The 144,179-nt window shown below is 35.7% G+C and overlaps 10 protein-coding genes and 1 long non-coding RNA gene across 12 annotated transcripts; 5 read left to right on the forward strand and 6 right to left on the reverse strand.

The window, feature by feature from the left end:
* Positions 1-1,075: 1,075 nt before the first annotated feature.
* On the reverse strand, positions 1,076-2,371 carry LOC140867020 (photosystem II D1 precursor processing protein PSB27-H2, chloroplastic). 2 transcript variants are annotated; one of them, XM_073272086.1, is made up of 4 exons: positions 2,263-2,371; positions 2,014-2,101; positions 1,511-1,865; positions 1,076-1,424 (listed from the first exon to the last, which is right to left on the reverse strand). In XM_073272086.1, exons 2-4 carry the CDS (start codon positions 2,043-2,045, stop codon positions 1,287-1,289), a joined length of 525 nt encoding a protein of 174 aa, XP_073128187.1. In that variant the 5' UTR covers positions 2,046-2,101; positions 2,263-2,371; the 3' UTR covers positions 1,076-1,286. The 2 variants fall into 2 exon arrangements, with proteins under 2 accessions (XP_073128187.1, XP_073128186.1); XM_073272085.1 differs by having other exon boundaries at positions 1,511-1,935.
* Positions 2,372-11,465: 9,094 nt separating this feature from the next.
* LOC140865452 (uncharacterized) lies at positions 11,466-12,964 on the forward strand. Its single transcript, XM_073270107.1, has one exon. It carries the CDS (start codon positions 11,543-11,545, stop codon positions 12,302-12,304), a length of 762 nt encoding a protein of 253 aa, XP_073126208.1. The 5' UTR covers positions 11,466-11,542; the 3' UTR covers positions 12,305-12,964.
* Positions 12,965-14,356: 1,392 nt separating this feature from the next.
* On the reverse strand, positions 14,357-19,888 carry LOC140866511 (ribonuclease H2 subunit A). The gene is made up of 9 exons (XM_073271512.1): positions 19,713-19,888; positions 19,549-19,620; positions 17,786-17,909; positions 17,615-17,702; positions 15,893-16,030; positions 15,517-15,604; positions 15,313-15,433; positions 14,796-14,972; positions 14,357-14,708 (listed from the first exon to the last, which is right to left on the reverse strand). The coding sequence occupies exons 1-8, from the start codon at positions 19,801-19,803 to the stop codon at positions 14,798-14,800; spliced, it is 897 nt and encodes a 298-aa protein (XP_073127613.1). The 5' UTR covers positions 19,804-19,888; the 3' UTR covers positions 14,357-14,708; positions 14,796-14,797.
* A 14,637-nt stretch (positions 19,889-34,525) lies between these two features.
* On the forward strand, positions 34,526-36,139 carry LOC140866658 (beta-D-glucosyl crocetin beta-1,6-glucosyltransferase-like). The gene has a single exon (XM_073271691.1). The coding sequence runs from the start codon at positions 34,564-34,566 to the stop codon at positions 35,938-35,940; it is 1,377 nt and encodes a 458-aa protein (XP_073127792.1). The 5' UTR covers positions 34,526-34,563; the 3' UTR covers positions 35,941-36,139.
* Positions 36,140-49,143: 13,004 nt separating this feature from the next.
* On the forward strand, positions 49,144-52,600 carry LOC140864906 (phytol kinase 1, chloroplastic). The gene is made up of 6 exons (XM_073269313.1): positions 49,144-49,510; positions 51,141-51,208; positions 51,286-51,417; positions 51,507-51,622; positions 51,693-51,807; positions 52,203-52,600. The coding sequence occupies exons 1-6, from the start codon at positions 49,205-49,207 to the stop codon at positions 52,387-52,389; spliced, it is 924 nt and encodes a 307-aa protein (XP_073125414.1). The 5' UTR covers positions 49,144-49,204; the 3' UTR covers positions 52,390-52,600.
* A 2,036-nt stretch (positions 52,601-54,636) lies between these two features.
* On the forward strand, positions 54,637-64,029 carry LOC140863960 (protein GLUTELIN PRECURSOR ACCUMULATION 3). Its single transcript, XM_073267776.1, has 16 exons — positions 54,637-55,024; positions 55,170-55,267; positions 55,674-55,812; positions 55,904-55,932; positions 56,022-56,118; positions 56,204-56,259; positions 56,354-56,461; positions 57,053-57,109; positions 57,310-57,401; positions 58,876-58,960; positions 60,109-60,261; positions 60,984-61,060; positions 61,762-61,920; positions 62,005-62,117; positions 63,106-63,196; positions 63,628-64,029. The coding sequence occupies exons 1-16, from the start codon at positions 54,957-54,959 to the stop codon at positions 63,721-63,723; spliced, it is 1,518 nt and encodes a 505-aa protein (XP_073123877.1). The 5' UTR covers positions 54,637-54,956; the 3' UTR covers positions 63,724-64,029.
* A 2,730-nt stretch (positions 64,030-66,759) lies between these two features.
* On the reverse strand, positions 66,760-69,269 carry LOC140860959 (uncharacterized). Its single transcript, XM_073263957.1, has 2 exons — positions 67,484-69,269; positions 66,760-67,391 (listed from the first exon to the last, which is right to left on the reverse strand). Exons 1-2 carry the CDS (start codon positions 69,267-69,269, stop codon positions 66,760-66,762), a joined length of 2,418 nt encoding a protein of 805 aa, XP_073120058.1.
* Positions 69,270-72,860: 3,591 nt separating this feature from the next.
* On the reverse strand, positions 72,861-73,752 carry LOC140894435 (uncharacterized). Its single transcript, XR_012153826.1, has 3 exons — positions 73,636-73,752; positions 73,381-73,445; positions 72,861-73,289 (listed from the first exon to the last, which is right to left on the reverse strand). It is a non-coding gene; the product is annotated as an uncharacterized lncRNA (long non-coding RNA).
* A 15,392-nt stretch (positions 73,753-89,144) lies between these two features.
* LOC140860960 (uncharacterized) lies at positions 89,145-89,702 on the reverse strand. Its single transcript, XM_073263958.1, has one exon. The coding sequence runs from the start codon at positions 89,700-89,702 to the stop codon at positions 89,145-89,147; it is 558 nt and encodes a 185-aa protein (XP_073120059.1).
* Positions 89,703-91,361: 1,659 nt separating this feature from the next.
* LOC140860961 (UDP-glucosyltransferase 29-like) lies at positions 91,362-94,759 on the reverse strand. Its single transcript, XM_073263959.1, has 2 exons — positions 93,449-94,759; positions 91,362-91,883 (listed from the first exon to the last, which is right to left on the reverse strand). The coding sequence occupies exons 1-2, from the start codon at positions 94,757-94,759 to the stop codon at positions 91,362-91,364; spliced, it is 1,833 nt and encodes a 610-aa protein (XP_073120060.1).
* A 2,590-nt stretch (positions 94,760-97,349) lies between these two features.
* Positions 97,350-99,071, forward strand: LOC140866905 (glycosyltransferase BC10-like). Its single transcript, XM_073271970.1, has 2 exons — positions 97,350-98,686; positions 98,825-99,071. The coding sequence occupies exon 1, from the start codon at positions 97,586-97,588 to the stop codon at positions 98,678-98,680; it is 1,095 nt and encodes a 364-aa protein (XP_073128071.1). The 5' UTR covers positions 97,350-97,585; the 3' UTR covers positions 98,681-98,686; positions 98,825-99,071.
* Positions 99,072-144,179: the final 45,108 nt, after the last annotated feature.

Consider the following 144,179-nt stretch of genomic DNA (forward strand, 5'->3'; position numbering starts at 1 on the left):
AAATTTTAACATTTATATATACATAAATTCGTATATGGAGAAGATAGGATTATAATAAAATTTATAAATATTTCAAATAGCGAGATGATAAATTTAAAAGCTTTAAATCTCTTCATTTTATACTATTTGGAACCTAGTAAATTATTTTGTTTTTTTTTTTTTATGACTTGGGAATCCGCGGCCGCTAAATTATTTTGTTTCTTTTTAATAGTACCGGTGGTCGGTGGAATACGTGCCGAATGAGCAAATATTTTCATTGATTCTATATATTACCAGTTGAAAATATATATTATCAACGGTATGGGTCGTACTTGACATTTGGGAATTTTAAAAAATAATCCTAAAATAATTAAATGAGATCAAATTTATTTTATTTTATATATGAGATGGTTTATCTATCTCGTTACTTGATGCCATGGAGGTGAATGAAATTAGTGGAGAAATAATCAAATAATTTATTTAGATGAATATGTTAGAAGTACTGAAATTTAAGTAGTGTTTGAGATTACTTGAAAACAATGTTTTTGATTATTTTTTTTGTCCCCCATAGTGCCTTAGTTTGCATGTTTGCGTTTTCACTTTCAAACATGCCTCTCAAGTGTCTCAACCTATGATGATTGATCTAAAATGGGCTTTTTCACCCGAAAACAGAGAGCCCAAGATTATCTTTGGATAACTAGTTTAGTTGGGATTTGAAACTTATTAAAAACTTTTGGGCTTAGAACTAAACTACAAATGTTTATTTTTGGGGCCCCTTTATATGGGGCCAAGGCCTCTTTGAGACTTCTCTCAGGTTGGGCGCGGCTAGTTCAAGTTGCAATTGACTTAAGACAATACTATAGTCTATAGCTCTATCCGATAATATGAATTATTAGTTATTTCCTATTCTGAGATGGACCACACGGTAAGAGGTTTGGTGTAATTTGAGTAATAGTTGGTGTATTGTAATTGGGAATTGCATGCATGAGTGGATGTCTTGTATCAAATAAATCATCTAAGAAATCTTAGGTCAAAGTATGACATATATATTAGTGGAAGGCCGAATTTATCTAGTTAGATACCGAATGAGTTATGATACTTTGTAATACACAAATCGTTTTTTGAATTTATATTGGAATCTTGACATGACAATGCACAATAAAAGGAACATTATACACAAGTTCTTTTGGATTTTGGGAGTTGGCGTCGACAGTGTTTCTCGTGCCTCCGAACTTTTGGGAAATGTTCATCGCGCTCTGCTTGATCGTGGTGTCGTGGACAGCATCAGGTGCTATGTTGTCGGAAGTTCACAGAGATTGTTCGGCTGAGGACAAGTTGCTCAAGATCTCGGCCTTCACATCCTCCGGCAGGGGCGCGGAGGGGCCAGCCTTGGAGTAGAAGTTGGCCAGAGATCTTATGGCTTTCTCGATCATCACATAAGATTCCTGCAAGGCAATCAATCAAACACCAAATCAACACATACACATATCAACACAAGAACCAAAAATGCATGATGCATCCAGTTATAGACCTCATTGGACACTATGGTTTGCCCCCTCCAACCACCATTCAAGTATCCTCGGATCGACTCCTTGGCCGCGTCGGCCGTCCGTCGGAACTTAGCCATGTCTTTTGTGTCCTCCTGAAGCGACTCACGCAGAGTTTTCACCACCTCCCGCGCCGATTTCAGGTAAGCCTTGGGCAGCACCTTCCCAGATTGTGTTTTCTCGTTAGGATCAAACAACGACTTCAACGCCCCCGACAGGCCACCCTCCTCCTCCTCCGCTGATCCGGCCCGAGCCCGCAAAGGCAAAACCTCGGAGCTCAAACTCAGCAATGTCAATACAACCAGCTGCCGACGAGGGGATGCCAGCATATTCCGACATCTGCATTGCATTCTGTTATTTGATTTGCTGCGAGGGGTCCTTTCTATTCTACGCCGCCAGGTGATCCACACTACGATGGTTGTATTTTGAAATTCAGAACCAAATATCTATCATTAATCGGAAACGTAATCATCTGCGCAAAACTCACATGAATCCGATGCGACAGCAGAAAGGGAGCATACATTTGCTGCCATATTACGGATCGAAAATCCAACCGATGCCTTGTTCTCCGCCTCCTGCAGCAAGCAAGAATCAGAGGACGGATCCCAACAACAAACATTCCAACTTGATTCACCCAAAATCAATTCTCGACAAAATTTGAACACTCGAAATTCATAAATTCAACAATAGCCAATTGGTCGAAATCAATCGCTTGGAAAAATTAAGGATTACATACCCAACAAAACAGAGGAACAAGCACTTTTTTGATCTTTTTCTTTCCTGAAATGAAGTGTAATGATTTTCAAAATCTTTGAACTGTGAAGTGGAGGCTTGGTGCTCTTTTCTCTTTGCCTTTTATTTTATCCTCTCTTTTTTATTTGATTTTGATTTTGATTTATTTAGATGCAAATATGGGCTTAATTCCTCCTTTATTTGGGCTTGGGCTAAGTGCTCTGCTTTGAAACACGACGAACCTCATATATTTGTTTTTGTTTTTGTTTTTGTTTTGATACATTTTTTGCTAGTTAAGTAAATTCTTATATAAAAGATTTACCCATCATAACAAATTTTAAAAAGAAGTACGGAAAAATTTCCTAAATTAAAATAACTTTTGGAGTTATTTTTTTATAGAGGTTTTATATTTGTTTTAAAATTGTTGTACTGTGCAATTCTTATGTGGAGTAGGGTCGACACGATTCACGAATAACACCCAGTCCCCAGTCATGTGGTTTTTTTTTCCAAGTCGAGGACAAATAAGTTTCAAACTTAAGAATTAAGAAGGTGTTTGACTAAGCTTATATTAAAAAGAGCTTATAAGTTCTTAAGAGCTTAAAAGTTGTTTTATGAGCTTATAAACTGTTGAAACTTATTTTAAAAATAAGTTGTTAAAGTGTTTGGGTAAACTTATTTTAAACAACTTAAAGATGTTGATATGTTTGGTATTATAAGATCTTTTTATTGTTAAATTTACCAAAAAGGGTATAATTCTATGAAAATCATGTTTCGAGTTATACATATATATACGAAAATAATTTTAGAATAAACCTATATTAAAAATAAAATTGTTTTAATATTTTACTTTAGAAAAATTTATGTGATTTTATTTTTTTAAAAATAATATTTAATGGGTGGAGATATGATGGAGATTTATGAAAATATTTAAGGATATTTTAGAGAGATGGAATATTAAAATAAGATCTTTTTGAAAAAAGTACATTCCCTTTACTTTTTTAAAAACAGCTTATTTTGACAGCTTATAAGCTGTTTTTAAAAAAATTTACCAAACACAATTTCAGAACTTAAAAGCTCTAAAACAACTTATAAGTTGTTTAAAAGAGTTTTTAAGCTCTGTCAAACACCCTCATATCTAAGATTTCGATATCAAAATAGATACAAGCCTAAAATTTCAAAACTGATGAACATGATTGATTAGGAAATTACCAAACCAACCATCTAAATATTTGATGTTACGGTATTAAATTTTTATCATATATATCACATACATATGGAAACCTCCATAAATCAATAATAACATTGGGATCATAAAATTGTTTTAATTTAAAGAAGCGTAAATTAATTGATAAGTTAATTAATAATTTATTATTTTACATAGTATATTTTCGATTCAACGAATATAAATTTAGTTACATACATGAAAATCATTTTGTAACAGAAGTAACGGGGGGAAAAATTCATTCTACATACATGCATAATCATAAAAATGAGACATCGATATAAATATTCATTATTTTTTAATAATTATGGCATCAAGATATTTCTTTATTTTTTGTAATAAGATTTAATATATTAGAGTCATTATCTCAGGTTTTCCCATCATCTCAAGTCGACTTTGTTTTGTGCTACACTTTTGAAGGAGCAAATAATAACCTAACTTGTAAAATCTCTGTTTATTTTTTTTAAAAAAAGTTGCATGTATTTTGTATAATTTAAATAGATGTACTTAATCTGTTTAAAATTCTTGCAACTTTTTAAGAGTACTTTTCTCTATAAAACTAATACAACATGAAGCCAAAATTATTTATTTAACAAATTAAAAACTTTCTTGGGAGCAAAAATGAAACCCTTGATTTACTGTGGCTTCTGGTCTACTCGATCGGTACAAGTTTCAGGTACGTCGTTAATCCGCTCCCCGTGCGGTGGGGGCGATTCTGTACGACTGCACTGCGCATCGATCGGGTGACAAGGAGCTGGGATACGTGCTTCCACCAAATAATTAAAGATTTTCACGTATAGCTAGCTTTTGTGCGTGGCCTTTGGAAGGGGAAAGCGCTATACTTTTGTCATGCATGTCTGGTGGAAGCCAAGGGTTACTAGGACATTGCGAGTTTAAAACGTGCATGTTACTAGGAATTAGGAAATCAAGAGCGACGGGCCGGGATATTTATTTTAGCTTGCAGAAAATATTTGATTGGAATATATAACACGATGATTGCATCAAAAAGAATTTAAAACATTAAATCATTTATCGATGCAAATGATCGGCAGGTCTTTTATGAAATGATCTCACGAATTTTTTTTTATAAGACGGGTCAACTTTACACATATTTACAATAAAAGGTAATACATGCATAAACAAGCAACATATATATGCACCCGAGAAGCTAGTATCGATTATGTTAATCCAAAATTTTCATATCGGAGTACTCGAAAACCCGCTTAAATTTTGCTCAGTTTTGGTGCAAAAATCAATTCAATAATTTTCAAAAAAAAACAGGGGCGAAAAAAAAACAATATTTGATTAAAGTTGATGAGAAATCTAATAAATAATAACTTTTTTGGTTGATTTTTTTAATTTATTACAATTAGGAATGGTTTTTTAGTCTCTGGATTCGAACTCAAGATCTCAACGTGGAACTCTGGCTTGTTTCAAAAGTAATACAACTTTGCCACGGGGCAAAGTTTACGTCACTCGTGATTTATACTTAATTATCTTAATCATTACTCTCAAAAAAAAAATATCTTAATCATTAGATAAATTAGTCTCAAATAATATTTTCATGGAACCCAATTTTATAAATTTGAAATCAAATAGTTGAAATTTTGTCCAATACACAAAGTGCTAATATAACTTAGAAAAACTAATGCCTAGGCTTTAATATTTGATCTATAGAGTCTAAATGTAAATAATAATTGTAAAATCTGTTGTGAAAAAATAAAAATTTATGGTAAAAAGTAAAAACTTCAAAACTCAAAATATATCAAACTCTACATTTTATAATATTTTTCTCTCAACTCAATTATATTTTTCATCACAAATGAAGACCTATTTATAGATCCACATTTGAGATTAGTCCAAAAATTAAAACATCATCATCTACATCATCACACACTAATTTTTCACATTTTACAATTCAATATTCAACATTCAACATTCAATATTCAATATTCAACATAATAATAATAATATATTTTTCAACACTCCCCCTTGTGATGATGATCGTGATATGATAACTGTCTTTATTACGTATTTTATACTGCCTCGTTAAAAACCTTACTAGAAAAAACCCAGTGGGATAAAAACCATAGGAAGAAAAAAAGAGTGCAGTCACGTAAACTCCCCCTCATGTTAACATGAGTGATTCTTCACATATTTCGTAGATTGCGCATCACAATGTTGTATATATGATTTTTGAATATCGTCGTGGGAAGTGCCTTTGTAAAGAGATCTGATAAGTTCTCACTTGATTGAATGTAACAGATATCAATATCTTTATTCTTCTCAAGCTCTTGAGTGTAGGCAAAGAATTTTGGGGGGATATGTTTGATTCTGTCACTTTTGATGTATCCTTCTTTCATTTGAGCAATACATGCAGCATTATCTTCATATAGTGTCACAGGCTTCTTGTCTACTGTCAATCCACACGATATTTGAATATTTTTGGTCATTGACTTTAACCATACACATTCACGACTTGCTTCATGTAATGCAATAATCTCGGCGTGATTTGATGAAGTTGTTACGAGTGTTTGTTTCTGTGAACGCCAAGAAATTGCGGTGCCTCCACGAGTAAATACATATCCGGTTTGGGAACGTGCCTTATGTGGATCAGATAAATATCCAGCATCAGCATAACCAATGATACTTTGATTGGTGTCTTTTGAGTATAAAAGTCCCAAATCTGTTGTTCCTCGTAGATAACGGAATATATATTTAATTCCATTCCAGTGCCTCTTTATTGGATATGAACTAAATCTTGCCAATAAATTTACAGCAAAAGATATATCAGATCTAGTGCAATTTGCAAGATACATAAGGGCACCAATGACACTTAGATATGGTACTTTTGGACCAAGAATAACTTCATCATCTTTACTTGGACGAAATGGATCCTTTTCTATGTTTAATGATCTTACAACCATTGGAGTACTTAATGGATTTGATTTATCCATATTAAAACGTTTAAGGATCTTTTCTGTATAATTTGTCTGGTGAACAAAAATTCCACATTCTTTTTGTTCGATTTATAAACCCAGACAATACTTAGTTTTTCCAAGATCCTTCATTTCGAATTCTTCCTTCAAGTGCATCATAACTTCTTGAATTTTTTTATTCGTTTCAATGATGTTTAAATCATCAACATATACAGCAATAATTACACATCCGGATGTTGTTTTCTTGATGAAAACACAAGGGCATATTGGATCATTTACATATCCTTTTTTTATCAAGTGCTCACTTAGCCGATTATACCACATTCGACCGGATTGCTTTAACTCATATAATGATCTTTGCAATTTTACAGAATAAAATTCTCTGAGTTTTGAACTTTGTGCTTCAGGCATCTTAAATCCTTCAGGGATTTTCATGTATATATCACTATCAAGTGATCCGTATAAGTAAGCTGTAACAACATTCATAAGACACATTTTCAAATTTTCAGACACTGCCAAACTAATTAAATATCGAAACATAATTGCATCCATAACAGGAGAATACGTTTCTTCATAATCAATTCCAAGCCTTTGAGAAAAACCTTGTGCAACAAGTCTAGCTTTATATCTGACTATTTCATTTTTCTCATTTCGCTTTCGAATAAAAACCCATTTGTATCCAACAGGTTTTACACCTTCAGGTGTGAGGACTATAGGTCTAAAAACATTACGTTTATTCAGCGAATCCAATTCAACCTGGATGACATCTTTCCATTTGGCTCAATCATGACGAGTTTTACATTTACCAAAAGATTTTGGTTCATGATCCTCATTTTCATTTATGATGTCACAAGCTACATTATAAGAAAATATCTCATCAATATCTTTTATTTCTTTTCGGTTTCATATTTTTCCAGTATTAATATAATTGATAGAGATTTCACGATTCTCGTAAGTTTGTGGTTCTGACATAACATTTTCATCATCAGGTGTTTCTTCTGGAACACCATTTTCTTTTTTTTATGATCATCGTGCTTCTCTATGCCTTTTCTTTTCCGAGGATTTTTATCCTTGGAACCGACTGGCCTTCCACGCTTTAAGCGTTTTATGACATCATGCGTGTCTTCAATTTGTTTCTTTGAAATTTCAATTCGAGCAGGGGCATTTACAACATGTATATATGATTTTGTTATCCCTTTTGTGTCTGCAAATGCATCTGGCATTTGATTTGCAATTTTTTGCAAGTGCACAATTTGTTGTACATCTTTCTCACATTGTTTGGTCCTTGGATCCAAATGTAACAATGATGGTACATACCATGTGATTTCTTTTTCAATGTGTTTCTTTTCTCCCCCTAACACTGGGAAGATTTCTTCAATAAAATGACAATCAGCAAAGCGTGCTGTAAACACATCGCCTATTTGAGGCTCAAGATATCGAATGATTGATGGACTATCATAACCGATATAAATACCGATTTTTCTTTGAGGACCCATTTTTTATCGTTGAGGTGGTGCAATAGGCACATACACCATACATCCAAAAATTCTCAGATAAGAAATATTTGGTTCTTTACCAAATGCAAGCTGCAATGGAGAGAATTTATGATATGCACTTGGTCTGATGCGAATTAATGCCGCAGCATGTAAAATTGCATGTCCCCATATAGAAATAGGGAGTTTTGTTCTCATAATCATTGGTCTAGCAATCAGTTGTAGACGTTTAATCAATGATTTAGTTAATCCATTCTGTGTATGAACATGAGCAACAGGATGTTCAACAGTAATTCCCATTGACATACAATAGTCATTGAAAGTTTGGAAAGTAAATTCTCCAACATTATCAAGTCTTATTTTCTTGATTGTATAATCGAGAAATTGATTCCACAATTTTATTATTTGAGTCATTAATCTTGCAAATGTCACATTCCGAGTTGACAATAAGCATACATGTGATCATCTGCTAGAGGCATCGATCAATACCATAAAATATCGAAATGGTCCACATGGTGGATGAATTGGCCCACAAATATCACCCTGAATGCGTTCAAAAAATATGGGTGATTCTGTTTGGATTTTAGCTGGCGATGGTCTTATAATAAATTTTTCAAGAGAACATGCTTTACATTGAAACTTATTATTCTGAAAGATCTTCTGGTCTTTCAATGGATGATCATGCGTATTTTCAATAATTCTTCGCATCATTATTGAACCAGGATATCCCAATCGATCATGTCAATTTGTTAATATTGAAGAACTATTAACCACGATTCGATTGGACTTATATGTGTATAATGCAATCCGGTAGGAAGCATTGATAATTTTTCAACCACATATTTCTTTCCTGATTTATATGTGGTAAGATACATATATTTCTGATTTCCATCAGTTATCGTCTCAGTATCATATCCATGAGAATATATGTCATTAAAACTCAACAAATTTCTTTTTGATTGTGGTGAATATAAAGCATCATTTATCAGAAATTTTGTACCATTTGGTAACAAAAATTGTGCTTTACCACAACCTTCAATCAAGTCTACATGACTTGATATTGTATTCACCATTGTTTTTGTTGGTTTTATTTCCAAGAAATATCTTTCATCTCGCAGAATAGTGTGCGTTGTACCACTATCCGGTATGCAAATTTCCATGATATTATTTCCATGTTTGCTCATAGCATTCTCCATATCAAACTTCACAAAAATGCAATAAAGAAAAATTAAGTACAATACAAATGCAAAATATAACATGCTTTATAATACAAGAATGCATGAAAAATACAAATTTGTTACAATCTAGTCTCACCAATCTTTTAATCAATGTCTTCGAAATCATTCAAAAAATCTGCAGCATTGAAACTAGTTGAACCAATTAAATGGTCACTATCTTCAACAAAATTGGTCTTTTTTCCTTTTCCCTTTGTCGATTCTTTATAGAGCTTACATAGGTGCTCAAGGGTTCGACAAATATGTGACCAATGCCCTGGAGTGGCACATCTATAACAAACACTCTTAGATCTTTTTGAGTGATTTTTATTTTCACTCGTATTTTCATGCTGCCTTTTTGGTGGGCGGTTCGTGACGTTCTTTTGAGATAAGTTATTGAAATAACTATCTCGATTATTTTCATATCCACGGCCACGACCGCGATAATTTTTACGTCCACGTCCACGTCCACGCCCACTTTCTCGACCTCGTCCACGACCAAAATCTGGTCTATGCCTTTGATTTTGGTTTTCATTTTTCATTACGACATTTGCTTCTGGAAATGCCGTTGATCTAGTGGGTCGGGATTGATGATTTCTTATTAACAATTCGTTGTTCTTTTCCGCCACAAGAAGACATGCAATGAGTTCAGAATATCTCGTAAAACCACGCACTCTATATTGTTGATGTAGAGTTATATTTGATGCGTGAAAAGTGGAAAATGTTTTCTCAAGCATTTCCATCTCCGTGACTTCAAGTTCACAGAATTTTAATTGCGAGACTATTCGATACATCGCAGAATTATAATCACTGACTTTTTTAAAGTCTTGAAATCTCAACGTATTCCATTCATCACGGGCGGTCGGAAGTATCACTTCCCTTATATGCTCAAATCTTTCTTTCAACCACTCTGTGAGATACTCACATTTCAACTCTTTATCAAGATGTCGGCGTAAGAAAATCATTGCATTTGCTTTATCTTGTGAGGTTGATAGATTAATTTCTTTGATAATATCACTTAGACCCAATGACTGAAGATGCATCTCTACATCGAGAGTCTATGGCATATAATTCTTTTCAGTGATATCGAGCACAACGAATTCAATCTTTGCCAAATTTGACATGGTGGTACTAAAAAAATAACAATGCATTTTATTAGTTAATTTCCATTAATATGACAATACAAAATAATGGAAGAACAAAGATTACAAGTGCGTGTATAAATAGAGAAAAGGTATGTGGTGGAAAATCGCTGGTGAGTACAAAACTCGTGAGCATGATGATCATAATCGTTATGAAAAATAGCCTTAAAAATTCCATCATCTTCATCTTCGAAAAATCGAGGAGAAATTATTATGAGAGAAAGAGTGAATTTGGTGTGATTGAAAATGAGTTTGAGTGAACATATTTATAGGAAAAAAACTAGTCGTTTGTTACCGTTGGGGTAAGAAAAAATCGAGTATGTGTTGAATAAAAATTCGTGATAATCATGTGATGCATATAATAATAATCATAATTAAATATACGCAATAAAATATATATCATATCACGTTATTATAAGATCAGTGTCCTAGACAACCTCTTATATAATAACATGAAATTATATATTGATATAGTTAGTATATATACATAATAAATATATATCATATCACGTTATTGTTTAAAAACCTTAGAAACTTTTATATTTGTCGTATCCCTTACTGAGAGTGTGGGATGCCGTCTTAACATCCTCCCAGGATTTATAACAAGTTTTTAAAAAACTAAATTTTTTTTTCATTTTTGATAATAACATGATATTATATATTAATATATACACAATAAAAATATATAAACATTAAAATAAAAATTCTTACTTGTTGAATATGTTTTGACTTCTTCTTGTATTTTGGAGCGTCGGAAATTATAGAGAACCTTCGAGCGATCGTGCTGATAACTTATTGTAAAAAAGTAAAAATTTATGGTAAAAATTAAAAACTCCAAAACTCAAAATATATCAAACTCTACACTTTATAATATTTTTCTCTCAACTCAATTGTATTTTTTATCACAAATGAAGACCTATTTATAGATCTACATTTGAGATAGTTCAAAAATTAAAACATCATCATCTACATCATCACACACTAATTTTTCACATTCAATATTCAACATTCAATATTCAATATTCAACATAATAATAATAATAATAATAATAATAATAATAATATATTTTTCAACAAAACTAACCCCCAAAAAAAAAAATCAATATTTTGATAAATTTTGTCATTTAATAATAAATAAAAAATCACTTATAGCCTTGAAAGAATTACACTATATATAGTCCCCAATGTCTTCCTTCCTAAGCATTCAATACATAAATCGAGATTTCGAAAATATATTATATTCGGAAAAAAACCCTAACCAGATCTCACCACTAATGTCGAGGGAATTCAACGTGCCACCGGTGGTTTTCCCCTCCGGCGGGAACCCTGGCGGCACCACCGCCGCCGCCGTCGTCCAGAAGCGCCGCGTCCCTACCACCCCTTTCCAACCGCCTCGATCCTCGAGTCCCAACCTCCCCTTCATCTCCTTCGACGTCAATTCCGCCGCCGCTTCCACCTCTTTCTCCGCCGCTCCCCAGTTCCCTTCCAATATTGGATCATCCGGGACCTCCTTCGAGGACGAGCCGCCGCTCCTCGAAGAACTAGGTATAAACACAAAGCAGATTTACCAGAAGACCCTATCCATCATCAATCCTTTCAAAATCAACCACAATCTCCACGAAGACGCAGATCTATCGGGACCTTTCCTCTTTCTGATGGCATTCGGACTCTTCCAGCTCCTCGCTGGGAAACTTCATTTCGGGATCATCCTTGGATGGGTGACAATGGCTTCGATGTTTCTATACGTGGTTTTCAATATGCTCGAGGGGAAAAACGGAAATCTTGATATGTACACGTGTCTCAGTGTGATCGGATACTGTATGCTACCGATCGTGATTCTGTCTGCTGTCACTCTTTTTCTGCCGCAGGGCGGGGTGTTGATCATGGTGATCACCGGGGTGTTCGTGATCTGGGCCACACGGGTTTGCACGCGATTGGTGGTAGAGCTGGCCAATTGCGGGGATGAACACAGAGGCCTCATTACGTATGCTTGTTTCTTGATTTACATGCTTTTCTCCCTGCTTGTAATTTTCTGAAATAAGCAACTTTTTTTCATGGCACGGTGCTTGATGATTTCTTGTTTTAGTGTTCGATTTGTTGTGTTATCTTCTTTTGTTGCAAGAGTTTTATTGGCAATAGAAATTGAATAGGGGAAATGTGTGAGATATTGTGGTGGTCGGTTCCAATTGAGATATTTGATAATTGATTGATGGAATGTCGTGGAGTTAGTTCTTAGATGGAGATGTGGGCGAGGCTGTCGAACACCGCATGAATACTCATATGTTGATCATCCAGGATAGAGAATGTATTTTATCTTTTCCATGATCTATTAATGAACATCTCTGGAGAATTTTCTCATCATTTATCGTATGTTGTGATAATGCACGCATATGGTGTGTACGGCTAAAATTTAACAAGATGTTCAGTTGTTCACCAAGGCTCAAGGCACCACATTCTGTCTGGTCACCAGCTAAAGCACCACAGACATGTGAAGTGTGCGTTTTGACGATGATACCACATTATTGGTGGGCTTCCAAAGATCAAGACACTTGTTAAGTGCACTTTCAATGTAGGAATGCTAGACCCAAAATAAAACACAAGCAATATAATTATTTGCATTGACAGACTAATGACTATTTATTGTATTGTACTTATATAGCTTGTAAGGTATATATTGGATTTATTTGATGAAGTTATCTTCAGTTATTGTTTCTCTCAGCACTTTGATCCGATAAAGTCTTGTGGCCCTGCGCTCTAGTATACCTGTTTGTCTAAATGCATCTTGTCTTTCTAATAGCCATAACCAAGGAAGCAACAATGTGTTTCACGGATGCTAAATATTTATACGTGGATATAAGATAAAATATGAAATGGCATAGGATATCTCATTACTTCAGCATGTTTTATATGTTTTGAATATCTTGGTCATTCAGGTCAAAACTTGACATTTACACGAGCTTTGTGCCTTCTTGTAAAGTTTTTGTGCTGTCTGATCATTTAAGTAGCTTGATGTGCTAGGTGAATCGTTTTCCTCTGATTGTTTGCTCATGGAAATAGGTTTTGAATGGACTTGTTTGTTTCACCAAGCAAATGTTTGTGCGGATGGTTCCTTTTTGCATCCAAGTCTCGGTAACCTATTTGTCTTGTACAATAAGATGCCTTGTTGAATTTGATAATCTAGCTCATATCCTTATGTCATCCTCTTTAATTAAATAATCATATAAAACAACAAATGGGAAATAAGATAAATGGCAAAGAGGCACTAGTAGATGAGCACTGGATAAGCTACCGCAATGAACCGTAATCAAAAAATCAATTATACTATCGAAGATCAATGACACGACTTTTGAAGAGAATTTAGTGTTAGAGAACTTAAAATTATACTTATTTCCTTAAACATTCGAGGGAGAGAAGATGGTGCCACTCCGAAGGTGTAGTGTTCAAGCAAAATGTGATGTATTCTTAGTATTATTCGTGTAACATATATCCCTCCAAGTTGCCTGGACGAGCTTATTTTTCAAATCGACACTTCTCATTCATCGAACGGAACAAGACGCCGCTATAAGCAATGAGACCTTGTTTTCGTTGGACGTGGTTCATTGAACAAGAAAGCTTTAAAGCTAGAATGATTTGTCACATTTTCTATGAGATGTCTAGATGGCCGATGTAGAGGATCTATGAAAGATATACTGAAACTGGACTTTTGATTAAATTTATAACATATGAAAACTTTACAATGATCCATAACTATTTGATAATTATTATGTCAAGATGAAGTCAACTCAATTTCTAACACAAGCACAGGGCAATATTTTTAATTTAAGCATGTAAATCAGTTTATGGAACCGAATGCTCCGACATTTCCAGACTTGTGACACAACCGGATTTCCATCTCTAGCTTTACAAGAAAATGAAATAGTTGTCTGGGCATCAATAGCATTTTTGTCACATGCAAACCAATGAACGTAATTACAATTTGCACGACGCAATGATCTCCATCCTCTAGTTTCCACGAGGAATTGGCAGGTAAGATCGACTAAAATACCAATTGTGAGATCGAACATTCATCATTGTACCAAACTATAATCAGAGAGGATGCAAATTAAAAATTTTCAACAGTATAGTGGTGAAAGCACTATGGTACAATAACTGTGCTACTTACGCCAACCACACAAAAGAGCTTAGATAATTGTTGCTCACACAGTTCAACTAATACAGTCTACAACAATTGATCATAAAAACATTACGTAAGATGAAAGCATTGTGGAGAGGTAGGATATTTCTTTTTAATCTGGTAGTTGTTCATGGTGTAGGAATCATATTTCTATCTGCACAAGTACTATTCTGTAGATACCACAGAAGCTTCCATCAATATGAACACAGGTTAACAAAACTGTGACGCGTGATGCTTTCATCAAATAATTTCACTGGGTTGAAATCCTGGACATCAACAGTGTAGCGAATGCATGAAAAAAGTTGTCTATCAGCGTTAGAAACAGTTTGGAGCCAGCACAAGAACCAGCTTACCATTAGAAATTAGAAAGCAACTTGAGTTTACGAGACTGAAAAAATTTGCAACTTCTTGTTCCAGTTGATTCAATTTCTTCGCCTTTTCTCTTTGATGAACAAAAACCAATGCTGGTGAGTTTCATTTGTCGCTTATCGGTTCTTCCATTGTCATCCTGTTCAGTGGCATCAGACTCCCTGTCACAATGGGGAAGAACTTGTCAAATTTTGCACTCAGCAGTCTCAGCTGCATATCAATGAATGAATCATTGCAATTCCTGATTATAAAAGATTAAAGTTTCCTTTATCCATCAAAAGTGACAGATACACATGTAGAGACAACAAATAACCAAAATTGACGTATTTTATGTGAAAATTTTAACAATATACTCTGGACATGGACTGGAATTAAATGATTGTTTGAAATTTTCCTTGAGGATGGTAAAACGGGGAGACAGTTTTTATCATTTTATCGAGCCAAGAAAAGATAAGGAAATGACTTTTGTCGGCTACATTCATAGGTCAATCAGTGACTAACCACAAGACTTCCACAAAATCTTTTGAATATGATGTGCATGTTCCCCAACTAAAGCGAACCAATGCTGGGAATCCAAAAACTAAATGTTTATGATCTGCTAGCCAGGCTTTTGTCCCCGGATCTGGAAAATAGTGATGAAAGTTCAAACATTATCGAAGGTAAATAAACCGATCATAAAAACCAAGAAAACTAAAGGAAAAGAACCTCCAGGGTACCCAGATCCAAAATTCCTATGCAGGTTCTCAGCAGTTTCATCTAGCACCCAATCTCGCAAAGCTCTGTCCCTTGTGACCTGAATGCGGAACTTTTACATAACTGAATATAGCCCAGTAAACTTAACTTCAAAATTGCAGCAGGCAGAAGAGAACAGAGAGAAAAAAACATACTACTTGAAGAGCAATAAATAGGCCCAAACGGTCAACCAGACACCTTATATTGCTAGGTTAAGTAGTCATAACTTTTGTAGAGAAGAGGTCCCGATATAATGCATGATAAAATCGCACCTCTCTTTACACAAGTAAACACAAAATAATGGAGAAATCTTCCAATAGAAACACAAATAATATAGCTAGAGAGTCACCTTTGCTACTATACTTGCACCACTTACAACTGGATATAGACTATCAGCTTTCTTTGCAACAACGAATTTGATATTTGGAAATCTTTGAGAAAGCTTCACTCTATACTTTTCAGCATCTCCAACTGTATCCAAATAAACCTATTACACGAGCAAAATTTTAGGGCAATGTATCTGGAGGGCTTGTAAGACTCCTGGAAAAGCAAGTTTAAATGGTGAATTGAAATGCTACATCCTGTAACAATGACATTATGGGACTAAAATCAGTTCTAAAATCCCTTTATATGAAAATCATCGGGTTTTGAAAAAATTTATAGGATTCAATTTTAGGTGAAAGTCTTGAGATTGGTGTAATTTGACTAGATTGTACAACAATGCCTAGGTTTAGACTGTATTTCCTATAATTGCTCTTATCATTCTGCTTAATTATCATAAGTTTCTGTTATGAGCCCAGATCCAAATATGAGAGACTTCGATCCATTGGGCCCAGGAACTTCAAATTCAAAGGGCCCAAGCAGGAGTGAAAATGAAAAGCCCAAGACAGTCAAGGTGTATGTCAGGAGAACTAAAGGAAAAACACGTGAAGAGGAGGGTATATAGAATGTCAGTTAGATTTGTATGAGGGATTATTCAGATTGGTTTTCTTGTTGCGAGAGTAACTAGCACTTAGCTAGGGAGTTACGTATTGTACAGAGGGTTGGCTCTGGGTTTATCTGTTTCTTAATACATAACCACCATTTTTATCTCATTGTATGCTTCATTTTCTATTCTCGAACTTGTATTTGCTGTGAGGCATAACAGTTTCCAGAGCCCTAAACTTGAACCATCTTACATGGCCCACACAATATTTTATAAATCAATCCAGAAATGTTCTCTCTGAAAGCATAAACATAAATTAAAGCCTTCACATCTGTATGTATCTGGAGGGCTTGTAAGACTCCTGGAAAAGCAAGTTTAAATGGTGAATTGAAATGCTACATCCTGTGACAATGACATTATGGGACTAAAATCAGTTCTAAAATCCCTTTATATGAAAATCATCGGGTTTTGAAAAAATTTATAGGATTCAATTTTAGGTGAAAGTCTTGAGATTGGTGTAATTTGACTAGATTGTACAACAATGCCTAGGTTTAGACTGTATTTCCTATAATTGCTCTTATCATTCTGCTTAATTATCATAAGTTTCTGTTATGAGCCCAGATCCAAATATGAGAGACTTCGATCCATTGGGCCCAGGAACTTCAAATTCAAAGGGCCCAAGCAGGAGTGAAAATGAAAAGCCCAAGACAGTCAAGGTGTATGTCAGGAGAACTAAAGGAAAAACACGTGAAGAGGAGGGTATATAGAATGTCAGTTAGATTTGTATGAGGGATTATTCAGATTGGTTTTCTTGTTGAGAGAGTAACTAGCACTTAGCTAGGGAGTTACGTATTGTACAGAGGGTTGCCTCTGGGTTTATCTGTTTCTTAATACATAACCACCATTTTTATCTCATTGTATGCTTCATTTTCTATTCTCGAACTTGAATTTGCTGTGAGGCATAACAGTTTCCAGAGCCCTAAACTTGAACCATCTTACATGGCCCACACAATATTTTATAAATCAATCCAGAAATGTTCTCTCTGAAAGCATAAACATAAATTAAAGCCTTCACATCTTGTTCAGACACAACTATATCTCAAATTGCATTAATCAGATATAAAAACTAAAAGATATCATATTTACCTCAGTTAGAAGAACACCCAAGTTCAAAACATTGTTAATAAGGCCAATAGCAGAATCATGTGATATTTCATTCAGGTTTATCTTTTCTCTGCAGAAACCAAGGCAAAACTATGTCATGAAGTAGTTTTGATATCTCACTTATGATAATAAAACATTGTTTTCAGTGCTAACTTCTTCAACATTTTGTGAGATAGCTCTCGGGGATCTATTACATCAGCAGCCCATCCAATTGATTCATCAGCCTTCAAATTCTCGAATAATTCTTCCCTCTTCTCTTCCTTTAGAGTTTTTGAATCTATACAGACAAACAAAATGGAAATTTTGAAATGAAAAAGTAACATATACTGTCAAATCAAAGAAATTGGCTCGTAATTCAGTCAAAAGAGGGTTACTATAAAAAAAAGTGAAGTTTAAGGGAAAAGATAGAAGTAAATGAACGAGGTCTAATTTGTTTATATAAATCTAACCTTCACTTTTTTATTCAAAAGACCAAAGAAAGAAAAGCAACTAAACTAACAGTATTCCTAAAACATGGCGCAAGTCCTTTGCTCGACAACTGTGGTACAAGAACATGTGATCTTACTTTTAATTGCTGCTAGTAAAATATAAACAGAACTTGTAACACTCCCGTTAATAGGTATTGAAACCCATAAATTGTCGAACCAACGAACATCACAGAGAAACATCTAAAACGGTAAGAAGAAATACATTTGTATTTGTGCATATGATCGAGTGATGATTGTTTTAAACACTAGTAATTAACTCAGCAAGAGTGTCAAGCTATACAAAAGCTATTGCATCACCACTAGTGTAATCCTCGGACTAGAGTAAAGAACACCGTGATGGTTCCAATTCATGTTGTCAAACATGCCGCACCCAAAATGTTCTACACGAGTCAAGTTGGTCTAGATGAGCCATTCGAAGATACTGCTTACGTCCAATCATCAGGATTCTAAGAGGCTACATGAACCAATAGATAGGTTCATAGGATGTTTACTCCTAGGATAATGAGATCAACATTGTATAACTACTTAAACCTGTGTGCTGATTCCAAGCCTTCTCCTCTCCCCGACTGACTCGGCAACGGATTAGGCACAAGAACTCAATAAAAGAAGACCCCTTACATGAGAATTGGATCTAAACTGTCTATCTTGCCCATGTCAGAACATAGAATAACAATTCATTTAACATCTTTTTCTCTTATAACCTACACAGTAGCATAAATCCGCATATTCAACTAGAGGACAAGCAATAAACCAACACCTGAATCATTAATATAACAAACACTTGCGTAACATATACATGGCATAATAATCATTGAAAAAATAAACCCTTAAAAAGAACATATGCAAAACGATCCCCATCGGACATGGTTTTCCTCCTGAAATCCTTTTCTAGGAGTTAGAAGCATCCCACGTATCCTTCGTCCATGGATTTCAACCATCATATTGATCAATGTTTGTTTATACAGTTACAGTACAGTCCTCAACTCTATCAGGAATGCCAACTACAATAACAAACCGCATATACTAGCATGAATCAAAAGCAGGATCAAGCTTTTAAAACTTCATATACCATTGAACAGCGATGAGACAAATCGAAGACTAAAAGACCTCAACTTCCAACATATATCGGACTAGGAGACAAATGGTGTAGCTTGCCGCCACAGCCAAGCTACAAATGAGGTGTGGGGTGTTTACTTTTCATTCAGTCTTTCTTTTTATTCAGAGAGTTTGCTGCTGCAACAGAATCGATGAACCCTAAATGATTACACAATCCTCCTAACATAAAAGACAGTTGCGTACTTTAGACATAAGTATTAATCAAACAAGCTCAAAAGAAAATTATTAACATAAAACAAATATTCTCAAAAGTAGTAAAACAGGGTGATTGAAAGATTATCGCCGGATAAACAGATACAGAAAGAAAAAAACCAGCAAATTTCAACGTGGAGAGAGTTTTCTGGTACGATTTTGCACAGTACAAGCATCCGTACACCATTGGTCCTGCAGATAAGATTAAATTTCATAAAATGATGAGATCAACAACTGAGTGACAAATTTCAAAGCGCTTGCTTGCGTGAAGGTATAGTTAGTACCTAAAACAGGGCCACGCCCAGCTTCGTCGATTCCCATAATGCAAGGCTTCGATGCCCATTCCGGCGGCGGCGGCGGCGGCTCCGAACCCATCTTCGTTCAGTTCTCTCTTTGTTTCCCGCCACAGCAAAATGAGGGTTTTTTTCCGTTCAATTCACAGTACCAAACCTACCGGTTGGGTCGGTTGATTTTTAAAAACATTTGGGTTCGCGGAAAATTCGAACCCAGGTTATATATTTTATAAGATTTTTTTTTTTACAAGATATTTTTTATAAGAGCTATTATTATTATTAGGATAATGCTAAAGGTACAACAAATATCGTGTACAATGATATTTACAACAATTATATCGTGAGATTTGCTATTTTATCGCGAGATTTTGTATTCAATTTATCGTGAGATTTTGATATATTTAATTTTTACATTGTGTTGTAAAATTTGTTGTACATGTAGCATTGCTTTTATTATTATTTGTACCAAATCATTCTTTAAAATATCGAAAATCATATTCATCGATCTGAAAATTAAATAGGTGTTTAGTCTTTGACTTTTATAAAATTGCATGATTTACAACAACACGATTTTTTTAACACGCATTTTTTATTATTATTATTTTGAAAACGCATTTATATTGCTATTAAAAAACCAAAATTTGATAATATTACTTTAACAAAATAATATTTTATTTATATATAATATTTTTAGATCCACTAAATGTTGGCACTAGATATAATTTTTCAGATTCACAAAACAAGGTTGAACAATAAATCATTAAATTTTTTAGCAAAAAACCATGGAATCTTCGAACAAGATTCCACGATTCTTGCGTGGGAAATTTCAACTCAATGTTGAGCTTTAAGTTGGTTTCTTAGCCGCAGCACGAGCATAAATTCGATAAATCTTTAGCAAAGAATATATCGTGCGATTTTAATAAATTGTCAAAGATGACCTAAACGTCCTATTTAATTTTCGCATGATAAATATACATTTTCGATATTCCACAAGAGTTTTGTGCTAACGAACATATTACAAAAATAAGGTTCTATGACACGAGTTTGCATTAAAGGATAAAATGATGTAATACCCCAATAGTATATACATACAAAAAATGAAGTCATATAATACGAGAGAAAAGAAGTTAAATGTCTTCTCGGATGTGTTTGAGTTGGTGAAATCATTGAATATTTGACAAGTTGTCATTGATTTGATTATTCTTATCAACATTTTTTCGAGCGAACATGTCTCACATAATTTGTCTAGTGTACTTTACTTAAATAGTGTGGTTTATAGGCTATTGATGAGTCCATTAAATAATATGTGACACTTATTATGGAACATATGTACATGAATTTTGTCTTGAATATCATAGAAAAATCTTTATTCTATTGGATATTGTAACCATGATTTCAGAATATATAAAAGTGGGAAAACTACATTTTTTATCTTGTTATTTGCATTTTTTTCATTTTTGGCCTAGTGAATGGTGAATTTGTATTTTCAATTATATAACTTGTATGTTTTTTTTTTCATTTTTGGTACTGATACGATGATTTTCATTTTCGTTCTTGTTACAGTGAATTTACATTTTTAGTCCTGTAATTTGTATATTATTTGTATTTTTGTCCTTCAACTTGTAGTTATCTTCATTTTGTATTTTTTAAAAAGTCATAAAATGACCGCTCAAAAAAAAAAATTAAAAATATTAGTTAATGGATAAAAAATGAAAACAATACTTAAGTTAGAGGATTAAAAATAAAAATTCACTTTAACCCTATCAAAAATGGAAAAAAAAAAAAACATGCACGTTACATGGCTGAAAATGCAAATTCACCGTTAAAAAAACCAAAAATAAAAAAAATACAAATAACAGGACTAAAATTATTAATATTCCTATAAAATTTATATATACAAGAGAAATAAAATATAGATAATAAACGTAAATTAAGTATGTTGTTAAATTAATTAAAGTACGAAATTTTTATTTAAAATATTACCAATGTTGTTTGTGAATATTATGAAAGTGACCGTCTTTTTCGAACCGTAGATATGGAGACATCTAGATAGATACATTTACATTTAATGAGATTATATAAGATTTAAACCAATTTAATTATAAATTTTAAAAATAAATTGTGTTATTAATATGAAATTCTAATTAAATTCTACGATGATCTGATGATCATACATCACAAACCTTAATCCTTGCGTGATTACAAACTCCGGTTCATTTCAATGTGATTTCTAATTTACTTGTTTGAAGCTTGTAATTAGCTATTGCGCATTCTCAACATTTGCATTTTATATTAGCATTTGAAATTAGTGGTTGAGAATATAATTCACCGACATAAAATCCACGTATAAAGTCGATTTTTTCATTTATTAATTCTGGAACTTAGTTTTGAGCTATCTAATTTACAATTAATCATGTTATAAATTGAACTGCTCATTAGCGAATTAATGGTAAATAAAGATAAAAATAATTGAAGAGGTAAACAGAAAATTTTGTAGTTTCAAACTTTCAATACGAATTATTTATAGAGGATAAATCTTATATGTAATGATTCAAACGGTGTGATATTTTTTTAGTAAATTAAAATATTCTATATATATAATCTTGAAAAATGATATAATTTTATATTTTTACTGGAGTAACAAGAGAATTAATAAATTGGATAAATTAATTAAAGATTTTAATTATCTTACTATATTATTATATATATTAGAGAGTATTTAATTAATTAAATTTCAATTAATTGGTGAAGTTTGGGATGAAATTACGATTATATCCTAATTTAATTCTCAAAAAAACCTAAATTATTAGACAAATTAGTCATTTTATATGGCCTCATTTTTTTTAACCATTAAAATTTATCTTATTTAACAAAATGACAATTCTCTATCTTTGTTTGTATTTTTTAATTTTAGATTAGATAGTTATCAATCTTAAATTTTGAATATCTAATTTATCATATGACTTCTAAAAACAACATGAAAATCAATGTACATAAAAAAAATTTATGGATGCGTTTTTTATTTATCCGGAGCTTCGATCTAATCATGAGTCAGTGATCCCCAATACGCCTTCCAAAATTCACGACGGCTTAAAATGCAGTTAGAAATCAAATATGAAAATGAAAAAATTAAATGTCTCCATAACTTAAGGTTGGTAGATAAATATAATTAAATATGATATATATATTAAATAAAATTTTAAATCATAATAATGTGATATTTGTAAATTAAATTTTAATTATTAGGGTAATCTCCAATTATACATAATCGCTTTCTTTGTAGTTAAATTTAATTGAAAATAATTTTTTTTTATATAAATTGCTCTATAATCTCAACAGCTCAGAATTTCTTAGGCATTGAAAAATATAAATAAATAAACTCCGAGTCTTGCTGGGAAAATTTTGTACTTGCTGGATCGAGCTATAATTCAAACATATCAAAAAAAAAAAATTTTTTTTTTGGAACTCGATAGGATCAAATGAATTTAAGAATAGGGTTACGTTAGCTGTTGATTTTCACGTTATAAAAAAAATTATAAAGTAACGTACATAAATGTAATGTCTTTGGAAAATATTTGATTCGAACTTGAAATATCGAACTCAAAACAAGCTCCAAGATGTTCTAATTATTTTTTCAAACGGTATTATTTTGTTAAATAGTATACGAACTTTAATTTTTTATCAATAAAATATAAATATGATATATTAAATAGAATTATTTCGCGATATCTTCAAAAATAACTCACAAATATGTTCGAATAATTTGAGCTCATGCTCGAACTTCAGCTCCAATTCAAGCCGACCTTTATCTCTGTGTTTGAAGAAAAAGAATTTTATTATTTGAGTTTTGAACCAGCGTATCATGGTAGAATAAAAAAACAAAAAAACCAGCGTATGGTATTCGAGCCCGAATTCTGTCATAAAATTTTCGAATATTTCGCTTGATTCAGTTCATTTATACACGATTCAAAAACATGATCGATCTTTCATTTAAAATGCTGGAAATATTTGTAAATAATCATTTTTATTTTTTAGAAAGTATTTAAAAAATATTGGATTTTTTGGGTCTAATTTTCTATAATGAGACGATACCATGTATCGTTACGTTATAGATGCTAAAGCACTTTTTTGAAATACTATCCGCGGTCCGGACTCCGGATATTGTCTAGAAATGATCATTTTATTTTATTTCATTTCCCCAGAAAAGTAATTATTATTTTCTTATAATTAAAATTTGAAACATCATTTAATTTACTTATCATATTTAACCATAATTTATATAATTAACATTATTTATAATTACTCCCCTATGATATTCTCAACTAGTCATTTAAATTCAAAATAAAAATATATGAGACTTTTTTTTTTGAAGCAAATATATAAGTGATGAGTATAACTATATTTTTAATATATTTAAAATATATAAATAAATTAAGTAGATCAATTTGCGAGAATCGCATTTTTAAATGACTAATTCTTAATTTTGAAGTCTTGAAGGACTGAATTGCATTTTTAAGTTTAGTAGGGTTAATTGTCAACTTTTTGGGCTTAAAAGGGTTAATGAGCAATTTAATTAACTCAAATTTTTCTATAAATACCACTCAAGCTCTCTATTTTGAGGTAAATAACTCTTTGGTTTATAAAAGCTCTATGTTCTCCTGTTTTGAGTGGAGGTGATCGCTGACTTGAGTGTCGGAGGGTTTTCGTCGGGTGACCACCCGGTGCCTCTAACGTGTGTCTGTTAATCAGGTGACAGCCCAAAAGGATATCGTATGACTTTTTCAGGTGACCAAAAGAGTAAGAGATCAGGAGATCGTTCCCCTCTGCAGGTGACCGAGGAAGCTGGAGATCAGGTGGACATACAACTTCTCAATTTACTTGCTGATTAGGGAGATAATTATTTCGCCTGCATCAATAAGACTTATAAGATGATTGATTAAATATATATTATATTAAAGATAAAACTCTCTTGATATGAAATGTTTAATTGGTCATTTATTTACTCTTGACCCATGAAATTCCGTCTATTAGTTTCTGTATTAGTTTCTGTATTTATTATAAAATAGAGAATGAGCTGCGTAAGCATATACAGATATATACTCAACTCTCAGAAGTGGATATTTTAATTTATTTCCCGTCGAGGATTCCTAGGCCCTACCTAGGCCACACCCAAGTTATTATTATATTATTATAAATTTATCATCACGAAACTGGTGATTTTTTTTATTTTTATTTTTCATTTTAGCAGGAAATCAATTTTAAATTAACCGAATATTGTCCGAAGAATTTACAATTTAGCCAGTTATCCTCATGTTTCATGTAACAATTTATAAATTTATTTAATAAAAGAATGTGATATATTTTCCCACCATAAATTTACATAGAAAATCAAAAAAGGGCCAACATAATATAATGATTTACAATATGTGGAGACTCTATACAAATTTAATTTATCCATGTAATACATTACATAAAATTATATTAATAATATATATATTTTTTTATTTATTTGAAAGCCATGTGTCAATTACCTGATCCATCCCCCAAAATAATTAAATAATTTACACGTACATGTCCTAATCATTTTAACCAATGTGTCCAATTCTCTATCGACAATATCCATTTTTTAACCGATGTGTATGTCGATGATGCCGATGATTCTACTAAAATAATTAACCCATTTCTTACAAAGCATGAAACGTGTCACGCTAAAATAGTAATAGGTTGTCCAAAAATAAACATGTAAAATAATAATTTGTCAACTTGGATTACTCAGCCTCGCCACCCCAGCCCAAAGTACCATCACATCAATTTTTAAATGTATCATTGTCCCATCAAATAGATTTATGGTACCGTGAACTAGACAGACACAAAATGATTATAAAATTGTCTTCTTAATTCTATCCAATAATTTCTCAATTTCTAGAACGAACTAGTTAATCGTATTATAAAATTTATCTGATTTACTTTACTAGTATCATTTGCATATGATTACGTCATTAAAAAATAATAATAACAAAGTTTGCGAATGTAACAGAGTGAATCTTCCACTTTCAATGTGAAAACTAATAAAACTTTAATTTGTCTAGATGAAGATGAAGAGTCAGTTTTTGTGAAAGAAGATGCATAGTGATGTTGCGAGGTTTGTATCCCGTTGTTTGAATTGTCAGCAGGTGAAAGCCGAGAGAAAGAGGTCGGGGGGTCTTCTGCACAGTTTATCTATTCCGAAATGGAAGTGGGATCATATCTCGATGGACTTTGTCACGAAGCTACCCCGATCTGTTCGAGGATATGATGTTATTTGGGTAGTGATTGATAGGTTGACGAAGTCTGCTTGTTTTATTCCCTATCGGATGACATATCGTCACGATCAGATGACCGACTTGTATGTTAGAGAGATTGTCAGATTGCACGGTGTGCCGAGATCGATTGTTTCTGACCGAGATCCTCGGTTTACTTCTCACTTCTGGCACAGCCTGCAAGAGGCTCTTGGTACTAGGTTGCACCTGAGTATAGTGTATCATCCTCAGATGGACGGGCAGTCTGAGAGGACGATTCAGACTCTGGAGGATATGTTACGAGCAGTGGTGCTTGACTTTGGCACTACTTGGCAAGATTCATTGTCTCTCGTTGAGTTTTCGTACAACAACAGCTTTCAGACGAGTATAGGTATGACACCATTCGAAGCGTTGTACGGAAGGAAGTGCAGATCTCCTCTGTACTGAGATCAGATGTCTGAGTCCCCAGACTTGGGACCAGATATGATTCGTGATATGGCTGAGCAGGTGAAGATTATTCGATTGAGAATGAAGACTGCTCAAGATCGACAAGCGAAGTATGCGAATATCCGTCGCAGACCTCTATCTTTTGATCAGGGAGACCGTGTATTCTTGAAGATTTCTCCGTTTAGAGGTACTGTTAGATTTGGAAAGAGAGAGAAGTTGTTACCGAGATTCATCGGTCCGTATGAAGTTTTACAGAAGATAGGCGATCTAGCCTACCGATTAGCACTTCCTCCTTCTTTATCTGGAATTCACGACGTATTTCACGTCTCGATGTTGAGGAAATACCATCCCGATCCTTCTCATGTTCTTCAGCCTGACGAATCCGAACTTGATGAAACTCTGAGCTACTTTGAAAGACCGATTCAGATCCTTGACAGAAAGGAGAAACAGCTCAAAACCAAATCGATACCTTTGATGAAAGTTCAGTGGAGTCGTCACGGAGTCGAAGAAGTGACTTGGGAGACAGAATCTGATATGAGACAGAGATTTCCTGATTTATTCATCTGACGTGAGTTCTTAATTCTGTTCTTGAATTCTTAATTATCTTCTTATGAGTTGATATTGATGATTTCGAGGACGAAATCTTTTCTAAGAGGGGGACAATTGTAACGCCCCGTTTTTATCTTAATTGATGTTATTTGAAATATTCAGTGATTTCAGAATTCGAGAGCCGACTTTTTATTAATCAGGGACCTTTTTGCAATTTTCGGAAATTTTAGGGACTAAATTGCAAAAATGGTTTTTGTTATAAGTTAGAAACTTTGACTAAGTCTCCACTTCTTCCCTTCATCACCTCCAAACCGTTCACTCCTCCATTGAAGCGACCAAAAGCTTCCCAAGCTTTTGTGATTTCGATTCTAGCTCAATCCGTCCGATAGAATTGAATTCTGACTTGATATCTACGATCACAGCTTCGAGTGCTCCGTTGAATGTAAGTTTATCTTAATTCTGAGAGGTTTGAATTTTTGGATGTTGTTAGAATTAATTTATATTCGGAGAGGATGATTATTAGATAGCTGTGACAGTATATCTAAGACGGTTCGAAGATCTAACGACGATCAGATTTGATATGAATTTTCTTATTATTTTCGAAAATCTGATTTTTGAGATGTGTTGGTATTGTGTTGGATATGATTTTTGAGGTTTAGAATGAGTATATTGAATTGATATCCTGCTGTCTGTGTTTCCGGTTTGATCAGTTACAGCCGTTATGCCGTCAGTTTGAGTTTTGGATATCGTTTCGATGTTTGATCGTATCGAGTTTGATTGAGTTTTGATGTTGATTTTGATATGTGACTTCTTCTAATAGATTTATTGGGAGTCCTTGGAGTTGCTAGAGTTGCAGCTTTTGTTAGTTTGGAAGAGTTGAGCCGATTGAAGAGTTTGAAACGACGAGAAGGTATAAGATGACTTTGAAATGGAATAGGATGATTAACTCGAATCCGGATTCATTCGAGTGTCCTGAAAGAAATCACATACTTTCATATTTATATGCTTATATGAATTTATGATTGAATTTATATTTGAATGCATGAGATTACATATGCATTCATATTGAGACGGTTGATTATTCATTTTGAATTAGACGATCTGGAGATTATAGCTGAGTGGCCTTGGTAGGCGATTTACTACAAGTGTCGATTAACTCACTATAATGCCCTAGAGTCTAGAAGATTAAAATATACCTCGTCCACCTCGAAAGGGGAGTTCGGTGTGATCGTTGGATATTTTAACCTCGGAATCCCAAATCGAAGAAAGAAAGAAAGAAGAATTCCATTTGATTATCTGAGTTTGATAATCCAGAAGTTTTAAAGTCGTGCATATCATTTTAATTCCGCAATTGAATGAATTACTTGAAGAATATGTGGAATTTGATTTTATATCATGTTTTGATATATTTATGTGTTATTATATGCTAGTCTCTTTTACTGAAAATTATATTCTCATCGAATTATCCGGCTGTTGTCTTTGTTTGTATGTGTACTTGGCAACAGATGGGGCAGGACCGAGTCAGAGATTGCATGGTTAGGTGGAAGAGTTGATAGAGTGAGGCCTTGTTGTTTTAGAAGTCGAGTTTGTAATCGAACTTAGATCGTATTTGAACTTGTTTTGTATTGAATAAGCTATACGGAAGCATGTTCTATTAGTTCGAGATTGTATAACTTTAGAACTACTTTGTATTGGAGTATACATGTGTATTAACGTTTAGAGTTGCGTTGTAATGCATGATTTCGTTTTGGAAGTGTTGGAGTCGAGCCTCCTTGTTTTTCTACTGTTTCCTAGTTCTGCAGCAGGGGGCGCTCGGGCTGCAGTTTTTAGCCGCCTGGGCGCACCGCCCTTCGAGCCAAACAGCAGGTTGCTGTTTTGGGAGGCGCTCGGGCTGCAGTTTTTAGCCGCCCGGGCGGTGCGCACCCCCTTTTAAAAAAAAATAAAAATTTTTTGCTTTTAGTCTTGAATCTTGTTTGCTTAATTGTTGTCTAATTCAAGATTAGATGTTTAGAATCGAGGTCTCACAATATACATACAAAAAACGAAGTCATAGAATACAAGAGAAAAGAAGAGAAATGTCCTCTCGGATGTGTTCGAGTTGGTGAAATCAATGAGTATTTGAAAAGTTGTCATTGATTTGATTATTCTTATCAACATTTTTTGAGGGAACATGTCTCAAATGATTTGTCTAGTGCACTTTATTTGAATAATGTTGTTTATAGGCTATTGAGTCCATCAAATGATATATGACGCTTATTATCGAATATATGTACATGAATTTTGTCGTAAATATCATAGCAAAATCTCTATTTTATTGGATATTGTAACAATGATTTCAGAATATATAAAAGTGGGATAACTACATTTTTTATCCTGTTATTTGAAAAAAAAATTTCACTTTTGGTCCAGTGAATGGGGAATTTATATTTTCAATTATATAACTTTTATTTGTTTTTCATTTTTGGTCTTGATATCATGATGATTTTTATTTTCGTTTTTGTTATAGTAAATTTTTATTTTTAGTCATGTAATTTGTATATTATTTATATTTTTGTCCTTCAACTTGTAGTTATCTTCATTTTTTATTTTTTTAAAAGTCATAAAATGATCGCTCAAAATTTTTTTAAAAAATACTAGTTAAAGGATAAAAAATGAAAACAATACATAAGTTAGAGAACTAAAAATAAAAATTCACTTTAACCCTATAAAAAATGGAGAAAAAAAAACATGCACGTTACATGAATGAAAATACAAATTCACCGTTAAAAGGATCAAAAATAAAAAAATACAAATAACATGACTAAAATTATTAATATCCCTATAAAATTTACATCTACAAGAGAAATAAAATATAGATAATAAACGTAAATTAAGTCTGTTGTTAAATTAATTAAAGTACGAAATTTTTATTTAAAGTATCATTGATGTTGTTTGTGAATATTATGAAAGTGACCGTCTTTTTCGAACCATGTAGAGACATGGATTATTATATGTTACACTTTGAGTAATTCTCCTCCCATGATGTGGTCAAATATCAACTATTGGATTATCAACACATATATCAATTTTCATAAAAATATATGGGTCCCATGATCTAATGATATTGAAATAGGGGGGAAAGCACTACCAGTGTATCATAGACTAACCCTAGAGACATCTAGATAGATGCATTTACATTTAATGAGATTATATAAGATTGAAACCAATTTAATTATAAATTTTAAAAATAAATTGTGTTATTAATATGAAATTCTAATAAAATCCTACGATGATCATACATCAACAAACCTTAATCCTTGTGTGATTAAAAACTTCGGTTCATTTCAATGTGATTCTTAATTTACTTGTTTGAAGCTTGCTAGCTATTGCACATTCTCAACATTTGCATTATATATTAGCATTTGAAATTAGTGGTTGAGAATATAATTCATCGACATAGAATCCACGTATAAAGTCGATTTTTTTCATTTATTAATTCTGGAACTTAGTTTTGAGCTATATGATTTATAATTAACCGTGTTATAAATTGAACTACTCACTAAAGAATTAATGGTAAGTAAAGATAAAAATAATTGAAGAGGTAAACATAAAATTTTTTAATTTCAATATGAATTATTTATAGAGAATGAATCTATATGTAATGATTATAATGGTGTGATATTCTTTTAGTAAATTAAAATATTCTATAATCTTGAAAAATGATATAATTTTATATTTTTTACTCGAATAACAAGAGAATTAATAAATTGGATAAATTAATTAAAGATTTTAATTATCTTACTATATCTTACTATTTTATTAAAGAAGAATACCACTTAGCAATCAAATTAAAATTAATTTGGTGAAACCAAAGACGAAGTATCTAAAATACTCTTAAAAAATGGAATAAAATCTCGATTTATATTTTAAACTTCATTTTTCCATGATTTTCTCCATTTTTGTTCATTCATCGTATTTTCAAATTTAAATTGATTTGAAACAAAAAAATATTATATAATATTATATGTATAAAATAAATAATATTCATATTTTAATCACAAACGCAACGCACGTGCATACGCGACTAGCTATTATATATATTAGAAATCCTTTAATTAACTAAATTTCAATTAATTGGTGAAGTTGATGAAATTACGATTAATTATATCCTAATTTAATTATCAACAAAACCAAAATTATTAGACAAATTAGTCATTTTATATATTTTCATCTTTTTTTAACCATTAAATTTTATCTTATTTACCAAAATGACATTTCGCTATCTTTATTTGTATTTAAATTTTAGACTAGATAGTTATCAATCTTAAACTTTGAAAACTTCTAAAAACAACATGAAAATCAATGAATATAAATTTTTTTTTGTATATGCGTGCAAAAAACGTTAGTTTATATAATTTATCCGGAGCTTCTAATCATGAGTTAGTGATCCCCAATACGTCTTCCAAAATTCACGACGGCTTAAAAATGCAGTTAGAAATCAAATATGAAAATGAAAAAATTAAATGTCTCCATAACTTAAGGTTGGTAGATAAATATAATTAAATATGATATATATATTAAATAAAATTTTAAATCATAATAATGTGATATTTTTAAATTAAATTTTAATTATTAGGGTAATCTCCAATTATATATAATCGCTTTCTTTGTAGTTAAATTTAATTGAAAATAATTTTTTATATATATAAACTGCTCTATAATCTCTACAGCTCAGAGTTTCTTAGGCATTGAAAAATATAAATAAATAAACTCCGAGTCTTGCTGGGAAAATTTTGTACTTACTGGATCGAGCTATAATTCAAACATATAAAAAAATTCTTAATTTTTTTTTGGAACTCGATAGGATCAAATTATTTTAAGAATAGAGTTACGTTAGCTGTGGATTTCAATGTTATAAAAAAAATTATAAAGTAATTTACATAAATGTAATAACTTTGGAAAATATTTGATTCGAACTTGAAAATATCGAACTCAAAACAAGCTCCAACATGTTCTAATTATTTTTTCTAACGGAATTGAGTCCATATTATTTTGTTAAATAGTATACGAACTTTAATTTTTTATCAATAAAATATAAATATTATATATTAAATAGAACTATCTCGCGATATCTTCAAAAATAACTCACAAATATGTTCGAATAATTTGAGCTCATGCTCGAACTTCAGCTCCAATTCAAGCCGACCTTTATCTCTGTGTTTGAAGAAAAAGAATTTTATTATTTGAGTTTTGAACCAGCGTATGGTAGAATTTAAAAAAAAAAAAAAAAAAACTAGCGTATGATATTCGTCGATTCGAGCCCGAATTCTTGTCATAAAATTTTCGCATATTTGGCTTGATTCAGTTAATTTATACACGATTCAAAAGCATGATCGATCTTTCATTTAAAATGCTGGAAATATTTGTAAATAATCATTTTTATATTTTAGAAAGTATTTGAAAAATATTGGATTTTTTTTGTCTAATTTTCTATAATGAGACGATACCATGTATCGTTATGTTATAGATGCTAAAGTTCTTTTTTGAAATACTATCCGCGGTCTGGACTCCGGATATTGTCTAAATGATCATTTTATTTTATTTCATTTCCCCAGAAAAGTAATTATTATTTTCTTATAATTAAAATTTGAAACATCATTTAATTTACTTATCATATTTAACCATAATTTCTATAATTAACATTATTTATAATTATTCCCCTATGATATTCTCAACTAGTCATTTAAATTCAAAATAAAAATATATGAGACTTTTTTTTTTTTTTGAAACAAATATATAAGGCTTATAAGATGATTGATTAAATATATATTATATTAAAGATAAAACTCTTTTGATATGAAATGTTTAATTGGTCATTTATTTACTCTTGACCCATGACATTCCTTCTATTAGTTTCTGTATTTATTATAAAATAGAGAATGAGCGTAACTGCATAAGCATACTCAACTCTCAGAAGTGGATATTTTAATTTATTTCCCGTCGTGGATTCCTAGGCCCTAACTAGGCCACACCCAAGTTATTATTATATTATTATAAATTTATCATCACGAAACTGGTGATTTTTTTATTTTTATTTTTCATTTAAGCAGGAAATCAATTTTAAATTAGCCGAATATTGTCCGAAGAATTTACAATTTAGCCAGTTATCCTCATGTTTCATGTAACAATTTATAAATTTATTTAATAAAAGAATGTGATATATTTTCCCACCATAAATTTACATAGAAAATCAAAAAACGGCCAACATAATATAATGATTTACAAAATGTGGGGACTCTATACAAATTTAATTTATCCATGTAATACATTACATATAAATTATATTAATAATATATATATTTTTTTATTTATTTGAAAGCCATGTGTCAATTACCTGATCCATCCCCCAAAATATAATTAAATAATTTACACGTACATGTCCTAATCATTTTAACCAATGTGTCCAATTCTCTATCGACAATATCCATTTTTTAACCGATGTGTATGTCGATGATGCCGATGATTCTACTAAAATAATTAACCCATTTCTTACAAAGCATGAAACGTGTCACGCTAAAATAGTAATAGGTTGTCCAAAAATAAACATGTAAAATAATAATCTGTCAACTTGGATTACTCAGCCTCGCCACCCCAGCCCAAAGTACTATCATATCAATTTTTAAAGGTAGCATTGTCCCATCAAATAGATTTATGGTACCGTGAACTAGACAGACACAAAATGATTATAAAATTGTCTTCTTAATGCTATCCAATAATTTCTCAATTTCTAGAACGAGCTAGTTCATCGTATTATAATATTTATCTGATTTACTTTACTAGTATCATTTGTAGATGATTACGTCATTACAAAAATAATAATAACAAAGTTTGCGTAAGATCTCAAATTTAAAAAAAAAAGTGTCGAATTTAAAACCAAATGTAGATTTATAATTAATAGTGAATCTTTCACTTTCAATGTGAAAACTAATAAAACTTTAATTTGTCTTCAAAAAACAAAACTTTTAATTTAATTCACATCATCATTATAAAATAACCAAATCTATTATATGATTTATTGATATATAATGCATTTGACTAATTTATTCACGAGTGTATTATCCAATATTAGTATCGTGCAAATCTCATTAATTAATGGAAAAATTGCAAATTTAGTCATATATATTTGTCATTTTGCGATTTTGGTCTTTCATATTTTCAAATTTCAGTTTTAGTCCTGCATGTTTTGATTTTTGACAATTTTGGTCTTTTTTATTAAAAAATGCTTACGTGACATTGTACACGTCAGTTCCACATCATCATTGAATTGATGTCACGTTTTGAAAAAAAGGACTAAAATTACCAAAAAATAAAGATAGCGGACTAAAACTGAAATATAAAAATATAAAAGATTAAAATCGCAAAATGTCAAGACAAAAAAAATAATTTTCCTTTCATTAATTCAGGGTGTCCCCCATTTCAAGGCTACCACCATGTATATAAAGGGACTATCGCAGGCTTGAAGAATCCATATTTTTTTTGTCTATCAAAAAAACAAAGAGAGATATATATATACACATATAGATATCAGTATGGTTGGCAAAGAGAAGCAAAGTCTCAAGGTTTTCATGCTTCCATGGCTGGCTCAAGGCCACATCACTCCCTTCCTGGAACTCGCCAAGAGGCTCTCTCGCTACAATTTTCAGACATATCTCTGTTCCACTCCCGCGAATTTGACTTCTTTCAAGGGAAAAATCCCAGAAAAATACTCCCACCACGTCCACTTAGTGGAGCTCCATCTCCCGTCTTCGCCGGAGCTCCCCCCGCACTGCCACACCACCAACGGGCTCCCCATCAATCGCCACCCGGCTCTGAGAAAGGCTCTGCAATCTTCCAAGCCCCGTCTCTCGGAGCTCTTGGAAGAGCTCCGGCCGGACTTCGTGCTTCACGACATCATTCTGACGTGGGTGGGAACCGTGGCGTCGCGGCACGGAATCCCGGCGGCTTCGTTTTTCACCGCCGGCGCGGCCATGTTCTCGTACTTCTTGCACGTGATGACGCGTCCCGGGGTGGACTACCCCTTCCCGGAGCTTCGTCTGTCGGATTTCGAGTTTTCGATGGTGCGGAGGACGGCGGATTCGTACGAGGAGGAGGAGAAAGATCCCGATCACGCCGAAATCCGTGATCCGAGCAGAGGCCCCGGGGTGATCTTTCTGAATACTTCCAGGGAAGTGGAAGGGAAGTACATCGATTACTTGTGTGAACTGATGAACATGGAACTCAAACCGGTGGGTGCGATGATTCAGGAGCCGAGTCCTGCTGGTGGTGGAGATGATCATGAGGGGATGGAGATCATACGATGGCTTGATAGGAAAGAAGAAAGCTCGACTGTTTTCGTGTCGTTTGGGAGTGAGTATTTCTTGAACAAGAAAGATATCGAGGAAATAGCACACGGGTTGGAGCTAAGCAAAGCCAACTTCATATGGGTCATAAGGTTTCCAAAAGGAGAGGAAGTGGATGTGTCGGAGGTTTTGCCAAAAGGGTTCGTTGAAAGGGTCGGAGATAATAAGGGGAAGATAGTGGAGAAATGGGCGCCACAAGCCAAAATTCTCAACAACTCGAGCATAGGTGGTTTTGTGAGCCATTGTGGTTGGAATTCTTTGATGGAGAGTATCGATTTCGGGGTTCCGATTATCGCCATGCCGATGCATCTGGACCAGCCGATGAATGCCAAGCTGGTGGTGGACCTTGGCGTTGGTGTGGAGGTGAAGAGAGATGAGAAAGGGAGGCTTCAGAGAAATGAGATTTCGAGAATGATACGATATGTTTTAGGCAAGGAGAATGGGGATTGTTTGAGGAGGAAGGCTAGAGAACATGGGGATAAGATGAGAGTGAGAAGTAGAGAGGAGATGGATGGAGTTGTGCTCAAGTTACAAGAACTTTGTGGGAAGAGTTTTTATGAGAATTAACATGCTTATTGTTCGATGAGCAATTAAATGTTTGGTTTAATTTGTGGCCAAAATTTAGAAGGTTGATTATAAATCTCTTCTTTTCTTTTTAATTAGATGATGTTTTGTGTTAATTTGTTTATTTGTTTTTAGAAGACTCGTCCTTGCATGTGAATTACTCATCATTTGGTGTGAATTGGATGATGTATAAATTATGGTATTCGTATGTATTGTTTCACTATTAATATATATATATTTATATTATAATAATCTTATTCACACGGATAAAGATATATATATATTTATTTTATTTTTTTTGAAGAGATAATTTTCTATTTTATATATGTTGTGTATGCTCTTTTTTGGTGGAGCATGTGGAGACGACTTGCAAGCTTAATTAGAAGTTGAGACAGAAATCATATTTCAAGTAGCTAGAGCCATGCATGATCTTACTGTTACATTTCTCTTGTATAGAATATAGATGGCCGATGGTGTATATATAAATGATAGCGATATAATATATCAGCTGGTCCATCCAGCTCAAAAAATTGTACCTATTTACATTTTGGATCCATGTTGTATTTAAGATTTGATCTGAGTCGAACTTAAAAAAATTTGGTCCTAAAACAGTAAAGTGTGTCTAATTTTTTTTTTCTTTTTTATTAAAGATCTTCCAAACTAAACGATCATCATGATTCATGACATATGTACTTATATTGATTTTCATTCAATACCTATCTAGCTTGGACAAATTATTTTTCATTCAAAACCTATTTTGTAGCAGATATTTTTAAAATTGTTATACTTGCAACAAACTTAAAACTAATACAATTCCAATCTAATTAAGTATACATTGTTACCGATATAATCTCAATTGTTATGAAAAATAATGATATTGAGAAGCTAAATTAAATCACGCAACAAAACCGTTGATTGCAACGTCACATATCAAAGTTCAGTAGAAGTCAAAACTATGCTAATGATTGTATTCGTCTCAAATCAACCTATTTTCTTGAAATCTATTTATATATGTACACAACAAATTTATAAGTTCAAAATCATCAACGGTTTATCGAAAACTGATCTATATATCTTTATATATAAAAAAGAAATTCAATCGTAGACAGATCTTTTTTTCAATTAATGAACATATATATGTTTGTGCTTAAGGAAAAATTTGCATTGAACGAACCATATTTTCTTCTATTTTGATATTACGTTTGAATACTATATTTATTCTCGAGGAAGAAGACAGGGGAATGAGGATAGTGGTGAGACGTGGGCCATGAGAGTTAAGGCGGAGAGAGTTCCAACATACAAAGTTTATGTTATTCGTCTTTGGATTTGGATTTGGATTTGGATTTGGATTTTGAACTTGAACCATGGTCTGTGATGAATTTACTCGATTTATATATGAGATGGATATTCCACCTCTTTGGAAAATGTAAAAAAAAAAAATTTACCTCTTTTGAAACGAATTATTTGAAATGTGAAGGAATGAACGATGGTTGATGAATAGCTATTTGATAGACAAAAGTTATTATACTTCAATATCACGACTTTGAACATATCGCACATTGCTTTGAATCCACGTCTCTATTCTCGAACGAGGATGTTGGCAGGGACGTGACTTCTGATTCATTAGGAAATTGACAACGATTGTTCTCGAAACGTGCAAAGTGGACTGAGTAAGACTTTAGAACATGACACGTGTCCGAAGATTTTATTTTATTTTTAAAAAAATTGTTCAGTCCAAGAAGAGAAACTGAAAAAAAAAAAAGAAAAAAAAAAAGAAAAAAGGAAGCGATAGACAAATAGATCATGCTTTTAAAAACAAATCTTATTTTTTTAAAGGGCAATTTGCTTAAAAATCACCAAATGCAAACATGTTTTGCTTTGGGATTCCTAGTCATAAAATGTGGTACAAAATCATACAAGATGTGGTATAAAACCATACAAAATGTGGTACAAATTAACAAACATTGTGGTACAAAAAAATGGCTAGGGAACAAAACATGTTTGCATTGGGGATTTTTGAGCAATTTGCACTTTTTTAAATACTAGAAACAATGCACATGTGTTGCATGTAAGAAACGCGGTTGAAGACTTGGAATAATAGAATCCGAAATAGAATTAGATAAATCTAAAAAATGATTATGATGATGATATTTTAACTTTTGAAAATTCATGTTAAATATTATTCATATGTAATTGATTTTGAAATTAACATATTTGTTTAATTTTTTAACATATTTGTTTATTTTTTTTTTTTAAAAATGAACTACTTAATTTTTGTAATTCTTTTTATCTGATTTTTTTGGTTATTTGTCGTATTCTAGATCTCAATACATTTTTTCGTCTTTTGTTATTTGTCTTATTCTCTCAATATATTTTTCGGGCAATCAACGATGCAATACTGTAACACTCCAGATCCGACGACTATATCCACCGTATCAACATTGGTTTTTACATCATGTTTATGTCCTCACTCACACGTATCCTGAGAAAATTTCCAAGAGATCACCCATCTCATAATTGCCTTAAGTAAACCATGCTTAACTTTGGTGTTCTCACATGACGAGACCCCGAAAAGAGGATGCACCTTGATGATATGAGAGTAGTAACTATCAAATTTTTTAAGTCCTCAACCGTACAGTCATATACCTACATATTCTCACCATAATGTGAGTTAACTATTTATGTATATCAAGTGAGATACTTATATATTTGAGTTTTATTCAGCTTAACTCATTTAATATTTTTATTAGTCTATTTTGTATTGCATGTTTTATTCCAATAACTTTGTAGTGAGCCATTGTATAGCTCATTCAAACATTAGTTTTTGAATTTTTTTTTACTAAATAAAGCCTCCTAATCTCGGAAATCTTCAATATTAAGAATTCAAGATTAATAATTTATATGTAATATACAATTATTTAGTTTTATATTGTGGTTTTTGTTTAATTGTGTAATATTTTTATTATCTCTCATCTAGTTCATGTTCTAGAGATTTTTTTTGTTGAACTTTTATAATCATGATTATAAGTGTCAAAATATTTGTATTGAACCATTATTTTAAAAAATATTTAGAAACTAAAATATAATTCATAAATAAGATTTAAAAATTAACATATTGACATAGAATTGTGATGAAATTCTTAAGAAACAAATGATGTTAGTTCAAAAACTTGATATGATAATTGTAAATTACTTACAAAGTTCAATATAGTATGTTGATATTTATTATTTTTATGTATGAGTTAGTGATTGAGTTTTATGAGCATGTTTTGAATTTCTTTCAATACCTTAAGTTCAAATGATAGTGTATTGTGAGTTAAATACGAAAAAAATTATCAATAAAAGATAATTATAAAATTCAAGAATACGTGGTTATTCGATCATAACATGTTCGTTAGTTTGCTAATTTAATATATGTTGAACTCATATTCGATAAGTTTGACATAAAATTACGTAGAATAAAACACAATTTCAATAAAATTACTTGATTGTATTTGTAATGTAATATTTTATATTTCATATATGTATGACTTATTTAATTTATAATTAATGTTGAAATTTTATATATTATGATATAAGATTTATTATGTATCTTAACTGTTCGATCGAGAGGTTGTCGCACTTACCAAAAGCTATGCTGGTGCTTGATGGTAACTGTGCAACTCAAATCTTTTAAACCGCACAGTAGCTCGAGTACCATGTTTCGATTACTCCACCCAGCATGAACAATTATTTCGCCCAACAATTTTCTATCAATAATTGCACTTCTTGCAATAAATGAAAATTGAACCCGTAATCTGACTCTGATACCAAGTTTTGAACTGAACACTTATCGCTTTATCAAAATCTGTAGCTGGTGGTAACGGTGCAACTCAAATCTTTTAAACTGCACAACAACTCAAACATCACATTTACTCTACCCTGCATACACAATTATTGCATCAAACATATAACATTGAAAAATTCATTAAAAAAAATTAATTTATATTTTAGATTCTCCTACCACATTTTGCTCGCTAACTTCGTGAATTCGATCACTTGTATTTATCATTTTCCTTTTGTCAAAACTCATAGCATATCAAAAAAAAATAAAAATCGAACATTAATTTAAAGAGATGATAATATTTATATATTTCAATAAATGTGTTAACCTCACTATACTGATACAAATGACTTTAAACAAAATTATAAAAAACGTGAAGTGTGATGAAGCATCACGAACGCTTCAACCTTTAGAAGCTTAAGCGAGCTTCATAGAAATTAAGAGTGAAAAAGTTTTTTCAGTTTTTATTATAATTTTAATTATAAAGCAAATTAATAAATTAAATAATATATATGAAACGCCTAGTACTACTAAATGCGGAAAAACTTTTTTTTTTTTTAATACTATATACATATACGTCCATACATATATGTATAAACATTAAAAATAATATTACAAATAATAACTCGCTTAATTAACAAAAATAAAAATAATAAACAGTTATTTGATAAAATCTTGAGTCATGCAATAGATAAAATAATGTATATAGTGAAAATTTATAACTTATGTCTACTAAAATCATGAAAAATCAATAATTAATCATAACCACTGAAAACATAAAAATATCCTGAATATATAACTCATGCATAAATAAAATCCTAGCGAGACGGTCACGGGGCCACTGCCATGCTCGCTCATACGTCCTCGCCACCGGTAGGAGCTACATCATACTCACCTGCACCATATAAGCGTAGTGAGCCTAGAGGCTCAACATGTCTAATCCTTTATAACAAGGGTTAAAATAATGCATCACGTAGATACTAATACATATACATGTATATGAGCATGCATGTAAACATTTTTCATAACATAAATGCTGAATCATAAATCATAAACATAACATAACAATCTTCAACATACATAACATAATTGAGCATGTCATAAACATAAAAAACTGAGTATGGTCATATCCATGAATGTGACTAATAACCGTGCCGACTGATCAGTCTAAAGAACCATCGTACGTGGCGGTGGATAAATCCACCTCTATGCTGGTAGTAAACTACCTCTGTGCCAGTGGTAAAACCCACTTCTATGCCGGTAGTAGAACTACCTCTGTGTCAGTGGTAAAACCCACTTCTATGCTGTCACATCACTTCAATTTCCATAAAAATATTTTTCATGCTCAATTCTTAATCATAAACACATCATAAAATATTTCATGTATGCATGCACTTAAAATATGTCCGTAATATATATTTAATTAATTTTAATAATAAATATACTTTTACTTAAAATAGACTTCATGCATAAAAATAATTAAATATATATTCCGGACTTAGTTTATTTTCATGGGTTGGTCCAGACTGCTGGTCTCTTTACTAAACCCCTTAACTGACTTAAAGCCTGTTAACTAACTTAAAGCCCATAATTAAATAACTAATTTTAAAAATTATAATTTTTACTAAAATAAAATACTTAAATGTTATTGGGCTTAAATAAAAATATTTAGGCCCAATAACTAATTAATTCATAAAAATTCCTAGACTGACCCAATAAAATCACTGACTAGCCCAAAAATTCCGATGGGCCCACGGGCCCATAAAATTATTGGGTTAACTTAAAAATAATTTAAAAAGCCCAAATAAAATTATTTGGAGACCCAAATAATTTTCTAACTAATTAAATGGCCCAAACAACCAATTAAATCATTAAATATTTTAAAATTAAAATACTCGAGCCCGGCCCATCTAGCCCAGACCCGAACCTGCCTGACCCGACCCTAGACCCTACTGACCCGACCCACTACCCTGACCCGACCCGGAACCACCCAGAAATCCCCCCTACCCGACGCCCCCCTCTCCTTGCCCTTGGCTGCGCGAGCAGCAGCCCTTTAGGGGCTGCTGCCGCCTCGCTCCGGCAGCCCCTGGCCGGAGCGCCGCCGGCAGGACCTTCCCAGGGTCCTGCCGGTTCGAACCTAGCCTTGGCTCGGCTGGGTCATGGCCTAGCATGACCAGCCGAGCCCCCCTTCCACTAAACCCTAAACTGCCGCCTCCCATGACCAACCTTGCACCAGCTTGAACCCAGCCGTGAACCAGCCTGAACCCCTGGACCCAGCTCGACCCTAGGCACCCTAGGACACCCCTTGAACCTGACCCAGCAGACCATGCTTGTCCCATGCCAAGAAAACGTGAGCATATGCCATCCAAACATGAAAAACGTGAGCTGTTCATTATTTAATTCAAGATCTTGCATGCACTCAATGAAAAATCAGAATAAAACATAAAAGATCTGCCATAAAAACGTGTATGTAGCTTATATGGTGTTAAAGAAAGGAGTTAAACATGCCTTTGATAATTATTTGACAACGATTGATGCGTTTACGGGACTCCGGGACGACGAACGGACCAAAAACCTTCAAAGGTGGAGCTTGGTTGGATCGGCTATGGGGGCTTGAAACCTACTGGAACGAGAGAATGGGAGTGAAGGGGATGGGTGAAGTCGGCTGATGGGTTTAAATTGGTATGGTAGGTTTTAGGTTTTAAATAAATTAAATAGAATAAAAAAAATAGGATATTAATTTAGGAATAAAATCATGTCTAATTAAATATTTAAAACCCTAAATAAATAATAATAATCTGATGGAAAAATATTAAATCCCGAAATATCAAATTAGGGAATTTTTAAATATTAATAAAAGTCCTTAAAATGACTTATTTTGGCCAAAAATCAATTCTTAAATTAATATATACTTAAATACTAAAATTTTCTTGACACAATACCTTAAAATAATATTTTAAGGCTCAAAAACTCATAAAATATTTTTGGCTAAATATTTTGGCATCTCGTCCATCCACGGTCCCGTCTACGCAATCCACTCAATAAAATTCTTAAAAATCTAAAAATACAATAATTATGGGTTAATGCTAAAAATAAATTTTAATCATGCATATAATTCACATAAATGTCATTTAACCCAAATATAAATTTTTAAATAATTAATTTCCCTATTTATGCATGCGAATTCACGTATTAAAATTTCCGGGTGTTACAATTCTCCCCCCCTTAAATTGAATTTCGTCCTCGAAATTCGACGGATCAAATTCTAATAACAGAGTTCTTCAAAATCCAATTCACTAAACTCATTATCACATATCTAGTTCCCAAGTTTCGGTATCCCAAAAGTAATGCTTCTGCTGCGCACTCTGATAAACAAAATATTTTTAACTTCACCAAAGTTCCCTTAAAAGAATAGGTTAGGGCATACCGGAGATCAAAGAGGTGTTTGGGTCTGCCCCAGCTGCTTGCATGACAAACACCCTCCCTGTGGTGTTCTTCTTCCTTGGACAATTTATGGACATGTGCCCCGGCTCCTTGCAATGGAAACACACATTCGACCCACTCAGACACAGACCCGAATGTGCTTTCTGACACTTCGGGCAAAGTGGTACTCCTCCTGGCTTAGGGGCCCCGCCCCTCTGTTGCTGCTGCTGCTGACCCTGCTGACTCTGCTGGTTAAGGTCCTTAGATGGCCCTGTGAACTGTTTCTTTATGGGTGGTAGCGAAGATGGTTGATAAGATTCCAGCTGGAACTGTCTCTTACGCTGCTGTTCCTTCTGTATATCTCTTCTCCCCTCCTCAGAGCGCAATGCTCTACTAACTGCAGCCTCATAAGTAGCGACATCCAACATGCGGACGTCATGCTTAATGTCAGCCCGTAACCCATCAACAAACTGTCTCAATTTATCCGGTGCACTGTCAGCAATAAGGGGCACAAAGCGACACCCTCTCTCGAATTGTGTGATGTACTCCACCACAGACTTGTCCCCCTGGCGGAGACTCATGAACTCCCGGATCATGCGGCTGCGCACATCCTCAGTAAAATACTTGGCATAGAACATACGTCTGAACTCTATCCACGTCAAAGTAGGTAGGTTCACGCCCCTAACAGCGCCTTCCCACCAAGAGGCTGCATCCCCTCTCATCATATACACCGCACACTTGACCCTATCAGCGTCTGTAATCCCCATGTAGTCAAAGATAGACTCCAATGATCGAATCCACCCCTCAGCAATGAGCGGATCAGTGGTGCCTGTAAACTCCTTTGGTCCCTTCTTCTGGAACCGCTCAGCCACATCCTCATCATGTGAAAGCCTCGGACGTGCCGCCTGCTGCTCCAACAGAGCAGTAATCCCAGCCATCATATTCGCATTGGCCTGCTCCAATGCTGAAAGAGGATTCTGCGGAGGTGGAGGTGGAGGTCCTCCGCGTCTATTCATCTGTCTGGGAGGCATTCTGTACCACCACATATTTCTTTACGTAAATCGCAATGCATAACTAAGGGTTTCAAAAGTCTTACTGAACATGAAATACTTAAAATTAATACATATGCTCCTTCTAAATCTTATTAAAACATTTAAAACTTACAGACCAGTAGCAGGATTTCTGAGCTTCACGTGGCAGATAGACACCCTCCAAGGACCGTGCTCTGATACCAATTGAAACGCCTAGTACTACTAAATGCGGAAAAACTTTTTTTTTTTTTAATACTATATACATATACGCCCATACATATATGTATAAACATTAAAAATAATATTACAAATAATAACTCGCTTAATTAACAAAAATAAAAATAATAAACAGTTATTTGATAAAATCTTGAGTCATGCAATAGATAAAATAATGTATATAGTGAAAATTTATAACTTATGTCTACTAAAATCATGAAAAATCAATAATTAATCATAACCACTGAAAACATAAAAATATCCTGAATATATAACTCATGCATAAATAAAATCCTAGCGAGACGGTCACAGGGCCACTGCCATGCTCGCTCATACGTCCTCGCCACCGGTAGGAGCTACATCATACTCACCTGCACCATATAAGCGTAGTGAGCCTAGAGGCTCAACATGTCTAATCCTTTATAACAAGGGTTAAAATAATGCATCACGTAGATACTAATACATATACATGTACATGAGCATGCATGTAAACATTTTTCATAACATAAATGCTGAATCATAAATCATAAACATAACATAACAATCTTCAACATACATAACATAATTGAGCATGTCATAAACATAAAAAACTGAGTATGGTCATATCCATGAATGTGACTAATAACCGTGCCGACTGATCAGTCTAAAGAACCATCGTACGTGGCGGTGGATAAATCCACCTCTATGCTGGTAGTAAACTACCTCTGTGCCAGTGGTAAAACCCACTTCTATGCCGGTAGTAGAACTACCTCTGTGTCAGTGGTAAAACCCACTTCTATGCTGTCACATCACTTCAATTTCCATAAAAATATTTTTCATGCTCAATTCTTAATCATAAACACATCATAAAATATTTCATGTATGCATGCACTTAAAATATGTCCGTAATATATATTTAATTAATTTTAATAATAAATATACTTTTACTTAAAATAGACTTCATGCATAAAAATAATTAAATATATATTCCGGACTTAGTTTATTTTCATGGGTTGGTCCAGACTGCTGGTCTCTCTACTAAACCCCTTAACTGACTTAAAGCCTGTTAACTAACTTAAAGCCCATAATTAAATAACTAATTTTAAAAATTATAATTTTTACTAAAATAAAATACTTAAATGTTATTGGGCTTAAATAAAAATATTTAGGCCCAATAACTAATTAATTCATAAAAATTCCTAGACTGGCCCAATAAAATCACTGACTAGCCCAAAAATTCCGATGGGCCCACGGGCCCATAAAATTATTGGGTTAACTTAAAAATAATTTAAAAAGCCCAAATAAAATTATTTGGAGGCCCAAATAATTTTCTAACTAATTAAATGGCCCAAACAACCAATTAAATCATTAAATATTTTAAAATTAAAATACTCGAGCCCGGCCCACCTAGCCCGGACCCGAACTTGCCTGACCCGACCCTAGACCCTACTGACCCGACCCACTACCCTGACCCGACCCGGAACCACCCAGAAATCCCCTCTACCCGACGCCCCCTCTCCTTGCCCTTGGCTGCGCGAGCAGCAGCTCTTTAGGGGCTGCTGCCGCCTCGCTCCGGCCGCCCCTGGCCGGAGCGCCGCCGGCAGGACCTTCCCAGGGTCCTGCCGGTTCGAACCCAGCCTTGGCTCGGCTGGGTCATGGCCTAGCATGACCAGCCGAGCCCCCCTTCCACTAAACCCTAAACTGCCGCCTCCCATGACCAACCTTGCACCAGCTTGAACCCAGCCGTGAACCAGCCTGAACCCCTGGACCCAGCTCGACCCTAGGCACCCTAGGACACCCCTTGAACCTGACCCAGCAGACCATGCTTGTCCCATGCCAAGAAAACGTGAGCATATGCTCTCATGCATTTATACACGTCCAGTTTCATTGCTTAGTCATCGCTCCATGTCATCGGATGCTCCGATCTGTCACTTCGGATGGTCCGAACAGCACCACGTGTCAATTTAACTCATGACTAATCATGGACAACTTGGCTGAAGGGGTTCGGAAATTCCGATCTCCAACTCAGACCTTCCAAACTGATCTCTTGTTTCCAAAGTTGACCATGTGGACTTCGCTGCTTCCGAAGTATATGAAATTCGGATCTTCCGAACTGCCCGAAGTCCAATTTGTAACTTTTGTTCTGATTGGTCTTGTTAATCCATTGTTTATTTAGTTAGTAACCCTTAATCATATTTATATTTTATTACTTAAAACAGGATATGAGTTACTACAAAATATGCTTTAGTTTTTGCTGTTGAATTGATTTTGTTTTATTAAGTTAATTGTATGTAGACTTGTTTAGTAGTAGTATTATGCCCACTAAACCCCACCCCTTTGTCAAAAAAGAAAAAAAAACTTGTTTAGTAGATGATCCGGATAGGTCACTACATTAAGTCAGTGATCATAATACGAATTCTTAAGTCAGCCCTCATAATTAGAGACTCCAAAGTGTTTTCCATATTTACGAGATATAACGAGCCTATAGTTTCTCTTAGTTAATGGGCTTGGCCCTTAGGCTCGGCTCTTTCACTTGGGCCATATGGGCTCGGCTGCAGGGGCTCGGACCCTCTTAGGACTAGTGCCAAGGTTTAAGCTTTTACGAGATATGACCTACTCGAGTTTATTAGAGGGATTGAGCTCCTCCTTCGAGTACAACCCTAGTCTTGACATGATATCCTTGGGCTCAGACCTCTTAAAAATAGACATGAATCGAACCCGACCCAATATATTTAGAGGAATTACATTTCATTATGTTCCGATAGTTCAATAGTTTCGAGATTTAGAGTATGGACGTTTTCACGCTTTAGTTAACTTACAATTAGACCAATAAATTTGGGTTTGACTCGTCGGGCTAACCCGTCCCGTCATTAAAAAATGGCGAGTTGGGTCATGTTTTTACCGACGCATCAGGAGGCGGGCCAAAATCGGCTGGCTCGTTTGGGTCACGGGCCAAGGCGGGGCTGGCTGGCATGCGGGTCAGCCGCCAATTTTTTTCCCACATTTTAAAATTTATATTATAAGTAATATTTTAAATATTTTATGTATAATTGATAAGTATTAAACCATTTATGTTGTTTAAAATATTTAATAAATGATTATAAGCTCTAAATGATTTATATGATTTATAATAATTTATGTTTAATTTATTTTTTTAAAAAAATTATATTATTTATTATAATTTATTTATTGTTAATGAGTTTTTAAATATGAATATCATCTATAATTATTTATGTATAATTTTTTAAATTATTTTCATATTTTTAAAATTTTTGAATTTTTGAATTTATGGCGGGTTGGCCTGCCCAATCCGCAACCTATGACGGGTTGGGTTGGAGTATTCCCAACCCGCCATCAATTTGGGTCGCCTCGCCCTGTCTCGTGCGATGGCGGGCCGGGCCGGGCCGGATTGACAGGTCTACTTAGCGGGGCGGGGCGGGGCGGCCCGAATTGACAGATCTATTTACAATTTACAATCATTTGTTTATATAAAATTTATCAATTTTTTTTAAAAAAAATTGTTGGGCCGAGCCAAATTGACAAGTCTACTTACAATTTACAATTATTTGTTTATATAAAAGTTGTCATTTTTGAAAAAAAAAACTGCTAAAAATGTTGACAAAAATAATTTATTTTCCCAATTAATTATCCCACATATTATTATTAAATTTCTCGTAACCGTCATTTTTCTGTTTCTGTTAACCATCACTTTTTCTATGCACATTTCTCGTTGCGTTTGCACACTTCAAACGTGAATCTGGAAAACACGACGAATTCTTTCACTTTGCATAAAAGTCCAGCCATTTTTTTAATTGTTTTTTTGTTTACACAACGAGTCTCTTGTATATGAAATTATACTAGCCAGTAAAAACGCATTGAACAAGTACTATGCGACATGCTAATTCGAGAAAATATTGATAGGAGAATCGAACTTATAACCATTTATGATTAATAACTTATTTACTCTATCAACTCGGACAACTAATTAAAATCAACATGAAACTGTTTTTTGAATGACAAACAAGATAAAATGTAAAGTTTGTAGATAAATTGTTTTTAATGATTTTTTTAATTTATGTGAATAAAAAAATAAACCTATATAATTGGAATGAATGAAGTATTTTTATTTAATAAAAAATTTATTTTAAAAAAACATATTTCAGTATATATATACACATAGATATATAATATCTTACTATCTTAAGTAGAGTCTATTTAATTAATTGATTTTAAATTAATTGACCAAGTTTGAGATAAAATTAAGATTATATCTTAACTTAATTATCAACAAGATTAATCATTTTATATGGTCTCATCTTTTTCTACCATCATTTTTTTCTGCCATCAGATCTTTTTTTATTTATCAAAATGACACTCAGTTTATGTTCGTGGGTGTTTTTTATTTACGAAATGTTACACACTTTTATAAAATTGATAGTCTGGTAACTATTTATTTACAAAAACGTTATATTTATTGCTTTCTTTTTTGTAATTTTACAATTTATTTTTGTATTTTGATATGATAAGCAACAACTGTGAACACTTGAATATCACTGACATAATATTATTTATATTTAATAAATAATTGTCACATCAGTGATATTTTTATATTCAATAGATAATTGCCACATAAATTAATGCTCACGTGATGACGCAACTGATATTGGCTTTATATTTTATTTATAAATATCTCGCAGTTGAAGTGGTCTCCACCTCAACTGAAATGTGTAGCAGTCGACAAAATCTTTCATCATCGTTCTCATTTAACGTACATAAGTCATAACCACGAGAGAGTATGGCCTACGTCGGAATCCTGAGCCCCCGACCGCCGGCCGCTGTCGGGACCTTATCCTACGTCTACCTCCGGCGCCGCGCGGCAGCCCCCGACTCAACTATCCCCATGTTACTCAAAGTCCTTCCCGAACGCATCGCAGCGAAACGTTTCAATGTGCGTCGCCGCCCCATCTCTGCGTTGCTTGCCGGCGTGGGAGCTGGCGGTCCTGTTCTACAGGACGCCGGGGCCACCGCGTTGGTCATCGCCGGTGGTTATGCTCTTGTCTCCACTTTCGATAACCTCACGCGGCGCAACATTATCGAGCAGGTCAATTTTCTTTTTATCCCTTACTTACACTCACTCGTGTGTACACTGTGAAATGTTACCTGTTTTGTGATTGATGTAATAGTGGGTGAGAATGTTAATTCAAAAAAAGAAAAAGAAAAAGAAAAAAAGAATCTTTGTGCTGGAATTAAATGTTCTAGATTTGGTAACCTAAATGTAGGGAAATGGGTGGGGATTGCACAAAAAACATAGGAACTTGCTAACAGACTAACAGTCAATAACCGATACCAGTTGAATTGTTTGTTTATTCCTGAAGCACTTCAATCCATTTCCTGAAACGATTCATTCTATTTGTTCTCTGTTTTCTATGCACTTTCCAAGTATAGAAAAGAAGACTAGAAGAGTGGTCTGCAATTTTTTTTTATTTTCTTTTGTTCACAGAAATATTCTATATCCAGAAATGTGTATTTTCTTATTAAAGTATTGACACAAATATGTGTAAATTCTGCTTTTAGAGTTGTGTACAGTACACCATGCCAAAGCATAGAAAATCAATATGTAGTCTTCCTCTTTGGTTATACCAGAGTTAACCCATTCAACTTGCCTAATCCTCCAAACCAAGCCCAACAGATTTTAGGAGTTTGCAAATATTGGAAGTAATCACTTCGTAAAATTACTTGGATGTCACAATTTAAACTTTTGCAAACGGACACACATTTGGTCTGAGTGGAAATTTTATGATTGACATGCTTTGAAATGCCACTGTTACCTCTCTATGTTTTTGTTCAACAAGTAAGTCCCTTCTGCTAGCTATGTGGAGAGCAGTCAAGAGCTGAGAATTAGCTGTTCATTTGAGAATTTTGAGTCTCGATTCTTATCAATTGGTCAAATATTCCTTGATTTAATTGTTTCGCACTTTAATATGTAGACTTTTTAAAAAAAATAAATACCAACACACCAATTGTCAAGCATATGAGGCTATGCCATATGGAAGTTGGTTTCACTCATAAACCATAAATGGGAAACCATCGAAAGATTGATGTCCCTTGTGGTAGTCACTGAAACCTTGATCTATTTGTCTAACAGTGTCAATTGAAATGCAAATAAGTCGTCTACTCCCTCTCATTTGCATTCATATTTATAGTCATTTGTGATTGAGAAAGCACTAATATCTCGACTGGGCTTTTTGAAGAGTCTGTCAATACTCAATAGTGAACAATGTATGTTAAGAATAAGTGATCAACAGTATCTTGGGAAAAAAAAAAACAGATAAATGAAATGATGCAAAGCAATGGAACTATTAAATAAATTATTGGCATGAGGTGACTTTTCCTTTTCATCTGCGGAAATGTGAGCATGAAAGTTCCCTTGTATATACTGGAAATTTGAGGAATACTTTTTATGTTTCAAACTAGAAGGTTCCATTTTCAGCAGCAGCGCATATAAATTTTTTTGTGTGTCTAGAGGGATGATAATCAATTTGTTCAAAATCTGAATTGAGGAAATGACATGGCTGAATCTGTGACATTCTGTACAGAACGAGTTTATATTATCAACAAAATGCTTTGTATTCCAACTTCAGTTTGCAGCAGCAAACAGTTTTCATTGTAACAGCACTTATACTTGCCTTTCTCTCATGTGTCCGTCTCGAATTTCCCAACTCTTCTAACAGAATTTGAGTCGGAAACTGGTTCATATACTCTCTGGGTTGCTTTTTCTGGCGTCATGGCCAATTTTCAGGTATCTACTGTGCCATCAGGTATTTTGCAATCCGCATCTCCTCGAATATTTCAGCTGATCATTTGATCTTAGATTAGTACATCAACAGTGGCCCGCTACTTTGCTTCGTTAGTGCCTTCTATGAATTGCTTAAGGCTTGTGATACACGGCCTTTCCTTAGTTCCAGATGAAGGACTCATAAAATCAGTTACGCGAGAGGGAAAGCCTGAGTAATTCTCAATACTCATTTCATCTATTTTGAAGGTTACCATTAGATAACAAGAAAAACTTTGGTAAATAATTCAGTTTTCCTTTGCAGGGAATTGCTTAGAGGTCCTCTTTTTTACGTTCTCGTGTTGATTTTATGTGCAATCGTTTTCTGGCGTGAATCACCTATTGGAATGGTTTCACTGGCGATGATGTGCGGTGGTGATGGTGAGAGCTCTGCCTTTTAAATATTTTTAGGTTCTTTTGCTCAACTCTTCAAACTTGCTGAATCGATCAGGCATCGCTGACATAATGGGAAGAAGATTTGGCGCCCTTAAAATTCCTTACAATCAACAGAAGAGTTGGGCTGGTAGCATATCCATGTTTCTTTTTGGTTTCTTGGTCTCTATAAGGTGCGTATAAAGATCTTCAAGCCTTTCATTTTCTTGCAAGTATGTCTCTGTTCCAGTTAATAGTTAATACAATTTGAGTGCTCCTTTTTTCTTTCTGTGATTTCACCAAATGCCTAAAATTTCTAAATAGGACCTTTTTCTTTTCTTTTTTTGTTTCTTTTTTTTTTTTTTTGCCCCCAAACTGCCCATTTGCTCCAGCTACTTGTATAATAACACCACCAACTTGTAACTACCCATATATCTTGGAAGAAAATATGGTAAATATATCCAATGCTTCGGCTTAGCTGCTCGAAGATATATCTCAATTCATGCTCGAAAAAAGGTTGGAGGAATTATGATTTAGAAAACTTGCTTCTCTATGATCTTTTAAATTTGACATTTTACATCTGTTACAGTATACTCTACTATTTTTCGGCATTTGGTTACATTAAACTTGAAGGAGTGTGGACTCTAGAAAGGGTTGCTTTAATTTCTCTTGTGGCAACTGTGGTGGAATCGCTCCCGATCACGGAAACCGTGGACGACAACATTTCAGTTCCTCTGGCCAGCATGATGGCAGCATTTTTGGTTTTCGGTCACTAGCAATTCGAAATTTCTATCTTTTGTGCGACGGTACAATCCGGAAATATATATTCACATTTTTGTTTCCATTTGTGCCTCTAAATTTCATTGCTTCGTCTGGATGGTATACAATCTGTCTTGCAGCAAATGACGTTGTACGCAATGTAACTTCATTGATGCTTATTGGAATCAATCAGCTTAATAGGGAGAGGGTTTGATTTCTTATAAGCAAATTGTCGTACAAAATAACTTATTAGATATGCGCCAAAAATGATGCAACACAGTAGCACCACTTCAGTTAATAAAAAAACTCATGTGAGATCGTATCACAGATCATTATTGTGATATAGATTTTCGATCCAATCCAACTCATAAAAAATACTATTTTTATGCTAAAAATATTACTTTTAATTGTAAATGTTGGCCGAATCGACTTATTTCACGAAACAAAAATACATACTCTTTAAGATAATTTCACTCTACATTTAGTGTATTCTTCTTATCAGTTTTATGCCTTCCGAGCCGTCTGAATCCTACCTCCAAATCTCCAAAATAGCTTGATTTGATTAATTAGAATTAATTAAAAACGCACGACATGTTTTATATTCCTGTATATCTCTCAAAATATATAAATAAGTTAACACTTATAATACACGAAGATGTATCGCGAAATTTCGAACTACGTATCTTTAGGATAGTACTCTAAGAGTGCATCTAAAATTGAATATTTAATAATAGATGCGAGGTCTACCAAAAAATTAATAGACACAACATATATTAATAAATGTCTATAATTGCTAGATGAACCATTGTGGTACTATCTTGCCGTTTTGGCCATAATTTTTAAAAATCAATTTTGAAGTCTTGACAATATTTTCTATGGGATGATTTTGTTGGCTAATAAATTCTCTCGTTTTTTATTTTTATTTTTTGAAGAGGTTGGCTTATAAATTCTACTCCCATATGAATTATGAACATCAATAATCCGAACACAATCACTTGTTAGTTGATGGCAATGAATAATTCTGATTGTTGCTTCATTACAAATCCATTAATGGAAATATGGAATGAAAAAGGACACAAGAATAACTATTGTTGTCCGAAGGGAGCAAAATAATTACAACCATTTTTCGTTTTTCTCCCCATAGTGGATTCTATGGCAACATAAGATTTCCATCAACGAGACTAAAATAATGTTTGCAAATTGCAATTACTAAAAAATAAGTGTTTTTTGATTTTTTTTTTCACAAATTTGTTAAAAAAAATTCATAATCACTTATTTTTAAAAGTTACAAACGTTCTTTGAGTTTATGTTCGAATTATCGATTCTCATTCACAAGTAAGAACTGACCACACAACAAAATTCATAAATTATCAACTACAAACGACAACTTCTTTTTTTTTTTTTTTTTTTTTTTTAAAAAAACAAAAATTTACTTTATAAATAAGAAGATCTAGGAGGGTAAATAGCTTGTGTGTGTGTGTTTTTAAACAAATCAAGCATAAAAGTTCAAAAAAGCAAGAGCACCCATAAAAAAATGCAATGACATTTTAATTAAAACAATGTGTTTTTAAAAATCAGACATAAATTAAACTCCCTTGTAAGACGGCAAATGCTCATGATTTAAAAAAACACGAGGCTTTGAATAATCCTAAGTTTTATACATGTGATTTTTTGTTTTGTTTTTTGTTTTGTTTTTGTTTTTTTTTATTTTTCACCGGGTTTCAAGTGTAATTTGTCTGATTCATGATGCGCATATTAATGAAAATTTTAATTTGGATATTGTCATCGGATTAACTAAATATATTTATAGTGTTTCGAGTTTTTTATTTTTATTTTTGAGTGATAGTTCGAGTATTTGATAAATATGTTCGAATATTTCGAATTGAGCTCAAACTCATATATTTAACTATTTGAGTATCTAACAAGCTGTATTTCGAGCTCGAATTAAAGTCTTAAAATTTTCTTGAATTGCAGTTCATTTCGATTGATTTGCACATCAAGTGTTCCAATAAATTCAGCTTTTTTAAGGAAAAAAATACAGTCAAATTAGTAATCATGGCATTTAGTATAAACAAATGAGTATTCTAGTGAAATTCGGCAATAATCGAGATACAATAGATTAACCTTATGTTAAATAAGATGAGATATATTTAGTTTTTTTTTCAAAAAAAAGATATATTTAATGTAATGTGCGAGGTCTTAATTTAATATTTTACCCAGTTTTTCCCCACCTAATTTTGTGCTAATGAGGTTTTGTTTGTTTTAAAAAAAAAACTGGAAATTGTTTCAACTTTCAAGTTCAGCTATATAAATGAACTAAAGGGTGTAAATGAATTTGGTTGGCAGACTTTTGCGAGTTGAATTTCTAACCGAGCAGCTCGCGAATGTAATCGAATTCGAATATTGATTTGAAAGGAATTCAAGCCAATTTTGTTTAAATTACGTTACTAAATTCCAAACCTTAATTTTTTTTTTAATATTCGTCTCGATTCGATTGGTTTGGTTATGCCAACTGGCCGAACAGGTGACTGTTCATATATTTTTTCACTAGCTAAGCGAAAGAGGAATCAGTTTAATCGAGGAAATGAGGACCCATTATTGGGTTCGAGCTACTGCTTCCGATTTCACTGGATCCATCCCTCAGCCCAGAAGGCATGATTCTCTCTTTTTCCTTGTTACAAGTTTTCCCACTTGATTCTGTAATTCTTGTATAATTTGATGCTCACAACAAAATTAATCGCGTTGATGGATTGATAAATATTTCAGTAAAAATGTTCAACTTTTTTGGTGATTGCAGCGGTCACACTGCCGTGAACGTCGGCAAGTCAAAGATTGTATTTTTCGGTGGTTTAGTGGACAAGAAATTCCTCAACGATGTCACTGTTTATGACATTGGTAATTTTATGATCTTAGATGCTGTCTGAATCCATCGTTATCTTTTCGGATGCTTGAACTTTGCATTTATGTGGGTTGCGTTGTGATATTGATTCATATTTCTAGTTATGCATAAATATCGCCTGTTCTGTCCCATTATGTGTTTGCGAGGAAAAGTATATAGTTTACATGGGGTTTTGGCGAGGTGGATGGAATTTACTTAGTTTCAGGGATGACAAATGTAAACCAAATCCTTTGTCCACTTTAGATGCGGATATAATCTGATTATGGAGCACTAGGAGCCTTATTGAGCTTCTACTGGAATAAGACGATCTTAAAGTTGTTATTTTAAATATTTGGATCAATTTATGACTTTATGTTATGTAGATTGACAGTTATGTGTCTTTTCTAATTTTGCATGTTACAGAAAGAAAATTATGGTTTCAACCGAAGTGCACAGGCAGCGGATCCGATGGGCAAATGGGCCCTGGCCCACGCGCTTTTCATATTGCTGTTGCTATTGATTGTCACATGTTCATTTTTGGTGGAAGGCTTGGTGGCAATAGGTTTGATGGTGCTATTCATTTTCTGCAGCTTGTTAATCACTAAAGCTTGCCAAGAATTGTATTGTTTTACCAGAAAATTTGTGATTCACAGGTTGGGTGATTTTTGGGTCCTAGATACTGGTAAGCTTCCATCAGCGCCATATTAGATATTCTATAATGATGGGAGCTAAACATATAAAGGCGCTTTGCTGATATCCTCTTGGTGACAGATATATGGCAATGGTCAGAACTCACCAGTTTTGGTGATTTACCCTCATCAAGGGATTTTGCAGCCGCTTCACCTGTTGGAAACCGTAAAATTGTGATGTAGGAATTATTTTTCGTCTTTTATATGATTATTCATTTGGTTTTTGCCCTATGTTTTGGGTTTGATAAACTTAATTGAATGCAGGTATGGTGGGTGGGATGGCAAGAAGTGGCTCTCAGATGTCTACATCCTAGACACGAGTAATGCTTATTTTTCATTTCACTGTATTATGTTGTTTCATCATATTTTATTGGCATTCTAGTTTCTAAAAAATGTGATTTTCTCTTGGAACAGTTTCGCTCGAGTGGATGGAGTTATCAGTTTCAGGGACTTTACCTCCACCAAGATGTGGCCATTCTGTCACGATGATTGAGAAGCGCTTGCTCGTGTATGGTGGTAGAGGTAATTTTTCATTCTTTAATTTCTACTAAGCGTGGGAAAGTTTTTCTTTGTTAAACAAACTGTTTTCTTAAGAGTTAAGGAAACAGAATCATTTTTATATGGATCACACTTCTGTTGTTTGATCGACTTTTAGTGGGGTCTAACCTAGATCTCACTTTGGTTGCCACATGAATAAAAGATATGACATTTTTGTGATGTCTAAGAATTCACACTGTCATATGGTTTGATGGACTGTGATTGGAGTCTAGCTTAGAAAGAAAATGGTTTCTCGCTTTTTGGTGACTACCCCAATAAAATAGATGGTACGTAAAAGCCTTATATTTTCACCTTAAGCCTTACATTTTGATTGGGATGTACACTCATTTCCTAAAGCACGAATTTTCTTTTAAAGTTTGCATGACATAACTGACCTTATTCTTTGGTCATTACTTCAAAGCCAAAAGGGGGCTATCATTATGCAGTATGCACAAAAAAATCATGTTTTCTTCACATCTCAAACTTAGCAGTTGAAAATGATAAGATTTTTAAGTGTTTCTTTTGTGCGCTTGAATGTAGCTTTGTGGATTTCAGGTATCTTTTGAACTATTGCAGGTGGTGGAGGACCAATTATGGGTGATTTATGGGCTTTAAAGGGCCTCATTGAAGAAGGTATATCTCAAGCTCTTTTTCTTGATACTCTCATGTAGCACAAGCAATCAAAAAAGCTTTATTCTGGCCTTCTGGGCATTCTGTAGGAACGGACAAAACTTGTTATGCAATCAATGTAGCAAGTATTCATGCTTCTGATTGTAGATTCTGTTCACTTGATATGTCATCAAGTAATTGTATAACTTTCTTGTGGAAGGAAGAGAATGAAGCTCCTGGATGGACCCAATTGAAGCTTCCAGGGCAAGCACCTTCGGCCCGTTGTGGACACACAATTACATCTGGAGGGCACTATGTAAGTAAACTCATTTAATATTCATGGACGACATATTCAGTATATTAGCAAATTAAACTTGTAATGGAAACCCAACGACATCCATCTCAACAAAGTTCTTGGGGTCATACTTAGTGGTTTAGGTTAAATGGAACCTCCTATTTGGACTGTGTTCCCTGAACGGAAGGAGTACCATATTGAAGATCTAGAAGGGAATTGTGTCATTCAAATATTCAATGGAGTGTTGCAAGTTTGTCACTTCTGATTAATAATCTGTTTAGGGTTACTACTTACGAGGACAATAAGAAAGAGATTGATAGATTCTTACTCCATCCATTTACTTGATAGTTGCACCACTTGGTGAAATGCTCAAAAGTTTTGCTTACTAACTCATGGGAGATGCAAATTGTGGTTTCATGAGAAGATGTGTAATAAAACATGGAAATTTACCTTCAAGTTTTGGCTAACTTGACTTATTTTGTGGCTTCTACACTAATGATCACAATTTATATGGATAGTTATATTTTATCTGGTATACCACCTTTCGACATGTTAATGTTTTGACCGGGGGCATTGTCAAACTAAAGGCATATTATCCAATGTTTGCACAGTTTTCAGAGTGAGTACATTTATATTTGGCTTCATCTTGATGAAAATATATAGAAAATTCTTGGTAAACATTTTTTTTGATTTAGGTGGGCTTAACTAAGATCCCCTTTGTTGTGTGGAATTTTTTATTAATTATTTATTTTAGATTTAGGTAAGTCAACTTAGATTTGGAATTTGTTTTTTTGCCATTATCTATCAAGAACGTATGAAAAAGATATTAATAGTGAACATTTCCTAGAAAACTATTTGTAAAGACATAAGGTTAGAAATATAAAATTTTCAAAGTAAAATTGAAGTGGCTGCAACTAACAAACCTGCGGTTAGTTTGTGGGTTTATTTTAAAAGAAAATTTTATTTTCATAGGAAACAAAGAAGTAGAACAAAATTCCAGCTGCCACTAGAATGAGACTTGTTGTCATGGTACTTGCTCTATCCTTCCAATCCATGAAAATGCATTTACTGTTGGAGAAGAAATGTTGATGTGACAAAATAAAGCGAATTCATAATGAAATAAGAACACTATGGAGAAGAATGTTGGCAGGCTAAAGACAAGGTCTGGATTCTCTATAGAAGAAATTTATTATATGGTTCAGTTTGTCATGGAACAATTGATTAGTCTTACAGGATAGAACTCCGACCTCAGTTTCTCTCTTGAGTCTTGACCTTTGCCAGCCCATATGGGGTAAACATAACACACAAGTATATTGTTCAACAGTATGATAAAAGCGGCCATGAAATAACAGAGTAACTATGCGACACGAAAAGTATTAGTTATTGAACTTATTGTGACGTGCATACTCAATAGTAAAGTAGTTTAATATGAATTTAAGCATTGCTCTCACTCATATAATGCTGCAAGTTACTAGTTATCGTTTACTGTTTGCAGCTTTTGTTATTTGGGGGACATGGGACTGGTGGTTGGTTGAGCCGTTATGACATTTATTACAATGATTGTGTTGTTTTGGACAGGGGTAAGTGTTATATGTCTCCACAATAAAATTGCATTTTTATATTTGGATTTACTGCTACGCGACCTTTTCTCCATCTTCCAAGTTTCTATATCTATCATTTTATTTTTCTTATTTTGTTGAATGGTTTTTGCATGGTACCTAATTGGCGATGTGCTACTACATTGAAGGTTGAACTTGAACCCCAATACTGAGCACAATAAAGCGCATTTTTTGACTTTGTTTTTCCAAGATCATATATGCTTTTAGCCCATATATGATCTATAAGTCCAGTCATCACTTTTTGATTCTCTTAACCATGAAAGCTCTAATCTGAGAACAGGACAGCATCTTCTCTCCAGGTGGGGCACATGAGGTGCTCAAATATTATTTTGCTGGCAAGTCTCTCTGAATTATCAGATACAGTTTAGGTGCTTATCAATGCAGAACGAGGGCTTAAAATTTAAGAAGAAATAACCAAAACCACTTGCACCACAAATTGGAAGCTTATATAAGTTCCCTTTCTCTATTTCAAATTGTTGTTATCTTTCTAGTTTCTTCTATCTTTAGAAACTTTAATTCGTAGTATTCTCGCTGTAAAGGAAACCTTCTCGTATACCAAATCACCAACCTTTACTGAGCTAGAGGTGGTGACATTCTTCAAGCATTGACATGCATCAAAATCTTACTGCTTGGGATACACAGTAAAAATTCCTTTTCTTTTTTGTGTTTTTTTAAATTTCATTAAGAATAAAGTAAAAATTCCTTAAATAGTCTTTGTTATCCTTCCATAATCCAAAATTCCATCGATTTTCTCCTGGCATTGACACAATTGTGAACTTAGATGGTAATTATTCATCTCCGTTTTAAGTAGAAAACGATGCTGCTGATTATATAGTAGATATGCATGTGCTTTACTCTCGTCATGAACTGCTATTTTTCTGCGGATGTTCTCATCCGTGTACCTTGCATTTATCATTTGGTAGAAGACATATGGAAGTCACTATATGAACATCAATGTACCTTGCATTTATCATTTGGTAGAAGACATATGGAAGTCACTATATGAAATACATGTGACCCATCAAAGTTAGTTGATTCTTCCTTTAACTTGATTGTCCATTTTTCGTAAACACAAGTTTTCATGGTAATACTTTTGCTATTGCATACAGTGTCTGTACAGTGGACACGGTTGCCAATTAACAATGAACCACCTGCTGCTCGAGCATATCATTCAATGAACAGTGCTGGTTCACGGTATTTATTATTTGGTGGTTTTGATGGAAAATCAACATATGGTGATCTTTGGTGGCTTGTACCAGAAGGTCGGTGGTTATGTTATATGAGTATTGACATTATTTTGTGGTTAACACTCTCGGTCGGAATTATTTTCATTCATGTTTGATCTGTATAGACTGTATATTAGTATAAGCTTTTGAATTAGTAAAACCATTATCTGTTCATTCATCAATATTCTAGTAAAACTATAATCTGTTCATACCTATTTGGGCACTTGCACTTTGTATATGATAAAAACCTGCTAGAGTATTAGTGATTGAATCTTAGTTTTTGTTATTCACTTGGTTGTTCTAGATTGGCTAAAGTTTTTCAATGGTTAACTGGAAATTGTTTGAGTAGGCCACTGTCGTACACAAACTCTACCCAGGTGTATTGAGTTTCACAAAGACCCCAAAAGGCTCAATTTTTGAACTACTCTGTAGGCTCTTACTAACTTAGTTGTCAAAATAGTTGATTCACGAAAAAATATAATAATAATAATAAATTATTAGTGAAGGAAGTAAAAAGGGGATGAGTAGTTTGTGTTCCAGTTAAAACCGAGCTCGAGTCATCCTTTAAACAAGCTTATGCGTGATTTACTCGCTAGCAGATTCTCTTGCTCGCACCTTAAGTGGAAACCATGGTCAAAATGTCATTGGATAACCTCTTATAGGCACTCCAGAGCGGTCAATGTATATTCAGTAACTATAAATTTGGCTTCACCATCAGACTGTGCTAGTGATTTTATGTGGACTATGTTTACTTACAGATGACCCTATTGCGAAGAGGTTGACAACATATCCATCAGACGTTATTTCAGAAAGTAATACAACCATAAACTCACAGGTAATGCCAATTGTTATGGAAATATATTATTCCCCTCACATACGCCCATCATATTTTAACCCTGTGAGAAACAGGCTCTCTATCCTGGTCCTATGATAAAGCTTGTTTTTTTGAGCGGTATGGGTTTTCTTTTTTTTTTTTTTTTTTTTTTGTTTAAAAATAGCATCTACAACGATAAGATGTATGTATATTTATCATGTAAACAAAATGCCTTGCAGCCTTGTTTGTTTGTTTTCAAATTTTACGAGCATCTCTAGTGAATTACAACTCTATTGTACCTAAACTATAGTCTATGTGGACACCAACACTTGTATGGTCGTCATGATCCAAGTTGTTTGGCATAACCTTATGGATTTCTTGTTTTCATTCTGTATTGTTTGAAATCAAATGCTCGATTACCCTCAAATTACTCAAGTCATGTTTAATAAGCTGACAGCAATTCTATATATGTGAAACAACATAATTCTTTCAATCACTTTACAAGAAAATTTAAAGGGAATGGTTGCCTATTCTGAAATCAGACGAGAGTTCCAAATTTTGCCCTTTTCAATGGTTGAAATGTGGAGCTGAAATTAAGTTCCTCCTGCTGGAACAGCCAAGCTGCGTCAAGCTACTCTTTCTCAACCTTAAATATATAGGACTAAAAGTTCATGCATAATTTTTCTGTGTGACAATGATAATTGATGCGCCAATTTTCGCAGGAAGGCCAAAACGAAGTACCTACTATGTCAGAGTTGCATAAACGATTAGAAATTTCGATTTCTCTTTCTAATCCTAAACCAATCTTAGATGAAATGGAAGACGAAGAATTTAACCAACTCAGGTCAATAGTTGGTGACAGCACTGCTAGTAACATTCAGGTTTTTCGGCATATAATTTATCTTGTTAGACTCCAACATGTAACGAAATACCTGTCATGTTTGCTGACATGTGTTTTGCAATAGGTTGTGCAAGCACTTCGAGACTATTGGATGAAGTCCTCTCCACAGTCTATTACATTGAAGGAGCTTAGCCCATTATTGCATGACTATCAGCGTTTGATCGCCCGCCATCATATGTGAGATTGTACTATTCGAATTTTTCATAGTATAATATGAATTTAAAAATTTCTGTAGTGGATGCAGTTAGTTGGAATCAGTTCAGTCCATAGAAATAATAAAACCGATTCTTAGAATTCCATAAAAAAGTTGTTAAAACTTCTCAGAGAATTATGGCTTCCTTTTTTCTTCTCGAGGAAATAAAACCGTTGAAAGAAACAATAACCCAAGATTAGAATATCAATTACAGAAGCTTAAATCACCTTCACATTTCTTAGGAAAGTCAGAAAGTTTCGTTGGTCTTCTTACATGTGTTTAACAAATCAGACTTGAGCAGCTTACATGTAACTTGTGACTGTAGTATGACAGCTATTATTCAATTATAACATAACAATCTGATTATTTAGATTTTTGTGGGCCTCCCAGTGATTCAGATGACCATGATATTTCACGTTACCAAAATTCTGATGATAGAACTTGGAAGTTATACTCCCTAATACCCAACTTTATTTATTTAAACAACATTTGAAATAATGAAAATTAATAAATTTTTAATATAATTACATTTATTTTACGTCATTTGTTTATTCAAAATAAATTAATTATAGGTGATTCAAAACTATAATAAAATTTTTCATTTGTCCGTCGACCGCAAACGAAGGATGGACAGGCATTTGCTAGGTAGCCAGAAGTTTCAAGCGATTCCAGCCATTAACGGATCTTACTATTATTGCAACGCTCCTTAGGATAAATGTGTTACCTGCAACGATTTCACTCTTGCTGTGAAGAAATTTCCAATAATAAGTTATCCTGTTGAGGATGTCTGTACTAGTTTATGCACTTATATAATGCAAAATCTGATGTACATATGCCATCGCCCATTGGGTCGTGTGGCACAAATCCTCCCCATTGTGGGGAGGTCCTAGGTTCAATCCCCCACCCGCACAACAGGCATTGAAACAAAGTTTGATTTACAGGTTGAATTTGACATGTTTAATTCTGTGACAGAAAGAAGGTTGGATCCAATCTAATGCTTATGGAATCCGGTTTTTCTGGAAATAGAGTTTATGGCTTCTATCATGTTAGAGATGCTGCTCAGGTATGAGACACTACAACTCTCATTGATAGACTATTGTTGAGAATGATTTTATGATTATATAATACATTTTTTATTTTTATTTGTCAATTAAAATATGTAATGTGATTATATATTCCCATCAGCTATGTAAATCCTTTTGAGTTTCATCGACTTGTTTCTTTGACATGGTTTTCTTTAATTAAGAGGATAGGTCAGTAGGTTGTTAGAAATGGTGCAAATTTGAAGCTTTTAACTTACAAATTTAGACCTGTGTATTTCATGATGAAAATGAAAGAGGTTGTTAAGTTTGGTCAACCCGTATTTACACCCATCATGGAAGAAAACCATTTCTAACAAAGAAAGTGCTGGAAACAATTTTGTATGATCGAATTACTCAGTTTTATTTCTCTTTATATTTCAGTCTGATGCACCTCTGTTTATCTGAATCTTAGTTGCGTTTAAACGACATTCCGAATCTGTTAGCGGAGTACAAAGAGCTCGTATCATCTACAAGCGTCGCAGCAGACACGGCAGTGTTTGAAGCCTGATTGCATAGGAACAGGCTGGAGCCTGGGTTTTAAACAGCAAATGAAGAATGAAAGTTTTTTTTTTTTTTTTTTTTTTTTTTTTTTTTTTTTTAAGGCAGACCCGAAGAATGAAAGTTGAAGTGTTATCTATAAATTCAAGGGACCAGCAGTAGCATGCATCATTGTAAGTAAATATTTGTGTTTCGATGTTCCGGTCGTAGTCGATTTGTTTGGGTCGGACCTCCACATTGCATGTATGAGCATACATTCCTAGGAACAAAAGCACTTGCATGTTACAGATACAGCCTTCGCATATTATGTACGAAAAATTATAGATATACAAGTTTGATGTCTTTTATTTATTTAAAATAAAATGATATGCGTGAGTGGACGGGGAAGAAAACACAAAAACAGTCTCCTATTAATTTAGATATAAGTCTCCTACGTGGCTAACACAATCTTCGAAATAATTGTCAGCTAACAAATAAGTTTTTGTATTGAGTAACAAAATCAGTTCTTTTAAACCTCCAACCAGTGAATATCTCCACCACTGCCTACCACACCGACAAAGACATCTTTTCGAATAAAATCACATTTTTAGTCCAATATGATTTGTAATTTCAATCATGTAATTTACATATGATTTATTTTTAATCACATGTTCGTTAATTAACTATTTTAATCCAAACTACACTTTCTTTCAACTTTTAGTTCTTGCATATTATTTATTTTCGATTACATGTTTGTTAATTCACCGTCATAATCCAACACCACTTTCTTTCAACTTTGAACTTGTATGATATGATTGATGCGACAACATAAGCCTACCATTTTTCAGTAACACTACATATTCCAAGTTCATATTTATACTTGGATGAAAAAATAAATAAAATTGAAAAATAATAAGTCTCTTGTAAAACGATATTCGAATTAATCATGATCATATTATAATAAAACATATTTTTTCATGAGTTACCAAACAAATCAAAATTGACACGCGTTAGAAAAAAAATGCAAATCAGAAAACTGATACCGTAAAAAAAATAACAAAATCACCAAAAATATAAATTTCACAATCTTACAAATTTGGAAAATATAATTTCCACAATCCTTTTGCCTACGAGTCTGGACCAAGTCCGAATTGCTCGCATATCCATTCCACATGCATGTTTCGGTAGAGATAAAGCCATCTGGTGTCGCGCGCTATGCAAATATTTTCCTATGATTCCCATGACTACTACGTACTGTAGCATGCACCATCATAGGGAGTACCGCTAGTTCTGCTGCAGCGCTCGATCGAGCTTACTGTAGCTGTCGTATGACGCTGTCCACCATGTCTCGATCGACCTGACGATATGATGTGCTGTATCAAATAATCAGGAATCAAGTACACCAAATATTCCATATGCACATCAAAATTGTCAATTAAATTATGGAATGAATAATATGATGCAGTCTATATTTAGAAGGAATAAGTAATTTAATTTTCAGTAAATTCGAGGCTGAATACCAAATAGTTATAATTGAAGAAATTCGGTAAGAAAACCTCACCGATACTACCAAGACTTCCTATTTTTAAAACAATGTACATGCCACTTTGCTACCAAAAAACTGCCATTTCGGTGTCTTTCCGGGTAATCGGCGGCCATGTATGAATACTACGTATCATAAGAACCAACTTTCATGTTATAGCTTAGACCTAAAACAAGCAGCGAGTAAGAGATATACATGCATGAACATGTAACATAATAAAGGTGGTTTCGGGTCTTGCAGTTTTTTGGAATCCTCACGGTTTTGATTTTTCTGACCGACTTCCAATTGTTGTTTTGTTACACCTACCAGTCTAAATGTTTTCTGGGTGAAGAAGGATGCTAGGGAATTTTTCTAGAATTTTTGGAGATGCTTTACCAATTTTCCTAAGATTTTCTCTTTACCATGACCATTTTCTCCTCTCTACTTTTCTGCGTTATATTCGAAATTTGGGGTGCTTTTTTGTGCATGATAAGTGAAATGATGTTTATTTATAGCAAAAATCTTGGAGTAAACTACTGACAAGTGTTATGGCATCCCATGACACTTTTCATTAATGTTACTTACAATGGCGGAGGCAGGTATTGGGCCAACGGGCAATTTTTTAAAAATTTTTTATACCCAAGAATTTTAAATTTTTTTTTTCAAGTGTTATTTTTGGAGTTAATGTTATACTAGTCCGGTTAGCCCAATTAAATTAAAAAAAAATGAAATAGCACACTTTTTAATTCTCAAAACTAGTCCAAAAAAAAAAACAAAAAATGAATTGTTCTTCATATCTACCCTTGTCTTAGTGTCATATTCTTCACTCTTTGTCTTTTAAAGTTCTCTCTTAGTGTCATATTCTTCACTCTTTGTCTTCTAAAGTTCTCTGACATTATAATGCTATCACTTTTATAAGGTATATATCGACCAAACAATGATGAAATTTATATATACGCTCAGAAATATTTAATATTTTTGTAATTAATTTTGAGGCGATTTTTTTTAGTTTTTCTAATAAAAAAATTTATTATTATTTTTCTTCAAAAATTGGTGTTTTCAACTTCCATAATTTTTGAATTTCTCGCTAAAAATTTTTAGTTAAGGCTCCGCCATTGGTTATAACTTATATAAACATTTATATATTTATATGAACACAATTGTATTATATATACATATTATTTAAAGAGATTAGTTCAAAGAGATTAATTTGTAACTAATTATAATTAATGATTTTGTTTCATAAAATATGTTGAAAAAATATATGTTTTGAAAATGTTATTAATCTTATAATGTTGAATGACGCTTTACAAGAAATAGTGACACGTAGTTTCTGAGTTCGAAAGAGGTCGAAAAACGGAATTGATGTCATATCAAATTTTATTAAATTAGAAATATATAATTTATATTGTGGACCACATTAGTTCGGCGTTATTGATAATAATAATAAAAACTAAAAACATAACATTCTCAAAACAATAAAACTAAAAGAACTAAAAACATAATCTAAATATTGAAATGTATAATTTAAATCAAATAAGTGTGTTATATATTTTCTTTCTTTATATTGCGGACTTGTTTCTCTTTCAAAGACTTATCCTTTGTCATCCTCTTCTTATTCTTCATGAGAGAAGCAATATTCTCATCATCTTCAATACCGATTATTTTTGTGTTGTCTGCATCAATAATCTGCAATTCTATATGTTTACTCTTTGATGATTCTTTTTTTGGACGACCTCTCTTTCTTTCATTTTGTTTAAGGTGAGAATCATTCCTTGTAAAAGTAGCAATAACTTCTTCGTCTCCAATATTGATTCTTGTGTTGTTGTCTTCTTCTTTCACTTGTATGGCAATATTGTCAATGATCGGCACCTTCATTGGACGTCCTCTCTTCCTTTTAATCTTTTGTTGCTCGCAATCTACCGAGCTCTCTTTGATGGCAATACTTTCTTTTTTAAAATTTGTTTGCCGTAACAATTCTGCTAGACCGCTTTGTTTTGATATGGAGCAATAACTTTCTTCGTGCAAATCAATTGGAATTTTAAAGCGAGAATGAGATGTTCGACCACCTGGTAATATTGAAGCTGCAACTCCTGAAGTGGCAGTAGCTAGGGCAATCATGTTCTTTTTTCTGATATTTGCCAACAAGGCTCTATATAAAAACGTCTTTCCAGTTCCTGCAGGTCCATTTACGAAAAATAAGCCACCATTTCCCAGATTCACACACTCTTGAATTTTTTCAAATGCTTCATGTTGTGCAGCATTTAACTTGAATTCGCGCAATAATCATCATCTGAGATTTGTATAGACTTTTCTTCTTCTATTTCTCGAGAAAATGTGCCATTTGACTGACGCATGTACAGAGATATTTGTGGAAGATCAAAAGCACCGATTTGTTTTCCCATGCTCTCCAAAATTAAATTTATACTCTGAAGTTTTTTTGAGACTAAGAACTCTCGGTTCTGATGAAATTGTCTTTGCAAATCCTCGGACATTGCTTCAAAATATGTATCCCATAAGAATCTAACATCAGCCGGTTCACAATATACCAAAATTGTTGCAAATAATCTTCTCAAAGAATTTGGCATTTGGAAGGTAACAACTTCATTCATGCATTCAAAATTACTTCGATCAGATTCAAGTAATCCTCTTTTCTGTGCAGATTCTTTAAAAGTAAAGTAACGTTTTCCATTAACCATTAGCAAATAATCAAAAGAAATGGGTCCCCTTACATGACTTAGTAAGAGTCTCAAATAGTATCTTTCTCCTTCAACGAGATTTGCAGCATTTACACGGCCAATGACTCTTCTTTTCTTCCTCTCATACCAACTTTTAGTTTGATTGTCCCAAACATAATATTCAGGGAACTCAACGTATAATAATGTTCTTGCCTTTGCATTAACTGAGCAAGTATAAAAAAATTCGGTTAACATTGTTTTTGAGTTGTGTTCTTGGCGTAAAACATAATCTAAATTCTGATTCCTCCAAAATGTCACACAATGTTTATTTGGCAAATGTAGTGCTAAATTGATGACGGCTGGAGAAATTTCGTTTAGCTCAAACTCAAATATTCGCCATAATGCTTCTTGTGCAGAAACCCATCTTGCATCTTGAAATTTTTTTATTTCATCTACAGTTCCAACTTCACTACCTGATGCAATGTGTACAGCAACTTTGTCATGGCCTTTGTAAATGTACTTGTATAGATATTTAACAGCAGTCAAACCGGAACAAATTTCAACATTCATGTGGCAATCATATCTCATAAGAAGGTAAGGATTGTAGGGAACAACCCACTGATTATTTAACTTTGCTCTTCTTACATCCACTGTTTGACTATCATTCCTTCTTCGATAAATAGGATAACCATCTTTTCCTTGAACAGTTCTCTCGCAAAACTTCTGTGGATAATGACTCTTGCATTGTCCTCTGACCATGCAAGAGTTTGTTTTATTCAAATGTCCACAAGGTCCATGCATCATATGCTTCACGACAACGTTAAATAACCTTGGATTTTTCTCTTCTTCAGGTAATTCAGCTGAAACATAATCATCGAATTGATCTGTGCTGTTTATCTTATGCTCTTTCTTCAATATGATCAACATGTGAATATGAGGTAATCCGCGCTTTTGGAATTCAACAACATAAAAATAAGCACAAACTTCCCCAAACACCGCTTTCTGAGTTATTTCTTTCTTCAGATCTTGGACTTTTGCTCTAAAAACTCTAGATGTCAAATCCATTCGATCCTGAGCTTGTTGATTGCCTTTCAAGTTCTCTTTTATTTCTTTCCACTCTGGATTACATGTCATTGTTATAAAGAGATCTGGTTTTCCAAACCTCCATACCAATGCCATTGCATCTAAATATCTTTTGTGCATGTCTCTTGGACCTCCAATGAACGATGCAGGCAGTACAATTCTTTGACCAACCCGACTTCCTCTATTTTCTCCACAATTTATGCTATCCACAATGCCTTGATAATACTCCGATCTCAATTCATCTTGATTGTTCCTGTAATAATCTAATCGTGTCGTTTCCAGTTTGATGTACATATCAACTGCATAATATTGTTGCAACAATCTCCTTGAGTATAAAATAACTGATGGACTATAGTTTCTTATCTGAAATTTATAACAATAGTATTCTCGACAAGAAACCATCTTGTTGTTATCTGATAAGTGCATTTTGTGTGCATTATTTTATGTCTATTTGGCATGCATTCATTTGGTTTATTGTGTATTTTTATATGTTTTATTTGTAATTAATCTCATGCATGAGCATTTCACTCTCCGGGTTAATTTTGTAGGAAATGGGTTTTTGAAGAATGAATTACGGAGCAGCCTTGATAAAAAATTCAAATTTAATCAAATCCCTATCGTCCAGATTGTAGTTTAAGATGTTTTAAAGCTACTTTCAAAATTTCAGCTCAATCCGACGGCTATAACTTAAGTTATGAATTTTACAAAATTGTTGCGCGCTGGAAAAAACAGTGGGCGCGCGGACTGCTATTTATTACCGCGCGGGCGCATGCCTGTTTGAGAAAAAAGTTCAGAAAAGAAGCCCCAGCGCGTGAGCTGCACTTTTCTACCACTCGGGCGCCCGTGCGTAAGTTGAAAAAAAGATATTTCTGGGTGATGGAAATAACTCTTGAGCACTATAAATAGATAAAAATCTGACGTTTTAAGGGTTCCACACATCAGAAACGTAGGAGAAAGGCGGCCATCCAAGGAGAAGAACAAAAAGAGGGAGAAGAACGTGAAGAACTCAAGAACCACAAACTAGTTTTCTCTTTTCCTTTTCTTTTATTTGTTGGGATTTAGGGGATCCTACCCCCAAAACTTATGTTTTGATTTCTTCTTGAAGATTGAAATTAGTTTTTAAGGATTCTTGATTATATTATTGTGTTTATTGCAATTTTGGAGATTGATCAACTTCTTATTGATTTTATGTGTTATAATTGATACCGAGAGGAGATTTTATGACATGATAGGATAATATAATCCATGGATCTACAACTTACATAGAGATATGAGGTTGGATACATGTTGATAGTCATAGTCCACCAGGGTAAAAGCTAGAGGATTCTAAAAATCGTTAATGCAATTGCAGTTGTTAAATAACACAAGGAGACTTGGTTATTACAATTCGTTAATTAGATTAATATAGCTCGAGAGAGTATATTGATAGATTAGGAAATTCCGTCAAAATCATGACTTGAGAATTAAAATTCAATCATTAGAGAAGAAAAGGGGTAGGTGAACCGAGATCCTAACAATCGTTTATTTATTTTCTGAACTTAATTTATTGTTTTTCTTTTAATTTATCTTTTAATTTTAGTTTATTAATTTATTCTCTCTCTCGTTTTAATTAATTAAAGAATCATATTTGAGGTAATCTTGTCATAAATCAATCTCTGTGGGACGATACTCGTACTTTGTACACTATATTATTACTTGACTCGTGCACTTGCGATTTATTCGAGCTTAATTGATAGATATATTTACGTTGATTTTTCGTGGTAGTATTTGCTCGATCATTATCTCTTCTAACAACTACAAAATGGTAAAAATAAGTTGTATAAATTATTAGTTCTTAAATAATCAAAGTGCAATTAACATGATCAAATTTATAAAATGAGCATTTAAATTAGAAAACAAAGAAACATCAAGATATTCTTCTTATAATTCTTAATTGATTCAATAATATTCAATAACTTCTTTGTAATCAAATGAATCTTTAACAATGTTCGAAATACATATGTAGGAGTACAGAAAATTTTTTAATGTTCGAAAAACATGTATAGTAGTACATAATTTTTTTTGAAATTAAAATATAGCACACAAACTTAGAATTATAAATAAATTCAATATTAAAACATTGATTCGACCAAGAAGTAAAAACATTTAATAATAATAATAATATTATTATTATTATTATTATTATTATTATTATTATTAGATAAGCTAACAATAAATCATCGACATAATTATAGAGCATATAGAATAATACGTACGATAAATTCAAAAACTGTACCTGTCTCTTCCGGCCGAATAATAGATTCCACCGAGGAGAAATTTGTTGGATTCTTTGTAGTATGATGCGATTGCAGAACAATACTCTCATTCTTAAATTTAGGAATGTTTTGGTGCCATCCATTTTCACCGCTTAGGAAAAAAAGTGGATATTGCAAGGGATCGTAACATCCAAAATAATGTTTAATTCTATGTTTTTGTCCATCAGACCCATGAAGTATTATGTCCCTATCATATGGAATATTCGGATTATTTCCCTCAATCCAAATAGCAACAACTTGATCAGCTATAGAATTGTTGTAGCATCGCTGATCTATTCCAGCATTCTTGCATATTTGAAGGGTTACATCTTCAATAGAGGGAAAATCATTTATTCTGTGCAACAATTCAGCATATGGATTTTTTTTCATGACATCCACTAATAGCTTCAGGGCCCATTTGGTAGGCCTGATTAGTGATGGATTACGAAATTATCATCCGTTTGACTCGATTTTAACTTTATGGTGGATAACTACAGACCCGTGATTATTTGTTGGCCTGCGAAGGAAATAGCTGGAAAAGTAAACCCGCTTTGATGCAGGTATAGGGAATCACGATTTGTACAGTGCACGAGACTAAGCGATGCAATTACAATTCTGTCCCTGGCTCTTCATAATTATTCATAAAAAAACCAGTGTATCAGAGGGGGAAAATATACGGTTCTGTGCGGCAAAAGTTGGATCCAAGATCTTATCGTTCGCGTTTGATCTGGACTCTTCTCTTCAACTACAAGTAAGCGAAAATTTGCAAAAAAAGGTTCCATGCTCATCGAAATGAAATTAGAACCCTATCGTGCGGCGTCGTTATTCGTCAACCCACTTGGTGTCGGAAAATGGATATTGAACAACTTCAGCACTTCGGAGCTTCAAGTGCCGAAGATTAAAAAAACACTCAAATCTGGAATTTAAATAATAGATGAGAGAGTTGAAATAATGTTCAACGAACTTACAACACGAAAATGAAAGAACACATATTAGATCTAGCATATACATGAAAATGAACGCGTGACAAGAAAAATTTTACCGTTGTCGGTGAAGAAGATGGTGTTTCGCAGCCCAATAAAGAAGTTCATGCTCACGGACAATGAACTAGATCTGTATTACAAAGTTGTATTGTATTTGGTAAATTCGAGTTGAAGGCAGGGGTATTTTGGTAATGTGAAAACGTATATAAAATTTATCCACTGAATAAAAAACTTACCAAACAGATTTAGTTTTTATCCTCGTTAATAATTATCTACACATATCCATAAAATAATCCATCAACTAACACATCTTTTATTTATCCTATCACGCTTATCAAACGGGCCCTCATAGTATCTTTATAAATATCAGCATTGTCAAATACACTCATCCTGTTAGCCAACTCGTTGTCGTTATCCCAAAAATACAATTGGAAATGAGACGGTTTCCCCTCATGAGGAGTTAAGGGCGGCAGCGTATGAAACACCTGTCCTAACACTCTAAATGTATAGATTCCACGATTCGAAGAAGCAAGATTATTATCCACTTTAACACCAAAATAAGTGAATGAAAATACATTATTATATACTCTGATTCTCTTCCGAAAATTCTCTGCTTCTGGAGACTGTGTGTCAGTAAATAGTACATACAATTCATGTGGCATAATTGTGTCTGCTAATCTGATTTTACCATTATCACAGCAAAATGTGGGGCTTTCAAATTCAAAATTTTTTGCCCCACAGTGATGACAGTTAGCCATTGAACTGATGACACGTAACTCTATCGTTCCTTGAAATCATCATGGAAAAATTATATATATGTTATTCAAGAATTCAAAGAGCATAAACAAATCTAAAAATATATTGGACTGCATATGTATGGCTAATGATAAATATTTTTTAACCTTCATGTTTAACAGCATTAAGCAAGGTACGAAAATCTCTTTGTTTTCTTCTCTTTCGTTCCATCCGTTGAGAACTTGGTTGATCAATCAAGGTTGAAGAACTTGATACCAAATTGGATGCCTCTAGAGTAATTTCTACAATTGCATACAGTTAATATAATTGAGACGGGAAATTTTTATGATGATGGAATTGATTATTTTAAAAAAAATGAGTTTAATATGATACCTTGGGACGTTGAATTTGTTTGCATACAATCGACAAGTGAGGAACTATCCCCCTCGAATAAAACACTGTCGATAAAGTTAACAACATGACATTGAAACGTAAGATATGAAGATATAATATCATATAATCACCAAAAAATAAATTACAATGAAATGAAATAAATGTTACCAAATTGTGGAACATGCTAATTTAAATACTATTATTATTTGTTTATTTGTTATATAAACAAATCTCTTCCATGAAAACAAAGTTCACCGTTTTTTTTTCTTCCTTGACTCCGATGCATTTTGAATCCGTTGACGACGATTTTCAATCTGCAGCTTTGAATAATTTGAAACCGAATTTCTTGCTTCTGAGGTAATTCCTACAGATTCTCCTGAAAATTATATAGTTGAGATGTTTGACTAAAAAATAACTATACAACATATGAGATCCATCATAACCTGCCAAAAAATATACCTGGGGATGGAGAATTTCTGGCAAAATTTATGGATTCTGGGGTACTTCCTATCAATACTCCTAAAATTAACATAATTTAGAATACAACATATGAGATGCATCATAACTTGCCAAAAAATATACTTGGGGATGGAGAATTTCCGGGAAAATTTATGGATTCTAGAGTACTTCCTACCAGTGCTCCTAAAATTAACACAATTTAGAAATCGAATAAAATACCATAAACCAATTATTATTCTAAAATATATGAGATATATCCTAACTTGTAGAAATAGACCTTGAGATGGAGAATTTCCGTGCATATCATCGAGAGGCATAACACTACTGCCATTGAACAACAATTTGTAACAAGAAAAATATAATCGCACTTTGATCGGATAACAACATGAGAAAAAGTTAAGAAAACAAGAAATTCAAGACCAAAATTTAATGAGAAAAAAATCAAGTAAGAGCGTAAACGGACGAAAACAGAATTTAATGAGAAAATTCATAGATAACAAAAATAAATTAGTCAAGAGTCAGGACCATGGGAACACTTAGTGTGACAATGCCCTATATTGATCCAAGAAATGGGAAAAAGGTCTTTATCCCAAATAATGCTTTATCCCCTTGATGCACACGTGATTGCACCTTTCATGGAATTTACCAAAAAGAGCAACACAGAAAGTCTCCCTAAATTTTAAGGAACATAAACAGTTGGTTATAGGAATTTGGTGCAAATGCATTGGCCAATGGGGGTCATAGCGACAATTGATTTAGCTTACTTTAGAAAAAATAATCTTTGAATAGCTCATTTATTGTACAAAAAAAAAACACATGATAGAGCTATTTACATAGTTAGCTGATATCTGCATAAAGTTTAACCGTTTACCCTTCAAAGTGAGAAGCAGAACAATCAATCCAAGTTAATCATGCCTTATGCTTTTAACAATAAAAAGAAAAGTGATGCTAACATGAGAAGAGAAAATATCACCAAAAAAAACAAATTAGCACACATCATTTAACTTTGCTAGTTCTAATATCAACTTTCTTTCTATCTATCAGTTAAAACACTTTTAAATGAATTCATAGGCACAGAAAGGCTTCCACATGCAGCTTTCTCATGAGGTTCGCTTGTCTATTTCCTGGTAGATAAAGCTATGCAATGTGTAAGTATCGCCAAAAGAGAGAGATGTGAGGAGAACGTGAAAAAGAATCAATCAAGTTCCTCACAAAAGTTTTGAGATTCACAAAGGACTAAGATAACACAAATTCCGTGCTAGTTGCACGACACGGGAAATCAAATCAACATCATGAGCATCAACTATCAATTCTTTTCACTACAAAGGCAACGCTGCACAATGGCACAGGATTTGGAAAGTTGTTTAAATATTTAAAAATTTTCATATATCTAAACAATTTCAAATACTAAATCACATGTCATAAAAAAATAACAGAAGGTAGAAAATTCCAAAAAAAGAACAATTAATGAATCTTCCATACTGAAATATGTGGCATAAATGTTAACATTCTCATTCTCGTTACCAGCAAAAATTATTTTCTAAGCTAATGTGCCTTATGGAAATATTCTTGTAATTTTATAAGGTAAAGTCCTCATCCATTATGATTTTCACAGCACCAATACAATTTCTGACACCCTAGATTTACAATCGCATTCAAAGAAATATATAACAACCAAAATGGCACCAGCACAACCAGATGCAGCTACTATCATATTTGAATTTCACAATGTTTCGGAAAAAATATTTCATATCCACTAAAACAGGCATCAGCATTCCACAGACAAAAGACACCGATTATTCTGCAACGTCCTCGCACTGCTTGCTTTTCAATATGGGTAATACCTTTTGGAAGAGAAAAATGATGGTTTTCGACCCATCAAAATCTATAATTTTGTTTTTGGACGAACTTTTCAAGGATGTGAGATTGGTGATTCTGGATCTCGCCGCAAGCAATAGCAGAAACGTTGTTCTTGGTATGAGATTGTTCGATGTGAATAGGTATGTTACGACAGTGATTCTGGATCTCGCCACAAGCAATAGCAGAAACGTTCGATGTGAATAGTTATGTTGACGACAGTGATTTTGGATCTCGCCGCAAGCAATAGCAGAAATGTGAATAGGGGGAAAATGAGGGATATGGACCCGTCTGGTTTTTATTTGAGCAAATAGACCTGAGAATGAAAAATACAATTTTACCCTTAAGTAAAAATCTTAAGTTGAATAAAAAAAATCCAAAATGAGATACAAACCATTTTAACACTCGTCGACTCGGTAAATGATTTTTCAACTGATGTAATTAACTGGTTTACTGCAATTTCAATTTTTCCTCTGTCTGTTTTTCAATTTTTAACGGAACCGTCGGAACGGAACCCTATTGAACAGCCGTTGAAGCCCTCCTTCGTCATCGTCATAGCTCCTTTACTCCCCGTAACCTCTTTCGTTCTCGACAAGCAGCATTGCAGCAATGGCAGAGGAAAACATTACTGTAAGTAATCGAGAAACCTAGGTTTTTCTATTTTCATATGTTTGTCCATTCCTAGGGAAACAGTAGTACAATCATAGTAGATTTCGACCATTTTCGAATGTTTTGTTTCATATCTCGACTTATGTTGTAATGAATGTCGACTGTATTACTTAGCACGTTGATATGAATCTCTACTGCATTACGTTGGACGAATCTCGACTATGTGCCGACCGATTTGATTCATATATCGACTGATAAAGTTATGAATCTCGACTGTATTACTTACCAGGAATTATCGACCATTTCCCGACCGATTTCTTTCTTAACTCGACTGTATCATATTTTAATCTCGACTGATTCAATTAACTTATTATTTTGATATTGACTTTTTTTTGAACATTTATTGCTTCTGATTTCAGTCGTAATTAGGTATTCATTGATTTAATACATTTTTAGGTTGTTCTTAAAAGGAAAGGGTTCAAAGTTGATCGTTTTTCTTGCAAACTGACTACATTGGGACGGTACGTAGATATTTCTGAAAAGATAATGAAGTACCTTAATCCGGCCGAGATGGAAGTCATGATGAGCAGAACACAATTTGGTCACCTGATATGTAGTGCAAATCGTTATAAATTGTCTGGGAGTTTGTTATGGTATTTGATAAGTAGGCAGACATTAGACTCACCGAAAAATGAATTCTGTATGGTGATTCGAAAGAGACCTATAAGATTTTCAAAACTAGAGTTTTGTTTGATCTCAGGACTTAACTGCTCCAAAGATATTCCTGAGATTCCAATGAATTTAGATTTTAAAGCTAGACATTTTGGAGATATGGATGTGGTCTTTGTGCGGAACTTGGAGTATAGGCTTGGTGTGTTGAGCAGCGAGGGCGGTGATGAGGTCAATCTTGAGAAGTTAAAACTAGCGTGCCTTCTTTTTGTCGCTGGTGTTCTGTTGACCAAGAGAACTTGTCAATCTGTGACCGTGGGCACCGAGTGGCTTAGGTTAGTGGAAGACTTTGATATTTTTAATAGATATCCTTGGGGGTCTTGCGCATATGATGTAGTCCTTGCTAGCTTGCGGTCGATGAATTTAAGTGACAAATTGAAAGAAAGAAATGAAAAAAAACAGAATTCGCTCACATACACCATTGCAGGTTTCATCAATTCATTACAAGTAAGAAGTCATCTTGATTTGTTATTTTTTGTAATAATATCATTTGAGTCATATTTTTTTATTAAATAAAAATGTTATATAATTGCAGATCCAGTCCTACGAATGCATACCTGGCGTTGTGGACAGTTTTGCAACTCATTTAGATGAGGCTGGTCTACCACTTCCGCGTATGTGTCGTTGGAGCACGAAGGACTGGAGCAGCAAGAATGCTCCTAAGAAGGAAGAAATTAATTCATGCTTCAAATCTCTTGACAATGTAAGTAAAGTAATTGTTTTGTCTCTTAGATATATGGTATTCATTCATAAATCCATTACTCGCATTAAATTATGAGTATTACTTGTAGGCTGTCATTGTCGGGATCCTTGCTCCCATTGACGAGGAGCGTATGTCAGCACACTTCAGCACTGGAATATTTGAAGACCCTTCTCCAGATCATGTTATTGATCAAATCGTTGATTTTATGGCCCAGGGGAAGGTGTACTGCTGCCAGCGTCCCCCTTTCCGTTTTGTTCATACACCGGATGTGAATATTCCTTCGGGGAACCCGCCGTCACACATCCATTATCGGTCACCTGATACCCAAAATGAGATGACAAACCCTCTGGTGTCCAATAGCCCCAATAATTCCACTATCCCGCCACCATCTCCAATCAATGCCAGTGGCTTGCAGCCGCCTAAGCCAAATGAAATTCAGATGTTAGGAGACATGATGTGTGCCATGCAGACATCCATTTATTTCATGGGGACGGTGATGCAAACTTCAATGAACGAGATGCGAGCCGAGTTTGCTGAGGTGAGAGGTGAGGTCGCTGAGATGCGTGGTGAGTTTGCTGATATGAGACAGAAGATGACAGAGTTGGAAGATATATTGCGAGCCCATCTTGCTGTCTTTTCTAGTAGCACTTAGCAGCAGCCAAAATCTCACCAGTCACGTATGAATTTGTTTTGTTTGTGTCCAAATACCATACCATTCGTCTAAATCCTAACAACACGCTAAAATGACATGTTTATTTATTTTTCTATACAGAAGAAATGTCTTCCAATGAGAAAAGAGAGAAAGATCCTCAGTCACCACCTCACCATGAACCACGTACGTATTTGTCATGTTAGAATCCCTTACTTTTTTGTACTCCGAACAACATTCTTAGATCAATTGCATCTTTCGATCCTTAATGTCAAATTCCTTACCCTTTTTGTGATCCTAACAACATACTAAAATCACTTGTGTTAATCTTTGATGATTATTCGTCACTCCGGCTAATGCGGATCTTGGATCCCGGACAGATGAAGAAGCGGATGTTGATGCAGATCCGAAGTCACCCCCACATTGTGAGCCATGTATGTGTTCCAACGTATTAGAATCTCCAAGTTTTCTGTGATCCTAACAACATCCTAAAATCACTTCTTGTAATATTTGATCACTAGTCGTCAGTCAGGCAAAAAATCATGAAGAAGTGGCTGCAGATTCTACACTGCAATTACGATGAACACCACCTACCGGTATGGTTTAAGTCCTGAATTAAATATGGTTTGGGCCATTTATTTCATCTAGTTGACTTTTTTTATTTTTTTCTCTATACAAAAGGAATGTCTTCCAATGAGGGAAGAGAGAAGGATCCTCAGTCACCACCTCAGCATGAACCACGTACGTGTTCGTCATGTTAGAATCCCTTATTTTTTTGTACTCCGAACAACATTCTTAGATCAATTGCATCTTTCGATCCTCAATCTCAAATTCCTTACCCTTTTTGTGATCCTAACAACATACTAAAATCACTTGTGTTAATCTTTGACGATTAGTCGTCACTCCGTGAGCTTGGATCCCGAACAGATGAAGAAGCGGCTGCAGGTAGTACAATGCAATTTCGACGACCACCACCTACCGGTATGGTTCAAGTCCTTAATTAAATATGGTTTGGGCCATTTATTACATGTAGTTGACTATTTTATTTATTTCAATGTGTTTAAGAATACTGTGTTGAGGATGAGCCGAAGATGATTGTATTCAGTCACCTGACACCCGAGCGCAGGAGGAAGGTGCTGAGATCATCTGCCGTTTCAACCCCCTTTCACGCACCCATGTATGGCGCCAACACTGCACTTCAAGGTCAAGAGTTTGAGAAGCGGTACTTGCTTAGAGTCAGGCGTGATTGGCCCAAGGTTGAGATGAAGATAAGGAAATTGCGGGACAAATAGAAACATGAGAAATATGATCGAAACTTTTTTCGTACTCTTATGACCCCTGGACAGTGGTTAGAATATGATGTGAGTGCCCCATGTCAACATATTTTGATTCAATTGTCATTACATGCATGTGTATTGTGTTTTATATATACCTTTAACATATTTTTATGATCCAGCATATGACAGAGTGTATGCGTGGCCTCCTGAGCTTACAGAAGTTGTACCTCGAAATATTAGCTGAGAACGTTTCTTTGATGAATGTTAATTTCGCACAGTTGTTCCAAACAGAGTACTCAAGCATGGACAAGCCAATTGACGTTGAGCAACTCACAAGCCACATTCCTGGATGTGTAGAAGATTGGCCCTCGTCCTCTTGGTGGTCTTCGAGTTTGGTTCTAGCTCCTATCCATCTATCCAACCATTGGGTTACGATGATGGTTTACGTCAAGGAACAACTAATTTACTTTTTGGATTCAGATATAAGTACGACAACTCGGAGCAACTTCGACAAAGCTGTGAAGGGCGTCATTAGCTTGGTCCGAAAACTCTGAGATCCCTGGATTTTGAAGGTCCAGAAAGGAGTTGGACGTGCGTTATGTTGTGTGCATTTCCCCAGCAGAAAACAAGGTCTTCCATTTATGTTACTTGTCATCAATGTTTTGTACTATAATGTTTAAGTAATATTGATCTATAGTGAAAGCTAATTATCTTCTTTAAGTGCAGTGGCGAGTGTGGTTTGTATGCTTTGAGGTCAATTGCTGCTGAGATGAGCAATGACGATCCATATCAACTGAATGATGATGTCATTGCCGATTTCAGAAAATTTTTGACCACAACGATTTGGTTCAATGACTGGTCCCTTCCAGCTATTGATGAGATTTGATGTAAGCACAATTAATTTGTTCATGCGAACAATATAAAATTGGCATTGTACGCTATATTTATTTGTAGTAGAAATCAATTTTGTCAGTATGAATGAGTTTTAATCAACTGATATATATAATTGTAATCTGGTCGATAGCAAAATAATCGACGACCGATTACTATATGGAGTCGACCGACGTTATTTTAATCAACTGATATGTATAATTGTAATCTGGTCGATAGCAAAATCATCGAAGACCGATTATTATATGTAGTAGACCGACTGGACCATCGATCGACCGGATTCCTGTTTTATTTATTATGTATAATTATAATTAAATTTGTACAACTTTTTCAAAAAAAAATAATAATTAAATTTGTACCCGTGAATTTGGCATGAAAATGACCTTGAGGATAGCATAATCAATTTTAAGGTATTCCTTGATATCCCCAACAGGCAACAACACCTTGAGGATGTTTCATGTTTTTCCTGCCATTCCGATCAAAGTTTTTGGGTACCATGTCTTTCACGAACCATGATCATGCAAAGAGAGTTCTCTATCAATCTGAGTGACAAATAACTCTATTTGCATTACCGCTAAACTTTGCTCGGAATGGCAGGAGAAAGCTGAAAATTCCGAGGCTTCTGGCATAATCTGCTTCGTGGGTGATCACCTTAAAGAACTTTCCCCGTCCATATTTTCTCTTATTGTATACTTAACCTTCGATTTGTTTGTTTCGAAATGATCACAGATGTTGTGCTTTTATAATCAGAAATCAGAAGTCAGGGTAGGTTAAGTGTGAAGAGTCTGGGAACCCAAACAGTCGCGTGACTATTCGATGGATTTGCATAGACATAAAGCACTGTTTATAGACAAACATTGAAATACGTAATAAAATAAAAGTAAAAGATGGCTTTTCAAGGATTCGAACTTGAACCAAATGATATGAAATTGGAAGACCCGCCACTACGTCAAATGCAAACTTCTTTAATTTTAGGCGATCAAATAATATATATATAAAATAAATCCGCCCCTGAACATTGAGGCGGTGAATGTTGCATACGTGCGCAATAGTTATCGATCGGTATGAGATAGAGATGAGACAAAATGTTTTGGTTATGAAATTGAAATTTAATCACATTCATTGGGTATAGAAAAAAATAGAAAATAATACGTCTGTATATAATTATTATTATTAAATTGATGATTAGTATTACAGATAATACGTGTTGCAATTCTTTATTATTATTAAATTGATGATTAGTATTACATATAATAACAAAAATAGATTGTTGATATGAGATTTAATATAAGTACAATATAAAACGTATTTTAGATCGTAATAAATTATTAAACATTGAATACGAATATTATTCGTTGGTCGATAGCAAATTCCGCGACGACCGGTTAATATATGGGGTCGACCGACATTATTCACATTCGACCGAGGGCATTATTTAATATTTAATTATTCTCCGTTCGATAGCAAAATCATCGACGACCGGTTATTATGTGGAGTAAACCTTCATTCACAATCGACTACCGTTTGTAATTAAATATAATATATTAAGCCTTTTTTTAGGGGATATAATATTTTGAACTAAGACTGTTGACATTTAGGTTGTATTGTTATTATTATCTTCATTACAGTTGCAAGAATTATCAACACATGTGTAACGAAAAACTCATTAACGAAACATAATTTTATATAATAAAAGAAAATTTTTACAACCCTAATTCTTGAAGTAGTGAATGTTTCCATTCAGAAACCCAAGAGTACAAGTCAGAGTTAGGGTGATCATAGGCGATTTTCATAAAATTATAAGAGTAAAATTTTTTTCTCACATGTTTAGACTCTTTCATTAACATTAAACGACGAACATTTTCATCTTTGAAAATGTCCATGGAATTCGAAATGCGGAGCTTCCTCTTAAATTTTTCCTCTATGCGATCAAGTCTTCTGGCGTCTGACATTCGCCGAGGAGGTATTGGCACTTGTCTGTACATCCTCAGCTCCTCAATATTCGACCACGTAGATATTGTCTTCTCATAGACAAAGTCTTCGTACATCCTCTTCACATGTTGTATGTAGTGGTTGACGTTGGAACCGTCGCCTGCCATTGGAAAGTGAATGCGAGAGAGGAGAAGAAAATAAGGAGAAGAGGGCAAGAGTTTGAGCAGAATGTAATATTACGTAAACACGTAAATGCACTATTTATAGAAAAACATTGAAAGTTGAAAATATGTATTCATCCTTATCGTGAGTATCCGATGCGATGGGACGTTTTGAATGCATGTTCTCAATTAATACGCTATATTAATTGGTTGACGTCTCTTCGGTGAACTAATCGTAAACGTAATTTCGTAAGTATTGTTTACACGGTATTATTATTATCATTATTATTATCATTAGGAAAACAATTGAAAAAAACCCTATTGATGGAAACCCAGTTACACGCAGGTAAGGTCCGTAATGACTCTTCTTGTATTACCAACATAACCAACATAGTGGAAAATATATACTATTTAACATTACAATGCAAGAAAAACATAACAAATTAGTAATGGAAACACGAAATAATACAATATCGGAATGAGAAAAAAAATCTATCAGTACTGATGGAACCCATAATACGTATTTTGAAAATAGATACTATTCTGGGGAGATGTCAAGGAAGAAAGACAGACGATGAGAGTTCAGAGCCTCTCAGAGTGCGTGTACCGGCCTTTTTAACGAATTTTGCCTGTAAACATTATATATTTATAATAATAACATAATAACAGTAAGATAATAAAGGGAACCTAGTAATAACCAGAAGACAAAAGAAAAAAATAATAAATGAACAACGGGACAAAAATAAATACAATTGCGGTTCTTAAATCCCTTGATTTGCATGTCGTCTTCGGGTTGCGCAAACGGCATGCGCATGCGCATGCGTGCTGAGTTCTCGGTATGCGTGTCTTCTTTGGAGTAATATTATTCATGAACTGAACCGGAAAATAAATAATCATGCGCATGCGTGCTGATCTCTCGGTATGCGTGTCTTCTTTGGAGTAATATTATTCATGAACTGAACAGGGCAATAAATAAAGTCTGGCATTTTCTGTCCGTGTGTACTAAAATCATCATAATGTAGGATTAAATTGGATTCAAATTTGGTGGAGAATAATCTATTATGAAATTTGTTCCATGGAGATTGTATCATATTATTTCAAAGGTTATGATTGTGATTATTCGAATTTATAAACATGATTACATCCCTATCATAATGTAAGATTAAGATTAGTGCGAGATTTGGTAGAGAAGAAAGTATCGTTCTCACCATTGGATTAAGACTGGAATCATCATGTGCGTCCAGAATCTATTCAATATAATGTGATACAACATGATTTGACCCATATTAAACACAGAGGATGCCCACGCTACCGTCTCGACCGCTGTCCGACCGAATATAATGATTGATCGATCGAATATATTTGCTTGTCGACCCTTTTACGTTGAGCTTTAAATAGGCTATGTTTTGACTCCCATTTCCCCAATATTTTTTTGTGCTTAACCATAGTCCTCTGACCTCTCCTATCTAACAAGCATCGGCCTCAAGAATAAAATACCATATACAATTTTATCTGAGATTACGATACAATTCAATAATCAGAGATATGCTAAAATTTTACTAAAAACTTGAGAGAAAGTATATATATATTTATTTGTCCTGCTTGAGAGAAAAGAAAATATGTTTTTTTTTAATTTTTATGGAAAACCATCATATATAAATAAATTTGGTTATTTAACTTAACCAATTGGGTTATGATTATGAATTACACGTTATGATTAAGATTACAGTATTACGTAATATGTATATGTTATTAACCAGTCGGCGTCTATGTAATAGGCGACCGATCATTATTTGGCTGTCGACTATTGAAAACTTGATATGCTAACGTGATCGATTGATATTTATGAGAAGGCCACGTGACAATCTTGTGAATATTTGTACTTTACATTGCTATATAACCTCGAATATCTCAAAAGTAAAATAGAGATAAAGAATCGAATCCAGACTCATTAGCGTGTCTTTTTGGGGTTGCGCGCTTTAACTTATCGGGTTTCACCGGACCCGCAATAAGACGCCCTAAACCCCAAATAATTCTAAACCCTAAACCCTAAATTCAAAACCCTAAACCCTAAATTCCACTATTATGAAATTTGTTTCATGGAGATTGTATCATATTATTTCAAAGGTTATGATTGTGATTATTCGAATTTATAAACATGATTACATCCCTATCATAATGTAAGATTAAGATTAGTGCGACATTTGGTAGAGAAGAAAGTATCGTTCTCACCATTGGATTAAGACTGGAATCATCATGTGCGTCCAGAATCTATTCAATATAATGTGATACAACATGATTTGACCCATATTAAACACAGAGGATGCCCACGCTACCGTCTCGACCGCTGTCCGACCGAATATAATGATTGATCGACCGAATATATTTGCTTGTCGACCCCTTTACGTTGAGCTTTAAATAGGATTTTTTTGGGCAGTATATTTATTTCATAATTCGACCAATTTCTAAATAATTCAAATTTTTATTATCATTTTATAAATTTTCCAACCTTCCCAAATCATACATTATCTTCCAAGGATCGCGATGTCCTCAGTTTCTCAAGGGGGAATGATATTCTGTCAATGTGGACTACGAGCAAATTTGAGGGTTTCTTGGACCAGTGATAATCCAGGTCGGAGGTTCCATGGATGCAAAAATTGGAGGGTGAAAGTCCTGTTTTAATTTTTTTTCACTTTTACGGGATTATCTTTATTTCTTATAATTTATTGCTCATTATATTTTTCTAATTTTTTTGGATCCTATTTCCTCCCTTACCGTGGCAGAGTGGTGGATGTAATTTCTTCGCATGAAAAGATCCGCCGATGTGTCGTAGGGCGATGAATATAATTCCCGAGTTGAAATGGAAACTGGCCGTGCTCGAAGATTACAAGAAAAAAGCTGAAAAAGATAACCAAAAGTTGAAGTCATTGCTTGCTGGTTCATGGTTGATTTTCATTTTGTTTACTTTGTGTTATTTTATTGGAATGTTATATTGAATGCTTGATTATATCGAAGCTGAATAAAAATATTATTTTTATAATAATTACATTTACAATTTAATTGTAAGGATAAGTACATTGTCAAACATCGATATGCTATTGTCTATTTACTAAATAAAAATAATCGAAAACATAGATTACATGACAAGGGAAAATAATAATTCAAAATATATATATGGAAAATGAAACACAAAATTGAAGAACTCCAAAAGTCTAAATCACCTTCCAAATCACCTTCTCGTTCACTCCCCCGGAGAGAAGGGTGCTTTCCAAAAATATTGAGGAGAACAACCAATCACTTTCTCGTTGTAAAATGTTGAACCAATCACTTTTTGGTTGTAAAATGTTGAATTCACATTTGGCGACAAGAAAGATAGACAAATGGGAGCTTTCAGGGATATAGATCCAACAAAGTTTAGGACACCTCTTGTATTTTTTTCATAATAATGGTCACTAACAACTAGCAATATATACATTTATTTCGGAATTTTATTCGACTAATAATTATAATTATAATTATAATTAATAAAAATTATCGGACGCAACTTCATGGCTATTTATATAGCAAAAAAATATATGGGATTGGGACCCCAAAAGACTTGACTGTTCGACCATGCTAGTCTCAAGACTAATTTCACGGGAATCGGAATCTATCTGTCTTCTTCGGATACACATTCCAAGAAAAAAGAATTTGATTCATTCTCACCCGTGACCCGATATGTGGGAATAATTCAATTCATTCGACTTATAATTTAATATGTAGGAACAATTTTGGAACAAAATCTAAAGTGCTCAACCGTATGGATTATGATTATTCACTCACCCATCCAATCTTCTTCTTCTATAAATAAAGATAAAAGGCGTTTAATTTTTCATATTCATATTCACCATTATTAAAAAAATTTCCATCTCTCCATCTCCTTCTTCATCTTCTACCTACTCTTCTACTCTTCTCCTCTCTCGAATACAAAATTACTGTAGTAACCCGTATCCAGAATTAGCGATTAATGAGTATATTAATCGAGTAATCATATTTAGATTAAGTAAAAAATGATTAAGGAAATTCCAAATGGGTAAACGAAGTCCAGAAATGGATTCAGGACACTCGAAAGTAGCCGGAAAGGTCCCGAAGGTCCGGAGGGTTCGGAAGCTCCGAACCAAGTCAGGAGGCTCCGAACTGGATCGGAGGATCCGAACTCAGGATCGGAGGCTCCGATCGAGATCGGAAGCTCCGTCGGCAAGATCGTACGTTCCGATCGGGACCAGGGCACACGTCATCGCTTACGTCAGCATGGTGACGTCATGGCTGACGTAATATTGGGCGATCGGACGCTCCAAAGGTGGGATCGGAGGTTCCGATCGTGTTCGGACGTTCCGAACCGGGTTCGAAGGTTCCGAACTCCGTCTATAAATAGGGGGCCGAGATTTCATTTCAAAGTGCACCTTTTCCTCTCTTATCTCTGATTCCTAGGCCTTCTAACTCAGATCTAGGGAGTTCTAGGCATCCTATTGGGAATCCGGAAGTGGCATAGCGATCCAGGCGTCGAGGCGGAGCTGTGGCCTAGTTTTGAGGCAATGGTCATCAGCGGGCTGACGACGGACGCAGGTATAGCTATGGTCTCCTTAAATTATTTAGGAGTATGCAATAGCTTAATTAAGGCTTTTAGAGCTTAGTTATTGATGCATGAGTATTTGCATTATAGGCTTGGAACCTAGAGCGGGACTGCTAGGAACTGCCTGTAGTAAGGTACGCAAGTATAGACTGAGATTGCCAGCGGGTTTTGCATGCTTATATGTTGCATTTTGTATGTCATTTATTATGCAGCATATGCATATCATATTGTGCATGTCCATCTTGTGAGATGAGCCACGTAGGGTCGCTCAGCCCTGTCTGGACGGTTGATGTCTAGGGCTTATTGACTGACGGGTCATGGGTGGCTAGCATCGGGGGACACGGTCCACGTCCTGTAGGAATGAGCAGTGTACGCAGGGTTTGCTCCCCAGATTGTACCACCCATGTTCTAGGCGCCTTTACTGAGCAGTTATATACAGTTATTCCAGTTATGGATACCCTATCATTTGCATGCATCATATTTGTATGTTTTACCCAGTGCTTTCGTATTGAACTTAGACCTCACGTCCAGTCTTTCTGTATATTTGGACACCCTATTCGACGGGACAGGTGTAGGTGCAGGATTGAGCACCCGGAGCTTGGAGTAGCCAGTGATCAGTGAAGACAGCAGGATTAGCTGTAGGTTTTGCCTTTAGGCTATTTATTCGATTTGGTTGTATAAATCGAATTTATTTAACCGGTTGTATTCTGCCGGTCTGTTTTTATTTAAGTCTTCCGCAGTGATTTATTTAATGCATGTTTAATTATGCTCTTAACTCTGATTAGGTAGCGAATCCGGGTAGGGTCGCTACAATTACAATAATTAATATTTTATCACTATGATTGTTGTTGATCAAATTATTATGTTGGACATTCCACACCCCGTATGGATTTCTGCCCAACCTGGGTTACAAGTTCCATCCAACTACAATAATACGAGTGGAGTCATAATTGCAGTCCTACGTATCCTCTGTATTACCTAATAATACAAGAGAAGTCCTAACGCTGCCTGCTACCGCCATGTTCACTTCAAGATGACAGCTGCATTAGGTTTTTATTCCAAATCGTCTATCTAATCTTACATGAATTTATGATTTCATGAATTAATGTAAGGCTTTCGAAAACTTGGGCATCAATGTTTTATTTTCGATCGTCGCATAAACCGTTTGAAGGCCGAGATAGGTGGTAAAGAAGAAGGACTCGGATTCGAGTTAAGAAGAATTGTTGCTACTCCTTGATAATATATTTTATTTAGACAATCAGTTTTTTTACACCTAAACCCTAAACCCTAAACCCTAACGTTTGGAAACAACAAAACAGATTTCCGTAATAATTTTCATTTATGTTTATGTGAAATTTTAGCTAGCAATATTTTTTATTAACAAACTTGTACCATTTTATATTTTTTAAATACCAACCGACTCTCCTGGATGAATTAGGCTTCGTTAGTAACGATCGATTGAAAAGAGAATTAAAATTCTACACTCACAGATGTCGAGTTGGTAATATTAACAGTCGATACCATACATTAATCGATCGACACGTTTTCCGCAAACAGACTACAAAAGTTAAATACGAATAAAATACAAATAATAATAAATACGAAAAACCCTAAAGTTTGGAAACAACAAAACAGATTTTCGTAATAATTTTCATTTATGTTTATGTGGAATTTTAGCTAGCAATATTTTTTATTAACAAACTTGTACCATTTTATATTTTTTATATACCAACCGACTCTCCTGGATTAATTAGGCTTCGATAGTAACGATCGATTGAAAAGAGAATTAAAATTCTACACTCAAAGCGGTCGAGTTGGTAATATTAACAGTCGACACCATACATTAATCGGTCATTTCATGCTGAATGAGTGACAAAAACAAAAATCAACGTCTTCTGGCATACTCCCCGACTGAAGGTATTCTTTTTACTTTTTTCCGTCCACGTCGGGGAATGACCAGAGGCGGCAGCACCAATATTTCCTCCTGCACTGTCCATTCACCTGGTACTGGATAGACAGGTTCCGTATATGCTTCTAACCAATAACGTGTGGTGTAATAATCTGTACAAAGTTCATAAACAGAAATATTTGCGTTGTAGGCAGCAGCAATGACATGTGAACATGGAATCCTGTCAATGTCAAATTTACGGCATGTGCAAGATTTACTCTGTAAATCAACTAACTTGTTGCTTGTGCTACCGTACACGCAATACTTCCCCTCAGTTGCTTCAATGACTTCATATTTTCTAGAAACGATGAAATTCTCACGAACGATCGACTCTATCGCTGGTGTGAGATGTGCAGTTGATGCAACAGCTTCTTGACGATATTTACTTCTCCAAGTTGATGTGATTCTTTGCAGTGCTTCCAATAATGCAATTATTGGAAGCTCCCTCTCCTCACGCAACCTACCATTTATTGATTCCACTCCATTCGTGGTCATGATGGAGTAACGGTTCCCGGTTTGTTTCGCTCTAGACCACCTTTCGGGAGAAGTGTTATCCTCCAAATATTTAGCAACCTCTGGAAATCTCTCTCTCAATTCTGTATACAAGGAATAAAAATCACTTTCCTTGTATGCTTTTGCCACTCGAATGAATAGCTCGGAAGCTTCTTTTTTTTTTTGTTTCTCTTGCCTTTGATGTTTTGTGACATGTGCCACATACAAAGCACATGATGTGCACGATTGTATAAAGATGCAACTGCATTTATGATGCCCTGGTGTCTATCTGATATTATCACCAATTCGTCGTCATCCTCTACTATGATTTTCAATCTTCTTAGAAATCAAGACCATGACTCAGAGCTTTCCTTGTCGACAACACCCCATGCAATGGGAAATTGGTGGTGATTTCCGTCCTGTGCGGTTGCTACAAGTAGCACACCGTCATACTTTCCTTTCAAGAATGTACCATCAATGCAGACAACTTTTCTCATGAATTTGTATCCCGTAATACATGCACCATATGCCAAGAACATGTATTTAAATCTTTTTTCTTCATCCACTTCTAAATCCGTGAAACTACCAACATTTACTTTCTCAACCATTTTCAAAAATGATGGCAACTTCCTAAAATTCTCAACAGAATCGCCCATCATGGTGTTAAGAGTCAGTTCTTTACCTATACATGCCTTGAAGTATGATACTTGAACTCCCTGATTACGCATCATTGTGATTATTGATTTCGGCACAGGTGTAGTCCTTTGACCACCGAAATTTTCTAGCAACACAGCTGACACTAACCTAGAAGTAGCCTGTCGATTTTTTATACTCATGCGCATCAAGTCACATGTGTGAATGTTACAATATGTTCGAACGTTAAAACATGTTGAGTGTGGATCTTTCTTTGCACCTCGAATCCTCCAAGTACAACTATCAGCAGCACATCGAACATCATACACGGACTTGTTAGATTTCACTATTTTGAACTCAAAAGATGACTTTATTGCAAGTCGGGACAATTCAATTTGAAATTCTGCCTTATTGGAAAATACCTGCCCAATAGAAATGTTGGATCCATCACGGAATGAGTATGTACCATTGCCACATGACTCAGCTCTATCTACCAACGGAATTCTCTTTCGGATCCGATGTCTATTTAGATACCCTTCCGGCTCGGACTCAGACCGTCTTAATTGCTGCTGGTGTAATGAAGGTTCTCCTAAAATTAAAGGATCTTCAAGTTGTTCGAATGGACAAGACACGTTGAAATTCTCAGTTGTTTCCTTATCATTCTCGTTAGGAATGACAAAAAATCCATCAAAGTATTCGTCATTATGATTCAACCCCCCCACAGGACAAGACACGTTGACATTCTCAGTTGTTTCCTTATCATTCTCGTTAGGAATGACAAAATCTCCACCAAAGTATTCATCATTATGATTCAACCCCCCCACAGGACAAGACACGTTGACATTCTCAGTTGTTTCCTTATCATTCTCGTTAGGAATGACAAAATCTCCATCGAAGTATTCGTCATTACGATTCAACCCTCCAACATTTACATCCATCGATCTGTCACGATCCTCGTCTTCACCATCAAGACCCCGCATTTCATTGCATGATCTACCATAATCAGCGACTTTATAATTGCCACATGTATCATCTCCATCTAACAACAGATTCCTCCCAGTACGATTGATCCCCCCCAACATTTTCATCCATCGATCTGTCACAAACATCAAATGATTGTTCAAAATTAGCGATGTTATTAAATGTCATGATATCGTTACTGAGGTGCTGAGTGCTTTCAAATGCATGCACTTCGTTGTCCAGTCCAACGTTCACTTCCTCTTCTTCCACCATAACATTCAGCACAGGTCTCTTGTCTGGGGCACCAAAGTAAAAGTACGCACGCAGAGTTCTATCATCCTTAATATAAAAGGGAGGAGGATGGCAATTAGGAACAATCGGCAAATAGCTGAATTTGGTTCTGTTAATATCACATGCCAAATCCAGAATGTTAACAACCTCATTCTTAAAAGATTCGAAAATGCATGTCTCATCGTCCACTGTGATTAAATCCCATTTACAACTTTCATGTGAAGACCATTTGAAAACATCGTGCTCATCCCGAATCCACTTTCCATTACATTGAAGGACAACATTACTGATTGCCATAACCTATAAAAATAATTAGATTAAGCATAAGCAACTTTCAAAACGAAAAAATAAATACACATGCGTTTTAACAAATTTTATTTGAATTACGAAGACGACATTGTCATGTCCAAAAGGTCGCCGTGCTTTACATATCAACCGAGATTTCATAATAATGGTCGAAATAATATTATGCCAACGATGGAAACTACTTAAAGTCTTGTAGTGCAGTCTATATGATTGAAAGAGCAGTCGAACTGATTCAAAAATCAGTCGATATTGGAGGGTATAAATCGTACTAATTATATGCAAACGGTCAGGTTGACTAAACCATTGCATTCTACACAAGCCGGCACTACAACAAGTCGGTCGATCATTACAATAAGTCGGTAGAGATTCATGAAATAGCAGTCGAGATTACGGTCGGTATGACTTTACAAAATGCATTCTTCCTCGGTCGACGTTACAAATAGACAGCCGAGCAATAGCCTATGTCGGTCGACCAAATGTAAACCACTCAAATTTCTTCCCCGATCCAACAACAATATAGTTACTACTAGAGTCGATACAAATATTTATTAAACAGTTAACATTAAAGACATCATTGTAAAACATATACACTGAAAAATAAAAGATAATTGTCATTTAACATAACAGAAATAAAAGAAAGAGGGCAGATTTGGAGCATTAATGATATTGCTTACTTTTTGTTCCCTCTTGGAAAATATGAGGGATAAAACAAGGGAAAGAGTTTGTTTGGTACAGGTGTGAGACTTTAAAGCAGAGTGGTCCAATTGAAAGGAAGTTTCTGAGAATTTTTTGGTCGGATAAAGGGTGGTTCCGGTAGAAAAGGAGCTGCGTTTGCACAGCAGGGGAATACGCACAAAAAAACAAAAAAAAAACAGGCCCCACGAGTATATTGATCGAGATAAAGGATTACATAACCATTAACTAATCTGAGCTGACACCACTTAAGTAATTAAGACCCAATTTAAGGGCCAACTAAGACGGTACATTAAATAAGTCCCTTTGACTTAAAAAAAACACGCGAGTCCCTTTGACTTAAAAAAAAAAAACAAGACCGAGCCTATATATTTAAATGCCCCGTGAATAGGTATGTTGACGACAAATATCTTAGATTAATGGCTTAGATTAATGGCAAACATCATATATTTACTTTTATTATTATTATTGATATTATTATAGCACAAACGTGAACAGGTATGTTTTGACGACAAATATCTTATCTTAGATTAATGGCTTAAATTAATGACAAACATCATATATTGACTTTTATATCCATGTAGAAATATATAATGCTTTAGACATATTTACTTTTATGACCTCGTATGTATATTAGGAGTTTTAAAAAGAGTGAATAAAAGGACGAAGTTGTTAATTCACTATTATTATAATAATAATAGTTGTTAATTCATTATTATTATTATTATTATTATTATTATAGATATACTTACAAATATATGTGTAACAATTAATATTTATAAATAATAATGATGAAGATGGGTGTACCTTGGTGTTTAATCTGAGATTTATTCAAATTTTAGGGTGTTACACTCACACAATCTCACCAATTCCTCCACAACAACATCAACCTCTTCCTCCCCTTTCCCCCTCACCTTCTCACTCAATTCCCTCACTTTCAACTTCAAACTCTGCCCACTTGATCCCTTCCCCACCACCTTCCCAATAACTCCACCAATCTCCCCTCTCACAAAATTCCCTTCTCCATTCCTCACAACTTCCTCTCCAATCCCCACCTCCTCCACCAACCTAGCATTCAATGGCTGATCAAGATGCATAGGAACCGCCACGATCGGCACCGAACAATGAATCCCTTCCATCACCGAACTCCATCCACAGTGACTCAAGAACCCTCCCACGCTCGGATGTGACAAGATTCTTGCCTGTGGTGCCCATCCTTCCACCACCATTCCCCTCTCGCCAACTCTTTCAACAAACCCTTTGGGGAGGATATTCTTACAGGTTCCCTCCCCTTGTGGAGACCTCAAAACCAATATGAAATTAGCGCTACTTTCCTCCAATCCCAGTGCTATCTCTTCCACTTCGCTTTCTTTCAAGAAATACTCGCTCCCAAATGAAGCGAAAACAGTACTGGACCCTTCACTCTTCCCATCTAGCCATTTGATGAATCTTTCATGCTCATGATGATTCTCCGTCGTTTCTGGATGCTGAAACAGAGTGCCCACCGGGACGAATTTCTTCCCAGTTATGAAGGAGAGATAGTCAATATACTTCCCCTCTATCTCTCGAAATGACTTGATGAGCACGATTTGGGAAGAAAGATTAACACATTCCCTCAATCTTTCGAAATCACTAGCCTCGACTCCTGTGGATATTCTTGGCTCCCGGAAGTATATACCCGGAAAAGGGTATTCCGAGCTGGGATTTCCAAAGCAATGGTGTATGAAATAAGAAGAAGATGCGGCGCCCGGACTCAGAAACAGCACCGCGGGGACGCCGTGCGCAGCAGCTTCTTCCGGCACCGATGGGTGGAGGAAATCGTATATAACCAAGTCTGGCTTGAGAGTTTGGAGGAGTGTGGAGATTCGTGGCCTGGACGAGTCCATAGCTTTCTTGAGAGCTGGCATTAGGTGGGAAGGCAAGCCATTGGTGGTGTGGTAATGAGATGGAAGATGAGGGGTTGTTGGGATATGAAGATCCACCAATTTTATGGAAACAGAGTCGTTTTCTGAGAGGTTCCCTCTGATGGAAGCGATGTTTATTTGCGAAGAAGCCATGTACACGATGAAGTTCCTTTTTGTGAGAGACTTGGCTAGTTGCAGAAATGGTGAGATATGGCCATAAGCCAGCCATGGAAACATCAAAACTCTGATGCTCCTCTTTCTGTTGGTATCCATAAATTACACGTTAATTATATTTAAGAGAATCGAGGGAAGATTAATTAGAAACAAGAAACCATATTGGTTTTGTAAGGATTAAGGAAGAAACGGATGAACTATTGATAGTTTCAATGTATGAAACGTGGCAGAATGCATGGGGGAGCTAGCTTACGTTGGTTCCAGGTGGAGGAGTAGAGGCTGAAACAACGGAAACGCTATATATACATATTGAATAATGCGTTGGATTGCACATCGTACATAAATTACAAACCATACATGTTATTAATGACATATGTAATTTTAAATATAACATGTAACTCAATATTTAACTTTTTATATATATATATAGTGTCATTCCTGGAACAAAGCTTGGATTTATTAGACGAACTATTTGATAAAGTAATGAATTAGTATAAGAATTATTGTAAATAATTTAATGAATATTTGATTTAATTAAAAAAAATAAATTGTTTTAAGTCCATTTATTTTTTAGTACATTCAACAAAAATCATATTTTAATTTTTAAAATCTATTTTATTAATTAAAAGTGAAAAAATTATATTTATATAAAAATTAAATAAATAAATATCTTACTATTTTTAAATATATATATATTTATATTTTACTTATTAATAAATTTACTTAAATAAAATAAAATTTTAAAATATTAATAAATATGGTTTCTAAAAAAAAATATTAATAAATATACAATATATGGCATTTTTTATTTATTATATTAAAATATTATTTTTAAGCAAAAAAATTGATATAACAATCATATATTAATAAAATAACACTCAATTACTTTAATCATATGTATTAATATATTGATACAAAGATAATAACATATTTTTTTTATATTTTAATCATTAGTAATAAATCTAACAGATTTGTTTTTAATAATCTACTAAGTAATTTACATACAATAATATATATATATATATCAATTATCAATTTATCAATTCATGAACCAATATGAATTTTAATCTTTCATATTACATTATTAACGTTGTTTCGATTTAGATATATATATCATAACTTTTGATTATAAACTGAAATCGCACGTAACTTGCACGTTAATTAATATAATTGCATATTTTTATATTATCCACTTTTATGTCACTAATTTGGAAAATGGTGTGTTTTTAACTTTTTTTCTTTTAAATATTATTTATTTAATTAATTCTCATTCCTAAAACAAAAAATTTATTATCATATTCAAGTCTTAATGGTAGTGTTTTCTTTAGTCATCAATAATTTGTACCTCTTTTTATTTTTTTTAGATACCACCTTTTTTTATTTTTGGTAACGTTTTATTTGTTGCCGCAAGATGTTCTTCTGTTCTTTGTTACATTTGCTTTTTGTGCTCGGGGTGCAAACGAACCGAATCGAGCCAAATAATGGTAAAATTTTAAGGCTCGAATTCGGCTCGATAAGAGTATATTCGAGTTCGATTCGAAGTTCGATAATTTCAAATATTTTGGCTCGAGCTCGGCTTGAAATAAAGTTCGAGTTCAAGGTCGACTCAAAATATTCGAACCTATTCGTGAGCTATTCGGATATTATGGTTTGAAAAGCTCGAAATGTTTGAAAAAAGTTCGAAATGTTTATATATTTATTATATAATTATATTATATTAATTAAATATTAAGGTTCACGAACTATTCGCGAACTATCGAACATGTTCGAATTCGGCTCGAGTTCGGCTCGAAAAAAAGTTCGAACATGTTCGAATTTGGCTCGAGTTCGATAAGTTCGAATACGAATCAAATATTTATCGAGCGGACTCGTAAAACTCACGAACGTGTTCAGTTCGTTTGCACCTCTAAACTCGACGACCAATTATATAACAATTTTCAAAGTCTAAATGCTAAAATTCCTTTAATAATAAATGACATGTTATTTTGTTAATAAAATAAAATTAATTGTCGTCCACAAGTTTCACAAACTTATGAATTTAGTATAAATAAATTATACCATAGTAATTGTTAAAATAGGTAATTAAGAAAATTCTTAAATCAAACTTGCTCGTTCTCGACTAATAGCAGACAGATATACTACTGAAGAAAAATCGATACATAACAGGAGTCAACAAAATTATAATAAATGGTCACAATACAAATGTCCGCGATTAATACAACTATAAATAAATATAATGAATTAAAAATTACTCTTAATTAACGCTAGTCAAACCACGTGGAAATGACCCTAAATTGTAACGTCAACCATGCGCATCAACGCAATTGAATAATCGAACCCACTTCTAATACACCTTTTAGGAATGAGTTTCATCTTGCTAAGAATTATTAACATAATCATGTTAACATTGAACATGAAGATTAAAGGTTTAAAAAAGAAAAAAGTCAAAGTTATTAAGATTTAAAAAAAAAAACCCAAAATACGACAATACAGAGAACTAAATGAACTATTTTTTTTTAGTTTAAATCCAAATATATATGTATATGTTGCATTAGAACCTTCGACCTATTTTTGGATATTAGATCTATTGCGATAGTTATCACACGTTGCTCTTTCATACAAAATACTAAATGGACAGTTTCCTCGGATCACAATCTTACATACATCAACCTTAAAATAAAATGGGCAAGAAAAAAAAAAAGAAAAGAAAAGAAAGAAAGATCCAAAGCCTTCTTCATTCCATCATCCATCTTCTTCTCCAACAACAATCTTAACGCCATTTTTACACAATTAATCAGCTCTTCATCCTTCCATAATTCTTCTGCAAATTCTCCACTTTATTACGTGTATATTATGCACATACACACATCGGAATAATAACGATTGGAATCGATCAAAGTTGGTAAGAATTTTGTTGATCTTTTCATGCAATCTTCGTCTTCGTCGCCGTCGTCAAGGAAGATCGAGGCTGCTATGTTCAACACGCCATTCGTCCTGTCATTCGCTCTCCTTCTCTCGTTCCCGTTGCTTTTCCTCTTCGTCCCGCGGATTCTCCCGCCGAGGCACGTCGAAATCTCCCTCCCCGACGAGCTAGACGACCTCGCCCTCTTCCGCCGCGCCACCCTCGCGTCTCTCGGCCCCGCCGCCGTATCCCACCTCGGGACCGGCAACGCCAAGCCAAAGATCGCGTTCCTCTTCCTCACCAACTCCGACCTTCATTTCGCTCCCCTGTGGCAGCTCTTCTTCAAGAACAACGAGCCCCTCTACAACATCTACATCCACGCCGATCCATCCTCCAAGATCACTCCCCCGGAGGGGGCTTTCTCCGGCCGTTTCATCGCGTCCAAGAAGACCCAACGCGCCACCCCGTCCCTCGTCTCCGCCGCCCGCCGCCTCCTCGCCACCGCTCTCCTCGACGACCCCTTGAATTCTTACTTCGCCCTCGTTTCCCAACACTGCATCCCTCTGCATTCCTTCAAATACACGTACAACTCCCTTTTCCTCAAACCCATCGCTCATCCATCCCCATCCACGCCTATGTACCGTAGCTTCATCGAAATATTGTCCCACGAGCCCCAACTGTGGGACAGATACGTGGCCAGAGGCAAAAACGCAATGTTGCCGGAGGTTCCCTTCGATCGGTTCCGCATCGGATCACAGTTCTTCGTTCTAACCCGACAACACGCGCTGGTGGTGATAAGGGATCGGAGATTGTGGCGCAAGTTTCGTCTGCCGTGCTTGAAAGCCGAATCTTGTTACCCGGAAGAACACTATTTCCCCACCCTTTTGTCCATGGAGGATCCCGATGGATGCACGCACCATACTCTCACCAGGGTCAATTGGACAGGTAGCATTGGCGGCCATCCCCATACGTACAGACATGTCGAGGTTTCCTCCACTCTCATCGACCACCTACGGGCCTCGAATTCGACTTATTCCTACATGTTCGCCAGGAAATTTTCCCCCCAGTGCTTGCAGCCGTTGCTGGATATCGCGGAGAAGGTCATTTTTAGTGACTGATTCGAGGCAAGCTCAAGCATTATTCATCATGTTATATATATATATATATATATATATGATCAATGTGTCGTAACTAAGACGTTTTTACACGAAATATTGTGTTTTTATAACATGATGATGTTGTTGATGGGGATCTCTTTGCAGGCAAATGAAATAGTACTGAGCAATATTAATAGATGATGAAGCCACCGGTGTACATAGGCGGCGAAAAGGCGTCGGACTTAGAGTGGAGTTGAGCCATCAAGAGATCACGTTTGCTCTGTTTTCCCCTGTATCTATCTAATATGCATTAATTCAACTTTTGAAGAATAGGGAATCTCCCATTTGCTCCTCCCGCCAGCTAGCTTCCCTCTCAATTTCCTACATTGTATATTCCTATTTTCCAGTTTATACTAACCTAGCTACCACTTTGTGGTTTATGTGCTATATATATAAAAATACCTTTTATATATGTTGTTGCAAAGCTAGCTAGCAACTTGATTCTATTAGTAATCTTTGTTTGTTGAGAGGGTTTGTAATTGGATCCAGCCTTGTATTAGGCATGTCGCATTCCCAACACACATTCTTTTAGAAAAATAATTATATTTTTGGTTTTTTAAGTACGATTTTCGTTTTTGTGTTATCGATCGATTCATGTTCTTGCTGAATTTAGGTAGCTGCAACTTGCAAGTATTGTTTAGTTCCAACATCAAATATTCAATAATGAATGCGAATTAGAATTTCATTATTCGAAAACATCGTTTCAATGTCTTCCAAGTCTTTAGATCATTTTTCCTTCTTGTGCGTTTTTTTTTTATATTTATTTTTGTCCGTAGTTAAGTTAGAATGATCCATAAATGAATGTGCACAAGTATACATCATGAGTGCATTTATTTGGCTTGATAATCATAGGATAAACTTATTAATTCAATCACATTCATTGTTTACTTAAAAAAAATTCAATTTTCTCAAATCTCAAGGCCCGTCATTATACCAGATTTCTTGGGATTTCTCGTCCTTTATGGTATGACATATCCCGAACAATATTTATGGAAAAAATCCACATAAATTCTAATATACCTTCCTTTAATTCATTTGTTTTCCTCCCAATTTCTCATTTTTTTTATAACTTGGTTTATCAATTTTATCTATTTTTAATATATATATATATATATATATTTATATATATATTTATATCCAATAATTTGATAAATAAAAATGACTCACATTTGAATCAATAATAATTTACATTATTCAACAAAAATCTTTCCCAAATTATATGAACACAAAATTAAACATAAGATTATTTATCATAGGTGGAGGATAAAACTGCAATTCGTTCTTCAATCACTATTTCAATCTCAAAATTAATAACTCAAAGTAAACATATTATTGTTTATCCATAATTATTCCGCGTCCATGAAAATCATTTTTATAGTCCTGGTGATTTATCTACATGTAATATCATCCCACTAAGTAAACACAACCGTATTATGGACAAAATAGTATTTTTTCGCAATTTCTCAATATGCATATTTATTTTTGAAAGAAATTTGAGTAGTAAAAACGTGTAATTCTGTTATTATATTTAGTTTTTATTTGATATCACCGGATTATAATTTTAGTTAAACATTTTAACTTCGTTAGCTTAGGCATGCTTACCCATTTTTTACTTTAGAGTATACTGTAAATTGTCATTTCGGATTTTTCACGCGGAGAGCGAACTCGCAGAAAAAATTGGCATCCCTACATCTGAGTTATATATATATATATATAATAACAAAAATATAAATTTCAATAACTAGATAAATCCCGAACTAAAGCACTAGAAAAGTTCTGTGCGACGGACTAATCCAATAAAGTGTGGTTAGAAAAAATCAAACTCCAGAGTCTTGTCAAGCACTCACCTACGCTACCAATTAGGACACTTATTTGGGGCAATATTCAACTATTTTGAATAACGTACTACAATTCGAGATAAAAATATAAATCATATTAAATTTTGTATGTTATTTTATATAGAATGATTTTTATAATATTGATTTTTTTAATTAAAATTTTAATTTTTAACATACAAAAATATTTTGTTTGAGTTTTTAAGGTAAATTAATTTTTAAGCTAAATATTGTGTGATAATTCATTAAGTCATTTGGAAAATAAATAAATAAATAATATTATATATAAATTTAAAATATATTAGTTAAAAAAAATTAGTGTTTGACGTCTCTTCCCGCTTTCCTTTCAGACAAGAAACACTTTTAAAAGTTAAAAATGGTTTTACAAGCAATCAAAACCCTACCTTATAAACCCTCGTTGCCACCTTCACAAATACATACACGCCTAGCGACGACATCGTCATCCATGGCGGTGGAAATGGTAGGTCAATCACTGTAGTACGCATTCCATTTGCAAGAAATTTATTTTCAATTCGTTGATCTGTTTTGTTTTTGTTTTTATTTTTAACGTAGATTTGGGGTTTTCAGGTGCTATCGCACCCAGTAATGCCATTTCCACGCACAATAGAGGTTTTAGAACGTCTAGTAAAGTTTGTGCTTTTCAAAATTCTAAAACTAAAAGGATGATTAACATGGTTGCATTTCCCAGAAATTTCGTACACTTGCTCCCAATGGCCACAGTTATTTCATCAAGTGTAATGATTTGTCTTTACATCACTTTCAAAACATGACATTAATATGTTAAATTACAAAAATATCTTTTATTAAATAAATTGTTAAAAATATTTCAATCTAGTTTTTTTTTTTTAAAAAAACATACATTGTCATTTACGTTTATATTACTTTACAAATACTCTAAGTTTTCCAGCTCGAAATTTCCTACACTTGATAAGAAGGATCGTAGTGATTTGATCGAGTATAAAGATTTATCTTCATCCGTAGAAGATGTCGGCAAACTACCGAAATTATTGGCATTTCACTATAGTTATGTTAAAAAAAAATTAAATTAATAGTAATCAGTTTAAATCATCCTAAAATTTAGTGAAATAAATGTTCATTCATAACATTATTTTACAAATACTCTATGTTTTTCAACTCATTTATTCAATAAGAGAACCGTGATGCCTTGATGACTATCGGTTTGAGATTTGTTGTTAGTCTCATTTAAAAAAAACATTGTTGATTTGTTTGTATCATAGAAGATATTTCAATTAGAGAAATGCTTTCTATTTTTTTGTTTTTTCAGTTACAAATATATTTTAAAGGGAAAATTGCATATACTACCCTCGTGATATCCCGAGTTAGCGTAAATCCCCCCGTGAAAAAAATATCACCAAAAAGCTCCCTGTGTTTTTTTATGTCCAGCTCACACCCCCCAACCATTATTTTAGTCAAACAAAATTTTGTGTTGTCGAAAATGCCCTTCTTAAATGACAATTAATTAATAATCTTTTGCTACTCTTCCGCTCCCAACCCAAAAATGAAGCATCTCTCCGGCGAGCGCACGCCGCTGGGGAAGGCGTCAAAACTTGGCTAAAGACGGCGGCACCATCGCCACTCCTCCCGGGGGAATCATGCAAATTCAAAGGGTATGATATTTCTATTATTCAATCTCCCACTGATAAATATCGTGGACCAGAAGATATAGGCAATGGATATTTAGGTCCTAAGCAACTTAACGAACTCAAGGAATCTAATGCAAGCAAAACAATCATCTCCGATGGAAAAAGGTGGTGTTCCTCTAAAACCTGAAGCGACGATGTTATTGTTCTAGACAAGTCGGGAATGAGACCTGTTGTCCCATGGTTGAAAAGAGTCCAGGAGAGCCTTTTCAATTGCAATGAAAATGTTGTTGATCCATTTTTTAAAAGAACAAAAATCTAGGGTTTTAAGAAAGGGGGAATTCGGGAGTGGCAAAATGAAGAGGAATAAGTCTTCCATTTAATTATATACTGAACGATGGCAATTTAGACAAAAATACTCACAAAAAACCATGACAATTCGCAAGCTTCCGCGCGTGGTGTACAAAGCATACTGGCGAGGGGGCGTGAGCTGAACATTAAAAAACACAGGGAGCTTTTTGGTGATATTTTTTTCACGGGGGGATTTACGCTAACTCGGGATATCGCGAGGGTAGTATATGCAATTTCTCCTATTTTAAAATACACTTGGCTTAACAAGATTTCTTCCTCTGTAGGACTTCTTACTGATACATGTAGTGGTCCCAAATTCCATCCTAGTTCTTTATTTTTTTATGCTACATACAGCTAATTCTCTTTAAGCGATCACTAGTTCTATCACTGAAGGTATTGGGTCAGATATCATGACAATCTTGAGTGCTGATGTAAGTTCAAACTTTGAATTATTTTTTTTTACATTCAAAGTTTCATTTTAAGATATTTATTGGTTTAACTTTATCTTTTGTTTCTAATATATAATATATAACTTTTCAAGATTTCATTGTCAATGTGGTGTTCGAAGTGGTCAGACCACTAAAAATAGGTTGTTGGGTCGAAGCCAAAGTTGGAGGATCTCACAATTATGGGATTGTAAAGGTTATTTTCCTTTATTGTTGAAAAAATGCACCAAGTCTTTAGAAAACAAATATATAGAGTATTTTAGTGAAAAATCTGCTGCCACAAACTTTTATAATATTTGTTTTCGTATAACAACATATATTTTTCAGGATCAATTGTATAGGTGAATGCATGTTTAAAAATTTGTGTTAGTAAGGAAGACGATAATTTTGGTGGTTTGCAGGAATAGGATGACAAAGGGGTGGGGACGTGGATGTCTTCACCATCCGCAATCCCCTTCACCAATAAAAATTATTATTTTAAATAAAATGCTCTATAAAAAATTTATTAAGAATATATTTTTAAATTTATCAAAATAAATAACAAAACATATACATATATTAATATTAAAAAAATATATGTCTAAGTAACATGAATGAAATTCAAATAATAGTTTTATATTTAAAAAAAATATGTTATCATAAACGTATATATTATATATATAATGCATAAATAAATATATAAACTAAAGAATATTAATATTTTTAATTATTATTTTTATAAAACTTTAGATTTGATAAAATTTGATTAATAAAATATTTATACACTTTACTATTATTATTATTATATTATTGTTATTATTATTAGTATTATTATTGTTATCTTTGGGGCGGATTTGAGGATGGGATAACATCCCCTACCCGCCCCAATAAGTTGCAGGGATTTTTAAAAGCCCCATACTTGAACCATAACCGAATAGTCGCCCTCAAATCCTCTCTGTTTCGAGTTTTCTCCGCGAAAAAAATTTTCATCCCTATTCAAAATATAAAATGTGGCATTGAGTTACAGTAATGGGGAAAAACAGGCGGACTATTTTGATTCGGAATGACATGTTAAGAAAAGTTGTCTCTCACACTACTGATGAAAATCATTGTCACGTGAAGATGAGTTTATGGTTGATTCTGATGAGGAGGAGGACACCAAGGTAATCAGATTGATTATTCTCATTTGTAATTAATAATTGTTGGAATAAAAATTGAGAATATTTTATTTTTAACACATTATTCCATGTCTTTATTATCAGAGCAAGAAGAAATCATAAAATAAAGTAAAAATATGAATTTACCCAGAGTCCAATTTTGTACAGAGAATAGACAAGCTAGAACGATAGTTGAGTGAAATGGGGAATAATAGAATTGGTATTTTTAGAAAACTTTTAGAGAATAAGAGAATTGACATTTTTAGAAAATTTTGACGTTGTTGTTAGGCTCTTCGTGCTTTACGTTTAGACATGAAGTACTTTCAAAAGTTAAAAATGGCTCTGCAAGCAATCCAAACCCTGCCTTATAAACCCTCGTTGTCACCGTCACAAATACATACACGCCTAGCGATGGCATCGTCATCCGTGATGGTTGAAATGGTAGGTCAATCAATGCAGTCTCCATTCAATTTGCAAGCATTTTATTTTTGATTCGTTGATTTGTTTTTTTTTTGTTTTTAATGTAGATTTGTGGTTTTCAAGTGATGTCGCAACCAGTAATGTCATTTTCATACACAATAGAGGTTTTGCAACGTTTGGTCTGGTAAGTGTTTGTGTTTTTCGAAGTTCTAAAACAAAATGGATGATTGACATGGTTGCATTTTCCAAAAAATTCATATACTTGCTCCCAATGACCACGGTTATTTCATCAAGCATAATGATTTGTTTTCATTTATGGAAGTTGCGAGGCAGATGCTACCAAAGTAATCGGAATTTCACTCTAGTTTTTTTTTTAAAAAATTAAATTAAATTAAATTAATAGTAATCAGCTTGAATCTTCCTAACATTTAGTGAAATACATTTTCATTTATGTTTATATTACTTTACTAATACTCTATGTTTTCCAGCTCGAAATTTCGTACACTTGCACAGAAGGATTGTAGTGATATGATCTAGTATCATGATTTATCTTCATCCGTGGAAGATGCCGGAAAGCTATCGAATTGATTGGCATTTCGCTCTAGTATCTCATTCTTTAAATAAGAGAACTGTGGTGTCTTGATGGCTATCGGTTTGGGGTTTTGTGTTGTTAGTCTCATTCAAAAAAACATTGTTGATTTGTTTGTATCATAGAAGGTATTTCTCAATTGGAGCAATTCTCTCTATAATTTTTTGTCTTTTAATTTATGGATATATTTTAAAATATACTTAGCTTACACAATTTCTTCATCTGTAGGACTCCTCATTGATTCATGTAGTGATCCCAAATTCCATCCTACTCCTTTGTTTTTTTTATGCTACATACAACTAATTCTTTTTCAGCGATCACTAGTTCTATCAACGGAGGTATTGGATCCTGTATTATGACAATCTTGAGTGCTGATGTAAGTTTAAACTTCGACTTATTTTTCGACATTCAAAGTTCCATTTTTCATATATTTATTGTTTAACTTTATATTTTGTTTCTAACATATAATATATAGTTTTTCAAGATGTTCATTGTCAATGCGGCGTTCCAAGTGGTCAGACCACTAAAAATAGGTTGTTGGGTCGAAGCCATAGTTGGAGGATCTCATATTTATGGGATTCTAAAGGTTAGTTTATTTTATTGTTGAAAAAAAATGCACAAAGTCTTAAGGAAATAGATATATAGAGTATTTTATTGAAAAATCTGCTAGAACAAACTTTTATAATATTTTGTTGTCGGGTAACAACATATATTTTTCACGATCAATTGTTTTTTTAACATCGTAAATTCAGGATACAACCAAGTCCACAAACTAGCAATATGAAATTTTAGTTATAATACAACCAAATCGAATAGAATATCGTAGTAAATCCAAATGATAAAACAGAACCAACTCAAATCATCAAACGGAGACGCTCCCAGAGGCAGATTTAAGGGGTGGTTGGCCTGGCCTGTAGCCCAGACCTACCTTGGCCCAACTAGAAATATATTATATATATATACACACATATATAAAGTTATGTCTTTGGCCCAAACTAAAAATAGCCCAGCCCAAACATAATATGCTATGAATTTTGTCTAAGCATTGAATTTTTAAAATATTTAGCCATCCCTTATTTTTTTCTGGCTCCGCCCCTGGACGCTCCTCGCCTCAAGGTCCCACTCCTTCCGGGATTATCCAACCTAAGGCATGTCCCCAGAAGGCAACGGTCCTTCGCTGTTTAGGAATCTTGAGAATTCCCAAATTGTATTTGCAGCACAGATAAGGGGTGATGAACCAAATGGCTCGGGATGGGCTAAAAGAAGTTGTAGTTCATCGTCTTTAATACATGAAATGAATGGGCAAGGTGATCCTTCGTTAAAATCAGCAAACAACCTTTCACTCCGAGTTTATTCATCCTCAAGTGTAGTAGCCCGTAACCTAAATTAGTGATAAGTGTTAATCAAATCATTAATCCAATTAATTAAGAGTAAACGTGAATAAGGAAACTCTTAATGGATTAACGGAGTCCAAAATTGGGTTCGGAACACTTGAAAATGGTTTGAGGGTCGTCGAGTTCGGAGGCTCCGAAGTCAAGGTTCGGAAGGTCCGAAGTCAGGGTTCGGACGATCCAAAGAGTGGTTCGGACGCTCCGAACTGCCGACAGTCGTCATGGATGACGTCATTGTGCTGACGTAAACAATGACGTATTATTGGGTTCGGACGATCCAAAGTCGAGATCGGACGATCCGATCGTGTTCGGACGCTCCGAAGTCCAGTTCGGACGATCCGAACTCCGTCTATAAATAGGGGTGCCGAGGCTCACATTTGAGCACACCTCTCACCTCTTCTCTCTCGATTCCTTGGTCTTCTAGCTTAGATCTAGGGCATTCTAGGCGTCCCATTGAGAATCCGGAAGTGGCATAGAGATCCAGGCGTCGTAGCGGAGCTGTGGCCTAGTTTTGAGGCAATCGACAGCAAAGGGCTAATGACGGACGAAGGTATAGCTTTTGCTTCCTAAAAATATTTAGGAGTATGCAATAGCTTAGTTAAGGCTTTTAGAGCACTTTAATGATAGTATTATCATTTGGCAGTGTAGAGCAAACAATAGGTGTGGACCTAGAGTTGGTAGAGCTTGCACTGATTTGAGGTACGAAAGTACTGTTCGAGATATCCTTACTGAGTATGCATGTATTATGTGACTGCATGATTTATATGCCATGATTTATGTTGCATTCATTTGCATATTGAGCTATCTCCTTCGAGATGTCTATTAGTAGGGTTTTACTCTATCCTGTTAGTGAGTGGACTTCCATCGATTTGGGTCCGGCATATCCACTGGTATTTTGGTATGGGAGCCACCTCATGAAGCGACGGCACAGCGTGCTACATACCAGGGCCCGGTCTGTCCCTGTTATCTGATCTTTTGACCTCGAGTTATAGGGAGTTCACTTTGCATGCATGTATACTCATACTCTCGTGCTGAGCGTTTTATGCTCACGTCTCGTACTCTATGTTTCTGGACACCCTATTCCATGGGGGCAGGTTTGCGATTGGACGAGACGGGTGGATCCAGGAGGGGCTAGTCAGGGGTTGGCCAGCTAGAGCTTCGTCTAGGTTTTATTCTGTTGTTATTTGGATTGTTACAGCTGTTCGATCTGGTTGTATAATATTTGGAAATTTACAGATTTCTTTCCTTGGGATTGCATAATGTTTATGGTTTCCGCAGTTTAATTCTGATATCTATTTAATTAAGTTAATTGCATGCCTAAGTTCTGCTTAGTAGGTGATCCAGGTAAGGGTCACTACATTTATGGTATCAGAGCATGCATAAAATTCTTGGGAATTTTAGATTCTGCATAAGATAACCGCAAGGTATTTTTGTAGATGGCAGACTGCGGTGATCAGAGTTCTCACGATAGTATTGGTGGTCATTGGGGCGATGCCGATCGGGAGCGTCGTCGGGAATGCTATAATCGCCGCCATGATGATCAGCGTTTCAGTGTGCGTCGGTTCTTACCCATGGGCCCTAAGCCCTTGGTTGGAGGAGAGTCTCCGAAGGAAGCGGAGAACTGGTTAGACCGCATGGAGACGACTTTTGGGACGTTCAACTGTACCGAGGATCAGAAGATGGAGACACTGGGTTATCTTCTGGAGGGACGAGCCCGCAGGTGGTGGAGGTTTACTTCTGCGCCTTTTGTTGCGGCTAGAGGAGTGGCCACCTGGGCCGAGTTTCGCACAGCTTTTCATAAGCTGTATTTTTCTCCTGCACTCCGACAGACGAAGGCAGGTGAGCTACTGAGTCTGCATCAGGGAGCGATGTCTATTGACGAGTATCAGCAGAAGTTCTTTGATCTACTATCCTATTGACCGAAGATTGCTGACAGCTCCGAGATGAAGTATAATCTGTTCCTTCAGGGTCTCAACCCTGAGATTCACAATCGTGTGGCGGTCGGCGACGACATGTCCTATGAGGGTTTGGTGAGCCGTTGTCATCAGGCAGAGGACAGCATTCGGAGGAACAGGTCTTTCTCTCAGTCGAGGCCTGCTAGTTCTTTGGGTCCCCGTGCTCAGACTTTCAAGAAGTCTGGATCTACTTCTTTTTCCTCTAGATCTGCTGGTGTTGTCTGTTTTGGTAAGAAGGACAAGTGTGATCACTGTGGGAAGAACCATCCGACCGACCGTTTCCATAGAGCTTCTGGAGCTTGTTTCCATTGTGGTGAGACTGGTCATCTCCGGAGGGATTGTCCACTATCTGGGGGAGGCGGTTCTGGCTCTGGTTCAGGATCTGGTTCTCAAGCCTCCGTTCAGCAGAGGTCGCAGGGACAGCCTGCTGAGAGTTCTCACTTGAGGCTGCGAACTTCTGGACAGGTGTTTGCCTTGAGGCATGACCAGGCAGTGGAGGAGAATGAGAAGGTCATCGCAGGTACATTTCTGTTATATGGTTTACCTGCTCTTGTACTCATTGACACTGGTGCATCTCATTCCTTCATTTCTGCATGTTTTGTTAAGAGGCATAAGTTACCTTGCATTTCACTAGACATAGTAGTTTCTGTTTCTACTCCAATGGGCCAATCTGCTTTGGCTAAGCGTCTAGTGATGGGTTGCCCTTTAGAGTTCGAGGGTAACATTCTGATTGCGAATCTCATGGTCCTTGCGATGGATGATTTCGATTGCATTCTGGGAATAGATATGTTGACTACCTATCGAGCTTCAGTGGACTGCTATCAGAGATTAGTACGCTTTCATCCGGAGGGGAGTGATAGCTGGTTTTTCTATGGTAAGGAAGCGCGACCCCCGATGCCACTGGTATCTTCTTTGAGAGCCTGTCGAGCTCTAGAGTCTGGCGGGAAATGTTACCTTATCTATGCAGTTGATTTGTCCGCTGAGAGCGTTGGGATAGAGAGCATTCCGGTCGTGGATGAATTTCCAGATGTTTTTCCAGATGAGATTTTGGGTTTTCCTCCTGTTAGGGAATTCGAGTTTGGCATAGAGTTGATGTCGGGTACTTCACCTATTTCTCGTGCACCGTATCGTCTGGCTCCGTCAGAGATGCGTGAGTTGAAGAATCATATACAGGATCTTTTGGACAAGGGGTACATTTGTCCTAGTGTATCTTCTTGGAGAGCTCCTGTCCTTTTTGTAAAGAAGAAGGATGGGTCTATGCGGCTATGCATTGACTATCGTCAGTTGAACCGAGTCACCGTGAAGAACAAGTATCCTTTGCCTCGTATCGATGACTTGTTTGATCAATTGCAGGGTACTTCGATCTACTCCAAGATTGACTTACGATCTGGTTATCATCAGATGAGAGTCCGAGATCAGGACGTAGCCAAGACAGCATTCCGTACTCGCTATGGGCATTACGAGTTTCTAGTGATGCCATTTGGATTGACTAATGCGCCGGCTATATTTTTGGATCTGATGAACCGTGTCTTCAGGGAGTACTTGGATAAGTTTGTCGTGGTCTTCATTGACGACATTCTAGTGTATTCGCGCAATGCGGACGAGCATGTTTCGCACTTGCGGTTGGTACTGCAGACTCTTCGAGATGAGAAGTTATACGCCAAACTGAGCAAGTGTGAGTTCTGAATGGATCGAGTGGTCTTTCTTGGCCTATCATATCCAGGGAGGGAATTTCTGTTGATCCAAGCAAGATTGAGGCGGTGCTTAATTGGTCGCGTCCGACGACAGTTGCTAAGATCCGTAGTTTTTTGGGTCTAGCAGGGTATTATCGTCGCTTCATTCTGAACTTCTCTCAGTTAGCTCGACCGTTAATGCAGCTTACCCGCAAGGGTGTGGATTTCAAGTGGTCCTCCGAGTGCGAGGAAAATTTTTGTGAGCTTCGACGACGGCTGACTTCTGCGCCGGTGTTGGCATTACCGTCAGGATCTAGAGGGTATGTGGTTTACACGGATGCTTCTCTTCAGGGGTTAGGTTGTGTCCTGACTCAGAATGGGCATGTGATCGCATATGCTTCTAGACAGCTGAAGTTTCACGAGGACAACTATCAAGTTCATGATTTGCAGTTAGCAGCCATTGTGTTCGCTTTGAAGATCTAGCTTCATTATCTGTATGGCGAGAAATTTGAGATCTTCACCGACCATAAGAGTCTCAAGTATTTGTTCACTCAGACGGAGTTGAACATGAGGCAGAGACGTTTGATGGATTTGCTTAAGGATTATGATTGCAAGATTAAGTATCATCCGGGAGCTGCTAATCTCACTGCTGATGCTTTGAGTCGCAAGGTGCGACTATCCGCACTTCAGACTTGTTCGATGTCTAGTGCGATCAGTGCCTGTTGTACTTCAGGATATACCTTCAAGCATAAGAAAGACATGCAGAGTATCCAGATGTTTGCGATACTATCTGAGCCAGTTTTGTATTCGCGGATTCGAGATGCTCAGATGTCTGATTCGAAGACCCAGCGTTTAGATCGCTTATCTAACGAGGGTAGCTCGTCTGGATTTCACTATCAGTCAGACGGCTTTCTATGTTTGTCTGGTAGGCTTGTGATTCCGCAGGATGTAGAGTTGCATGAGGATATTTTGTCTCAGGCGCATCGCACTAAGTTGAGTATTCATCTGGGGAGCAACAAGATGTACAAGGATCTACGTACTCGGTTTTGGTGGAAGGGGATGAAACACAGCATGTATCAGTACGCCTCGAGATGTTTGGTGTGTCAAGTCAAGGCAGAGCACCGACGACCTGGAGGTTTGCTTCACAGTCTGCCTATTCCTGAGTGGAAATGAGAGTTTATCACGATGGATTTTGTGACCCATTTGCCGATGTCTCCGAGGAATTGTGATGCTATCTGGGTTGTGGTGGACCGACTCACCAAGTCAGCGCATTTCATCGCCTATAGCTGAGAGTACTCTGTGGATCATATGGCACGGTTGTATATTCAGGAGATCGTTCGATTTCATGGAGTGCCTGTGAGCATTGTCAGCGATCGAGACCCCAGGTTTACTTCTAGGTTCTGGGGGAGTGTTCAGCGTGCGATGGGCACTACTCTCAGCTTGAGTACTTTCTATCATCCGGAGACAGATGGTCAGTCAGAGCGCACTATCCGTACTTTGGAGAATATGCTTTGAGCGTGCGTTATGGATTTTGGTTCAGCCTGGCAGGATCATTTGCCATTGATTGAGTTCACGTACAACAACAACTATCATACTAGCATTGGGATGACACCTTTTGAGGCGTTGTACGGGCGACATTGTCGTACTCCACTCTTCTGGGAAGAAGTAGGGGAGAGACAGGCTGAGGGACCGGAGTTTATCCAGCAGGAAATTGACATTGTTGATCAGATCAAGAAACGAATTAAGACTGCACAGGATCTTCAGGCCAGCTATGTTAATACCAAGCGTAGGCCTTTGCAGTTCTAGGTTGGGGAGAAAGTGTTTCTGAGAGTGTCACATTTCCGCAAGATTCTCAGATTTGGCCTTAAGGGCAAGTTGACATCCAGGTTTATCGGCCCGTTTGAGATCTTGGAGAGCATTGGCGATTTGGCTTATCGACTAGCTTTACCACCGCATCTTTTCAGTATTCACGATGTGTTCCACGTATCTCTGTTGCGACGGTATGTGACGGATGAGTCTCATATTCTGCAGCGGTCTGAGGTTCAGGTGAGCAAGGATTTGACCTATGTTGAGAAACCTATCCGTATCCTGGATCATAAGGATAAGGTTTTGCGGAACAAAGTCATTCCTCTTGTTTAAGTTCAGTGGCAGCGCCGAGGCACTGAGGAAGCTACTTGGGAGCTCGAAGACTGGATGCGTACATAATATCCTGAGTTGTTTTGATTTCAGTTGTGAAATGTATTCAATTGTAAACTCTGATTTTGTAATAAAAGAATGTTTCTGCATGTTGCTTTACATTCGGTACTTAAGATCTGTTTTCGAGGATGAAATATCTTAAGTGGGGGAGAATGTAGTAGCCTGTAACCTAAATCAGTGATTAAATGTTAATCAAATCATTCATCCAATTAATTAAGAGTAAACATGATTAAGGAAACTCTTAATGGATTAACGGAGTCCGGAATTGGGTTCGGAACACTTGAAAATGGTTTGAGGGTCGTCGAGTTCGGAGGCTCCGAAGTCAAGGTTCGGAAGGTCCGAAGTCAGGGTTCGGACGATCCGAAGAGTGGTTCGGACGCTCCGAACGTGCTGCCGACAGTCGTCATGGATGACGTCATTGTGCTGACATAATCAATGACGTATTATTGGGTTAGGATGATCCGAAGTCGAGATCGGACAATCCGATCATGTTTGGACGCTCCGAAGTCCAGTTCGGACGATCCGAACTCCGTCTATAAATAGGGGTGCCGAGGCTCATATTTGAGCACAACTCTCACCTCTTCTCTCTCGATTCCTTGGTCTTCTAGCTTAGATCTAGGGCATTCTAGGCATACCATTGAGAATCCGGAAGTGGCATAGCGATCCAGGCGTCGTAGCGAAGCTGTGGCCTAGTTTTGAGGCAATCGACAGCAAAGGGCTAACGACGGACGAAGGTATAGCTTTTGCTTCCTAAAAATATTTAGGATTATGCAATAGATTAGTTAAGGCTTTTAGAGCACTTTAATGATAGTAGTATCATTTGGCAGTGTAGAGCAGACTATAGGCGTGGGCCTAGAGTTGGTAGAGCTTGCACTGATTTGAGGTACAAAAGTACTGTTCGAGATATCCTGACTGAGTATGCATGTATTATGTGACTGCATGAATTATATGTCATGATTTATGCTGCATTCATTTGCAGATTGAGCTATCTCCTTTGAGATGTCTATTAGTAGGGTTTTACCCTATCCTGTTAGTGGGTGGACTTTCATCAATTTGGGTCCGGCATATCCACTGGTATTTTGGTATGAGAGCCACCTCCTGAAGCGACGGCACAGCGTGCTACATACCAGGGCCCGGTCTTTCTCTGTTATCTGATCTTTTGACCTCGAGTTATAAGGAGTTCACTTTGCATGCATGTATACTCATACTCTCGTGCTGAGCGTTTTATGCTCACGTCTCGTACTCTATGTTTCTGGACACCCTATTCCATGGGGCAGGTTTGCGATTGGACGAGGCGGGTGGATCCAGGAGGGGATAATCAGGGGTTGGCCAGCTGGAGCTTCGCCTAGGTTTTATTCTGTTGTTATTTGGATTGTTACAGCTGTTCGATCTGGTTGTATAATATTTGGATATTTACAGATTCCTTTCCTTGGGATTGTATAATGTTTATGGTTTCCGCAGTTTAATTCTGATATTTGTTTAATTAAGTTAATTGCATGCATAAGTTCTGCTTAGTAGGTGATCCAGGTAAGGGTCACTACATCACGAATGTTAAATCAGCAACCAACTTCTTTCCTACGGTATCTTTCCCATCATTATAGATATTAATCATTTTAATTTTGCAGGCCAAGAGATCATCAGCGATATGAGGAAATCATGTAAAGTTTGCATATGCTCTAATGGATATTTTTCCACAGTAACCCACTTTCTGGAGTGTTAAGATTATGTTTTCTTTTATTTTAGACACGGAAATGCCCTTTGGAATTGGACAAGTATGAAGATCCCAATAAACTACTGATTTGTCACAATTCATTTTCCACTCGTGCTGCAAGATCCATTCCTAAAACAGGTGCACAAAAAATACAAATAGAAGCCAAGCTAATCCCTTCAAAATAGAAAACAAGAAAATGGCGTCGCAAATCTCAGCTCAGTGAGTGAAAATCTTCTCACGAACACCTCTTCAAAAATCAATCGAGTGACTTATCCAGACGCCGAATGTGGAGAGAGTGAAAGTGTGGAACTGTGGAATGCCCTAGACGGCAATCGGTAGATGTTTCAGGATAGGATCAATTGTATGAGTAAATGCATGTTTAAAAAATTGTGTTAGTAAGGAAGGCGACGATTTTGTGGTTTGCAGGAATAGGATGACAATGGGGCGGGGACGACGATGTCTTCCCCATCCGCGTCCGCATCCGTGTCCGCGTCTGCGAATTTAAATCTCGTCCCCATCCCGCCTTGATACCCATAATTTCTTTTCGAGGATTCCATGTCCCCATATTTACGGGGACAATGTCTCATTCCCGTCCCCAAACCCGATAATATATATATGACGGGAATAAGACATTGTCCCCGTAAATATGGGGACTATATATATAGAAATGTTAGGGTGCAGGCAAAATTGGGGCATGATAGCCCTTAGTCGTGTCGCGCCCAAATTTACTCAACTCAGATTAACTAAATAAACATGTAGTAGCGAGAGTAGGGATCGTTCCCACGAGGAAAGTGAAATTTATTTGTGTTATTAAAAATACTGGAAATAAATAAAAGGGGATTTTAGATTTTAAAAACTACTATGCAAGAATTAAAATAAGGAAGATCAATAAATTAACGAGACTTGGTATCGGTCGAATACACCCTTGAATCATTCACTCGATCATCGATTCTCTAAAAATAAATCAACCCAAATACAAGCGATCTAGATTTAAATCTAAGTTAGCATTCATATGAGTGAAACTGATGAATCTAGACAACACATGCACCAGCGGATGTATTTATCCTAGTCAATTGTTGTTCCTACGATTTAACAAATTCAACAACAGAAAATATTAAACGCAGTTGCTTTACAAATTAGATGATTCAAACAATTACGGATTTGAATTCTAATTTAGCGGTAGATTGTACGAAAGAATTATCAGATGATCAATCTAATAATCAAACACACAAGCATGAAATAAATCAGAACAACTCTTGATACTCGATAAAAATCAAACATTGAAAATCAAAATCTCACAAAGTAAATAAAATCAAGGTTTTCGTCTTCCTTAACCAAGCACAAAAACTAGAAAGATTAAAATCTAAGCTTCCAATGTGACGTGGATGACTCGAAATCAACCTCTGGATTTGTATTCGTGCTCAATGGCGGTGCTGTCTCTTGGAAGAGTTCCAAGCAGGACACCACAGCGGATTCCACCACTGAGGCAGAATAAATTGCAGCATCAGCTGCTGCTAAAGAGGCGGTTTGGATAAGGAAATTCATCCAAGAGTTGGGTGTAATTCCCGAAGCTGTTGGTCCAGTCCCGGTGTACTGTGACAACACGGGTGCCGTTGCTCAGGCAAAGGAACCAAGGTCTTATCAGAAGTCCAAACACGTACTGAGGAAATACCACATCATCCGGGAGATCGTGGAAAGAGGAGACATCACTGTCGAGAGAGTGGCCTCTACAGACAATATCGCTGATCCTCTTACTAAGCCCTTGCCAGGACCATTGTTTGACAAACATCGCGAAGCAATGGGATTACATAGTATGACTAGTTGGCTTTAGGGCAAGTGGGAGATTGAAAGAGTGGGTGCCCGGATAGCCAACTTGTGGCTAAGGGCTTTGATGACTCTTTATGTAAACAATCTTTTGTTTAAATATAATTTACACTTTTATCATGGCATTGACTTTATCTTCCTTCATATTGTTATATTGTGATATACTATTGTTGTTTAGAGGAAGACCTTGAATATACTATAGTGTATGTAAGATGTGGTAGCACATGGTGATGGCTATCATGAAACACATCTTATAGTCACTGTATATTCTAAATTGTTCCTAGTCAATTGAGTCGTCCGCAAATAAGGATAAGGATCGCTCGAGATTGAGACTAGCATTTGCGATGCCGAGTACCACGTTTCATTGGTATGAAACATAGAGATGTTCAAAGCATGCAAATGGATATTCATATGATGAATGATCGAACTACCCTATTCGGACTTTCCAAGTGGTTATCACTTATCGAGTGGATAAAGTCCGCGGTTTTGGTTGTACACCATTAGTCCTTATTACTTGAAACATCATTGAGACTCTATATGCTAGTACTGTACTTTGACTCATTTACCGACTCTATTGGGGTCATCAGGTGTCGGGATTAGGTACAGTTACAACACATATAGGAGTCGATGCTTTGTTATCAAGGATTCACCACATACTTGCGAGTGTGGATATCCTATGCTATCTGAGGAGATATTAGTGTGACGAATCTCTGGCCAGAGTACATGATGTGTTTTAGGTTAATGGGTTTTCCTAGTAACACATGCGATTGAAAGAGTAGGTGCCCGGTGAGCCAACTTGTGGCTAAGGGCTTTGATGACTCTTTGTATAAACAATCTTTTGTTTAATATAATTTACACTTTTATTAATGGCAATGACTTTATCTTTCTCCATATTGTTATATTGTGATATACTATTGTTGTTTTGATAAAGACCTTGAATATACTATAGTGTATGTAAGATGTGGTAGAACATGGGGATGTCTATCATGAAACACATCTTATAGTCACTGTATATTCTAAACTGTTCCTAGTCGATTGAGCCGTCCGATAATAAGGATAAGGGTCGCTCGAGTTTGAGACTAGCATTTGCGATGCAGAGTACCACGTTTCATTGGTAAGGAACATAGAGATGTTCGAAGCATGCAAATGGATATTCATACGATGAATGATCGAACTACCCTATCCAGACTTTCCAAGTGGTTATCACTTATCGAGTGGATAAAGTCCACGGTTTTGGTTGTACACCATTAGTCCTTACTACTTGAAACATCATTGAGACTCTATATGCTAGTACTGTGCTTTGACTCATTTACCGACTCTATTGGGGTCATCAGGTGTCGGGATTGAGTACAGTTACAACACATATAGGAGTCGATGCTTTGTTGTCAAGGATTCACCACATACTTGCGAGTGTGGATATCCTATGCGATCTGAGGAGATATTAGTGTGACGAATCTCTGGCCAGAGTACATGATGTGTTTTAAGAAATGGTTTCTTAGTAAACACATGCGATGTCACTATTTGATCTTCAAGATGTATTGCATAGTTATCGAATCTCGAACGACTCTCGATATACCAATGGTTGTTGATTCGATCGGGATATATGGATGAAGGGACCGTACTGTACGCTAACCAAAATCTATTGGTTCTTGCAGGCACTATTAGTGATACCTAGGAATCATGGGGCGATGTTGCTAGGCGCTCTTACCATGATTCGATGGGCAAGTCGGAAATCGTTGTTCCGAGTCACAAGGAGTTGTGAGCCCACGGCTAGCTGTATCCCTGAACCATTGAGGGTCACACAGAGTAATGGATTTTTAATCCCCGTTGAGATAGTTAAATTTAAAGAGTTAAATTTAATGAACAAAGAAGTTGGAATTCTTAATTATGAGTAGAGGAGTAAGATTTCCTAAAATGACATAGGGATGGACATTTTTGGAAACCACTGAATTCGGATTCAGAAAAATTTATCTTGACTTTAAAAGGTGCAGAAATGGTTTCTGTGCACATTGGTGAAATCGGTTTATCAATCGGAGTCACGATGAATTTTATATTAATTTCTGAACATGCAGGCTTTGCTTGTCGGGCTTGAACTTATGACTAATGGGCCCTAAGCTGTTAGTGGCCTACATTATAAATAAGTTATTGCAGTACAGAAATTACACACAACAGGTCACAAAATTTTCGAAAAACCCTAGTCTTTTTCCTCTGAAGTGGCCGCCCCCTTTTCCCTTCTGCTCGGTAAAATCCAGTCTGTAAATTTTGAATTACAGTCTGGTTTAACGGATCAAATTCGTTAATCTCTTCGTAGAAACTTTTGATAGATTTTCTAGTGCAATCTATCAGAGGGATTAAATATCCGTTCGTGGACCTGATTGAAGAACAGTTCGTCCATCAGTTCCAGGGATATACAACAAGAGCAGAGCAATCTGTTGGTGTCCATAATCTCGCTTCGAGATTGGAGGTAAAAATTTATAATCGTTATTTAATTTTTACACACACACAATTTAATCGTAAGGTTGATACCCATTATGGAATCGTTCCATATAAAATTTTTAAACTTCCGCTGCACCGGGTATCAATCCTGATTGATCTGATCGCCGCGTTCTCCAACAGTGGTATCAGAGCCAGGTTGCTCAGATCAAGCGATTAAATTAATCGATTGTACAAAAAATTTTTAAGCCTCGGTTTTTGAAACAAAATAAATATTTAAAAAAATAATAATAAAAAAATTTCTGGCAAAAACCCGGGCAGCGATTGGATCGCTGCCCGGGGGGGGGGGGGCCGCGATCGTCGCTGCCCCGGGCAGCGCACAGCGCTGCGCAGGGCGGCGCACGGCGCTGCGCAGGGCAGCGCTCGGCACTGCCCATGGGCAGCGATGTGATCGCTACCCAGGGCAGCGATCGTCGCTGCCCTAGGGGCAGCCGGGCTGCCCGGCCCGAGCCCTAGGGGGCGCGGGCAGCCCGAGAATGTCCCGGGCGGCCCGCGGAAAAATTATTTTTTTAATTTTAAATTAAATTTTAATATGTTAAAATTTTATTTTTTGTCCGATCGAAAATTGTTTTTGATTGGTCCACGAGGCGTCGGATCGAATTGTTCGAGTCCGAAAATTTTAAAATTGATTTTTGGATAAATTTGAATTTTTGGAAAATTTAAATATTTTATCCGTTAAATTGAATTTTGAAATTAATTATTTTTGGTACAATTGATGATAAGATATGATCTTATGGATATATTGAGTAAAATATGATTTTATGTATAAAATTGGATTTTATAGATAAAATATGATTTTATTTGATAAAAAGATAAAATATGATTTTGTATGTAAAATAAGATTTTATATATGAAATATGATTTTATCCTTTTAAATTTAAATTGTCATTGCATGTTATCCAATAAATTAATTTTGAATTAAATGTTATTGGATAAGGATGATCGATTGCCATGACCAATTTTGTAGGTGTATGTTAGAAATTTACATTTGTTTTTATTGTTGTTGGATTTATTAATGGGCCTGGTTTATGGCCCAATATGAATTGTCATATGTAATAAAAGTGGGCTTGGTTTATGGCCCGTTCCCACCACTTGAAAATGTATCCCCTACTTGTCATTGTTATTTATTGTAAATACATTAGATTTAGTGGGAGATGAAGATTTGAAGACGGAGGTGGGCCCAGCAGACAATAAAGACGAAGAAATGTAAATTGGAAGCACAATGTAATAGGATTGCATTGCATACTGCATATTACCTAGGATTGGACTAAGACTCGTGATTGGCAACCACGGGTCGATTAGAAATGGAATCGATCATCCTATATAATATGTGATATTATTGTTGTATACATGTTTTAGACAAAATTGTGTGAATCCGGCAAGCATACAAAATTTTAAAAATGATGAGACAAATTTTCAAAATTAAAATTCCTCATTTTAAATATGATTTAAAATTGATATCAAGATAAATAAAGGAAATTTAAATTTGTTTAAATGTTCCTACCTTCCATCAACGATCAATGTATGAGATGCTACCCGCGGATACGGTCCGGCTCATATTATTGGGGGGGCCCATTCGTCGGAAAGTTGTACATTGGATCGACACATGTTGTAAGTTGGGTGGAACTCCCATGGGATCGGCTCATATTATTGGGGGATCCACATGGCGACCATCCATCACAACTTAATATTGATGGGTCATCTTGACATGTCACAATAATCGGCGTCATATTATTGGGCCCTTATTGGACATGAGGTAAAAACGTGGAGGTTGCTTTGGAAGCAATTGGGCTCTATCTTTTGAAAATTATGGTTGGCTGATATTATTCGGGACCATAGTTTGTCAATTGGACTCCATGTTCTCACTAAGGAAAACAGTTTCCCGTTTTCACTAGAGGGTAATGAAATCGTTAAAATAGTGGGAGTGAGATTCATAAAATAAATTTCGCCTATTTTATGTCTTAGTAAATTGCTTAAACAATCACTGATATTTGTCTGTTTCTTTTCAGTATTTCATAAAGATGAATTCGCGTAATCCACTTTTCTCGATCCTCGAACAAAATAAGTTGACTGGCGCAAACTATACGGAATGGTTCCGTAAGTTGAAGATTGTCTTGACTTCGGAGAAGATGCTCTACGTGTTAGAAAAATCTCCTCCGAAGGAAGCACCAGCTGACATAAGTCCGGAAGAGTTAGCCAAACTTGATACATGGTGGGACCATGATATCAAGGCCAAATGCTATATGCAAGCCTCGATGTCTGATGAACTCCAGAGGCGATTTGAGGACACCGTGAATGCTGCTGACATTCACGTACAACTCAAGGAACTTTTTGGGGCTCAATCGAGGGCTGAAAGGTTTGCTACTGTAAAGGAGCTAATGACGTGTCGCATGCGTGAAGGGACTTCGGTCCGTGATCATGGGGTACGAGTGATTTGGCTCATACAGAAGTTGGTAACCTTTGATTTGGTGTTGGAGCATGAACTCAACGTGGACTTACTACTTCTATCTCTTCCTTCTTCGTTTGACGGATTTGTGGTGAATTTCAATATGAACAAGATAGAGGCCTCCCTTGAAGAGATGGTCAATATGCTTGTGACATATGAATCCACATTAAAAAAGGATAAACCGGCTTTCTTGGTGGGCTCCTCTTCTTCTGCTAAGAAGGGGCCAAGTACAAAGGGTAAGAAACGTTCTGCCCCACCCAAGAAAATCGAACCCGAGAAGAAGTACAAGACAAAGGCTTCAAACATGGAAAAATCCAAGGATGTTTGCCATTACTGCAAGAATCCCGGTCATTGGAAGCGTAACTGCAAGGAATATCTAGAGCAGTTGCGAACTGCAAAGGGTATGTTCTATGTTGAAATAAATGTTTCACTTAATACTACTTCTTGGGTATTGGATACCGGATGTGGATCTCACATTTGCAATGATTTACAGGTGATGACAAGAAGTCGCAGGCTTAGAATGGGTGAGACCCAGCTGAGGCTCGGAAATGGTTCCAGAGTTGAAGCTAAAGCTGTGGGAGATATTTATTTAATTTTGCAGAACGATTTTAAGTTACTTTTGAGAGATGTTTTATTTGTTCCGAATTTGATTAAAAACATTATTTCTGTTTCTATGCTTGATAGAGATGGTTATTCTTGTAATTTTGTGAATGAGATTTGCAATATTTACAAGAATGAATGTTTGATTGGAAATGGACAACTTGAAAATGATCTATATAACTTAAAACTAAAAGACGTTCCAATAAATTATGTTGATAAACCGGCAACAACAAACAAAACGAAAATCGATAGCCAAAACCCGGCAAACCTTTGGCACGCTAGGCTAGGTCATATTTCCTCAAGGAGGATGAACAAGCTAGTGGGAGAGGGCATGTTTGATATGTCTGATATTAACTCTCTACCTACTTGTGAATCCTGCCTAAAAGGGAAAATGACTAAATCTCCTTTTAAGGGGAAACCTGAGCGTAGTCAAAATCTGTTGGATTTGATCCATACAGATGTTTGTGGTCCATTTAGAGTTGGTACTCAATATGGTCACACCTACTTCATTACCTTTACTGATGATTATTCGAGGTATGGGTATTTATATTTAATGAAATATAAGTCTGAAGCGTTTGAAAAGTTCAAAGAATTCAAGGCTGAAGTAGAAAACAAGCTAGGTAAAAGTATTAAAGCACTTCGATCGGATCGAGGTGGAGAATACTTAAGTACCGAGTTTTTGGACTATCTAAAAGAGAATGGGATTCTCTCTCAGTGGACTCCTCCTATGACACCACAGCTTAATGGTGTATCGGAGCGTCGTAATCGAACTTTGTTGGACATGGTTCGGTCCATGATGAGCTTCACTGAGCTTCCACCTTCGTTTTGGGGCTATGCGCTTGAAACGGCGGTATTGTTGTTGAACAACGTCCACACTAAAGCAGTGGACAAAACACCATACGAGTTATGGAATGGCAAAGCTCATAAGTATTCGTACTTGAGGATTTGGGGATGTCCTGCTTACGTGAAGCAGACAGTGGGAGATAAGTTGGATAGTCGATCCACCTTATGTTATTTTGTAGGGTATCCGAAGAATTCAATCGGATATTATTTCTATCATCCTACTGAAACAAAAGTGTTTGTTTCAAGGAATGCCACCTTCTTGGAGAAGGAGTTCTTATTGGATAAGAAAGGCAAGATGATGGAACTCGAAGAAATTCGAGAAGAACCCAAGATACAAAATAATGATCCTACACCTCAGGAACCATTGATTGACACGCCTATTACTAGAAGATCCGAGAGGACTTCTAGGCCTCCTATTAGATATGGTTTTCTTCTTGAAGGGGATCAAAGTGAACCCGACATTGGATGTGATCCAAGAAACTTCAAGGAAGCAATTTCTGATGCAGATTCGAATTTATGGCTTGAAGCTATGCAGTCGGAAATAGATTCGATGCATACAAACCAAGTTTGGACTTTAGTAGATTCTCCCGATGGAATTGTTCCAATAGGGTGTAAATGGATCTATAAGAGAAAACTTGGGCCTGATGGAAAGGCACTGACCTACAAGGCACGATTGGTGGCAAAAGGTTATACTCAAAGACAAGGAGTTGACTATGATGAAACTTTTTCACCAGTCGCAATGTTCAAGTCCATAAGAATTCTTATTGCCATAGCAGCATGGTATGACTATGAGATATGGCAAATGGATGTGAAGACTGCATTTCTTAATGGAAACATTAAGGAAGAAATCTATATGATGCAGCCCGAGGGATTCACATCCATGGGAAGCGAGCATAAGGTATGCAAGCTTCAGAGATCGATCTATGGTCTCAAACAAGCATCAAGAAGTTGGAACCAGAAATTTGATGAAACAATAAAGGATTTTGGTTTCATCAAGAACCCGGAGGAACCGTGCGTATACAAGAAAGTAGTTAAGGATGCTGTGACATTCTTAGTACTTTATGTTGATGACATCCTACTCATTGGGAATGATGTAGGGATGTTGCAGTCAACAAAGATATGGTTATCAGGTAGATTCTCGATGAAGGATTTGGGTGAGGCATCCTATATTCTTGGGATACAGATCTATAGAGATAGATCTAAGAGAATGATAGGACTCACTCAATCAACCTACATCGACACCATATTGAAACGGTTTTCAATGGATGGGTCCAAGAGAGGACATCTACCCATGTGTCATGGAGTTTCTCTATCCAAGTCTATGTGTCCCAAGACGGATGAAGAGATAGAGAAAATGACACATGTACCATATGCGTCATCCATAGGTAGTATCATGTATGGGATGATATCTACCAGACTGGATGTAGCATTTGCTCTGAGTGTCACGAGCAGATATCAAGCTAATCCCGGTCAAATGCATTGGAAAGCCGTGAAGGACATTCTTAAGTACTTACGAAGGACTAAGAATATGTTCATGGTATATGGAGGAAGAGAACTAAAATTGGAAGGCTATACCGACTCTAGCTTCCAAAGTGACGTGGATGACTCGAAGTCAACCTCTGGATTTGTGTTCATGCTCAATGGCGGTGCTGTCTCTTGGAAGAGTTCCAAGCAGGACATCACAGCGGATTCCACCACTGAGGCAGAATACATTGCAGCATCAGCTGCTGCTAAAGAGGCCGTTTGGATGAGGAATTTCGTCCAAGAATTGGGCGTCATTCCTGAAGTTGTTGGTCCAGTCCCGGTGTACTGTGACAACACGGGTGCCGTTGCTCAGGCAAAGGAACCAAGGTCTCATCAAAGATCCAAACACGTACTGAGGAAATACCACATCATCCGGGAGATTGTGGAAAGAGGAGACATCTCTGTCGAAAGAGTGACCTCTGCAGACAATATCGCTGATCCACTTACTAAGCCCTTGCCAGGACCATTATTTGACAAACATCGCGAAGCAATGGGTCTACGTAGTATGACTAGTTGGCTTTAGGGCAAGTGGGAGATTGAAAGAGTAGGTGCCCGGTGAGCCAACTTGTGGCTAAGGGCTTTGATGACTCTTTGTATAAACAATCTTTTGTTTAATATAATTTACACTTTTATTAATGGCAATGACTTTATCTTTCTCCATATTGTTATATTGTGATATACTATTGTTGTTTTGATAAAGACCTTGAATATACTATAGTGTATGTAAGATGTGGTAGAACATGGGGATGTCTATCATGAAACACATCTTATAGTCACTGTATATTCTAAACTGTTCCTAGTCGATTGAGCCGTCCGATAATAAGGATAAGGATCGCTCGAGTTTGAGACTAGCATTTGCGATGCAGAGTACCACGTTTCATTGGTAAGGAACATAGAGATGTTCGAAGCATGCAAATGGATATTCATACGATGAATTATCGAACTACCCTATCCGGACTTTCCAAGTGGTTATCACTTATCGAGTGGATAAAGTCCGCGGTTTTGGTTGTACACCATTAGTCCTTACTACTTGAAACATCATTGAGACTCTATATGCTCGTACTGTGCTTTGACTTGTTTACCGACTCTATTGGGGTCATCAGGTGTCGGGATTGGGTACAGTTACAACACATATAGGAGTCGATGCTTTGTTGTCAAAGATTCACCACATACTTGGGAGTGTAGATATCCTATGCGATCTGAGGAGATATTAGTGTGACGAATCTCTGGACAGAGTACATGATGTGTTTTAAGAAATGGTTTCTTAGTAAACACATGCGATGTCACTATTTGATCTTCAAGATGTATTGCATAGTTATCGAATCTCGAACGACTCTCGATATACCAATGGTTGTTGATTCGATCGGGATATATGGATGAAGGGACCGTACTGTACGCTAACCAAAATCTATTGGTTCTTGCAGGCACTATCAGTGATACCTAGGGAATCATGGGGCGATGTTACTAGGTGTTCTTACCATGATTCGATGGGCAAGTCGGAAATCGTTGTTCCGAGTCACAAGGAGTTGTGAGCCCACGGCTAGCTGTATCCCTGAACCATTGAGGGTCACACAGAGTAATGGATTTTTAATCCCCGTTGAGATAGTTAAATTTAAAGAGTTAAATTTAATGAACAAAGAAGTTAGACTTCTTAATTATGAGTAGAGGAGTAAGATTTTCTAAAATGACATAGGGATGGACATTTTTGGAAACCACTGAATTCGGATTCAGAAAAATTTATCTTGACTTTAAAAGGTGCAGAAATGGTTTCTGTGCACATTGGTGAAATCGGTTTATCAATCGGAGTCACGATGAATTTTATATTAATTTCTGAACATGCAGGCTTTGCTTGTCGGGCTTGAACTTATGACTAATGGGCCCTAAGCTGTTAGTGGCCTACATTATAAATAAGTTATTGCAGTACAAAAATTACATACAACAGGTCACAAAATTTTCGAAAAACCCTAGTCTTTTTCCTCTGAAGTGGCCGCCCCCTTTTCCCTTCTGCTCGGTAAAATCCAGTCTGTGAATTTTGAATTACAGTCTGGTTTAACGGATCAAATTCGTTAATCTTTTTGTAGAAACTTCTGATAGATTTTCTAGTGCAATCTATCAGAGGGATTAAATATCCGTTCGTGGACCTGATTGAAGAACAGTTCGTCCATCAGTTCCAGGGATATACAACAAGAGCAGAGCAATCTGTTGGTGTCCATAATCTCGCTTCGAGATTGGAGGTAAAAATTTATAATCGTTATTTAATTTTTACACACACACAATTTAATCGTAAGGTTGATACCCATTATGGAATCGTTCCATATAAAATTTTTAAACTTCCGCTGCACCGGGTATCAATCCTGATTGATCTGATCGCCGCGTTCTCCAACAGCGATGTCACTATTTGATCTTCAAGATGTTATGCATAGTTATCGAATCTCGAACGACTCTCGATGCACCAATGGTTGTTGATTCGATCGGGATATATGGTTGAAGGGACCGTACTGTACGCTAATCAAAATCTACTGGTTCTTGCAGGCACTATCAGTAATACCTAGGGAATCATGGGGCGATGTTGCTAGACGCTCTTACCATGATTCGATGGGTAAGTCGAAAATTGTTGTTCCGAGTCACAAGGAGTTGTGAGCCCACGGCTAGCTGTATTCCTGAACCATTGAGGGTTACACAAGTAATGGATTACTAAAACCCCGTAGAGATAGTTAAATTTAAAGAGTTAAATTTAATGAAAGAGAAGTTGGACTTCTTAACTAAAGGGAGTGGGATTTCCTAAAATGACATAGGGATGGGCATTTTTGGAAATCAATGAATTCGGATTCAGAAAAAATTATCTTGACTTTAAAAGATGCAAAAATGGTTTCTGTGCACATTGGTAAAATCAGTTTATCAATCGGAGTCACGATGAATTTTATATTAATTTTTAGAACAACGGGCTTGGCTTGTTGGGCTTAAGTTATGGATTGTGGGCTTTAAGGAGTTAGAGTCCTAACACAATTATAACTTAACCTAGTCTAGAAATTATCTATAAATACATGTAGTGGGTTCGAAAATTGCATGAGAATTCATTCATCAAATTTTCGAACACACGCATATTATTTTCTAAGGGTTTTTCAAAAATCCTTGTCCCTTTTCGGAGAAAATTCAGTCTTGTGATTTTTGTGAAAAATTACAATTCTGAATTAACAGATTATATCTGTTTATTCTCTACGCAAACTTCTGATTGATTTCTAGTGCAGTCAATCAGAGGGTTTTGTTTTCTATTCGTGGACCTGATTGAAGAAACGTTCGTTCATCAGTTCCTGGGATATACAACAAGAGCAGATTAAATTCTGTTGGTGTCCATAATCTCGCTTCGAGATTTTAAGGTAAAATATTTAATAGTGATTATTTGTTTTACTTACACAAATTTAATCGTAAAGTTTTGATACCTAGATATGGAATCGTTTCATATTAATAAAATAAATTTTTAAACTTCCGCTGCACCGGATATCAATTCTAATTGATCTGAACACAGTTTTCCAACAGTGGTATCAAAGCCAGGTTGCTCAGATCAAACGATTAAATTAATCGATTGTACAAAATTTTTAAGCCTCGGTTTTTGAAACAAAACAAATTTTTTTAAAATCAAAATTTTGACGGGCAAAACACGGGCAGCGATTGTCGCTGCCCAATGGGCAGCGATTGTCGCTGCCCAATGGGCAGCGACGGGCTGCCCAGCCCGAGCCCCGGTCGAGGCACGGGCTGCCCGGGATTGTCCCGGGCAGCCCGGAAAATTAAAATTTTATTTTTTAAAAAAATTTTGAATTTTTGAAATTCTAGTGTTTGATCCGATCGAAAATTGTTTTTGATTAGATCACGAGGCATCGGATCGAATTGTTCGAGTCCGAAATTTTTAAAATTGATTTTTGGATAAATTTGAATTTTTGGAAAATTTATAAATTTTATCCGTTAAATTAGATTTTATAAAATTAATTATTTTGGTACAATTGATGATAAGATATGATCTTATGGATGGATAAGATAAAATATGATTTTATCTTTTAAATTATGATGCCTTTGCACGTTTATCCAATTATTTAATTATTGAATTAATTAATGGATAAAGGATGATCGATTTCCATGACCAATGTTTTAGGTGTATGTTAGGTGATTTACATTTGTCTTATTGTTGTTGGTGTTTATTAATGGGCTTGGTTTATAGCCCAATATGATTGTCATATGTAATAAAAGTGGGCCTGGTTTATGGCCCGTTCCCACCCCTAAAATGTATCTCATATTTGTCATCGAAATTTATTGTAAATTTATTAGACTTAGTGGGAGACAAAGATTTGAAGAAATGGTGGGCCCAGCAGACAATGAAGACCGAAAAAATGTAAATTGAAAGCACAATGTAATAGGATTGCATTGCATACTTACATATCACCTAGGATTGGACTTTGACTCGTGATTGGCAACCACGGTTCGATTAGTTAATGGGATCGATCATCCTTAAATAATATATGATATTATTGATGTATGCATGTTTAGACAAAATTGTATGAATCCCGCAAGCATACATAAAATTCATGATGAGACAAATTTTCAAAATTAAAAATCCCTCATTTTAAATATGATTTAAAATTGATATCAAGATTAATAAAAAGGGAATTTAAATATTGTTTAAATATTCCTACCTTCCATCAACGATCAATGTATGAGATGCTACCCGCGGATACGGTCCGGCTCATATTATTGGGGGGGGCCCGTTCGTCGGAAAGCTGTACATTGGATCGACACATGTTGTAAGTTGGGTGGAACTCCCATGGGATTGGCTCATATTATTGGAAGATCCACATGGCGACCGTCCATCACAACTTATTATTGATGGGTTATCTTGACATGTCACAATAAACGGCGTCATATTATTGGGCCCTTATTGGACATGAGGTAAAAACATGGAGGTTGCTTTGGAAGCAATTGGGCTCTACCTTTTGAAAATTATGGTTGGCTGATATTATTCGGGACCATAGTTTGTCAATTGGACTCCATGTTCCCACTAAAAAAAATGTTTCTCGTTTTCACTAGAGGGTAGTGAAATCGTCAAAATAGTGGGAGTATAATTCATAAAATGAAATTCGCCATATTTTATGTCTTAGTAAATTAATTAAACAAATCACTGATTATTGTCTGTTTCCTTTTCAGTATTTCATTACTATGAATTCGCGTAATCCACTACTCTCAATTCTCGATCAAAACAAGTTGACTGGCGCTAACTATACGGAATGGTTCCGTAAGTTAAAAATCATTCTAAATTCGGAGAAGGCTTTCTACGTGTTAGAGAAGCGTCCTCCGAAGGAAGCCCCGGCTAACACTAGTCCGAAAGAGTTGAAAAAGCTTGACGATTGGTGGGACCATGATGTCAAGGCAAAGAGTTATATGCTAGCATCAATGTCTGATGAACTCCAGAGGCGATTTGAGGATGCGGCGAATGCTGCTGACATTCACAGCGCACTCAAGGAACTTTTTGGAGCTCAGTCGAGGTCTGAGAAATTTGCGACTGTCAAAGAGCTCATGACATGCCGCATGCGAGATGGGAATTCGGTCCGTGAGCATGGGGTACACATGATTGGGCTCATTGAAAAGTTGGTAAAACTCGAACTGACATTAGAGCATGAACTCAATACGGACTTGTTTCTTCTTTCACTTCCTTCGTCGTATGACGGCTTCGTGGTGAATTTCAACATGAACAAGATAGAGGCCACCCTTGAAGAGATGGTCAATATGCTTGTGACTTATGAAGCCACACTAAAGAAGGATAAACCGGTACTCTTGGTTGGCTCCTCTTCTAACTCTGAGAAAGGACCAAGTGGAAAGGGTAAGAAATGTTCTGCCCCGCCCAAGAAGATTGTACCAAATAAGAAGGGAAAGGCTAAGGCTTCAATTGGAATAAAAGATGAAAACGTTTGTCATTACTGCAAGAAACCCGGTCATTGGAAACGTAACTGCAAGGAATACCTCGAACAGTTGCGAACTGCAAAGGGTATGTTTTACATTGAAATAAATGTTTCGCTTAATACTTCTTCTTGGGTATTAGATACCGGATGTGGATCTCACATTTGCAATGATTTGCAGGTGATGACAAGAAGTTGTAAGCTAAGGATGGGTGAGACCCAACTAAGGCTCGGGAATGGTTCTAGAGTCGAAGCCAAAGCTATAGGAGACATTTATTTAGTTTTGCAGAACAATTTTAAGTTATTTTTTAGAGATGTTTTATATGTTCCAGATTTGGTCAAAAACATTATTTCTATTTCTATGCTTGATAGATATGGTTTTTCTTGCAAATTTGTGAATGAGATTTGCAATATTTACAAGAATGAATGTTTGATTGGAAATGGACAACTTGAAAACGATCTATATAGCTTAAAATTAAAAAACGTTCCAATTAATTATGTTGATAAACCGGTAACAACAAATAAAAGGAAAAACGATAGTCAAAACCCGGCAAACCTTTGGCATGCTAGGCTAGGTCATATTTCCTCAAGGAGAATGAACAAGCTAGTGGGAGAGGGCATGTTTGATATGTCTGATATTAACTCTCTACCTACTTGTGAGTCCTGCCTAAAGGGAAAAATGACTAAATCTCCTTTCAAAGGGAAACCTGAGCGTAGCCAAAATCCGTTGGATTTAATCCATACGGATGTTTGCGGTCCATTTAGGATTGGTACTAAATGTGGCAACACCTACTTCATTACCTTTACTGATGATTATACAAGGTATGGGTATTTATATTTAATGAAATATAAGTATGAAGCATTTGAAAGGTTCAAAGAATTCAAGGCTGAAGTAGAAAACATGCAAGGTAAAAGTATTAAAGCACTTAGATCGGATCGAGGTGGAGAATACTTAAGTATCGAGTTTTTGGACTATCTAAAAGAGAATGGAATTCTCTCTCAGTGGACTCCTCCTATGACACCTCAGCTGAATGGTGTTTCGGAGCGTCGCAATCGAACTTTGTTGGACATGGTTCGATCCATGATGAGCTTCACTGAGCTTCCACCTTCGTTTTGGGGCTATGCGCTTGAAACGGCGGTATTGTTGTTGAACAACGTCCACACTAAAGCAGTAGATAAGACACCATACGAGTTATGAAATGGCAAAGCTCCTAAGTATTCGTACTTGAGGATTTGGGGATGTCCTGCTTATGTGAAGCAGACAGTGGGAGATAAGTTGGATAGTCGATCCACCTTATGTTATTTTGTAGGGTATCCGAAAAATTCAATCGGATATTATTTCTATCATCCTAATGAAACAAAAGTGTTTGTTTCAAGGAATGCTACCTTCTTGGAGAAGGAGTTCTTATTGGATAAGAAAGGCAAGATGATGGAACTCGAAGAAATTCGAGAAGAACTCGAGATACAAAATAGCGATCCTACACCTCAAGAATCATCACAAGACACGCCGATTACTAGAAGATCCGAGAGGACTTCTAGGCCTCCTATTAGATATGGTCTTCTTCTTGAAGGGGATCAAAGTGAACCCGACATTGGATGTGATCCAAGAAACTTCAAGGAAGCAATTTCTGATGCGGGTTCAAATTTATGGCTTGAAGCTATGCAATCTGAAATAGACTCGATGCATACTAACCAAGTTTGGTCTTTAGTAGATCCTCCCGATGGAATTGTTCCAATAGGGTGCAAATGGATCTACAAGAGAAAGCTTGGGCCTGACGGAAAGGTATTGACCTACAAGGCACGATTGGTGGCAAAAGGTTATACTCAAAGACAAGGAGTTGACTATGATGAAACCTTTTCACCAGTCGCAATGTTCAAGTCCATAAGAATCCTTATTGCCATAGCAGCATGGTATGACTATGAGATATGGCAAATGGATGTAAAGACTGCTTTTCTTAATGGAAATATTAAGGAAGAGATCTATATGATGCAGCCTGAGGGATACACATCCATGGGAAGCGAGCATAAGGTATGCAAGCTTCAGAGATCAATTTATGGTCTCAAACAAGCATCAAGAAGTTGGAACCAGAAATTTGATGAAACAATAAAGGACTTGGGTTTCATCAAGAACCCGGAGGAACCATGCGTGTACAAGAAAGTAGTTAAGGATGCGGTAACATTCTTAGTACTTTATGTTGATGACATCCTACTCATGGGGAATGACGTAGGGATGTTGCAGTCAACAAAGATATGGTTATCAGGTAGATTCTCGATGAAGGATTTGGGTGAGGCCTCCTATATTCTAGGGATACATATCTATAGAGATAGATCTAAGAGAATGATAGGACTTACTCAATCAACCTACATCGACACCATATTGAAAAGGTTTTCAATGGATGGGTCCAAGAGAGGACATCTACCTATGTGTCATGGAGTTTCTCTATCCAAGTCTATGTGTCCTAAGACTGATGAAGAGATAGAGAAGATGACACACATACCATATGCGTCAGCCATTGGTAGTATCATGTATGGGATGATATCTACCAGACCGGATGTGGCCTATGCTCTGAGTGTCACGAGCAGATATCAAGCCAATCCCGATCAAATGCATTGAAAAGTCGTGAAGGATATTCTTAAGTACTTGCAAAGGACTAAGAATGTGTTCATGGTTTATGGAGGAAGAGAATTGAAGTTGGAAGGCTACACCGACTCTAGCTTCCAATGTGACGTGGATGACTCGAAATCAACCTCTGGATTTGTATTCGTACTCAATGGCGGTGCTGTCTCTTGGAAGAGTTCCAAGCAGGACACCACAGCGGATTCCACCACTGAGGAAGAATACATTGCAGCATCAGCTGCTGCTAAAGATGCGGTTTGGATAAGGAAATTCATCCAAGAGTTGGGTGTAATTCCTGAAGCTGTTGGTCCAGTCCTGGTGTACTGTGACAACACAGGTGCCGTTGCTCAGGCAAAGGAACCAAAGTCTCATCAGAAGTTCAAGCACGTACTGAGGAAATACCACATCATCCGGGAGATCGTGGAAAGAGGAGACATCACTGTCGAGAGAGTGGCCTCTACAGACAATATCGTTGATCCGCTTACTAAGCCCTTGCCAGGACCATTGTTTGACAAATATCGCGAAGCAATGGGATTACGTAGTATGACTAGTTGGCTTTAGGGCAAGTGGGAGATTGAAAGAGTGGGTGCCCGGATAGCCAACTTGTGGCTAAGGGCTTTGATGACTCTTTATGTAAACAATCTTTTGTTTAAATATAATTTACACTTTTATCATGGCATTGACTTTATCTTCCTTCATATTGTTATATTGTGATATACTATTGTTGTTTAGATGAAGACCTTGAATATACTATAGTGTATGTAAGATGTTGTAGCACATGGTGATGGCTATCATGAAACACATCTTATAGTCATTGTATATTCTAAATTGTTCCTAGTCAATTGAGTCGTCCGCAAATAAGGATAAGGATCTCTCGAGATTGAGACTAGCATTTGCGATGCCGAGTACCACATTTCATTGGTATGGAACATAGAGATGTTCAAAGCATGCAAATGGATATTCATATGATGAATGATCGAACTACCCTATTCGGACTTTCCAAGTGGTTATCACTTATCGAGTGGATAAAGTCCGCGGTTTTGGTTGTACACCATTAGCCCTTATTACTTGAAACATCATTGAGACTCTATATGCTAGTACTGTACTTTGACTCGTTTACCGACTCTATTGGGGTCATCAGGTGTCGGGATTGGGTACAGTTACAACACATATAGGAGTCGATGCTTTGTTGTCAAGGATTCACCACATACTTGCGAGTGTGGATATCCTATGCTATCTGAGGAGATATTAGTGTGACGAATCTCTGGCCAGAGTACATGATGTGTTTTAGGTTAATGGGTTTTCCTAGTAACACATGCGATGTCACTATTTGATCTTCAAGATGTTATGCATAGTTATCGAATCTCGAACGACTCTCGATGCACCAATGGTTGTTGATTCGATCGGGATATATGGTTGAAGGGACCGTACTGTACGCTAATCAAAATCTACTGGTTCTTGCAGGCACTATTAGTGATACCTAGGGAATCATGGGGCGATGTTGCTAGACGCTCTTACCATGATTCGATGGGTAAGTCGGAAATTGTTGTTCCGAGTCACAAGGAGTTGTGAGCCCACGGCTAGCTGTATTCCTGAACCATTGAGGGTTACACAAGTAATGGATTACTAAAATCCCGTAGAGATAGTTAAATTTAAAGAGTTAAATTTAATGAAAGAGAAGTTGGACTTCTTAACTAAAGGGAGTGGGATTTCCTAAAATGACATAGGGATGGGCATTTTTGGAAATCACTGAATTCGGATTCAGAAAAAATTATCTTGACTTTAAAAGATGCAGAAATGGTTTCTGTGCACATTGGTAAAATCAGTTTTTCAATCGGAGTCACGATGAATTTTATATTAATTTTTAGAACAACGGGCTTGGCTTGTTGGGCTTAAGTTATGGATTGTGGGCTTTAAGGAGTTAGAGTCCTAACACAATTATAACTTAACCTAGTCTAAAAATTATTTATAAATACATGTAGTGGGTTCGAAAATTGCATGAGAATTCATTCATCAAATTTTCGAACACACACATATTATTTTCTAAGGGTTTTTCAAAAATCCTTGTCCCTTTTCGGAGAAAATTCAGTCTTGTGATTTTTGTGAAAAATTACAATTCTGAATTAACATATTATATCTGTTTATTCTCTACGCAAACTTCTGATTGATTTCTAGTGCAGTCAATCAGAGGGTTTTGTTTTTTATTCGTGGACCTGATTGAAGAAACGTTCGTTCATCAGTTCCTGGGATATACAACAATAGCAGATTAAATTCTGTTGGTGTCCATAATCTCGCTTCGAGATTTTAAGGTAAAATATTTAATAGTGATTATTTGTTTTACTTACACAAATTTAATCGTAAAGTTTTGATACCTAGATATGGAATCGTTTCATATTAATAAAATAAATTTTTAAACTTCCGCTGCACCGGATATCAATTTTAATTGATCTGAACACAGTTTTCCAACAGAACCTAGCCGCCAAGAGAATTCTTCTGTTTTGTGCGTCTCCTTATGCGTTCAGAATAATTCAGAATCCTCAAAATTGGAATATATAAGCCTATTAAAAACTAGAAACATTAAAAATCGAGTTTCCTAATTTAAAAACTCTTTCCCGAATCTACACGTCGCGCGCTCGATCGGATGAATTGAACGGATCGAGCGCATGAAAATATACCTACTTACTGTCTCAATTCTTCAGATATCCCGCTCGATCGCGTGAGTTTGTAGGATCGAGCGCGTTAATTTCTCTCACAAATCTGTATGCACACCACAGCAGTGCCCTTCATCTCTTCCTTGCGCGATTGCGCTACTCTTCGGCGCTAAAGTAGCGCGGTTCCCTTGCTCTTCAGCGCAACATCCTTCTTCTTCATCAAAGCGCAGTAGCTCTACCCACAAGCGTGATAGCACTTCAAATATTCTCTCTTGTGTACAGTTAGATCCCTTCATTAGAGCGATAGCACTCCTTCAAGGGCGCTTCATTAGAGTTGTTGGGTAGAGCTGTTCGTTAACAGCTCTAACGAACCGCTCTACTTTTCCATCATCTTTATTTGCTTCTCTTCTTCAATTTTTTTGCACTCCAAACTTTCTTCATAAAATGTTGTTTCCTACACAATAAATCCGGGAGCATGTTATGTAGACATGATGCATGAAATATAAACAAAATACTTAAATCAACTTAATAAATGCATGCTAAACGACAGTAAAACTTCATTAAAATATGCAACTAAAACACACCTATCAGGGCGCTAGCTGAGGTGGCACCCAGCTCGCGTCCAACCCCATGTTTTATTTTTTTTTAATTTTTTTTAAAAAATTGGGCCCAAATTGGTCCTAATGGTGAAGCTTTTTCTTCGAGCTTTACAGATCACCGCCAACTCCTCTCCTCCTCCCACAATCGCCTTTCTCCGCCTCATCTACTCCACCCTTCATGGCCGATCGACGCCACCGTACTTGCCCAACCACCCCATGCCCAAAACCACCATAGTCCGACCAACATCAACACAAATCACCACGACCGGTCACCCTAGTCCAACCACCCCACGACCAACCACCCTACGCCCAAATCACCCTAGTCCGACCAACATCACCACCACAAATCACCACGACCAGTCACCCTAGTCCAACCACCCCACGTCCAGCCACCCCTTGCTTCACCACCATGCACCGTTCCACCATTGTGCACTGTTTCTGTGATTTCTTGTCCCACTTGTCAAATTGGGGCGACGGGGAGGAGTTGGGTGTTAGGGTTGAAGAAGATGAGAGGTCGGGGCAGAAGGGTGGTTGTAGCACCTATAATTTCATAATTTAAATTCCATGTCTAAATTCATTTTCAATATTTATGATTTTAATTGCTTGGATTTAATTGTTTAAGTTTCCTTTAAAGTTTAAGTTTCTCAAATATTTTAAGTTATTTATTATTGAGATTCTTGAGTCAGCGACTTTCGGTTCCAGTTCGACGATGGTAGAATTCGGCGGTAAATTCCAAGATTTTATTTTAAAGAGTTAAGTTATGAGGAATGAGGAAATTAGACGAGAGTTTAAAAGTTAAAAGTTTTCGGGTATCAGAAATCATTTTTATCGCAATCTTGGGCTTATTCTTTAACTTTTTCAAAAGTTAAAATTTTCTTAAACCCGGATTAGTAAGACCCAATATAATATTTTAATTTGGGCTTTTTAAACTTAGGAATTTTATAAGTATAAGTTTAGTAGGCAAAAGTTGTAGTACTTTAATATTGTACTTTTAAAGCAACACTCACACCTATTTTTTATACCTACACCTTTATATTAACACACAAGTACACCCAACACACACCACTTTAGCACCAAAAAGAAACACAAAAAGAAACCCTAGCACTCTCATTATCCAAGAAGGCCCCCCCCCCCTCTCCCCAACTCTCTTTTCTCTCCAATTCCTTTCCTCCCTTCGGCCACCACTTCCTCCAGCCCTCCGGTCCCCGTCGCCGCCCCTAAGCCACCATAGCTGACCGGATTACGTGTGTAGGAGGTGTAGTTTGTTGTTGGGGCCGAGTTGTTCATCCTTTCTCCTTCATTTCTTTGAGTTTTCTTAGTAGAGACAAGTATATGCAATTATTGGGCCTCCAAGCTAGCTATTTATGTTCTTGTGCTAAATATTTTGTTAATTTTGGAAATGCCTATGTTATTTGACATGTTGGGTTCGGTTTTTAAGTATTTTCAGCATGAATTATGTTAAATTTTTGGATTTTAGTTATGCATGAAGTTTAAAGTGTTGTATGGTAAATTGTGACTTGAGACATGAAGGGTTTTGATGCATATAGTTAATTTCAAAATTTTCAAAAGTGTGCATGACCTAATTTCGAAATTCATATGGTGTTTGGGGCTGTGTTTGAAGTGTGTTATGAGGATTTCATTGTTTGCCATTGGTCATTGGTTATTCAAGGGTTAAATGCATGTTGGTGCATGTTCTTGCATATTTTCAAATTGATGGGTTGAAGTGTGGTTGATGGCTACCTAGGTGTTTGTGTTAATTCCCAAGGGGTGTTATTAGGTTGGTTTTATGGGTTGGAATGAAGTAGAGTTAAGGGATAGAGTTGGATTATTGAAGTAGAGTGTTGGAAACATTGTGTAAGGGCTACTGAATTCTGGGCAGGGGAGTTGCTATTTCAGGTCTGGTCGAGTCTTGGGCTAGTCCTAAGTCAAGGTTAAGTCGTTGTGGTCGCGTCGATATAAATTGGGCTCGTTTCGGTTAAGTATTGAGTAGTTTAAGGCTCAAGTCAAAGGTGTTGGTGCAGAATTTTAAGAGATTAAGGGCTGTCCGGAAACACTTTTTGTTCGGTATGCTCGGGCTTTCACTTGAGGTCACAACCTAGTCCTAGGGTTAGTTTGAAGTGTTTAGCAAGTGTCGGTTCAAGCGGGATTGGATTTGGTTAAGGCAAGATAGAGTTAAGGGTTTTATGGTATAATTGCTCGGGTTAAGACACCTTTGAGGAAAATTGAAGTATAGGTTGGGTATCTAACTTAGGGGCAGCCACTTACCCACCTAATATCAAAATTTTTGAGTTGTGTTTTCATTTCCTAAAATTGCATATTCGTGTGCGTGAGTCTCATCTTCGAGTTGAGTAAAGTTTAAGCAAGTTGTTGCATTTCTTGTGCATCTTCAGAAAAGTTAAAGTTTCAAGTTAAGAAAGTAAAAAGTTTTGAATAAAGTGAGTTGATTTATGACACAGAGGGGTTTGGAGGAGTTGGGAGAAATCCTGATTTCCCTTGCCAACAGAGGGGTTTGGAGGAGTTTGGAGAAATATTGATTTCCCTTACCAACTAAGGGGCAATGTGGCGTCGGGAGTAATCTCGGTGTCCTTGCCGGCATAGTATACTGCAGCCACGATCGATCAAAAATCAAAGAAAACGTCATAATCAATTAATTAAATTCACAGAAAATAAAAGTTAAGTTTAAGAAAGTTCCAAGTTCATAGTGTGAGTTCATTGCTTGCAATTTTTCTCATTCTTTTTTGTCATGCAACTTTTCAGTTTAAGTTTCAAAGTATTATATGTACAGTACTTTAAGTATTGCCTCAAGTATTTTTAATCCTTGTTATTTCACTGCCTATACTTGTTGAGTCTTTAGACTCACTACGCTTGCTTGGTTGCAGGTGAGGAGGAATTTTTAGAGACCGAGGGGCAGGATCCTCGGGGTTGAGGTTGCCGGTGGTGCAGGCCCTTGACCGTTGCTACTTTTAGCTTCCGCAAATTTTATGAATGTAATAATATGAATTGTAGAATTGAGTATTTTCTGTAGTAGGCAGGATGAGTTTCCATGTGCTTAAATATTTGGCATGTAACTTGATAACACCTTTTCCGCAACCGTGTGGGGTTGCCTATCCTTTTTAGAGATTATGCCTATCATGTTTGGATTTTATAGCGAGTTTATTTTTATGTGTTTTACATTGCTGAGTGTGACAGGTTAGTTTTAAATACTTACAAATAGGTCATGGCAAAATTTTTATAAATCTGTAATTTCTTTATTATTTATTTAAAGTCTAGAGGTTAGGGACGTTTCAGTGGTGTCGGCCGATGATTTTCTGGTGGTTTTTGAAAGAGGAGAAAGAAACAATGAAGATGAAGGGGTGATGAGCAGTCACACGTGAAGTGATTAAAAAGGTAAATAGGTAGGTGGTGGGTGGGGTGGGGTGTGGGTAGAGAAGGGCCCAATTATTTTTTAAAAAAAATGAGAGGGGCGCCAACCAGCTGCCACATCAGCTGTAGCCAAAAGTTTCCCTGCACCCAAGGATGTAGGGGAACAAGATTGAATATATATATATATATATATATATATATATATATATATATATATATATATATATATATATATATATTTTAGTAATTTTATTATATAAGAATAAAAAATTATTATTCAATTTTATGATAAAATACATTAAAAATTTTGGGTAAATTTTTTTTATTATAATATTATCTTTTAAAATTAATCAAATTATTTAAATACCAAATATCGCTACCAATAAAAATTATTATTCACTCCAGTTTATTTATCCTCACGAATGTTAAATCTGCAACCAACATCTTTTCTACGGTATCTTTCCCATCATCATAGATATTAATCATTTTAATTTTGCAGGCCAACGGATCATTAGTGATATGAGGGAATCGTGTAAATTTGCATATGCTCTAATAGATATTTTTCCAAAGTAACCCAATTTCTGGAGTGCTAAGGTTATGTTTTTTTTTATTTTATAAACAGAAATGCCCTTTGGAATTGGACAAGTAAGAAGATCCCAATAAACTGCTAATTTGTCACAATTCATTTTCCACTCGCGCTGCAAGAAACATTCCTAAAACAGGTCATCAAACGATGACGCTCCCAGAGGCAGATTTAAGAGGTGGTTGGCCTGGGCTACCTTGGCCCAACTAGAAATATATTATATATATACACACATATATAAAGTTATGTCTTTGGCCCAAACTAAAAATAGCCAAGCCCAAACATAATATGCTATGAATTTTGTTTAAGCATTGAATTTTCAAAACATTTAGTCATCCCTTATTTTTTTTTGGCTCCGCCTCTGGACGCTCCTCTCCTCAAGGTCCCACTCCTTCCAGGATTATCCAACCTAAGGCATGTCCCCAGAAGAAAACGGTCCTTCGCCATTTAGGAAGCTTGAGAATTCCCAAATTGTATCTGCAGCACAGATAAGGGGTGATGAACCAAATGGCTCAGGATGGGCTAAAAGAAGTTTGTGTTCATCGTCTTTAATACATGAAATGAACGGGCAAGGTGATCCTTCGTTGAAATTAGCAAACAGCCTTTAACTCCGAGTTTATTCATCCTCGCGAATGTTAAATCAGCAACCAACTTCTTTCCTATGGTATCTTTTCCATCATCAAAGATATTAATCATTTTAATTTTGCAGGCCAACAGATCATCAGTGATATGAGGGAATCGTGTAAAGTTTGCATATGCTCTAATGGATATTTTTCCAAAGTAACCCCATTTCTGGAGTGCTAACGTTATGTTTTCTTTTATTTTATAAACAGAAATGCCCTTTGAAATTGGACAAGTATGAAGATCCCAATAAACTACTAATTTGTCACAATTCATTTTCCACTCGCGCTGCGAGATCCATTCCTAAAACAGGTGCACAAAAAATAAAAATAGATGCCGAGCTAAATCCCTTCAAAACAGAAAACAAGAAAATGGCATCGCAAATCTCAGCTCAGTGAGTGAAAATCTTCTCACGAACACATCTTCAAAAATCGATCGAGCAACTTCTCCAGCCGCTGAATGTGGAGAGAGTGGAACTGTGGAACTGTGGAATGCCCTAGACGGCAATCGCTAGAGGTTTCAGGATAGGATCAATCGTATGAATGAATGCATGTTTCAAAAATTGTGTTAGTAAGAAAGACGACAATTTTGGTGGTTTGCAGGAATAGGATGACAATGGGGCGGGGACGACGATGTCTTCCCCATCCGCGTTCGCGTCCCTGAATTTAAACTCGTCCCCATCCCACCTTGATACCCATAATTTCTTTTCGAGGATTCTATGTCCCTATATCTACGGGGACAAAGTCACATTCCCATCTCCAAACCCGATAATATATATATATATATATATATATAGAAATTTTGAGGTGAAGGAAAAATTTGGGCGCCAACTGAGGTGGCACCCAGCTCGTGTCCAATCCCATGTTTTATTTTTTTTAATTTTTTTTTAAAAAATTGGGCCCAAATTGGTCCTAATGGTGAAGCTTCTTCTTCGAGCTTTACAGATCACCGCCAACTCTTCTACTCCTTCCACAACCGTCTTTCTCCGCCTCATCTACTTCACCCTTCATGGCCGATCGACGCCACCGTACTTGCCCGACCACCCCACGCCCAAAACCACCCTAGTTCGACCAACATCAACACAAATCACCATGACCGGTCACCATAGTCCAACCACCCCACGACCAGCCACCCTACGCCCAAACCACCCTAGTCCGACCAACATCACCACGACCAGTCACCCTAGTCCAACCACCCCACGAACATCCACCACTTGCACCACCACCATGCACCGTTCGACCACTGTGCACCGTTTCTGTGATTTCTTGTCCCACTTGTCAGATCGGGGCGGAGGGGAGGAGTTGGGTGTTAGTGTTGAAGAAGATGAGAGGTCGAGGCAGAAGGGTGGTGGCGGACGATGATTTTCCGATTTTTTTTGAAAGAGGAGAAAGAAACAATGAAGATGAAGGAGTGATGGGCAGTCACGCATGAAGTGATGGAAAGGGTAGATAGGTAGGTGGTGGGTGGGGTATGGTGTGGGTCGAAAAGGGCCCAATTATTTTTAAAAAAAAATTAGAGGGGCGCCAATCAGCTGCCACATCAGCTGTAGCCAAAAGTTTCCCTGCACCCTAGGATGTAGGGGAACAAGATTGTATGTATATATATATATATGATATTATTAATTTTATTATATAAGAATAAAAAATTATTATTCAATTTTATGATAAAATACATAAAAAATTTTGGGTAAAATTTTTTGATTATAAAATTATCTTTTAAAATTAATCAAATTATTTTAAATAACAAAAATCGCTACCAATAAAAATTATTATTCACTCCGGGTTTATTCATCCTCACGGATGTTAAATCAGCAACCAACTTTTTTCCTACGGTATCTTTTCCATCATCATAGATATTAATCATTTTAATTTTGCAGGCCAACAGATCATCAGCGATTTGAGGGAATCGTGTAAAGTTTTCATATGCTCTAATGGATATTTTTCCACAGTAACCCACTTTCTGGAGTGCTAAGGTTATGTATTCTTTTATTTTTGACAAAGAAATTCCCTTAGGAATTGGACAAGTATGAAGATCCAATAAACTGCTAATTTGTCACAATTCATTTTTCACTTGCGCTGCAAGATCCATTCCTAAAAAAAGTGCACAAAAAATACAAATAGATGCCGAGCTAAATCCCTTCAAAACAGAAAACAAGAAAATGGCGTCGCAAATCTCAGCTCATTGAGTGAAAATCTTCTCAGGAACACCTCTTCAAAAATCGATCGAGTGACTTGTCCAGCCGCCGAATGTGGAGAGAGTGGAAGTGTGGAACTATGGAATGCCCTAGACGACAATCGGTAGAGGTTTCAGGATAGGACCAATTCTATGAGTGAATGCAAGTTCCAAAAATTGTGTTAGTAAGGAAGACGACAATTTTGGTGGTTTGCAGGAATATGATGAAAATGGGGCAGGGATGGGGATGTATTCCACATCTGCGAACCCGTCCCCAAATTTAAACCTCGTCCCCAACCCCACGGGGACTAAGCCTCATTCCCGTATCCAAACCAATATATATGGTATTATAAAATTTAATTATAAAATAATAAAAAATTATTATTCAATTTTATGATAAAATACATTAAAAATTTTGGAAGAACAAAGTAGTGAAAAAGTATAAACAAAGCAGTAAAGCAAAAGTGGAAGAGCAAAATAGTGGAAACGAAGAGAATCAAACGATTTGAAAGTTTGCGAAACATGAACAAATGAGAAAGTAAAGCGACAGAGAAAAGTATAGATGACCTAAAGCCGGTCGTCCACCGAATGCTCAACCAATAAATGATAGCCAGTTTTTTTTGTAAACGGTGGAGACAAGAACACAACGACGCATGGCTTGTGAATGACCGGGAACCGAAGGAAAACTGGCCGCTTTTTGTAAACGGTGGAGACAAGAACACAACAACGCGTGGCTTGTGAATGACCGGGAACCGGAGGGAAACTGGCCGCTCTCAATTTATTCACGTTTTCATATATGTAGATATATAGTTTTTCAAGATTTTCATTGTCAATGCACGTTCCAAGTGGTCAGGCCACTAAAAATAGGTTTTTGGGTCAAATCTAGAGTTGGAGTATATCATATTTATGGGATTGTAAATGTTAGATTTTTTTATTGCTGAAAAAATGCACAAATTCTTTAGCAAATAGATATATAGAGTATTTTAGTGAAAAATCTGCTGGGACAAACTTTTATAATATTTTGTTGTCGTATAACAACATATATTTTTCATGATCAATTGTTTTTTTAACATCGTAAATTCAGGATACAACCAAGTCCACGAACTAGAAATATGAAATTTTAGTTATAATACAACCAAATCGAACAGAATATCATACTAAAATCCAAATGATAAAACAGAACAAACTCAAATCATCAAACGTCGACGCTCCCAGAGGCGGATTTAAGGGGTGGTTGGCCTGGGCTACCTTGGCCCAACTAGAAATATATCATATATATACACACATATATAAAGTTATGTCTTTGGCCCAAACTAAAAATAGCACAGTCCAAACATAATATGCTATGAATTTTGTTTATGCATTGAATTTTCAAAACATTTAGTCATCCCTTATTTTTTTATGGCTCCGCCCCTGGACGCTCTTCGCATCAAGGTCCCACTCCTTCTGGGATTATCCAACCTAAAGCATGTCCCCAGAAGGCAACGGTCATTCGTCGTTTAGGAAGCTCGAGAATTCCCAAATTGTATCTGCAGCATAGATAAGGGGTGATGAACCAAATGGCTCAGGATGAGCTAAAAGAAGTTTGTAGTTCATTTTCTTTAATACATGAAATGAATGAGCAAGGTGATCCTTCGTTGAAATTAACATACAAGCTTTCACTCCAGGTTTATTCATCCTCACGAATGTTAAATCAGCAACCAACTTCTTTTCTACGGTATCTTTTCCATCATCATAGATATTAATCATTTTAATTTTGCAGGCCAACAGATCATCAGTGATATGAGGGAATCGTACAAAGTTTGCATATGCTCTAATGGATATTTTTCCAAAGTAACCCCATTTCTGGAGTGCTAA

Source organism: Henckelia pumila, chromosome 4, assembly GCF_033568475.1.
Source record: "Henckelia pumila isolate YLH828 chromosome 4, ASM3356847v2, whole genome shotgun sequence".
In the NCBI taxonomy this organism is placed as follows: Eukaryota; Viridiplantae; Streptophyta; class Magnoliopsida; order Lamiales; family Gesneriaceae; genus Henckelia; species Henckelia pumila.

Coding starts and splice junctions, on each gene's coding strand:
- LOC140865452 (XM_073270107.1), top strand. CDS start 11,543: ATGTCGAGGGAATTCAACGTGCCACCGGTGGTTTTCCCCTCCGGCGGG.
- LOC140860959 (XM_073263957.1), bottom strand. CDS start 69,269: ATGTACATCAAACTGGAAACGACACGATTAGATTATTACAGGAACAAT. Junction 67,392..67,483: donor TGATTATTGCGCGAATTCAA/GTTAAATGCTGC, acceptor ATGGACCTGCAG/GAACTGGAAAGACGTTTTTA.
- LOC140863960 (XM_073267776.1), top strand. CDS start 54,957: ATGAGGACCCATTATTGGGTTCGAGCTACTGCTTCCGATTTCACTGGA. Junction 62,118..63,105: donor TTGATCGCCCGCCATCATAT/GTGAGATTGTAC, acceptor ATTCTGTGACAG/AAAGAAGGTTGGATCCAATC. Junction 63,197..63,627: donor ATGTTAGAGATGCTGCTCAG/GTATGAGACACT, acceptor TCTGAATCTTAG/TTGCGTTTAAACGACATTCC.
- LOC140866511 (XM_073271512.1), bottom strand. CDS start 19,803: ATGGGTTCGGAGCCGCCGCCGCCGCCGCCGGAATGGGCATCGAAGCCT. Junction 17,703..17,785: donor TCTCACAAAATGTTGAAGAA/GTTAGCACTGAA, acceptor TGGTTTCTGCAG/AGAAAAGATAAACCTGAATG. Junction 14,973..15,312: donor GATTTTGTGGAAGTCTTGTG/GTTAGTCACTGA, acceptor CCATTGTGACAG/GGAGTCTGATGCCACTGAAC.
- LOC140860960 (XM_073263958.1), bottom strand. CDS start 89,702: ATGACCACGAATGGAGTGGAATCAATAAATGGTAGGTTGCGTGAGGAG.
- LOC140866658 (XM_073271691.1), top strand. CDS start 34,564: ATGGTTGGCAAAGAGAAGCAAAGTCTCAAGGTTTTCATGCTTCCATGG.
- LOC140867020 (XM_073272085.1), bottom strand. CDS start 2,059: ATGGCAGCAAATGTATGCTCCCTTTCTGCTGTCGCATCGGATTCAT. Junction 1,936..2,013: donor TGCTGTCGCATCGGATTCAT/GTGAGTTTTGCG, acceptor CAACCATCGTAG/TGTGGATCACCTGGCGGCGT. Junction 1,425..1,510: donor AAACCATAGTGTCCAATGAG/GTCTATAACTGG, acceptor ATTGCCTTGCAG/GAATCTTATGTGATGATCGA.
- LOC140866905 (XM_073271970.1), top strand. CDS start 97,586: ATGCAATCTTCGTCTTCGTCGCCGTCGTCAAGGAAGATCGAGGCTGCT.
- LOC140860961 (XM_073263959.1), bottom strand. CDS start 94,759: ATGGATACCAACAGAAAGAGGAGCATCAGAGTTTTGATGTTTCCATGG. Junction 91,884..93,448: donor ATGTTGTTGTGGAGGAATTG/GTGAGATTGTGT, acceptor TTATTTTTATAG/GTTATGGCAATCAGTAATGT.
- LOC140864906 (XM_073269313.1), top strand. CDS start 49,205: ATGGCCTACGTCGGAATCCTGAGCCCCCGACCGCCGGCCGCTGTCGGG. Junction 51,209..51,285: donor GCGTCATGGCCAATTTTCAG/GTATCTACTGTG, acceptor ATCTTAGATTAG/TACATCAACAGTGGCCCGCT. Junction 51,623..51,692: donor GATGATGTGCGGTGGTGATG/GTGAGAGCTCTG, acceptor TGAATCGATCAG/GCATCGCTGACATAATGGGA.